Below are 144,179 nucleotides of genomic sequence, written 5' to 3' on the forward strand. Positions count from 1 at the left end.
TATGACACAAATATATCACATATTTAAATGGGGAGACACATTGGCTTTCATACATATAGAACATCGTTATCTGATGGTTCAGACATGTTAAACAGGCTTAAACTTGTCAACAAAGCACAAAAAACGTTTTACAATAAAACCGTTACTGTCCCTTTAAATTTCAAACTGAACACACTTTATTACTGAATATGTGAAAAAGTATGAAGGAATTGTTCAAATTTCACCACAGTAACGTATTGCACACCAAATTTGAAAGCTTTAACCCTTAAATGTAAAAACGGCTCCGGTTCCGTTATTTTAACCCCTATACAGTCCCAGGTATCTGCTTTGCTGAGACCCAACCAAGCCCAGAGGGGAATACGATACCAAATGATGCCTTCTATAAGCTTTTTCAGTGGTTCTTAGCTCCTCACACATGCATCTGCATGCCATGCTTTCCAAAAACAACTGCGCATTAGAGGCGCGAAAATGAGGCTCTGTCTATGACTAGAAAAGGCCCCCAGTGAAAAAGGTGTCCAATACAGTGCCTGCCGTTTTTATTAAAACAATCCCCAAGATTTAACAACTATTAAAAGTAATAATCTGCCAAATATACTTAGTAAAGTAATCGTTTTAGCCCAGAAAAATGTCTACCAGTTTTTTAAGCCCTAATGAAGCCCTTTATTCTTTTACTTAAACTAAGAAAATGGCTTACCGGTTCCCATAGGGAAAATGACAGCTTCCAGCATTACCGAGTCTTGTTAGAAATGTGTCATACCTCAAGCAGCAAAAGTCTGCTCACTGTTTCCCCCAACTGAAGTTAATTCCTCTCAACAGTCCTGTGTGGAAACAGCCATCGATTTTAGTAACGGTTGCTAAAATCATTTTCCTCTTACAAACAGAAATCTTCATCTCTTTCCTGTTTCAGAGTAAATAGTACATACCAGCACTATTTTAAAATAACAAACTCTTGATTGAAGAATAAAAACTACATTTAAACACCAAAAAACTCTAAGCCATCTCCGTGGAGATGTTGCCTGTACAACGGCAAAGAGAATGACTGGGGAAGGCGGAGCCTATGAGGGATCATGTGACCAGCTTTGCTGGGCTCTTTGCCATTTCCTGTTGGGGAAGAGAATATCCCACAAGTAAGGATGACGCCGTGGACCGGACACACCTATGTTGGAGAAAACTGGCAGTTTGGAAAGAAAGGCCGCAAGGGAATTAACCATGACTGTCGCTAGTTGTTGCAATGTAATAGGGGCAGATGCACTAGAGGTACTAGGCATCGCTTGAGCGGGCGTAACTGGTTGTGACACATGGGGAGAGGTAGACTGACTATCCTCATTCTCCTCAGTCAGAGAATCATCTAGGGTCACACTTTTAAGTGCAACAATATGATCTTTAAAGTGTATACACTTATTAGTGCAGTTGGGACACATTCTGAGAGGGGGTTCCACCATGGCTTCTAAACACATTGAACAAGGATTTTCCTTAGTGTCAGACATGTTTAACAGACTAGTAGTATACACAAGCAGGCTTGGAAAACACTTGAATCAAATAAACACAATTTGAAAAAACGTTACTGTGCCTTTAAGAAATAAAAAGCACACAATTTTACAAAACAGTGAAAAATGCACCAATCTTTTTGAAATTTCCACAGTATGTACCTAAGGCTTTAATATGATTGCACCACAAGTTTCAGAACGATTAACCCCTTAATGCCCAAACCGGAGCAGCCTAAAGCCAACAACCGGTTAACTACAGCACCTTGCCACAGCTTACTGCTGTAGCCCTACCTGCCCTTAGGGATCAGATTTGGGGGAATAAAGCTTCTTTTAGGCCCTCAATCAGCAGCTGGACCCTCCATGTGAAGCAGCATGAACAGTCTTTCAATTCTAAGTGCGCATCTGAGGCACGAAATTAGGCCTCTCCCACTCCGGAGTTGTGAGGCCTACAGAAATCACTTCTAAGTGACTAAATTTATGCCATGTGGATAATAACCCCAGTAAAACACTCCAAAGTGCTTAAAAAAAGAAAGTGTCTCCAACGAGTATTTCTTAAATAATCGATTGCCCTGCATTAGTGTCAACCAGCCTATTTAGCCCTGTTACGTAAGCATTCAATTCTATACTAAGTCTCAGAACATAGCTTACCCTCCCCACATGGGGATCTTGTCAGTCTTCTAGCATTATCTCAGTGTTGACTAGAAATAATTGACTGAACATACCTCATTGCAGTCAAGCCTGCAAACTGTTCCCCCCAACTGAAGTTTTCTGGTACTCAGTCCTGTGTGGGGACAGCAGTGGATTTTAGTTACAACATGCTAAAATCATTTTCCTCTCAGCAGATTTCTTCACTTTTCTGCTAGAGTGTAAACAGTACAAACCAGTACCATTTAAAAAATAAACTCTTGATTGAAGATAATAAAACTACAATTCTAACACCACATTCACTTTACCCTCCCGTAGAGAGACCCTAGTGCTTAGAGCCGGCAAAGAGAATGACTGGGGGGGTGGAGCTATATGGACAGCTTTGCTGTGTGCTCTCTTTGCCACTTCCTGTAGGGAATGAGAATATCCCACAAGTAAAGGATGAATCCGGAGGTGCAGGGGTCATTTTCTAAATAATGACCCCTGCACCTCCCCACAGCTTTGCTGTGGCGCCTACCTGCCAGCAGATAACTGCCAAACGAATCGCCACCAATCCGGATAGTGTAAAACACAGATAGGGCCCAACCGGAGCTAATGTCTGTCTCCTTCAGAGTAAACTGCGCATCTGAGGCGCGAAAATAGGCCCCGCCCACAATGGACGTCGCACTAAGAAATTCAACTACCGCATGGGAAGCGGTTAAAAACAGCCATGTGGTCCCCAAAGGACTATCAAATAAAACCTCTTACTGTTTAATAAAATTTGTAAAAATAAAAATCCCAGTGTCAATTAATATGCTGCTTATGAAATGTGCTGCAATGATGTAAGAAATACCCGGTATGACAGTAACTCCCCTTTTGGTTTAGGACTACTGCTTACCCTGTTCCGTTTATAAGGAACCAAAAACAGCCAATTCTGATACACCAAGTTTTCTCAGAGAGAAATAGGCTGACATACCTCAAATGCTGTTCACTGCATGAGACCGTCCTCACACTGAAGAGTTTCCATCATTACCTTCAGATTAGTGGGAAACATAATTGAACTTAGTAACTGCTGCTAAGATCATCAATTTCAGGGAGAAATTTTCCATATGCTCCCTGATCAAAATAGTACTCACCGGTACCATTTAAAATAAAATATATCTTGGAGGAAAATAAAACTAATTTTGTCACCACTATCACTTTACCCTTCCTATTACTAGCATAGCCAAAGAAAATGACTGGGGGGAGGAGTTCGGAGAGGAGCTATGTAACAGCTCTGCTGTGGTGCTCTTTGCCACTTCCTGTTAGCAGGAGGATAAATCCCACAAGGATGAAACCCGTGGACTCGGCATATCTTGTAAAAGAAATTGGAGTTTCCTGTCTAAGATGTGCTTAGAATTAATTGCTTGTTCGAGATAGATATACACACACGTGTGTGTTGTAATATTGCAGTTTCACAGTGCCCCCACTTAAACAAAAACACAAAAAAGGATTTTAGATATTTTATTGCATCAACAGAACTTCATGTATACAGTTGTCTGAGACCACACAAATCCTGCAAAGATCAAAGCTTAGGCACAGGTCATGTTGATACTACCATTAAAAAGGGTCTCAACAAGAGTAACCCTGTTTGTTGAAATCTCCTACAGAAAACTAAACCTGGTTTACTGAAAAATCATGCACAGCCTTTCTGCTGTTTACAGAACGACACTCAAAACGCAAGATGTCTTGTTTTTAAGTACAACTGTCAGCTGCATGAATCAGCTCGCACAGACAAAAATAAAATAAAGTAAAAGTACATTCTGACAGAAACACTCTTGGTGAAATTGTTGAGATTTAAAAGTGGAATGTAAAAAAAAAAAAAAAACAAACAAAATAATCCCCCCCTCCAAAAAAAAAAAAATATATATAGCAAAATAAATCTACCCCTAGCTAGCCACTGCTAGACTAACATTTATAAACAAAAGTTGAATTTACAAATACAATAGCAACCACATGCATTGACATTAGCTGTACTAAACTGCTCAAATGCAAATTGCAACTGGAGGATATAAAAGAGAAAGAATATAAAAAAAAAAAAAAAAAAATGTACGTATGATCAGTTTGCATTACAAATTTCTAACAAGAAACATCAGTGGGACTTACAATAGCTGGTGCTGCTTGGAAATACCTACTTTAAGTCACTGTATCCTTGCAATAGCGATACATTTATGAGAGAATGTAAAATATACAACACACATGGAAAAAAGTTTGGGCTTTTCTAATATTACACATTTTCTTATATTAAATCCATATTTATAAAACACACACGAAAGGTGGTCTTTTTAACCCTTAAATTGAAAAGTTATTGAGAACAGCTAACACCATCCCTACAGTGCAATGACAGGATTCAGAATAAAATAAATGGATAGTTGATGTTCAATGATTTAAAACTGACCAAAAATAAAAAAGTTATCTATGCACAATACTCCTGTGCTGAAAAGTAAAAATGCCACAAATTTAAACTGTTGAAAAATACATTTTAAATTTACAACAAAATTGCAAAACAGAAAAACTAAAATTTCAATGACTATTAAAATTATCATTTGATTGCTTGTTTTTTGGTAACTGCAGACAATACAGGTTTATGATGAAAGCAGTTAAAATAATGTGCTAAGACAAAAAGGATGGCATTTCCAGGTACACGCCAATGCAGATCTGTTAACATTCCCCTACAACAACGAAAAAATGAAACAGAACAAAATTAACTATCCCTGCACAGAAGGAAAAATCATGCTACACAAAAGGTCTTCTCTTCCTGTGGTTTGCTGATCCAATTCCCATAACCCATTTCTTGCAGAGCCTTAATGAACTGTTCTTTATTTTTCTGGTAATCAGTAGCTGCCTCTTTGACTTCACTGTATGAGCCAGTCAGTTCGTCTTTTCCTTTGTGATTTCTGGAAAGTTGCTGAAACAAGCGAAATATGTGCATCTTGGACAGCCTGGATACTTCAAGCTTTGGCCTGTAATAAAGAACATTAAGCACCAATTACCAATAAATATAGTAAATAAAGATTACCAAACTAAAATCTGTAAACCACTTAGTCAAAATTAAAACTTCCATAATTCAGATAGGCCATGCTATTTTAAGAGACTTCCAGTACATTCTATGAAGCACCAGCTACTACTAATCATGTGCAAGAGTTTAATGACTGTCACATGATAGAGGGTAATTTATTGTATTCCACGTAGAAAAACACCCTTAATCATGCATAAAGAAAGTATTCTCAAAATGTCACAACGGATACAATAAATTAACATTTTGATACAGTCCTGCTATCCATTGTGATTAATCTTTGGATATATTTTTGGGGTCGTGGCAGTGACCCTGAATAGCATGTGGCAATTAGCCCCAAAAAAAAAAAAAATATTTGCTCATTTAAAATTCTAAGTGCTATTGCATTACTGAATTTAAACACAAGAATTTGTTTAAAGGGACACTCAGGTTAAATTAAATTTTCATGATTCAGATACAGCATGTAATTTTAAACCATTTTCCAATTTACTTCAAGTAAAAAAAAATGTGCACATTCATTTATATTTACACTTGAGTCACCAGATCCTACTGAGCATGTGTAAGAATTCACAGACTATACATATATGCATTTGTGATCGATTGCTATCACATGGTACAAGGGGAGTGGAAATACATAACTTTGAAATTTGTTATAAAAAAAAAAAAAAAAACACTAGTCATTTGAAGTTCAGACTAAGTGCTACTACATTGTCTTGTTATCTTGCATTTGTTGATTATGCAAATCTAATGTGTTGACTGGTCCTTTAAATGGATATTACCCATTCCCAAGTTTTGCATAACCAACAGTTATATTAATATACTTTTTACCTCTAATTACCTTTTATCTAAGCCTCTAAACTGCTCCCTTATTTCAGTTCTTTTGAGACTTGCATTTTAGCTAATCAGTGCTGACTCCTAGGTAACTTCAGGTGCGTGAGCTCAATGTTATCTATATGACAAACATGTACTAACGCCCTCTAGTGGTGAAAAACTGTCAAAATGCATTCAGATTAGAGGCGGCCTTCAAGGTCTAAGAAATTAGCATATGAGCCTCCTAGGTTAAGCTTTCACCTAAGGTTACCAAGCGAACAAAGCAAAATTGGTGATAAAAGTAAATTGGAAAGTTTAATTTTGGACTTGACTGTCCCTTTAAAAAAGGGACATTACACCCTGTTCCAAATTATGCCAATGATCTCATTTACCTAAATAATTGATGTAAACAACAGTCAGCATAATTCTCATGTATCAACTATTAAGAGTACAATTCAAATTTTATTGAACAAACCTCCTAATGATAGAATTTTTATTCAAAATAAAAAAAAAAAAAAATAAAAAAAAAAAAAAAAAACTTACAATGCACTGTTCCAAATTATGCACAGTAAGTTTCAAAATACTTTATAGGTTGTAAATAACTGAAAATTGTCATGTGTTTGCAGCATATTTACTGAAATCAAAAGCTATTTCAATCAAACTTTGAACAACATTTTAACTTGTTCAACATTTTAACAGGTCACGTTACATTTTAACATAGGACCCCTTATTTGATATTCACAAGCCTTGCATCCATTGAACTTGTGAGTTTTTGGACAGTCTGTTTGAATTTGTTTGCAAGATGTCAGAATAGCCTCCAAGAGATGCAGTTTGGATGTAAACTGCCTCCCACCCTCAGATCTTTTGCTTGAGGATGCCCCAAAGGTTCTCAATAGGATTGAGGTCAGGGGAGGGTGGAGGCCACACCATGACTTTCTCTCATTTTATCCCCATAGCAGCCATTGATGCAGAGGTATTCTTTGCAGCATGAGATGGTGCATTGTCATGCATGAAGATGATTTTATTACGGAAAGCATAGTTCTTCCTTCTGTACCAGGGAAGGAAGTGGTCAGTCAGGAACTCCACATACTTTGCAGAGGTCATCTTTACACCTTCGGGGACCTTAAAGGGGCCGACCAGCTCTCTTCCCATGATACTGGCCCAAAACATGACTCCACCACTGTCTTGCTGACGTCACAGCCTTGTTGGGACAGGGTGGCTGTCTACCAACCATCCACTACTCAATCCATCTGGACCATCCAGGGTTGCACGGCACTCATCAGTGAACAGGACTGTTTGAAAATTAGTCTTCATGTATTTTTCTGCCCAATGCAGCCGTTTCTGCTTGTGAGCATTGGTTAGTGGTGGCCGAATGGAAGGTTTATGCACAGTTGCAAGACTCTGGAGGACTATACCTTGATGTTCGTGGGACTCCAGAGGCACCAGCAGCTTCAAATATCTGTTTGCTGCTATGTAATGGTATTTTAGCAGCTGCTCTCTTGATCCGATGCATGGATCTGGCAGAAATCTTCCACAATGTGCCTTTATCTGCACGAACCTGTCTGTGCTCTGACTCAGCCACAAATCTCCTAATAGTGTGATGATCACGCTTAAGTTTTCGTGAAATATCTAATGTTTTGATACCTCGTCCAAGGCATTGAACTATTTCACTCTTTTCGGCAGCAGAGAGATCCTTTTTCTTCCCCATATTGCTTGAAAATGGTGCTCTGCTTAATGTGGAACACCCTCCTTTAGTATTTTTTTCCTTTAATTGGGCTCACCTGGCAATCTAATTATCACAGGTGTCAGATTGTTTTCAGTGATCAAAAGAGCCCTGAGACACAATGCCATCAATGAGTTAAACTAAAAAAAAAAAAAAAAATATTTAACCCCTTAGTGACCAGAGCACTTTTCCATTTTCTGTCCGTTTGGGACCAAGGCTATTTTTACATTTTTGCGGTGTTTGTGTTTAGCTGTAATTTTCTTCTTACTCATTTACTGTACCCACACATTATATACCGTTTTTCTCGCCATTAAATGGACTTTCTAAAGATACCATTATTTTCATCATATCTTATAATTTACTATAAAAAAAAATGATAAAATATGAGGAAAAATGGAAAAAAAACACACTTTTTCTAACTTTGACCCCCAAAATCTGTTACATATCTAAAACCACCAAAAAACACCCATGCTAAATAGTTTCTAAATTTTGTCCTGAGTTTAGAAATACCCAATGTTTACATGTTCTTTGCTTTTTTTGCAAGTTATAGGGCCATAAATATAAGTAGCACTTTGCTATTTCCAAACCATTTTTTTCCAAAATTAGCGCTAGTTACATTAGAACACTGATATCTTTCAGGAATCCCTGAATATCCCTTGACATGTAAATATTTTTTTTTTGTAGACATCCCAAAGTATTGATCTAGGCCAATTTTGGTATATTTCATACCACCATTTCACCGCCAAATGCGATCAAATACAAAAAATTGTTCACTTTTTCACAAATTTTTTCACAAACTTTAGGTTTCTCACTGAAATCATTTACAAACAGCTTGTGCAATTATGGCATAAATGGTTGTAAATTCTTCTCTGGGATCCCCTTTGTTCAGAAATAGCACACATATATGGCTTTGGCGTTGCTTTTTGGTAATTAGAAGGCCGCTAAATGCCACTGCGCACCACAAGTGTATCATGCCCAGCAGTTAAGGGGTTAATTAGGGAGCTTTTAGGGAGCTTGTAGGGTTAATTTTAGCTTTAGTGTAGTGTAGTAGACAACCCCAAGTATTGATCTAGGCACATTTTGGTATATTTCATGCCACCATTTCACCGCCAAATGCGATCAAATTAAAAAAAACGTAAAATTTTTCACAATTTTAGGTTTCTCACTGAAATCATTTACAAACAGCTTGTGCAATTATGGCACAAATGGTTGTAAATGCTTGTCTGGGATCCCCTTTGTTCAGAAATAGCAGACATATATGACTTTGGCGTTGCTTTCTGGTAATTAGAAGGCCACTAAATCCTGTTGCGCCTCACACGTGTATTATGGCTAGCAGTGAAAGGGTTAATTAGGGAGTTTGTAGTGAGCTTGCAGGGTTAATTTTAGCTTTAGTGTAGAGATCAGCCTCCCATCTGACACATCCCACCCCCTGATCCCTCCCAAACAGCTCCCTTCCCTCCCCCACCCCACAATTGTCCCTGCCATCTTAAGTACTGGCAGAAAGTCTGCCAGTACTAAAATAAAAGGGTTTTAAAAAAAAATGAATTTTTTTTTAGCATATTTACATATGCTACTGTGTAGGATCCCCCCCTTAGCCCCCAACCTCCCTGATCCCCCCCAAAACCGCTCTCTAACCCTCCCCTCTGCCTTATTGGGGGCCATCTTGGGTACTGGCAGCTGTCTGCCAGTACCCAGTTTACAATAAAAAAATGCTTTTTTTGGGGGGGGGGTTTCTGTAGTGTAGCTTCCCCCCCCCCCACCCCCCACAGACTAACCCCCACCACCTTGCTTATTGTTTAACATTTTATTTTTTATATATTTTTTATTTCCCATTTTCTGTAGTGTAGCGGTTCCCACCCGCTCCCTCCCCGTGCACGCGCCCGCCCCCACCCTCCCGTGCGCGCCCCCAGCCACCCCCGCCCACGATCCCGCCCCCCTTCACATCCACATGGCCATCGATGGCCGCCACCCGCCTCCCGGTCCGGCTCCCACCCACCAACGCAGGTAGCCACCGATCTCCGGTGCAGAGAGGGCCACAGAGTGGCTCTCTCTGCACCGGATGACTTAAAAACGTTATTGCAGGATGCCTCCATATCGAGGCATCACTGCAATAACCGGAAAGCAGCTGGAAGCGAGCAGGATCGCTTCCAGCTGCTTTCCACACTGAGGACGTGCAGGGTACGTTCTCAGGCATTAACTGCCTTTTTTCTGAGGACGTACCCTGCACGTCCTCAGTCGTTAAGGGGTTAATCTTTGTGACACGGAAATAGAATTTGCATAATAATTTGGAACAGGGTGTAAACTCACTCATTCTTTCATCAGATATTCAATATTAACCCCTTAACCACCAAGGACATACAGGGTATGTCCTACAAAAACTGTCAGTGACCAAGGACGTACCCTGTACGTCCTCAGAGGTTTCAAGTGGTGGAAGCAATCATGATTGCTTCCAACCGCTTTCAAGGTGTTGCAGTGATGCTTTGGTATTGAGGAATCACTACCTTTTTTTAGCCACCGATGCAGAGAGCCACTATGGCCCTTCTCTGCATCGGGCATTGATGGTGCCGATCGTTTGTGGGTGGGAGCAGCAGGGAGGCGGGTGGGCAGCCCACCAATGTCCTGGGTTTCTGCAATTCATATTTGAGCGTTAAATCTTAAGTTTTCAGTGTAGGATATTGAGAGGGGGAAGCGCAACACTACAGAAAAACATTAAATTATGTTTACCTAAATAATTTAAATTTCCATTGTTAGGAGAGTCCACGGCTTCGTTCATTACTTGTAGGATATACAGGACCTGGCCACCAGAAGGAGGCAAAGACACCCACCCCCACTCCCCTCATCCACCAGTCATTCTGCCAAGGAAACAAGGAACAGTAGGATTAATATCAGGGTACAAAAGGTGCCAGAAAAAAAAAAAAAATTAGGTCCGAAAAACAGAACCGGGCGGGATGGAAATAAAATTCAGGTAAGCATAATTTGATTTGTTTTCCATCTAATACGAGGAGAGTCCATGGCTTCATTCATTACTTGTGGGAAACAAATACCCAAGCTCTAGAGAACACTGAATAAAAAACAGGAGGGTAAAAAGGAGGCGGACCCTATTCTGAGGGCACCACAGCATGCAAAACTTTTTTCCCAAAAGCTGCTTTAGCCAAAGCAAAAACGTCAAATTTGTAAAACTTTGTTAAAGTATGTAAGGAGGACCAGGTAGCCGCCTAACAAATCTGCTCCATAGAGGCCTCATTTTTAAAGGCCCAAGAAGAAGCCACAGCTCTAATTGAATGAGCCGTAATCCTCTGAGGAGGTTTATGTCCTGTTGTCTCATATGCCGAACGAATCATGCTCCTCAGCTAAAAATATAGGGAAGTAGAAGCCTTCTGCCCCTTGGGCTTCCCTGAATAGACAACAAAGCTGAAGTTTGTCTGAAATCCTTCGTAGCCTGAAGATAGAATTTCAAGGCTCGAACCACATCCAAGTTATGAAGTAACCGTTCCTTCAAAGAAGGTGATTTAGGACACAAGGAACCAGAATTTACTGATTAATGTTGCGATCAGACAACCTTAGGGAGAAATCCCAGTCAAGTGCGAAGGACAGCCTTATCTGCATGGAAAACCAGGTAAGGAGATTCACATTGCAAGCCCGCTAATTCAGACACTCTGCGTGCCAAAGCAATGGCCAATAGAAAAAGAACCTTCCAAGACAGTTTTTAATGTCAAGAGAGTGCATAGGCTCGAACGGAGGCCCCTGCAAAAACCTTCAGAACCAAATTCAAACTCCAAGGAGAAGCAGAATGTCTAAACACAGGCCTGATCCTGAACAAAAAACTGAATATCAGGGAGCTCAGCAAGCTTCTTGTGTAACAGCACAGATAAAGCCGAAATCTGTCCCCTTAAGGAACTGGCAGCAAGTCCCTTCTCCAGACCGTCCTGGAGGAAGGAAAGAATTCTGGATACCCTGTCCTTATGCCAGGAATATCCACGAGATTCACACCAGAGTAAGTAGGTCATCCACACCTTATGATAGATGCGACGGGTGACCGGCTTTCGGGCTTGAATGAGTATCAATCACCCTCTCAGAAAAACCTCTTCTAGCTAAGACTAAGCGTTCAATCTCCACACAGTCAGCCTCAGAATCTAGATTCTGATGCACAAAGGGGCCCTACACCAGCAAATCCCTGTGACAGGGCAACCTCCATGGAGGGGAGGATGACATCCCCACTAGATCCGCAAACCACGTCCTCCGCGGACACTATGGAGCAATTAGCATAGTTGCCTCTTGCTCCTGTTTGATGCGTGCCACTACACAAGGTAGAAGTAACGGTGGAAATATGTACACTAGGTTGAATCCCCAAGGCAATACTAAGGCATTTATCAGTTCTGCCTAGGGATCCCTGGACCGTGAACTTCTGGGTAGCTTGCAGTTGAGCCTGGATGCCATGAGATCCCTCTCCAGAGTCCCCCAACTGTTGCAAATCTATACAAACTTCAGGGTGAAGAGACCATTCTACTGGATGAAATGATTGTCTGAGAAAGTCCGCTGCCCAGTTGTCCACATCTGGGATGTGGATCACTAATAGCGAGCATTCGTGGGCCTCCGCCCACTCCAGAATCCGATACACTTCCCTCATGGCTAGGGAGCTTCTCGCGCCCCCCCCCCATGGTGGTTTATGTAAGCCACCAAGGTAATGTTGTCCGACTGGAATCTGATGAACTTGGACAAACCCAGGAGGGGCCAAGCCTCCAGAGCATTGAAGATTGCCGAAATTCCAGGATGCTGATCGGGAGAAGAGACTCCTTCCAACTCCACCTGCCATGTGCCTTCCTGGCATCCCAAACCACTCCCCAACCTGAGACACTCACGCCTGTAGTCACCATCTCCTAAGACGGTCTGAGGAAGGATGTCCCCTGAGACACCTGGTTTGGACGGAGCCACCAAGAGACCCCCTAGACCGGTTGTCAGTTGGGACAAGTTTGAATGATCGTATTCCACTGCCTCAGCATGCACAGCTGAAGAGCCCGGAGATGGAATCTGGCGAATGGAATGACATCTATAGTGGATACCATGAGCCCAATCACCTCCATGCACCGGGCCACTAATGGCCTTGAGGCTTGAAGTGCAAGACAGCTGGAGACAATCGTGCAACGTCTCTTGTCTGTAAGGAATATCTTCATGGCTATGGAGTCTATTATCATGCCCAGGAACTCCACTCTAGTACAGGGAACCAGAGAACTCTTTTCTGAGTTTACCTTCCATCCATGAGATTGCAGAAGAGCTCTCGAATGATTCTCTGTCAGCTGGTAGGACGGAGCCTGAACCAGAATGTCGTCCAGATAAGGAGCCCCAGCTATTCCTCTGGATCTTGCCACCGCGAGCAGAGCTCCCAGAACCTTCGTGAAGATTCTTGGAGCAGTAGCCAGCCCAAAGGGAAAAGCTACAAACTAACTGCTGATCCAGAAAGGCAAACCTTAAGAACCTGAAGTGATCCTTGTGTATTGGCACATTAAGCGTCTTATCATAGTCATAAACTGACCCTCTTGAACTAGGGGCAGTATAGACCTTATGTCTCCATTTTAAACGATGGAACAGACAGAAATTGTTTAAGCACTTTGCGTCTAGAATCTGGCGAAACATGCCCTCCTTTGGTACCATGAAAAAGAAAATTTATGCTTACCTGATAAAATGTATTTCTTTTTTGACACTATGAGTCCACGGATCATCTTAATTACTAATGGGATATTCACCTCCTGGTCAGCAGGAGGCGGCAAAGAGCACCACAGCAAAGCTGTTGAATAGCTCCTCCCTTCCCTCCCACTCCAGTCATTCGACCGAAGTTAAGGAAAAACCAAGATGCAGAGGTGTTTTAGGTTGTTTTTTTTGTTTGTTTGTTTTTTTTTTAAAACTTGTCTTACAAAAAAAACAAACAGGGCGGGCCGTGGACTCATTGCGTAAAAAAATTAAAATAAAAATTAATGATCAGGTAAGCATAAATTTTCTTTAAGACACGATGAGTCCACGGATCTTAATTACTAATGGGATTCAATACCAAAGCTAGAATACACAGATACAGGAGGGGGCAAGACAAGGAACCACTGCTTGAAGAACCTTTCTCCCAAAAAACGGCCACGGGCGACGCAAAAAAAAAAGTCAAATATGTAGAACTTTGAAAAAAAATGTGGAGAGGACCAAGTTGCAGCCTTGCAAATCCGGACCCAGAGCAGCTCAAACAGGCTACCAGTCGGCAATATCCTTGCTAGCAGAGCCGCAACGAAACCCTCTATACCGGATTGCACAGAAGAAACCAGAAGTGTTCAACACAATCTTGCCGCCACAGAAAGCCCGTCCTAATCATATGCGTGAGTAAAATGAACTCCCGGGCGCCATTATCCCTGTAGCCGTCACAAAAACACATACCACCAAGAATTAAACCGGAGCTGAGCCTCTATAACAGCAGCATATCAGCAAATATGCTACTGATCCTCAAGCCCCCAGTGCCTGCATAACTGCCCATATGAATCCCATTGAGCCTAAATAGGATTGTATTAAAGGGATACTAAACCCAATTTTTTTCTCTCATGATTCAGATAGAAAGGTGCTTAAAATCTCATGCTCCAATTTACTCCTATTATCAATTTATCTTTCTTCTCATGCTATCTTGATTTGAAAAAAGCAGTACTGTAAGCTTTAGAGCCGGACCATTTTTTGTTCAGCACCTGGGTAGCACTTGCTGATTTGTGGCTAAATGTAGCAAACCAATCAGCAAGTGCTACCCAGGTGCTGAACTAAAAATGGGCCGGCTCCTAACATTTCATTACTGCTTTTTCAAATCAAGATAACATGATAAAGAAAAATTAATAGGAGTAAATAAGAAAGTTGCTTAAAATTGCATGCTCTATCTGAATGATGAAAGAAAAAAAATTGGGGTTAGTATTTCTTTAAAATAAAAAAAGGTCCCATACAGATTTAACTGTAAAAGTGCCATATTCTCCTGACCCAAGAAAAACATAATTTATGTAAGAACTTACCTGATAAATTCATTTCTTTCATATTAGCAAGAGTCCATGAGCTAGTGACGTATGGGATATACATTCCTACCAGGAGGGGCAAAGTTTCCCAAACCTCAAAATGCCTATAAATACACCCCTCACCACACCCACAAATCAGTTTAACGAATAGCCAAGAAGTGGGGTGATAAGAAAAAAGTGCGAAAGCATAAAAAATAAGGAATTGGAATAATTGTGCTTTATACAAAAAAAATCATAACCACCACAAAAAAGGGTGGGCCTCATGGACTCTTGCTAATATGAAAGAAATGAATTTATCAGGTAAGTTCTTACATAAATTGTTTTCTTTCATGTAATTAGCAAGAGTCCATGAGCTAGTGACGTATGGGATAATGAATACCCAAGATGTGGATCTTCCGCGCAAGAGTCACTAGAGAGGGAGGGATAAAATAAAGACAGACAATTCCGCTGAAAATAATCCACACCCAAAATAAAGTTTAAATCTTATAATGAAAAAAACTGAAATTATAAGCAGAAGAATCAAACTGAAACAGCTGCCTGAAGTACTTTTCTACCAAAAACTGCTTCAGAAGAACAACACATCAAAATGGTAGAATTTAGTAAAAGTATGCAAAGAAGACCAAGTTGCTGCTTTGCAAATCTGATCAACCGAAGCTTCATTCCTAAACGCCCAGGAAGTAGAAACTGACCTAGTAGAATGAGCTGTAATCCTTTGAGGCCGAGTTTTACCCGACTCGACATAAGCATGATGAATTAAAGATTTCAACCAAGATGCCAAAGAAAAGGCAGAGGCCTTCTGACCTTTCCTAGAACCGGAAAAGATAACAAATAGACTAGAAGTCTTTCGGAAATTTTTAGTAGCTTCAACATAATCTCAGAGCTCTAACTACATCCAAAGAATGCAAAGATCTCTCCTTAGAATTCTTAGGATTAGGACACAATGAAGGAACCACAATTTCTCTACTAATGTTGTTAGAATTCACAACCTTAGGTAAAAATTTAAAAGAAGTTCGCAACACCGCCTTATCCTGATGAAAAATCAGAAAAGGAGATTCACAAGAAAGAGCAGATAATTCAGAAACTCTTCTAGCAGAAGAGATGGCCAAAAGAAACAAAAAACTTTCCAAGAAAGTAATTTAATGTCCAGTGAATGCATAGGTTCAAAAGGAGGAGCCTGAAGAACCCCCAGAACCAAATTCAAACTCCAAGGAGGAGACATTGACTTAACAGGATTTATACGAACCAAAGCTTGTACAAAACAATGAATATCAGGAAGATTAGCAATCTTTCTGTGAAAAAGAACAGAAAGAGCAGAGATTTGTCTTTTCAAGGAATTTGCAGACAAACCTTTATCCAAACCATCCTGAAGAAACTGTAAAATTGTCGGAATTCTAAAAGAATGCCAGGAAAAATGATGAGAAAGACACCAAGAAATGTAAGTCTTCCAGACTCGATAATATATCTTCTTAGATACAGATTTACGAGCCTGTAACATAGTATTAATCACAGAGTCAGAGAAACCTCTTTGACTAAGAATCAAGCGTTCAATCTACATACCTTCAAATTTAAGGATTTGAGATCCTGATTGAAAAAAGGACCTTGCGATAGAAGGTCTGGTCTTAACGGAAGAGTCCACGGTTGGCAAGAGGCCATCCGGACAAGATCCGCATACCAAAACCTGTGAGGCCATGCTGGAGCCACCAGCAGAACAAACGAGCATTCCTTCAGAATCTTGGAAATTACTCTTGGAAGAAGAACTAGAGGCGGAAAGATATAGGCAGGATGATACTTCCAAGGAAGTGACAATGCATCCACTGCTTCCGCCTGAGGATCCCTGGATCTGGACAGATACCTGGGAAGTTTCTTGTTTAGATGATAAGCCATCAGATCTATTTCTGGAAGTCCCCACATTTGAACAATCCTAAGAAAAACCTCTGGGTGAAGAGACCATTCGCCCGGATGTAAAGTTTGGCGACTGAGATAATCCGCTTCCCAATTGTCTATACCTGGGATATGAACCGCAGAAATTAGACAGGAGCTGGATTCCACCCAAACCAGAATTCGAGATACTTCCTTCATAGCCAGAGGACTGTGAGTCCCTCCTTGATGATTGATGTATGCCACAGCTGTGACATTGTCTGTCTGAAAACAAATGAACAACTCTCTCTTCAGAAGAGGCCAAGACTGAAGAGCTCTGAAAATTGCACGGAGTTCCAAAATATTGATTGGTAATCTCACCTCCTGAGATTCCCAAACCCCTTGTGCTGTCAGAGACCCCCAAACAGCTCCCCAACCTGTCAGACTTGCATCTGTTGAAATTACAGTCCAGGTCGGAAGAACAAAAGAAGCCCCTGAACTAAACGATGGTGATCTGTCCACCACGTCAGAGTGTCGTACAATCGGTTTTAAAGATATCAATTGAGATATCTGTAATCCCTGCACCACTGGTTCAGCATACAAAGCTGAAGAGGTCGCATGTGAAAACGAGCAAAGGGGATCGCGTCCGATGCAGCAGTCATAAGACCTAGAATTTCCATGCATAAGGCTACCGAAGGGAATGATTGAGACTGAAGGTTTCGACAAGCTGAAACCAATTTCAGACGTCTTTTCTGTCAGCGACAGAGTCATGGACACTGAATCTATCTGGAAACCTAAAAAGGTTACCCTTGTCTGAGGAATCTATGAACTCTTTGGTAAATTGATCCTCCAACCATGTTCTCGAAGAAACAATGCAAGTCGATTCGTATGAGATTCTGCTAAATGTGAAGACTGAGCAAGTACCAAGATATCGTCCAAATAAGGAAATACCACAATACCCTGTTCTCTGATTACAGACAGAAGGGCACCGAGAACCTTTGTAAAAATCCTTGGAGCTGTTGCTAGGCCAAACGGCAGAGCCACAAACTGCTAATGCTTGTCTAGAAAAGAGAATCTCAGAAACTGATAGTGATCTGGATGAATCGGAATATGCATCCTGTAAATCTATTGTGGACATATAATGCCCTTGCTGAACAAAAGGCAGGATAGTCCTTACAGTTACAATTTTGAATGTTGGTATCCTTACATAACGATTCAATATTTTTAACTTGAGAACTGGTCTCAAGGAATTCTCCTTTGGTACAATGAAGAGATTTGAGTAAAACCCCAGCCCCTGTTCCAGAACTGGAACTGGTAAAATTACTCCAGCCAACTCTAGATCTGAAACACATTTCAGAAATGCTTGAGCCTTCGCTGGATTTACTGGGACACGGGAAAGAAAAAATCTTCTTGCAGGAGGCCTTATCTTGAAGCCAATTCTGTACCCTTCTGAAACAATGTTCTGAATCCAAAGATTGTGAATTGAATTGATCCAAATTTCTTTGAAAAATCGTAATCTGCCCCATACCAGCTGAGCTGGAACGAGGGCCGCACCTTCATGTGGACTTGGGAGCTGGCTTTGGTTTTCTAAAAGGCTTGGATTTATTCCAGACTGGAGATGGTTTCCAAACTGATACCGCTCCTGAGGGTGAAGGATCAGGCTTTTGTTCCTTATTGTGACGAAAGGAACGAAAACGATTATTAGACCTAAATTTACCTTTAGATTTTTTATCCTGTGGTAAAAAAGTTCTTTTCCTCCAGTAACAGTTGAGATAATAGAATCCAACTGTGAACCCAATAATTACCCTGGAAAGAAAGGGAAAGCAAAGTTGACTTAGAAGACATATCAGCATTCCAAGTTTTAAGCCATAAAGCTCTTCTAGCTAAAATAGCTAGAGACATATACCTGACATCAACCCTAATGATCTCAAAGATGGCATCACAAATAAAATTATTAGCATGTTGAAGATTAACAATGCTATGAGAATTATGATCTGTTACTTGTTGCGCTAAAGCTTCTAACCAAAAAGTTGAAGCTGCAGCAACATCCGCTAAAGATATAGCAGGTCCAAGAAGATTACCTGAACATAAGTAAGCTTTTCTTAGAAAGGATTCAATTTTCCTATCTAAAGGATCTTTAAAGGAAGTACTATATGCCGTAGGAATAGTAGTACGTTTAGCAAGAGTAGAGATAGCCCCATCAACTGTAGGGATTTTGTCCCAAAATTCTAATCTGTCAGATGGCACAGGATATAATTGCTTAAAACGTTTAGAAGGAGTAAATGAATTACCCAAATTATTCCATTCCCTGGAGATTACTTCAGAAATAGCATCAGGGACAGGAAAAACTTCTGGAATAACTACAGGAGATTTAAAAACCTTATTTTAACGTTTAGATTTAGTATCAAGAGGACCAGAATCCTCTATTTCTAATGCAATTAAGACCTCTTTAAGTAAAGAACGAATAAATTCCATTTTGAACAAATATGAAGATTTATCAGTATCAACCTCTGAACCAGAACCCTCTGAACCAGAGGAATCATTATCAGAATGATGATGTTCATTTAAAAATTCATCTGAAAAATGAGAAGTTTTAAAGGACCTTTTACGTTTACTAGAAGGAGGAATAACAGACAGCCTTCTTAATGGATTTAGAAACAAAATCTCTTATGTTAACAGGAACACTGAGCATTAGATGTTGATGGAACAACAGGTAATGTAACATTACTAAAGGAAATATTATCTGCATTAACAAGTTTGTCATGACATTCATTACAAACAGCTGGAGGAACAGATACCACAAGTTTACAGCAAATACACTTAACTTTGGTAAATCCAGCACCAGGCAGCTATTTTCCAGAAGTATCTTCTGACTCAGGGTCAATTTGGGACATCTTGCAATATGTAATAGAAAAAACATATAAAGCAAAATTGATCAAATTCCTTAAATGACAGTTTCAGGAATAAGAAAAAAAGCCAGTGAACAAGCTTCTAGCAACCAGAAGCAATAAATAATGAGACTTAAATAATGTGGAGACAATAGTGACGCCCATAATATTTAGCGCCAAAAAAGACGCCCACATTATTTGGCGCCTAAATGCTTTTGGCGCCAAAAATTACGCCACATCCGGTAACGCCGACACTTTTGGCGCAAAAAAAAAACGTCAAAAAATGACGCAACTTCCGGTGACACGTATGACGCCGGAAACAAAGAAAAAAAATTTTGCGCCAAAAAAGTCAGCGCCAAGAATGACGCAATAAAATGAAGCATTTTCAGCCCCCGCGAGCCTAACAGCCCACAGAGAAAAAAAGTCAAATTTTAAAGGTAAGAAAACAATTGATTGATTCATATGCATTATCCCAAATATGAAACTGACTGTCTGAAATAAGGAACGTTGAACATCCTGAGTCAAGGCAAATAAATGTTTAAACACATATTTAGAACTTTTATATAAAAGTGCCCAACCATAGCTTAGAGTCACAAAAATAAGACTTACTTACCCCAGGACACTCATCTACATGAAGTAGAAAGCCAAACCAGTACTGAAACGAGAATCGGCAGAGGTAATGGTATATATAAGAGTATATCGTCAATCTGAAAAGGGAGGTAAGAGATGAATCTCTATGACCGATAACAGAGAACCTATGAAATAGACCCCGTAGAAGGAGATCATTGAATTCAAATAGGCAATACTCTCTTCACATCCCTCTGACATTCACTGCACGCTGTGAGGAAAACCGGGCTCCAACCTGCTGCGGAACACATATCAACATAGAATCTAGCACAAACTTACTTCACCACCTCCATAGGAGGCAAAGTTTGTAAAACTGATTTGTGGGTGTGGTGAGGGGTGTATTTATAGGCATTTTGAGGTTTGGGAAACTTTGCCCCTCCTGGTAGGAATGTATATCCCATACGTCACTAGCTCATGGACTCTTGCTAATTACATGAAAGAAATACAATTAGGCACTTACCTAAATACAACACTGCCCGGCAGCAGGGCAGCTCACTTGGTTTGAGAGGCACGCCTCCTCACATGGACCTGTGAAAAACAAAGAAAGACTGAATAATCCTACTCAGGCTTTCAAGACAGGGCAGCAACAACTGTTTGAGAGGCGCAGTGAGGATTATACCGCACAAGTTCCCAATTGCTTAAAAGCCGCCACTGCTCTCTGAAGAGACTGATATGGACTACAGCTAAACCCCAGGAAGAAGCAGAGCAAACTTGCTCTGCTTCAAAATAATCTTGATTTTAGAATCTTCTTTCAGACACCTAATCTTTACCACCTCCTTGCTTTTAACATAAGCAAAGAGAATGACTGGGGTTGGAGGGAAGGGAGGTGTTAACAACTTTGCAGTGGTGCTCTTTGCCTCCTCCTGCTAGCTAGGAGTGATATTCCCCAATAGTAATTTGAGAAGATCCGTGGACTCACTGTGTCATTAGAAAGAAACAATTGTTTTTTTAAATAAATTTTCGTGAAGGTATTTACATGTCAAAGTGTTGCCTTGGAGGCATTCATTTAAAAAAGGTCTATTTGGCTGGATTTGTCAAATTCAAACTACAGGCAGTACATATTACCATGAAATGAAATAAAAGGGCAGCTGATAACGTCTCAATACTAAGAATTAAGGTAGTACTCATGCAATTTTGTGCATGGCTGGGCACACTATGCAGTAAAAATGTTGGGAATCAATTTCATTACCCCCTTTTTTCTTTTTTTAAATACAAAATAGGGACATTTTAAAAACAAATAGTGACCCCCTAAAAAAAATCCCACATAAGTAATTTATACATAGGAAAAATTTGCATTTTCAATTATAGGCTTCCTTTAAACAAAGGAAGCCAGAAGGTTGTCATCCAGTTTATCAGAGGGCAAGACCCCTTTTTTTACGTCACTGTTTTTTGTAAACTGCCAGCAATTGTATTTGAACATGACAAAGTCACAATCAAGAAGGTACAAGCTCTGCATATGTGGCACTCTTACTGAGCACATCAGCTCCCATTGCATGTAGGACATGTAAAATAGGTAATCTGTTACATCATTAGAAGTGATATACTAAAGAGAAAGGGTAGATTACAGGCACTAAAAATTAGGGACATTTTAAAATGGGGGGGGGGGGGGGGGAGAGAGACTAATGCATAAGGCCACAAAAGGTTTGCCTCCAGGATACAGGTGATCCTTTAGTTATTTGCATAGGACAGGTGTAATACTGAAGATTTTTGGGCAGGTTGATATTATGAAGATCACAGCAACAAAATAAAAACCAAGGAGTTCTGGGCCCCCTTGTGTTTTGCGGGAAACCTAGATTGCAGCAATAGAGCAAATCTTTAGGCAGACTGACACCATGGGGTTCTGCAAAACTGCACAGTGCCACGATCTATGGGACAGCAACTCTCCAATAAAAAAAAAACAGTCTGCAGTCAGAGGGGTTGCATAAATACATATTTACTATAGTATATATAGTAAAGTGTATAAATTAGTGGAAGGAACAAAAAGGGTAACCCTGGCTTGTTTCAGTAAGACACTGATTCAGAGAAAGCCATTATAAAGAAAATATATCCAGCACCCTATTAGCAGCCTAAGGAGATGGTTAACACTTCCCTCACCCACTGATTCTAGGGGGGTCCTGAGACTCAGGACTTGAAACATTTGCAGAGGAACAGCCTAAAAAAAAAAAAAAAAAACATTCTTTTTATAATAAAATGTAAACCAGGGAAGTCACTGTGTATTGGTGACCCAGGAGAAAATTGCTTTTGAGGAGTGTTAACCTCAACTGCAGGTACACTTCTGCGCTTTGCTAGAGGGAGCATAGCAGAATGTATATACAGGTGAAAATTGAAAAATTAGAATATTGTGCAAAAGTTAATTTCACTAAAGCAACAAAAAAATGGTGAAACTAATATATGAGATAGACTCATTGCATGCAAAGCAAGATAGTTCAAGCTGTGATTTGTCATAATTGTGATGATTATTGCTTACAGCTCATGAAAACCCCAAATCCAGTGTTTCAGAAAATTATAATATTGTGAAAAGGTGCAATATTCTAGGCTCAAAGTGTCCCACTCTAATCAGCTAATTAAACCATAACACCTGCAAAGGGTTACTGTGCCTTTAAATCGTCTGAGTCTGGTTCAGTAAGAATCACAATCATGGGAAAGACTGCTGACCTGACAGTTGTGCAGAAAACCATCATTGACACCCTTTATAAGGAGAGAAAACCTCAAAAAGGCATTTGGGATCATCCAACTACTTTTGCAAAGTGCTGTATCAAAGCACATTAATAGAAAGTTATGTAGAAGGGAAAAGTGTGGAAGGAAAAGGTGCACAAGCAGCAGGGATGACTGCAGCCTGGAGATGATTGTCAGGAAAAGGCCATTCAAAAATGTTGGGGACTTTCACAAGGAGTGGACTGAGGCTGGAGTCAGTGCATCAAGAGCCACAACACAGACGGACCCTGGATATGGGCTTCAAATGTCGTATTCCTCTTGTTAAGCCACTCCTGAACAACAAACAACGTCAGAAGCGTCTTACCTGGGCTAAAGAAAAACAGACCTGGTCTGTTGCTCAGTGGTCCAAAGTCCGCTTTTCTGATGAGAGCAAATTTTGCAGTATGGAGGAAGAATGGAGAGACACACTGCAAGATGCTTGAAGTCCAGTGTGAAGTTTCCACAGTCTGTGTTGATTTGGGGAGCCGTGTCATTTGCTGGTGTTGGTCCATTGTGCTTCATTAAGTCCAGGGTCAACGCAGCAGTCTACAAAGATTGTGGAGCACTTCATGCTTCCTTCCGTAGACAAGGTATATGGTGATGCCGACTTCATTTTCCAGCAGGACTTGGCACTTGTCCACACTGCCAAAAGCACCAATGACCGTGGGATTACTGTGCTTGATTGGTCAGCAAACTCGCCTGACCTGAACCCCATAGAGAATCTATGGGGCATTGCCAAGAGAAAGATGAGACTGAACAATGCAGAAGAGCTGAAGGCCGCTATTGAAGAATCCTTGTGTTCAATAACACCTCAGCAGTGCCACAGACTGATGGCTTCCATGCCACGCCGCATTGAGGCAGTAATTGCTGCAAAAGGGGCCCAAGCCAAGTACTGAGTACATACTTATACTTTTCAGAGGTCCGATATTGTTCTACAGGTATGTACAATCCTTGTTTTGATTGCATGTAATATTCCAATTTTCTGAGATTGTGGATTTGGGGTTTTCATGAGCTGTAAGTCATAATCATCACAATTATGACAAATAACGGCTTGAACTATCCTGCTTTGCGTGTAATGAGTCTCATATTAGTTTCACCTTTTAAGTTGAATTAGTGAAATAAATGAACTTTTACACGATATTCAAATTTTTCGAGTTTCACCTGTAGTTCTTTAAAATGTAAGGAAAAGTTAGGGAAAAGCTTAGCAGAGCCCCCAGAGGGTTCAGACTGAGGGGCAGTACATTGATATGATAGCCTGTTGGCTCACTTTTATTGGGAGGCTGAAAAAGGTTTTCACTGAAGAGTAGCTGTCTTGTGGTAACTGGATCTTCCTACTTGTCAGAACCTCAGACCTACATAGTGTGAACTGCCGTAATAAGTTGATGGTCTAGGGACCTAAACTGCACTAGACTGCTCCATAGATAATAAAGCAGACAAAAAGAGGGAAGATACATATTGCAAATCCCTGATGGAAGAGGAAAAAATAAATAAAAATGTAATCAAATTATCTACATCGCTCTCAAAAATAAAGCATAACTACATATAAAAATTGCACAAATTTCTGTGCTTCCTTAAGAGACCAGTCAACATAAACTTTATTATTCAGAAAGACCATATTTTTAGACACTTTCCAATTTACTTCCATTATGAAATTTTGTTCAGTCTTTTTACATACACACACTTTCCAGGGAACAAGATCCCACTGAGCATGTGCACAAGCTCACAGGGTACACGTATACCAGTCTGAGATTGGCTAATATCAGTCACATGATACAGAGGGCCAGAAAATGGGAGAAAAAAAAAGAAGAAAATGTCAAAGAAAAAAACCTAAATTTATGGTTACCTGATAAATTTATTTCTCTTGTGGTGTATCCAGTCCATGGATTCATCCATTACTTGTGGGATATTCTCCTTCCCAACAGGAAGCTGCAAGAGGATCACCCACAGCAGAGCTGTCTATATAGCTCCTCCCCTAACTGCCACCTCCAGTCATTCGACCGAAGACAAGCAAGAGAAAGGAGAAACTATAGGGTGCAGTGGTGACTGGGCCGTGGACTGGATACACCACAAGAGAAATAAATTTATCAGGTAAGCATAAATTGTTTTCTCTTGTAAGGTGTATTCAGTTCACGGATTCATCCATTACTTGTAGGATACCAATACCAAAGCTATAGGACACTGATGAAGGGAGGGACAAGGTAGGCGCTTAAACTGCCTGTAAGACCTTTCTCCCAAAAATAGCCTCCGAAGAAGCAAAAGTATCAAATTTGTAGAATTTAGAAAAAGTATGAAGCGAAGACCAAGTCGCCGCCTTACAAATATGTTCAACAGAAGCCTCATTTTTAAAAGCCCATGTGGAAGCCACCGCTCTAGTGGAATGAGCTGTAATTCTTTCAGGAGGCTGCTGGCCAGCAGTCTCATAAGCTAAGCGAATTATACTTCTTAACCAAAAGGAAAGAGAAGTTGCTGAAGCCTTTTGGCCTTTCCTCTGTCTAGAGTAAACAACAAACAATGCAGATGTTTAACAAAAAAATCTTTAGTAGCTTGTAAATAAAACTTTAAAGCACGAACCACGTCAAGATTGTGTAATAGACGTTCCTTCTTTGAAGGATTAGGACAGTGACGGAACAACAATCTCCTGATTGATATTCTTATAAGATACCACCTTAGGAAGAAACCCAGGTTTGGTACGCAAAACTACCTTAACTGCATGGAAGATCAGATAAGGGGAATCACACTGTAAAGCAGATAACTCTGAAAATCTTCGAGCCGCAGAACTTTCCAAGATAAAAGCTTGATATCTATGGAATGAAGAGGTTCAAACGGAACCCCTTGAAGAACTTTAAGAACTAAATTTAAACTCCATGGCGGAGCAACAGGTTTAAAGGGACAGTCAAGTATAAATTAAACTTTCATTATTCAGATAGGACTTTTAATTTTAATCGACTTTCCAATTTACTTTTATCCTCAAATTTGCTTTTTTCTCTTGGTATTCTTAGTTTAAACTAAACATAGGTAGGCTCATATGCCAATTTCTAAGCCTTTGAGGGCTGCCTCTTATCACAGACTTTTTAAATCTCTTTTCAACACAGAGACAGAAAGTACACGTGGGCTATATAGATAACACTGTTCAGGCACAGAAAGTTATTTAAGATCTAGCACAATACAATGCTAAATTTAAGACAGATAGTATACAGTCAGTCATGTGATCAGGGGGCTGGAAGAAGGTTCCTAGATACAAGGTAATCACAAAGGTAAAAAGTACATTAATATAACTGTTGGTTATGCAAAACTGGGGAATGAGTAATAAAGGGATTATCTATCTTTTAAAACAATAACAATTCTATGGTTGACTGTCCCTTTAAACACAGGCTTGATTCTAACCAACGCCTGACAAAACGCCTGAACGTCTGGAACATCCACCAGACGCTTGTGCAAAAGAATAGACAGAGCAGAAATCTGTCCCTTTAAGGAACTAGCTGACATTCCCTTCTCCAATCCTTCTTGGAGAAAAGATAATATCCTGGGAATCCCGACTTTACTCCATGAGTAACCCTTGGATTCACACCAATGAAGATATTTACACCATATCTTATGATAGATTTTCCTGGTGACCGGCTTTCGAGCGTGAATTAAGGTATCAATGACCGACTCGGAAAAACCACGTTTTGATAAAATCAAGCGTTCAATCTCCAAGCAGTCAGACGCAGAGAAATTAAATTTGGATGGTTGAAAGGACCCTGAAGTAGGTGGTCCTGCGTCAGCGGTAGGGTCCATGGTGGAAGGGATGACATGTCCACCAGATCTGCATACCAAATCCTGCGTGGCCACGCAGGTGCTATCAAAATCACTGAAGCTCTCTCCTGCTTGATCTTGGCAATCAGACGAGGGAGCAGAGGAAACAATGGAAACACATAAGCCAGGTTGAAAGACCAAGGCGCTGCTAGAGCATCTATCAGCGCTGCCTTGGGATCCCTGGACCAGGACCCGTAACAAGGAAGCTTAGCGTTCTGACGAGACGCCATGAGATCCAGTTTTGGTTTGCCCCAAAGTTGAATCAACTGTGCAAACCCCTCCGGATGGAGTTCCCACTCCCCCGGATGAAAAGTCTGTCGACTTATAAAATCCGCCTCGCAGTTCTCTAATCCTGGGATGTGGATAGCTGAGAGATGGCAAGAGTGAACCTCTGCCCATAGAATTATCTTTGAAACCTCCAACATTGCTAGGGAACTCCTTGTTCCCCCTTGATGGTTGATGTAGGCTACAGTCGTGATGTTGTCCGACTGAAATCTGATGAACCTGACCGCAGCTAGCTGAGGCCAAGCCTGAAGAGCATTGAATATCGCTTAGTTCCAGAATGTTTATCGGAAAGGAGTGTCTCCTCCTGAGTCCACAAGCCCTGAGCCTTCAGGGAGTTCCAGACTGAACCCCAGAAGGCTGTCATCTGTCGTTACTATTGTCCAATCTGGCCTGCGGAAGGTCATACCCTTGGACAGATGGACCCGAGATAACCAGAGAAGAGAATCCCTGGCCTCTTGATCCAGATTTAGTAAATGGGACAAATCTGTAATCCCCATTCCACTGACGGAGCATACAGAGTTGCAGCAGTCTGAGATGTAGGCGGGCAAACGGCACTATGTCCATTGCCACTACAATTAAGCCGATTACTTCCGTACACTGAGCCACTGAAGGGCGAGAAGTAGAATAAACACGGCAGGAATTAAGAAGTTTTGACAACCTGGCCTCCGACAGGTAAATCTTTATTTCTACAGAATCTATCAGAGTTCCTAGGAAGGAAACTCTTGTGAGGGGATATAGAACTTTTTTCTTCGTTCACTTTCCACCCATGCAACCTCAGAAATGCCAGAACAATGTCTTTATGGGACCTGGCGATTTGAAAATTCGGCGCCTGTATTAGAATGTCGTCTAGGTAAGAGGCTACTGCTATACCCCACGGCCTTAGGACCGCTAGGAGTGACCCCAGAACCTTTGGGTTAGCTACGGCACCAAGAATCTTTACAAAGGGAAGAGCCACAAACTGGTAATGCTTGTCTAGGAAGGCAAACCTGAGAAACAGACGATGATCTTTGTGTATCGGAATGTGCAGATAAGCATCCTTTAAGTCCACGGTAGTCATATATTGACCCTCCTGGATCATTCATAGGTAGGATGGTTCGAATAGACTCCATCTTGAAGGATGGGACCCTGAGAAATTTGTTTAGGATCTTGAGATCTAAGATTGGTCTGAAGGTTCCCTCTTTCTTGGGAACCACAGATTTTAATAGAAGCCTTGCCCCTGTTCCTCCTTTGGAACTGGGTGGATCACTCCCATAACTAGGTCTTGAACACAATGTAAGAATGCCTCTATCTGGTTTGCAGATAATTGTGAGATGAAATCTTCCTTTTGGGGAAGAAGCTTTGAAGTACAGAAGATATCCCTGGGACACAATTTCCAATGCCCAGGGATCCTGGACATCTCTTGCCCAAGCCTGGGCGAAGAGAGAAAGTCTGCCCCCTACTAGATCCGTTGCCGGATCGGGGGCTGATCTTTCATGCTGTTTTAGAGGCAGCAGCAGGTTTTTTGGCCTGCTTTCCTTTGTTCCAAGCCTGGTTAGGTCTCCAGACCGGCTTGGACTGGGCGAAATTTCCCTCTTGTTTTGTATTAGAGGAAGTTGAAGCTGCGCCACTCTTGAATTTTCGAAAGGAACGAAAATTATTGTCCTTAATTTGTTGGACCTATCCTGAGGAAGGGCGTGACCTTTTCCTCCAGTAATATCAGAAATTATGTCCTTCAGTCCAGGCCCGAATAGGGTCTGCCCCTTGAAGGGAATGTTGAGAAGCTGAGACTTTGAAGTAACGTCAGCTGACCAGGATTTAAGCCATAGCGCCCTACGCGCCTGAATAGCAAAACCTGAAGGATATCATCCAATGGGGTTTCTACCTGTAGAGCCTCTTCTAGAGACTCAAACCAGAAGGCCGCAGCAGCAGGGGCAATGCATGCAAGGGGCTGGAGAATAAAACCTTGTTGAATAAAAATTCTTAAAGGTAACCCTCTAATTTTTTTGTCCATTGGATCTAGAAAAGCACAACTGTCCGACAGGGATAGTTGTACGCTTCGCTAGAGTAGAGACTGCTCCCTCCACCTTAGGGACCGTTTGCCACAAGTCCCGTGTAACGGCATCTATGGGAAACATCTTTTTAAAAACAGGAGGGGGAGAGAACGGTACACCTGGTCTATCCCATTCCTTAGCAATAATTTCTGAAAACCTCTCAGGTATTGGAAAAACATCAGTGTAAACAGGCACTGCGTAGTATTTATCAAATTTACACAATTTCTCTGGGACTACAATGGCGTCGGTCATCCAGAGTTGCTAAAACCTCCTTGAGGTGTTCAAGCTTAAATTTAAATGTAGACATATCAGAATCAGGTTGAAGTGTCTTCCCTGAGTCAGAAAAATCACCCACAGATAGCTCTCCTTCGGCACATTGTGAGTGTATATCGGACATAGCTACTAAAGAGTCAGAGAACTCTATTTTTTCTAGTCCCAGAGCTGTCCCGCTTTCCTTGTAACCCTGGCAGTTTGGACAATACTTCTGTAAGAGTATGATTCATAACTGCCGCCATGTCTTTGTAAAGTATACGCATTGGGCACGCTAGATGTACTTGGCGTCCCTTGAGCGGGAGTTATAGGCTCTGACACGTGGGGAGAGTTAGTCGGCATAACTTCCCCCTTGTCAATTTCCTCTGGTGATAAATCTTTTAAAGCCAGAATATGGTCTTTATAACTTATAGTAAGATCAGTGCATTTGGTACACATTCTAAGATGGGGTTCCACAATGGCTTCTAAACATAATGAACAAGGAGTTTCCTCTATGTCAGACATGTTTAACAGACTAGTAATAAGACTAGCAAGCTTTGAAAACACTTTGTGAAAAAGCAGAATATAAAAAACGGTACTGTGCCTTTAAGAGAAAAAAACAAAACACAAAAACTGCAAAACAGTGAAAAAAGCAGTTAACTATGAAATTTTTACAGTGTATATAATAGACTAAAATAGCATTGCACCCACTTGCAAATGGATGATTAACCCCTCAGGTTCAAAAACGAAGCAAAACGGTAAAAACAGTTATAACAGTCACAAGCAAACTGCCACAGCTCTACTGTGGCTCCTACCTTCCCATAAAACGACTTTTAGGCACAAAAACCCTTTACAGAGGTACAATATGTCAGGGGACTCCTTCAGGGAAGCTGGATGTAACAAACTGCGCAATTAGAGCGTGAAAATAGGCCCCTCCCACCATGCACTCAGAGGGCCTTAAAAAACTATTCCTAGGAGTAAAATAACAGCCATGTGGAAAACTAGGCCCCAAATAAAGATTTATCACCTCAGTAAAAAACGTTCCTGAGAGAAAGATAGATATATATATATATATATATATATATATATATATATATATATAGTTTTACATACTAAGCCATAATCGAAAGCAATATGAAAATTACCCTTTACTGCAAGCATGATGCCAGTCGTTATAGTTAAGGTAAGCCTGATTGCAGTGATTTAATATCAGGCACTGTCAGCATTTTCTAGTTCTTATCCTCTAGAAAAAAATATATACTGAACATACCTCAGGGCAGTTAATTCTGCAGGCCGTTCTCCCAGCTGAAGTTTCCCCATACTCTTCAGTTATGTGTGAGAACAGCAGTGGACTTTAGTTACAACCTGCTAAGATCATCAAAAACCTCAGGCAAATTCTTCTAATTTCTGCCTGAGGTAAAAAACCAGTACAATGACGGCACCATTTAAAAACAAACTTTTGATTGAAGATAAACTACACTAATTCACAACATCTCTCTAGCTACTTCCCTTGTCGAGAGCTGCAAGAGAATGACTGGAGGTGGCAGTTAGGGGAGGAGCTATATAGACAGCTCTGCTGTGGGTGATCCTCTTGTAGCTTCCTGTTGGGAAGGAGAATATCCCACAAGTAATGGATGAATCCGTGGACTGGATACACCTTACAAGAGAAAACGATTTTTCTATAAACCATGCAAACGTTTTGACACTAAGTAATATGAGTATTAACATGAATATTACCCATTTTTGTAAGCATGATCCCAGTTGTTAAATCACTGCATCAGGCTTACCTCAAATATACAAGGCTCTGTCAGCATTTTCTAGACATTGTCTCTGTAAAAATAAATATACTGAACATACCTCAAAGAAGGCAATCTGCAAACCGTCCCCCACAACTGAAGTTTTCTTTCCATACTCTTCAGTTGTGTGTGTGAGAACAGCAATGGACCTTAGTAACAAACCGCTAAGATCATCAACCTCCAGGCAGATTCTTCTTCCAATTTCTGCCTGAGTGTAAAACAGTACAACGCTGGTACCGTTTAAAAAGAAACTCTTGATTGAAGGTAAAAACTACACTAAGTCACCACATCTTACACTTCCTATCTTGTCGAGAGTTGCAAGGGAATGACTGGGGGTGGCAGTTAGGGGAGGAGCTATATAGACAGCTCTGCTGTGGGTGTCCTCTTGCAACTTCCTGTTGGGAAGGAGAATATCCCACAAGTAATGGATGAACCCGTGGACTGGATACAGCTTTACAAGAGAAATAGACTGCTCATTTGAAATTCAGAGTAGGTGTTAAAAGTCATTGTCTTTAAAATATGCACTTGTTAATCATGCAATTCTACAGCTATGAGTGATCTTTTAACTCTTTACTGCCCCCACTGCCAAAGACTACAGATAGGCTACAAAAAAAAAATAAGCAAAAAAAGGTCAAACTAAGTGAGCCTCCAGAATGGGTGAGTAAGTGAAGCTGTGTATGCAACTGTCCTTACTGCAAAAAAAATATAAAACAAATCAGTTTTAATGCCTCGTAATGTGATCACTATTTCAGACATTTTTACAATTAGTTCAGTTGTTTCCAAACCTTTCCAAGCCAATGCTACCTTAATGCCATCAATAAGTGCACAATAATAATAATAACATAAAATAGCTGTGATAAGTATAGAGATTTCAATTAATATATTTGAGCTTTTTTGCCCTAGACAATTTTTACTCACCCATCCACTTTGCCCTTGGTGCCATCCAACACTTCCACTTCTTCATCAGCCAAGCACCAGTTTACACTGGACTCCTTTGTCTTTCCAGTTTGTCGAGTGGAATCATAAACGCTGACTCGTCCAACCTAGGTTAGAGAATGTGGTTAAGCACAAATATTAAGCTTGGTTTAGCAGTTAAACATGCTTTGACCATTTATATAAAGACTATCACTGAGACATAAATTAAGGGGGCCGCTAATGCTATTGAAAATAGGTAATATAGGTCAAATACCCTTTGAGAAAGCGTGCACAGGAAAGTGAACCAGGTAAGGTGATTTTCTTGTGTTGTGGGGTACTTCAAGGATGTGCTATTCTTTAAAGGGACATAATACTCATATGCTAATCACTTGAAAGTGATTCAGCATAACTGAAAATAGCTAAGAAAAACTAAATTTATGTTTACCTGATAAATGTATTTCTTTCTTGACACGGCAAGTCCACGGATCATCAATTACTGTTGGGAATATCACTCCTGGCCAGCAGGAGGCGGCAAAGAGCACCACAGCAGAGCTGTTAAGTATCACTTCCCTACCCGCAACCCCCAGTTTTATAAAAAACAATCCTGTCTATAAAAAAAACCAAAAAAAAACAAAAAAAAAAAACAAACAAAACAAAACAAAAAAACAATACAAAAAAACCTCCTATCCAACTATAAGAAGGGCTAATATGCGTAGCAGCAAGCGGAGCAGAAACCTTACTATCTGATTTGTTACATTTCCTCTTGTGATTTCCATATTAAATAGGAAAAACTAAAAATGACAGATATACCCGAAGATACCTGGGTAGACAATCTGCAAGCAAATAACTCCTCCAGGAGAGTCTGAGGAACCGCAGGGTACTGCATATGACACCATACAAAGGCTTGGGACTTGAGGAGAAAGCTGTGGCACAGCCTAGACAGTATCATCCAGTGAGACATGAGGCTAAAAATAATTCTATGAATTTTAATTATTCAAAAAAAAAAAAAAAAAAAACTATCTAAAATGACAGTCACTTTAAGATTTTAGACACATAAACCTCAGAGAAGTTTTTTTTCAACTTTTATGCATCAGGACATATCCTAACTAAGGGAGCAGCCTCACTAACCTTAGTGGTCAACACTCCTAGAGAATAAGAGGCTAAAAATAATTTTATGGAAAAAAAAAAAAAAATCTAAAAATGATACTGTCCCTTTAAGATTATAAAAACGTATATACCTCAGAGTGTATGTACTGATGCATAACCGTTGAAAAAAACCCACTTCAAACTAAGAGCAGCCTCACTAACCTTAGTGGGCTGAGAATACAATCTTACACCCAACATTAGATAACTTTATTGCACAAATATAGGGGTTGAAGGATGTTAAATATAAAGTCAAAATCTCTATCAATCTCCAAACCACCAGATTATAGCAAAATACCCAGGAGCATGTCCCCCCTGGGTATCCTCCCGGAAACACAGTAGATAAACCTATTAGTGCACAGCTCCTAGTAAAAAAAAAAAACAAGCATCATGTTTGCTGCAAATAGCTCCATTCTGACGGAGAACCACAAGGAAGGCTTGTCCATGTTCAGACACATCATTCCGGACGGAAGACAAATGATGCTTACCCGTCATACAGTAGAGGAGGGCGGAACCCTCCCTCCCCAAAAAACCCACAACCCTGTAGTAATAGCACGCAACTAAACAGCTGCGCGACTCACACTGTGCAACAAACAAAAACCCTAAGCATGTCGTAACCTCTAGGACTGAAATTTTTTTTTACAAAGTGCCACCTACAACACAAACGCACAAGCAATTTCACCCCATCCTTAAGCTAGGAGCCGAACTCCAAAGGAGAATTTTTTAAACGTCCTTGCCAACTGCGTTATTCAATAACACTCAGATATTCATATATTTCAGTACTGAAACAAACATCAATAACCTCCATAGTCTCTAAGTCACATTAAGTGCCTGTGTTCTGCCTAAGATATCCTGCTTCAGGATATATAAAAGTGTCCCAGAAATGATGCAGTATAAGCTATCATAAGTGCATGTCCCCCAAACATAGAAGAGTAGCACTTACCTGCATCTAGCCTTCCGGCAGGAGGACAGCTCACCTGGCTTGAGAGGATGCCGCTCCTCACAGAGACCTGTGAAAGAAAGACAGAGTAAACCTACTCAGGCTTTCTGTACCAGGGCAGCACAATGTCAGGAAAACTCAGCAAGGCACACTTTACAAGTTCCTAACTGTTTTAAAGCCACCACTGCCTCCTGAAGAGACTAATGTGGAGTACGGCTATACCAAGACTGTGATGGAAGATAAGAGCAAGTCTGCTCTGACTTCAAGACAAAAAAAAAAAATCTTGATAGAATAATATTTATTAGACACCTAATTACTGGGTGTTGTGGATAGGGAAATTATACTTAAGGAACATTAAACCAGCAAAACAATATCTTATGATTCAGATAGAAGTAAATTTGAATGTTTAAAATTGTTTTCTCTATTACCTAATTTGCTGCAATCTTTAGATATCCTTTGTTAAAGAAATACCAATGTACATTGGTGAGCCAATCAAGAGTCATCTATGTGCAGCCACCTATCAAAAGCTACTGAGCCTATCTAGATATGCTTTTCAGGATCGATTATCAAAAGAATGAAGCAAATTAGATAAAAGATGTGAATTAGAAAGTTGTTTAAAATGGTATTCTATATCTGAATCATGAAAAAAAAAAATTGGGTTTGATGTCCCTTTAACAGCTGTGGTGCTCTTTGCCTCCTCCTGCTGGTCAGAAGTGATATTCCAAACAGTAACTGATGATCCATGGACTCACTGTCATTAGAAAGAAATATCACCAGAGCATTTCTTCAGCTCACCAGAATAAGTGCTGTATAAAACAGTTATACAGCAGCTGCTGTCCAAGCTGCAAATTGGAAAAAACAAACAAAACAAACACTAGCCAATCAGCATCTGCAGTGCTGAGGTAATGCGTTTGACTTTGCTGTGATCATGAGATTTCACAGAACTTAATTAACCCTAATAAGAAAACATGACTGTGCCTGCACATGACAGGTGCACACTCTCTACCTTGTCCTGGGACAAGCATCCTGACTGGCTGCTTAAATTCTCTTTACAGTGAGGTGTAAATACTTAGTAAATTTGAGGGGGGGAAAAAAAAAAAATCTATTTACATAGAGATGTTCAGGTAATATTTTCTAGTCCGCTTTTTACAGCTATGCTTTATCACTTTCATGTGCTTCAACATTTAGGTATCATGTCCCTGCTCTTGATATATGGATAGGAAGTGGAAGCTTAAAAATGCAAGTTAGTTAACCTCCTGTTTGCTAGTACAACTGAATTACTGTTGTGAAATGATGTAGGTCTAAAAAGTGTGTCACCAACATGAAAAGTTTGGAAAGCTCTGGTCTAGAGACATAGGCGACTAAATGGGTGACAGAAGTGTGGAGGGAGAGAAGTCCTGTAGGAGCGAGTGAGGTTGGGAATGGCAGGCAGTGAAATAGGTCATATGGCTGCACCTCACTGACAAGGCCCATACTAGGACGAAACGTATGCCTGGGGTTTTGCCGTTTCTCTCAGAGGGGATTGCCTGGTATTTCGGGGATGGACTGTACTGTTAAGTCAGGATCAGACTGATATGTTACAGGAAAGTTCTTCTCTGTGAAAGGCACATATTAAGCAAAGAGAGGCTGCTTCAAGTGTGGTAACTAGCCATAGAACACACTATTATGCAATTGTTCGTTCCCAGGTTGAGCACTTCTCACTTTTTATTTATGCAAATGTTAGTTTGTGACTGAGTATTTGTAACTATGCTGTGATATGTAGGGCGTTCAGAGACATAGGTTTCTTTGTAAATAAGTGTTTGAATTTGATATATTTTAGATCAGAATAGGGACCATGCACCTGCATTTCACACCACCTCCGCTTAGAGAGAAAATATTGTGTGGCACCAACTTAATTATATCATATGCCACCAAGCTTTATTCAACACACATCCATGTGCATTTGTTTCCAGCTTTATTTCCCTTTAAAGGAATATAAAAAGAAAAATGTATGCTTACCTGATAAATTTGTTTCTTTTTAGACATGAGTCCACGGATTTCATCCTTACTTGTGGGATTACGCCTCCTGGTCAGCAGGAGGTGGCAAAGAGCACCACAGCAGAGCTGTATATATAGCTCCTCCCTTCCCTCCCACTCCAGTCATTCAACCAAAGTTAGGAAGAGAAAGGAAAAGCCCAAGGTGCAGAGGTGTCTGAAGTTTAACAAAAAGAATAAAAATCCCTGTCATAGAACAGGGCGGGCCATGGACTCTGTCTAAAAAGAAAACAAATTCATCAGGTAAGGATACATTTTCTTTTTAAAGACACAAGTCCACGGATTTCATCCTTACTTGTGGGATACAATACCAAAGCTATAGGACACGGATGATAAGGGAGGGACAAGACAGGGAACCTAAACGGAAGGCACCAATGCTTGAAGAACCTTACTCCCAAAAACAGCCTCAGCAAAAGGTATCAAATTTGTAAAATTTAGAAAAAGTGTGGAGATGACCAAGTTGCAGCCTTGCAAATCTGTTCAACAGAAGCATCATCTTTGAATGCCCATGAGGAAGCAACAGCCCTGGGGGAACGAGCCATAATATTTTCAAAAGGCTGCTGTCCAGCAGTCTTGAATGCAAAATGGATGATACTCTTCAGCCAAAAAGAAAGGTAGCCGTAGCTTTCTGACCCTCCCGTTTCCCCAAAAAAATGACAAAGACGATTGACAAAAGTCCTAAGCCGCTTGTAAATAAAACTTTAAAGCACAGACTAAGTCCAAATTGTATAGTAGGCGTTACTTCTGAAAAGGATTAGGACACAAGGAAGGAACAACAAGCTCCTGATTAATGTTTTTGTTGGAAACTTTAAGAAAACCAAGTTTAGTACGTAAAACCACCTTCACCGAATGAAAAATAAGGTAAGGAGAATTATATTGTAATGCCGAAAGCTCAGACACTCTTCAAACAGAAGAAATGGCAACAAGAAACAAAACTTTCCAAGATAACTTAATATCAATGGAATGCATAGGTTCAAATTGAACCCCTTGAAGAACTAAATTCAAACTCCATGGAGGAGCAATTGGTTTAAACACTGGCCTGATTCTAATCAAAGCCTGACAAAAAGAATGAATATCTGGTACATCTGCCAGATGCTTGTGCAACAAAACAAACAAGGCAGAGATCTGACCCTTTAGGGAACTCCCGATAACCCCTTCTCCAATCTTTCTTGGAGAAAGGACAAAATCCTGAGAATCCCAACTCTACTCCATGAGTAGCCCTTTGAATCACACCAAAAAAGATTGTGCCATATCTTATGGTAAAGCTACCTAGTTACAGGCTCACTCGCCTGAATTAAGGTATCTATGAACGAATCAGGGAAACCCTGTCTGGATAAAATTAAGCATTCAATCTCCAAGCAGCCAGTTGTAGAGAAACTAGATTCAGGTGAAGGAAAGGTCCCTGAATGAGAAGGTCAATGGAATCTTTTAATGTGGCAGGGATAACAAGGCCACCAGATCGGCATACCAAATCCTGCAAGACCATGCAGGAGCGATGAGGATCACTGATGCAGTCTCCCGATTGATTAGAGTAATAACCCGGGGAAGAAGCCCAAAACGGGGGAAATGGATATGCTAGGCTGAAGTACCAAGGAACGGCCAAGGCATCGATCAGCTCGGCCTGAGGGACCCGGACCCATATCTCGGAAGCTTGGTAGTCTGACAAGATGTCATGAAATCCAACTCCTGCCGACCCCATTTGAGAATCAGGTTGGAATAAACTTCCGGATGGAGTTCCCACTCCCTGGATCAAAGGTTTGCCTGTTCAGAAAATCCGCTTCCCAGTTGTCTACCCCTGGGATGTGGATCGCCGACAGATGGTAATGGGCCTCTGCCCACTGGATTAACTTGCCTACCTCAGGCATCGCTAAGGAACTCCTTGTTTTTCCCCGATGATGGATGTAAGCCACAGTCGTTATGTTGTCCGACCGGAATCTGATGAATCGGACCGAAGCCAACTGAGGTCAGACCCGAAGCATATTGAAGATCGCCTTCAGCTCCAGAATGTTGATGGAAAATAAAAAAACTCTGCCTAAGTCCATACTCCCTGAGCCTTTAAGGAGCCCCAGACTGCTCCCTATCCTAAAATGCTGGCAATTGTCACAATCACCGATGAAGGTCTGCAAAAGCACGTCCTCCGGGATAGATGATCCAGAGACAACCACCACTGAAGAGTCCCTTGTCTCCTGTGCTAGGGTTATTCGAGGAGACAAATCCGTATAATCTCTATTCTACTACCTGAGCAAGCTTCGCTGCAAAGGCGTGAGGTGAAACCAAGCAAACGGTATGTCCATTGCCGTCACCATCAATCCAATTTCCTCCATGCACTGAGCCACTGACGGCTTAGGAGTGGACTGAAGGGCTCGACATGTATTCAGAATCTTTGACTTTCTGACCTCTGTCAGAAAAATTCTCATGGATAGAGTCTAGTTCCCAAGAAGAGTACCCTTGTCTTTGGAATTTAAGAACTTTCCCAGATTTACCTTGCACCCGTGAGTTCAGGAAGGACAACACAATGTTGGTATGGGACCTTGTTCGTTGGCAAGGTGCCAGGATTAGAATATTGTTCAAATAAGGCGCCACCGCAATGTCCCGCGGTCTTAGAACCGCCAGTAGAGACCCCAGCACCTTTGTGGAAAACTCTGGGTGCCGTGGCCAGATCGAAAGGAAGAGCCCCGAACTGAAAGTGTTTGTCCAGAAAGACAAACCTCAGGAACTTGTGATGATCTATGTGGACAGGACCATGCAGACATGCATCCTTTAGATCCACTGTCTTGATAAATGCAGACATGCATCCTTTAGATCCACTGTCTTCATAAATTGACCCTCCTGGATCAATGGAAGGATGATACAAATAGTTTCATCCTAGAAGATGGAACTCTAAAAAAACTTGTATAGACTCTTGAGGTCTAAGATAGGTCTGAAAGTTTCCTTTTTTGGAGCTACAAACCGATTTGATTAAAAACCCTGCCCCTGTATTGGAACAGGACAAAATGACTCCCATGAAAGAGAGGTCTCCTACAGTGTAAGAACACCTCTATCTGGTCTGCAGAGAATTTTGAAAGCAGACACCTGTCCACTTTGAATCCCCGAAACACTATTTTTAAATTCTTTAAAATTTCAAAAGAAATCTCCATCAAGCCAGTTTCCAACAAGGGCTTCTTGTAATAAATCATTAATTTTTTTTGACTTAGAACATACATCTGTATAGCAAGGCTCTAACCATAAGGCTCAGTGAGCTGGGACAGAGAAACCTGAAACCTACGCTCCCATTTTGATAACCTCAAGGCAAGAATTTGAAATAAAGGAATTAGCCAAGAGAAAGCCTTTATCCTATCCAGTATCTTATTCAGGGGAGTTTCTGACTTAATAGTATCAAACGTATCAAACCAAAATGCCGACACACTGACGGTATGAAAGTCCACAGATGCCATTGTAGGCCCCCTGGTGTACCTCCCTTTTGTAAAAAGTACATATTCATGATTCTGACGGAGAATGTATGTATTGGGTAAAGCGCGGCTAAGCACCCGTAAAGGTCTCAAGGCGCTGCTCAATTTTAAAAACCTCGATAGGATGAGAGGCTGAATGGACCTCGCCGAGGATCGAACCTGTAACCCATGGGCTGCTACAGAGCTCAGCCACAGTGCCTTAGCATGCAAAGTTATCTGCAGTTATCCAATTTTCATCCATATATCCTTAGAGAATAGTTGGATTTTTCAAAGGAAAAAGTAGTTCTCTTCGCTAAGCTGGAAACTACTCCTTTCACCCTAGGTAACGTCTACTCAGCCTCCTTAGCTAAGACAGTTATGGAAAACATCTCTTAAAGTATAGGGAATGTAGTCTTTCCATTCCATATAACTCACTGGACACACTAGGATAGATTTTACATCGGATAGTGCTAAAGTTGAAAATTCCTCTAGTAAGGTTAGTTTCCACATGGGAAAAACATGGAATGAAAAAGATGCAAAGAAAAAACTCCGGACGGAGTATGAGAGGAAGCGCAGGGCACTGCATGTGTGTCCTAACAGTTTGTGAACACTAGGCATAAAGTGACCATTGTCAACATACTCCCAAATAGCAAACGCCTTAAAAGGAGAATGTTCAGGAAAAAAAAAAAAAAAGTAATTTAATAAAAATTGACAATTTTTTTTTTTTAAATCACTTCATATTTCTGTGTCAGAAATAATCCAATTAGCATGTCAACCTTGCTGTTAATAAACACTATGTGCAGTAAAGTAACCATGTCTTGTGCAATAATTCCATATGAAGATTTAAAAGAGCCGCAGAGTACTGCATGTGGGACAGGAAAAAAAAAAACTTTGGACATTGAGAAATTTGTGGCACGTATTGACCAATGTCAACGCACTCCTAAACACCAATCGCTTTAGAAGGAGTATTTCTAATAAAAATGGACACATGAAAGATGTAACTGTCTCTTTAACGTAACTATCTTTTGTGTGCTTCAGTTCCATGCTAAGAAACCACAGTCCCCTGCAGAGTTTCGATTAATAACAGGAGTTCGTGCCGTGGCCAGTCTGAAGTGCCAGTTAAACCTGCTGTCTAAAAATCTAACAGCCATAGCGCTGTATGTATTTGGTAAAGCGCTCCCCAAGCGTCTCACACAGTATTTCCAGCCCCCTCCGCTAACTGGAAACGAAGAGAAGGAACCTAAACCGAAAGCAAAAGGATCTAATAGACGTGCTTTCCGATAACACCTAATAAGTGCTGCGCCATTAAAATTGGTGCCAAGCAAGCTCCGCCCCTCGAGGGCCTTTCAACAATCCACTCCCGGTCGCCATTATAATAGAGCTAAATGACCGGGATCAAAATAAGCTGCGTAGTTCCTTGCCCCCATGTCTAGGTAGCTGCTTTCCAAGTAAACTCATTTAACACCCTCACACTGAGCTATGCAGAAAAAGTCAGACGATATGAACAATCCTCTCCCGGTCGTCAAACTATATACGACCAGGAGCGAAATAACAGGCTGCTTAGCTCCCTTCACCTATGTCTAGGAAGCTGCTGAGCCCATATGAACAGTGTCGCAACATGCACAATATAAAAGGCAGACAGTATAAACCCTCCTGGTCGGCTATGTTATAAAATCACTGGGAGAGAAAAGTCACATGTCCCCAGTGGCAGCATCCAAAACTGCCAAGCGTCCCCTAGAACAATTAGGAGAATTGCATCTATGTTAACCCCTAGAAAGGAGCCCCAATGTGATGAGGTCTGTGTAAAAAAATAAAGTGCACTTTTTCTGAGACTTCTTGTACCCCAGAAATAAAGTCAGCAATTACCTCATCTTCTGCCTGGCAGCAAGGCAAACTCCAGGTGTAAGAGGTCCTATCCCTCCCATGGACCTGAGAATGAAGAGAAAGTCCTGAGTTAGAATCTCTCAGGTTTTCCAAAGGCAGGGCAGCATCAATATATGGTAGGCACAGTGAGAATTATGTCCCATCAGTTCCCATTGCTCTAAAGCCATCAAATGCTCTCCTGTAGAGACTGATATGGACTACGGCTACACCCTAGAACAAAGTAGTACTCTCTGGCACTACTTTAAAAATAATAAACTCTTGATTGAAGAATCTTTTCCAACACCTCACTTTACCTCTTCCTATCACTAACATAGGCAAAGAGAATGACTGGAGTGGAAGGGAAGGGAGGAGCTATATATACACAGCTCTGCTGTGGTGCTCTTTGCCTCCTCCTGCTGACCAGGAGGCATAATCCCACAGGTAAGGATGAAATCCGTGGACTCGTGTCATTAAAAAAGAAACATACTAATATAAAGATGTTATGCGTGTGTATAATATATATATATAATAAAAACCTCACAATTTTCCCCCTTTCACTAATTTATTTTAACTGTAAAACTTGTGGGTTTTCCAGGTCTGATAAATTGGAAGTGCACACTGCAGAGATCACAATCCTAAACCACCTACATATCTGCACCTTAGCGGATGTGATAAGAATTCAAGTTTTGATAATAAAATGACAGCAGCGAGCCTTGTCTACACCATAACAAGTCCAGATCGGCTCCTCCAAATAAATCAAGTGGTGGGTAGGTTATATTGTTATTTTAAGGCATCATAAAAGTTAAATATAAAGCAATGTGGCAACCACCAATCCCACTGACCTTTCAGACAAAAATAATGTGGGCACCCTACTGTATAGCAACAAAGTGAAGGGGAAATAAGAAGCTGTGCATGACACAGCTTTAATACCTCTGGATGGTTGACTATGTAAGGTTCTTGCAGCAGTTCTTCAAATTTGTTTCCTTCCCGGCACATGCGACAACATATAGCTCGTGTAAGATGTCCCTGGCTGAACAGGTAGCCTGTAAGTTAAAGAAGTGTTATAGTGAAGAATTTGTTTTTTTTTTTTTTTTTTTAATAAAAACACATTTAAAAAAAAAAAACTAAGAAAAAAAAATAAAAAAAAATTCATTTTCTTTTTACCAAGTGTAACGGAGCCGAGGTACACTGGCTCAAGGAAATGAGAGAGGATAGCTCCCTGCAGACCAAGCACATTCCAGCGGAGGATCTTATCACTACAAGACATTGTACGGAGTCTCTCTCCATGTTGGATCCCATCCCAAGTGGGGACTATATCGCTGGACTCTACAGGAATTGTTCCTTCACCTGTAAGCAAGACATTTAATTAAAACCTCCGTTCCTAGGCTTTTGCTGGTGAAAGACTTTAAAATGGACAGTTTACTCCAGAAAATGTATTACTCATTACCCTGTTTTGAATAACTAAGACAGTTATATTAATATAATTTGTGCCTTTGAGATTACCTTGCATCTAAGCCTCTACAGACTTCCCCCTTATTTCAGTTCTTTTGACTGATTTGCATTTTAGTCAATCAGTGCCCTCTCATAAGTAACTCCACGGGCATGAGCACAACGTTATCTGTATGGCACACATTAACCAACGCCCTCAAGCTGTGAAAACTGCCAAATGCATTCAGATAAGGGGCGGCCTTTAGGGGCTTAGAAATTAGCAAATGAGCTTAGCTAGGTTTAGCTTTCAACTAAGAATACCAAGAGAACAAAGCAAATTTGATAACTGTAAAATTGGAAAGTTGTTTAAAATTGCATGCCTATCGGAATCACAAAAGTTTAATTTTGAGTAGACTGTCACTTTAAATGGGACATAAAATGAAAAATGAAACTTTCAAATTATTCTTGATTTACAACTTCTAAAATCAAATCAACTTCTTTCTTTTGATATACATTGTTCGAACAAAGCTCTTTTTCCAGGGGAGCATACCTAGGTAGGCTAAACAGCAAGCACTTTATGAACACTATATGGAAGCAGGGTATGCAAAACTGTTACAGTACTCAAATACACGCTACAGCGCCTGCCCAAAGTATGCTCTCATGTAACAGAGCTAACTTTTAACCAAGTTTCAACAAGGGATATCATCAAGTGAGGTAAATTTAAAGCAGTAAAAAAAAAAAAAAAAAACAAAAAAAAAAAAAAAAAAAATTTAAAGCTTAATTTAAACGTCCTTGTCCCTTTAAGTACCTTACTGTAGGGGCATCTGTAGTCTATCAAAGAGGTTAAAGGGACACCGTAGCCAAAAAAATTCTTTCGTGATTCAGATTGAGCATTAAATTTTAAGCAACTTTCTAATTTACTCCTATTATCAAATTTTCTTCATTCTCTTGGTATCTATTTGAAATGCAAGAATGTAAGTTTAGATGCCAGCCCATTTTTGGTGAACAACCTGGGTTGTCCTTGCTGATTGGTGGATAAATTCAATCACCAATAAAAAAGTGCTGTCCAGAGAACTGAAACAAAAAAAAGCTTAGATGCCTTTTTCAAATAATGATAGCAAGAGAACGAAGAAAAATTAATAGGAGTAAATTAGAAAGTTGCTTAAAATTGCATGCTCTTTCTGAATTACAAAAGATAAAATTTGGGTACAGTGTCCCTTTAAGTAAAGAGACAGTCAACATTGTGAGACTTTACTATAAAATAATTTATGCCAAGATGCATACTCCGATATACCTTTGCAATGGAACAACACACACTTTTACATTTTCTAACATGTTTGTGTGAAACATTATCCAAACCAAATTTACTGCTCAACTTTTGATCACACACTCCCTTTCCTAAACAAATGGAATGGATGGGACATACCATTTTCCACTTTAGTCCTCAGCTTGCCTTGCTTGGGATTCTCAAAAGTAGGATTGTGCTTTTTGTCTCCATCCAAACAGGGCTGGTCACTGCACGACTTGTCAAAGAGTGCCCCATCTCCACAGGGCGCAGTGCTACAACATAACAGGAAGAGATTACATTGCTTCCCCACATCCATATGTTAACCATTTGTCTATAGGAGCAAAACAAGCTTTTAAAATTAAAGCTGAAAATGCCCCAACATTTTGTATGTACTAATTTTATTTTGGTCATTTATTTTATCCCTTAAATTTTAGTCGGAGCTACTAAATGAAAAAAACGCATCTCTGTATAGCTATCTCAATTTAAACTTACTGCAATAATAAACTTACAAAAACAGATGAAGCAACAACCACAAACCTAATATAAAGGTGAAAAGTCACTGATGGCCGGACCCTCATAAGGTCACCTTCAGATTCCTCAAATATACTCTCCTCAGGTAAGTCTGGATTATATTTCAGAAGCTCACTGTAGAGAAATCTAAAGGGAAAAAACACAAGAGAATACTTGGTTCAGAGTTACTTACATGGACCCCACTACTTGATGTTATGCCTGTGATATAGGTCTATGTTTACATGGTGGCGCCGCCATTGATTATAGTATTTTGTTTAAGATTTTGCAGTTGTTTCAGAGGCAAATTATGTTTGTAACTATTTTTTAAACCTCAATAAAAACTTTAAAAAAAAAACTGCATCTGTAGAGAAGGGCAGAGCAAATATCTAGACGATCGTAACATCCCCAGCCATTCCTCCGTGATATATAAAGTGCTAAAAGTCATCTACAAACTATGAATGCTCAGTATTTCCCATGAAAAGTTTAAATTTTTTTTTTTTTTATCAATAATCTACCCTGGAAATTACTACCAGTCTGCAACATTTAAAAGTGTGAACTGGTCAGACATAGCTGAACTAGTGAGCATAAACAGATCTGACCAATTCACACTTTTAATGTTCCCTTTGCTGGCTGACAGTAATTTCAAAGATAGGTATATAAAAGACTATGAATAAATATCAAAGAGGAGGAAACAACGGCTATTGTATGCATATGCCAGACACTGGTGCTAGCTATTTAATATAAATGAAGCTCAATAACTGAAGGGCACTCTCGGATGTCTTGAAAAAAAGAGCCGAAATGTCGTTATTGAATCTCTAACTATATCAATATAAATCTATATGCATATTTATAATTTATATTACAACGCCCAGTTAAAACATTTGCCTATATACAGAACTAGAAAGCTTGAAAAACTTTGTCCGTCAAAGTTAGTGTGGGCATATATTAAAGCAACAGTCTATTTTTTATTGCAGTTACTACCCGTTCCCCAGCTTTGCATAAGCAAAACTGTTAGATTAATATACTTTATTACCTCTAAAATTTCCTGTAGCTAAGCCCCTGCAGGCCACCCTTCATCTCAGTGCTTTTTAAAAATCTTAAAAAGCGCTTGTTCAGTTACTAAATGCAGAATATCTGGATTGCAACAAAATGTGGAAGTCATAATATTTCGCTATTGGTTACGGTATGGTCACCCCCATAGAAAGACCAGCAGTGCACAGGGTTTGTTGCTGGCCATTAAGGGGTTAAAAAAATGCATAGTACCATCTCAAGATAAAACAGTACTGTAATAAGTTATCAGTTTGTTTTAAAGGGATAGGAAAGTCAAAATTAAACTTGCATGATTCCGATATTGGGCAATTTTAAGACACTTAAATTCACTTCTATTTTTACATTTGCTACATTCACTCGATGTCCCTTGTTGAAAGACTACGCACACACTAGTGGGAGCTAGCTGCTGATTGGTGCCTGCATACATTTGTCTCTTAGGCAACAAGATGTGTTCATCTAGCTGCCATTAGTGCAATGTTGTTCCTTCAAAGGATAAGGCAATGAAGCAAATTTGATAATAGAAGTAAATTGGAAAGTTGTTTAAAATTGTACTTTCTATCCAATAATAATAATAAAAAAAAAAAAAAAAAAAAACAGTGAAGTAGATTTCAGAATAATTCTGGAATTGCAGATTTGGGGATGTGTACCTGTACCGGATTGCTTACCTTAAAAAACCCCTGCGGGCAATAATTTCTGCGTGGCAGTCATTAACAGTCTCTCCTTTCAGGCTCAGCTCTTCTCCTTTCACACAACGATTTCCTAAGAAAAACATTTATAATAAAACTTATATTGAAGACATAGATCTGCAATTACAGGCAAGAGAGGAAAGGTTGTCTTACCAGTTCCAATGCTGACCACTGTCCCTTGGTCTTCACTGTTCTTTTTCATGACAATAGCAGCCAAGATTTTTCTTCCAAGCAAACTATTTTGTATTTTTGCGGTCAGACAGTTGAACTTCTGGTGGCTCAGCATGGCGATTTGGTCATGGAAAGTACTCCCACTTACTGGAAGCTGGAAAGACAACAGGATCATTTCTAGAAAGCCTTAGATTACCTTTGCATTCGTAGCTACCAAACAACCAGCCACATTTGAAGATAAACATTTTGCTCACTGGGTATTTCACAGGAGTATTGTGTGCTTCTGAAATATTTATAAATCCTGAAACTGATATTTGCAGCCTGCAAACAGAATGGCTGGCCTATCTAGCAAGTCGATTATGATTATAAATGTAGAACATGAGACCAAGAAGAAAAAAAAAAACAAAAAAAAAAAAAACACACGACCAAAACATCAAACTCATTAGTGCCAGAAGCGGATGACATGATGAAAACAATAATGGATGAGTGTTATGTGATCAATAATTTAAAGAGGGTAATATTAATCACAATGAAACATCACTTGTTTTTTCCACCCAAGTGCCAGAACTGTGCCTCAGTTGGTGCTACTCACTTCTGTTATGTTGTCCCCCGAATTAGTTGCCTTTTCTGCCTCTCCAATCAAGACTCTTAGAGCTGCGTCAGCTGCTTCTGCTTTGGCCTGCTTTTTGTTTGATGCACTCACAGCTGGGAAATAGCGACCACCAACCTTTGCCTGGAACACAAACCTGAAGGTATACAGAAGAGTTAATGAGACTGATGGTCACTGAGAAAGAATGTAATTTAATAAAATGGAAATGTACTGAACATTTATTAGTTTAAAATACTGAACCAATGGCACTACCAATGGACATTAAAAGACTTCTGCCCTATCTGTATATCCACAAAACCATCAATGTGGATGTGAGGAAAAGGTGCTATGTATGGTATCATTTAGATAAAGTGAGCAAGAACTCACCAAGACATACACCAATAGTACTCCAGAGTGCAGGAAGCATATGTAACAATTTTAGAATTAACAGGACATATGTAAAGTCAACTGGGATAATTAAATTATAACTTATTGAGGTAATAAAAAAGAGGGGTCTAATTAAAGTACGACTGGTGGCAGGATTGAGGGCGATACTGACTGCTTAAACTGATACAGTAATATCAAATGGTCTGATTCTCCATAATATATAGGAATATCATGCTGCAATGAACACTGTTTGCCTAATTATGGTTATTGCACTAAATAAAGTGTGGTAGAGAGTGTTTGGTGCATACAATACCAGGCAGCATTAACAGTACAGGCTCATTATAGTAATGAAATGGATAAGGAAGTGTGGCTTGCAAAAAAAAAAAAAAAAAAGCACAGGAAATATCTGGTGGAATACCAAGGGAAACCTCAGCCAGTGGTAATAGCGCCAATATACATTAACCCTATTCATCACATCAGGCATACCCTACTACTGAATAGTATAATTGCAGCTCATAAAATACCATAATTTACACAAGTCACTGTGATATTTGAGTGACGTGTATTAGGCAAGTTAAGTAATTAAAGTTGAATGAAATTAAGTTTGCATTCAAGATACATAGCCCAGTGAAACATCTAGGGAATTAAGGGAGCACTTACTTGGGATCATGTGGAGGTCCGGTCTGGTTAACCATTGTGAATTCTGCAGCAAATCCCTTAGCACGAGCATATTCTAGAAGCCCACTCACTGGGTTGGCATTAAGATACTTTAACAGGTCTCCAACACCAGAGGTCTGCGCAGCTTTGATATTGTTCAGGGAAAGCTCAAGGACCATGGAAGATTCAGAACTGATGACATTGGAAACAGGATCAACCTAAAGAGGAAAAAGTGAATAGTTTGTATAGAGCCAACAAGTGTGTTATTAGGTAAACATTATAATGCTACTAGTTTTACCTTATCGCTCTGAACTGCTGATTCCCCAAGCAGTTCTTTAACAGCAGCTTCAGCTGAAAGTTGTCTGGCAATCTTCTTGTTGTTTGCAACTACAGAAGGAAATGTTCTCTCGCCTATTTTTACAGCATATGTGAACCTATTTAAAAGATGTTAGACAGTAACGATTAGAAGATTACATGTAAAACACAGAAAATATTCTAAAATCCTATAAATACAAAAACATGAGTCAGCAATGCTGGGTCAGTCAAATGACGGGAGAGGAGAATCAAGAAGGTGAAACATTGAGAGAAAGCATGACACAGCCAGCTTATTACATGTTAAAGAAAACATCTTGCTATTTTTTACATCCACAAACCTTAGGGTTGATAATTTGTCTAAATACTTTGCCTGTAGCACACATGCAGCAACAACATAATTCCAACTGCATGGGACAGATATATACTTAAAAAAAAATTAGCTATCATTCATATTAAAAAGGGCAGCATTTACACATGTTAATAGGTTTTGCTTGAAAACAAAGTAAAATCTGATTAAATGTATTCAAACATGCATATGAAAGGGCAGCATATACATGTATTCGTATATCAGGCATATGAAATGGTGGGATTTACACATGTCATAGGTTTTGCTTAAAAAGGTAGAAAGATGATTAAATTTATTCAGGAAATGAAAAAAAAAAATGTTTTAACATTTTAAAATGCCCCCTATTAGATAAAAAAATAAAAAGTATAAGCCGACAATGTCCCTTTAATGTGAATACAATTAAATTAGTTGGCATGGGATAAAATATGAATATGGCCAAAGGCAGCAACATATCCGGCACTGAAAAGAGCCATATATCTGTGTGTTGCACTTTCACACTAAGATCTGGATTTGCCCAGAGCCAAATGTTGCTGCCTGCAGCCATATTAGGCATTTATTTTGCAAACGGACAAACACAAATTTTCTCCTATGCCTACACCTTAATGTCCAGTGACAAGAGCCTCTACAGGTGTATGCATGGGAGAGAGCATACTATTCCCAAATTTCCATGCCAAGTCCAAAAGGGTATTTTACCAGACCAAGTATTTGTTGAGATCTGCTACATTAATACAGGAATAGAAGGTGTGTATTACAGTACACCACACACGTCTGTTTAAGAAATCTAAATAAAAAAAAAAAACACACTTACTTGGGGTCATGAGGTGGTCCCTCCTGGGATACCATCACAAACTCACACACGTTTCCTGACTTCTGCCCATGTTCCATTAAAATACTGATTGGATTCTTCCCTCCCTGAGAAGTAGTCTGCGGTAGGACTGGCTACATGAGATGAATGAAAAATTAGGAGAAAAAAAACAAAACAAAAAAAAAACACATTTGTGCAGACTATGATGTACTTCCATTAGTAAAAATGCTTCTAGTAAAAGCTATTACTGTTTTTCAGTGGCATACGCACATATGTTGTGAGGGCCTGTGTAGCCGTAAACAAACAATTATACCTTCTCAGAGTCAGTGGCTTTTACTACACAAATTAAGTATTCACAGGCAAAATAATCACCACTAGATCTCTGAGCTTAAATATTGGTGCATGGGCCCCTCACAGTGTATGTGCGTATGCCTCTGAAAAACAACTTTTACTCAAAGTATTTTTGTTAATAGAAGCATACTGAAAAAATGCTTCTACTTCAAATCGAAACGCATCCATGTACATTTCTTTAAAACAGAAAAGAATGTTGAAACTCAAGTTTCAAAATTAAATAGTGAATATGACAGCACCAAGGCTGTCACAGTATTGCAGGATAAAAAGACATTTCTGTCAGCAAAGCGGTTAAAGGACCAGTCAACAATGTACAGAATAATAAAAAATATTCCTTTTGCAATAATAAGTGTTTCTAACAATAACTTAGCATTTTTATTTCATTTTTTCACCTAAAATTCTTGTTTTTCATTTCTGGCCGCTTTCCCTGTCCCCTTTGTCACATGTGTGTCATTTGCGAATGAAAAATGCATATACGTATATGCATTTTTCATTCACTGCGCAGCCGCAACCGGAAGTGGTGACGTCACTCGTGACATCACTAGCACTTAGGCATCGCGCTTCTTTGGTGGAGCAGTGCACATAAAAGGATGTGCACTGTCCACAGAAGCAGAAGAGCGCCTGCGTGTACGGAAGAGCGCCTGTCACAGAGCTGCCTGAGTGTAGAGGCAGAAGAGCGCGCCTGACACAGAGCTGCCTGCTTGTCAATATAGCAGGTATGTGCAAGCGTTATGAAAGCAACAGTATTGCCAGTTGTCTCATCAATATGAATAGAAAACCTTCCGATGTTACAGAGAAAGAGCAAAATAGGTTTAAAGGATGACTTTCTGCATGTTTGTAAAAATCCTCATGCTATTTGTAATATCCTAAAAATAACAATGGATATGAAATTGAAATGTAAGGTGTGTATATAACAAAACCCTTTTTTTGTCAATAATTATCTGCATCATATTTGACATTTTTTTCTGCTATTCTCACATCCTCACTGTTACCGAATCTGGTGCATGTGCTGATAATGATAACCCAAATAAAAAGTAGACCTCACATAAAAATACATCAACCATCATGTTTGCAAGCTGCAGAATTGCTCATACATACAAATGATGGTCATAACGCTTGCATAACAGTGAGGATGTGAGAATAGCAGACAAAAATGTAAAATATGAAAAGGCAGTATTTTGCTTGTAAAGGATTTTGCTCAGATCAAAATACCTTACATGCAAAGGTGTTAATAAGAAACGGAAAATATCTGCATGAAATTGAGTTCAAATTATTTTTTACATACAGGTATGCAACAGGGTTAGCCTTGAAAATAAAAAGTATGAACTTTATAAATTATAAAAGCAAGTAGGGTACTTTCTAACGTCATCTTTCTAAGGGTGCAAAATGACATGCTGGGTAACAAAGGATTGTAATATACAAAAGAGAAGTACAAATGTATGTAGCAGGGTTAGCCAATAAAAGTATTTTGAATATTCCATCTCTTCTTTTATGCTAACCCTGTTGCATAGCTGCATGTTTACAAATAGAAGACCGCAATTGCATGCAGAGATTTTGCGTTTATTATTTATCCCCTTGGCATGTAAGGCTTTGCCTGGGGAAGGTTTAGCTTTGAAAAGGCAGTATTTTGCTTGTAAAGGATTTTGCTCAGATCAAAATACCTTACATGCAAAGGTGTTAATAAGAAACGGAAAATATCTGCATGAAATTGAGGTTGACTGTTATACATACAGGTATGCAACAGGGTTAGCCTTAAAAAGAGAATAGAGTGTTTTTGTAGGTACGATAAGTAAAAATTTTCGTATTTCAAGATCCAAATTGCCTGCAGAGTATCAGTGAAATACTTTATGAAAAATAAATGTTAAAAAAAGTAGCAGGGTTAGCCTATAAATTAAAAATCAATTGCTAATTATAAAAGCAAGTAGGGTGCTTTCTAAGGTATAAAAAATATAAATTCCATTATTTAAATACCCATATTGCCTGTCGAGTATCAATGGAAGACTATATAATATATAAATTTATAAATAGATATGTAGCATGGGTAGCCTATAATTTAAAACTAAAGGATGATAATTATAAAATAAGTAATTGGAAGTGCAAAAATACAGACTTACTATAAAATGGGAACATTATAATTTTTTTTAAAAAATTGAAATTATTTTTTTATAGTGAAAATGTTCATGCAAGGGGAGCAAAATAAAAATGTATGCTGCAATTATGTGGGTGCACTAAAAGACAGAGAAGCACTATAATGTGGCACCAATCCAACTGACATGAAAGGGAACAGATCGAAATGCTGTTTAGCAGATCTGCTGCCTTTCATGCTGTGCCTGCTTGTAATTTATAAAGACAATAGTGCACGTCTGAGGAGGGAGTCACGTGCACATGCAAGGGGGGCTCACGTGCACACTCACATGCACACAATGGGTGAAAAAAATGCAAATAGGCTAATCTTGGATTGGAAGATAAAATGTGTCACTCACAGTGAGCCCATCCTCCTCTAGGCGTGGGAGGTGGACAAGCCTCAGAACAATTGGTAAAACAGACAGGAGAAAAGTAAGTTTTATAATAATTTTACTATCTAAGTTTTTATTTTGAATGCTCATATACATTATAAACTTAATCCTCTGTGTGGCTGTATATTTATTTTGGTTTTGTGCTTTGTGCTGTGTTGACTGGTCCTTTAAGTATTATGCACTGAAGTTATTATTAAGAGTATTCATTCATAATTAATGAAGAGAAGCTGCGCGTGCCAAAACTCACCACTTCATCTTTCTCAGAAGCAGGAGCCTCCGCCATCTCTGACAGGACTTCCTCTTGGGTACCACCTTGCTCCTCTCGCATGAGGATACGCAAAGCCATATCTGCTGCATCTTTCCTGGCAATTTTTTTGTTGCATGCTTGTACTACTGGGAACTGTCGGCTCCCTAGAACAGCCTGAACTTTAAACCTGTTAAGCACAGAGAGAAATGACAACTCTTACAAAAAGTGCAGCATCACAGTCAACATATTACTCAACTTTCATACATTTATCTGTATTGGCAACACACATGGGTGGAAAACAAGTAATACAGCAGTCGTAAATGTGAGCGGCGGCATAAAGGTGACTGACAGACAGAGACACAAGCTCAGGACATTGTAAATTGAAGGGACATGAAAATTACCCTTTAAGTTTATTTTTATATATGAAATAGATGTGTTCACGCCTTGAAAACAGCCCATTTCAATGAGGCGAGCTTGCAGAACACCTTCATTTTTCTCAATACACTAATCTTATCTCTTTGTTAATACACAAAAGGTGGATACTGTGGACCTGATGATCTAAAGCTCTCTGCTCTAGTGAGATTATCTAAGAAAAATAGATAAGAACCAAAAGGCCCATCAAGTCCACCCATAGAAGTAGTCGTGTCAGTACTACAAGGTCTCAAAGAAAAAAAAAAAAGCAAATTGAACTATGCATTGTTCTATATGTGACGGACACTTACATTATAATATAATGCTGACAAGGTTTTGACTATCAGAAAGAGCATCTGAAAATTAAGTTAAATACAGGTACATAACCCTATACAAACTGCTTGGAATCAGAAAAGGTTTAGATTTCATAATATATATATACTTGCAACTGTAAAAATGGGACAGCTTCTGGAGGGAATAGTGTAAACAGTCATTCAGGCAATATTTACATGTCAGAATATCATTTGCATTTTAGAACACACCCACACAAAAAAAAAAGCTTGTAGAGAAGATTGCGACTTACTGGCAGGGATCAATGGTAATTTGTAATGATTTTAATTCTTACAAATATTAATGAACAAGTCTGGATTTCAGAATAAGTCTGGATCTTAAAATTTTGGATTTAGTGATTTGTACCGGAATCTGTCCCATTCTCCACTGCTTTGAGGCTGCTGATTCTTGTTTACATAGCTTTTCTTTAGAGAATACTTAAGTATTCATATTATCAGTATAGGAAAAGGTAAAAAGGAGCTATTTAAAAAAGGGATACTGAACACAAATTATTTCTTTTGCGATTCAGATAGAGCACGCAATTTTAAGCAACTTTATAATTTACTCCTATAATTTTTCTTTATTTTCTTTGAAAAAGCAGTAATGTAAGGTTAGGAGTGGCCCATCTTTGGTTCAGCACCTGGGTAGCACTTAGCAATTTGTGGTAAAGTGTAGCTACATATCAGCAAGATCGACCAGTGTTCTGAACCAAAAATGGTCCGGCTCTTAAAGGGCCACTAAACCCAAAAATTTTCTTTCATGATTCAGATAGAGAATAGAAATTTAAACATTACAATTTACTTCCATTACTTATTTTGCTTAATTTTTTAAATATCCTCAGTTGAAGAAAAAGCAATGCACATGGTGAGCCAATAACACGATGCTTCTATGTGCAGCAACCAATCAGCAGCTAGTGAGCATATCTAGATATGCTTTTCATCAAAGAATATCAAGAGAATAAAACAAATTAGATAATATAAGTAAATTAGAAATATGTTTAAAATTGCATTCTCTTTCTAAATCATAAAAGAAAAAATGTGGGTGGCATGTCCCTTTAAGCTTACATCACTGCTTTTTCAAATAAAGATACCAAGAGAACAAAGAAAATTGATAGGATTAATTAGAAAGTTGCATGCTCTATCTGAATCATGAAACTTTAATTTGGCTAAACTATCCAGTTAAATTAGAGATATTTAGATTTAGAATATTTTGACTTGGGTGTTCCTTTAAATGATTGGTTTGCTTAAAAAAAAATAAAAAATTAAAAAAAAAAAAAATAGTGAAATGAGGAAGCATCCCTTCAATGCTGAGGACGTATCTGAGCAGTCTTTCTATACCTAGCCATGTAGAGAACCTAAGCTGTCCTCCACACTACCCTGCTTGCTAGTTATCCAAGTATTATGGGCCTAATATAAAGCTCTCTGCTTAGGTGAGAAAATTATCCAGCACTGCGAAATCCCTAGTGAAATTCTAAAAAGGTAGATTTTGCTGTACTTCTCCAACGGGTGTTCCCTGTGTTTCTGTATGTGATGAGACAGCCCAATGCAATATAGCACTGCATGATATGAGCATTCTGCTGCATTTACACTTTGTGCTTTTGTATTCTATATTACTTTATAGATTAAGTGTTATTTAAACTTTGCACCTTATTTTGTATTTTATTTTGTAAACAGCAGTGTATTTAGGATTGTGGCTTTATAAATTCTATTTTGACAGTTTCTGCGTTACAAATAACAATCACACTTTCTATATATATGTGAATAATTTGAACGTTGTATTTTTATTTAAAGGGACAGTCATCTATCTTTTTAAACAATAAATATTTTGTTAACACCTTTACTTCCCCATTCCCCAGCTTTGCACAACCAACATTGTTATATTATACGTTATAACATTTAAAACCTCTAAGTTTCTAAGCCCCTACAAACAGCCTCTTTTCACATGCTTTTTTTTTTATAAGCTTTTCACAACAAGAGACTGCTAGTTCATCTGGGCCAAATAGATAACATTGTGCTCACACACAGGGAGCTATTTAAGAGTCAGCACAACACAGAACTGATTGGTTAAAATGAAAGTCAATAAATAAAAAAAAGTAATGTGACCAGGGGGCTGTCAGAAGAAGCTTAGAGAGTAATCAGAGGTAAAAAGTATATTAATATAACCATGTTGGCTGTGCAAAACTAGGGAATGGGAAATAAAAGGGGGATTATTTATCTTTAACAAAATTTTTGGAGTCAACTGTCAGATTAAAAAAAAAAAAAAAAAAAGCGGAACCTGGAAGTTCCAGTGAGATGCCTTCCCTAGAAAGTAATGAAGCTCTCTGGGAGAGAAGTTAACTGGAGAACACCCAGGACTGCTTTAAAATATCAGTTTGCAACAAATACAAATGAAATGTTTTACTGCAATTTAACTTGACTATAGTTTAGCATATATTGATTGTGTGTCAGTTAAATGAAGTTGTATTCTGAATTTTGATCAAGCTACACCTGCATACAACTGGCAAGAGAGAACAGCTGGTTTAAAATGCTTTCAGAATTTCACAAGAATTGAGAGAGCTTTAAACATACCCTGGGAACTCACCTGTCCCTCCCACTTTCTGAAGCTGTGTTTTAATCTACTTATAAAAAAAATCCAAATTGCAATGTAAATTTGTAAGAGATACACAGAAATATACAACGTATAAAACGTAAACTATCACAAACTTTCAAAACAAACAGAATTTGTAAAATCACTGCTGGATCTAAATCTATTAAAAAGAAAGTGCAATCTGAAGTGTAAAGTAATATAAAATACAAAGCACAAAGTGTAACAAAACTCAAATAATGCAGTGCTATATTGCACTGGGCTTGTTCACATACAGAAATGCAGGGTACACCCCGTAGAGAAGTATAGCAACATTTGCCTGTCTAGAATCTTTTGAGAATACTAACTATTTTCAAATTAGGTGCTTTATGTCCTCACAAAAATTAATTTATAGTAATAATATAAATATATATATATATATATATACACATATACACACACATACACACAAATATATAGACCCAATCTTAACTAAATCTCACCTGGGATCATGTGATGGTCCACTCTGTTCAAGAACAACCAATTCACAGGTCTCGCTATAAAACTGTGCAAACTCAAGAAGACCACTAACAGGATTCTTCTCTAAACAAGACTTCAGCTTTTCCAATTTCATGCCCTCTTTTGAAGCATCATTGACATATCCTCCTCCTACACTCTGGATAGCAGCATCAATGTTGATTTCATCAGGAATGTCATCTAAAGCCCACTTTCCATTTTCATAATCATCAAAATCCATAGCTTTTGGCCGCTTCCTGGGGGGTTCATCAGTTGTTTCTGTGTTCGACTCTACATTATCCTCTTCCTTGGTATGTGCAACAGGTACTGGGCTATTTTCAATTTTAACATCTGATTCTTTCTGCTGCCCATTCTCCACGCTTACCGACATTGGCTCAACAGTTTGCTCAATCTTTACAACAGGTTCCAGCTCTTCCTCTTTTTCATGTATTTCATTTGCCCTTTTCTTAGTAAGCATCCTTTCCCGCTTTTTATCAGTAAGTGACCATTTTACAGGATTACTTGAACTCAGCTTGAAAACCGATCCTTCTTTATCAAGAGTAATTAAAATCTGATTGATTTCACTGACCTTGGTGATGCCAGTATTTTTTTTAATGCTGTTTACAGTTGATCCAGGAGAATTGAACAAAAATTCACAAACTTTTTCGCCGTTTACTGCCATATCTGTAAAGAAGGTGGGATTGCTTAATAAGGGTAGGATATCTCTCTCCTTTGGTTTCTCTGCTTGAGAAGTACTGCTCAGAGTTGGCGATGGGTAGCTTATAGAGCAAATACTCCAAAGAGGAGGTTTATCACCTTGTTTCTGCAGTAAACCCTTTTGTTCCAATCTGTAGAGATGATGATTTATAAGCTTTTTTTCAAACCTGAAAACTTTAACCAACTGTTTTGCTGTGCAGGTTTCTCCCCTGCGAAGACTTTTGAAGTAGTTCAACAGTTCCCTTTCAGTTGAGTTACATGAAATCTTAAGGGATCCAAAACTATTTGACAAATCGTCAATGCCCTCTGCAGGTCTATGGTAGCTGTGGGAAAATTGAGGAGGCAAGAACCTTGATTGATGTGGTGGGTATTTTTTTACGGGCCTCTGTGGTGGGCAATAGGTGTTCCACGTAGAAACGCTTGAAGGCTGGACGCTAGTATTCCCTAAGAGGAAGGCTCTTTCCTGTTTTCGTAAAGAGTCTAGACAATATTCCTGTGGGAAATTATTGAAAAAAGCAGGATTAGTATTTGGATTTAAATCATGACCTTTGTACAATGGATAAGCACCGTGCCCTTGATTTGTTCCTCTGTTCATTACTTGACACCACAATGCAAGTCAGCGACTTATGTGCAGCAAGGTAGGCAGATGCAGTCCGCTTGCCACGCACAACTGGCCCCTGCCAAAAGGAGAATATACAGTAAACGCACGCTATACAGTCCACTGCTGCACATTTTAAAAACAACCCAACAAGTGAACACACTTTATCCTACACTACACCAAAGTACCAAAAACGATTACATCCTAGGAATTCCAGGCAAACCTGATTTTACCCAAAGTAAAACAAATCAAACAGAAAACTCTGCACAGGAAGTAGGATTCACTCTAAAGGAGTGTTAGTAATCTACTTGGAACAAGGATGTTTATATTTATACCAAATGTCTATATTTGTATTTATATTTAAACAAATATGTTGAATCTTTAAACAATAAGATTGTTGTAGGAGATTACACAGCAAAAGGAAAACCACAAATCTGACTAAAAAGATTTACTCATAACTGTTTTATGGAACCGTCACTACAACTATAGGAAATCTTAAAAAAAAAAAAGCCTGGTATACTAACAAAAGTTGTTTAAACAGCTCTTACCTTTGAGTTATGTAACTGAAAAAGGGATTCTAAACTGGTCAACATAAGATCACTTAAAAGACTAACTGATAGCTAAAAGAAGGGAGTCTTGTGCAGGCCAAAGTGAGTGCCAGTCACGGAAAGTGCCTCAAAGTTAGAAAGCAGCAGGGCCTTCACGTTCATTAGAAGCTGAGCTGTAGTTTCCTGTATGTAACCGACCAAGCTTTCAGTTTCTTTTCCCTGGATCTGAGCAAAGACAGCCCCTGGGCCAGCCACCAATCAGCAGGACCCATGGGCGGGACGAGCAAACAGAAGGCTGAATGAAGAAATCTTAGCAACTGACTGCATCCAAACTGAATTAATCTCCTACTAGAGCTGCATCCAACATCTACAAACTAAATCACCTCAAAAGCGCACACAACTTAATGTTTGGAGGAAAAAAACAAAAACACAAAACCCTCACTCAAACAGAAAACAAACCATGATAATTTAATCTATAAAGGCAGACATTAAAATTTTTCAAACTACCACAATAAAGCGACAAAATGTTCTGTGAAGAACACTAAGTCGATATCGATACAGATAAGCACACAAACTTTATTATTATTATTATTATTAGGGCTGCAACAATCAGCAGCTTTTTTTTAATTGGATAAAAAAAAAAAAAAAAAATCTATATTTCAAATAAAATCCAAACTATTTTGCCTGCAGCAGATAAGAGGCGCTCAGATGGTGTTGAGCTAGGATATTTATCTTTGTTAACTTTCCAACAATGCAACAAATTAAAGGGACATAATACTCATATGATAAATCACTTGAAACTGATGCAGTATAACTGTAAAAAGCTGATAGAGATGCTCAGGTGATATTTTCCTATGTAAAAAAGGATATTTTACCTCACAATTTCCTCAGTTCAGCAGAGTAAGTTCTGTGTAAAAAGTTATACTCCGCTGCAGGGAAAAAAAAAATAAAAAATGAAGAAATGAACAGCAGCCAATCAGCATCAGCAGTGCTGAGGTCATGAACTCTTACTGTGATCTCATGAGATTTGACTTAAAGGGACACTAAACCCAACATTTTTCTTTCATGATTCAGAAAGAGAATACCTTTTAAACAGCATTCCAATTTACTTCTATTTTCTAAATTTGTTTCATTCTTTAGATATGCTTTGTTGAAGAACTAGCAATGCATATGGGCGAGCCAATCACACGAGGCATCTATGTGCAGCAACCGATCAACAGCCACTGAGCCTATCTACATATGCTTTTCAGCAATGTATTTGAGAATGAAGCAAATTAAATAGAAGTAAATTAGAAAGTTGTTTAAAATTGCATGCTCTTTCTAAATCATGACAGAAAAAATATGGGTTTCATGTCCCTTTAACTCATGAGATTTCATTGTAAACTTCCTTACACTGAATAGGGAAATAACGAGTGCACGAGGCTCATCCCTTCGGCGGTCCCGGGACAGACATACTAATATGCAGCTTAGAAGTCCTTTACAATGGGATTTGGCTACTGAGAAACTTGAGGTAAAATCTCTTTTACATAGAGACGTTCAGGTGATATTTTCTAGTCAGCTTTTTACAGCTATGCTGCATCACTTTCAAGTGTTTCAACATTTGGGTATTATGGCCCTTTAAGCTAGGACTTTATTCTAACATAAAAAATATCTGGAATATCATGTAAAAGCATAGTCCCAAAATCACCTGATTTAATATAAACAATCCAAAATGAAGACTTCTATTTTATTTCTGGGTTGCACACAAACCAAGAGTAGTTGTAAACTAAAAACACACGTATATATGTGTATGTAGGATTGACTATTGAAACAAAGGGGACTTTCATTCATGAAGTATAAGATACTTCATGTAGAAACTTCCTTTAATGGTTTTCACCTCTTAGCCAATAGTAGTGCGGTAAATCTGGCTCCCATGGGCGGCAAGCTGGATTTACCGCACGGCTACTGGTTAAGAGGTGAACACCTCTTAGCAAAAAATTTTTTTAGCCATGGGCTGCTGTAGCAGCCAAGAACAGCAATCGGTTGAAACAAAGGAGCTTTCTACATGAAGTATGTTTCAATAGTCAATCCTAGCGTTTGTACAACGCTAGGATTGACTTTCACTTTAAATGGGGCATGCCATTTAAACTTTTTTGCAACATACTTTATTTAAAAAGGAACACAAGTCAAAAGTAAACTTTCACGGCTCAGAGCATGCAAATTTAAACAACTTTCCAATTTACCTCAACAAAATGTGCTGACTTTAGATTTACACTATGAGTCATCAGCTCCTACTGAGCATGTACAAGAATTCAAAGAATATACATATATGCATTTATGATTGGCTGATGGCTGTCACATGATACAGGAGTGGAAATAGACATTTGTTAGAAGAAAAAAAAAAAAAATCTACTCATTTAAAGTTCAGACTAAGTGCTATTGCAAATCTATTGTATTTATTGGTCATTTAATTAAATAGTGCCTGTTTTTTTAAAATACTATTAAAAACATGGGCACTTCCATTCATCAAATTTTACATTGCACCGTATTTTACAAATACTTACCTTCTTCTGCCAGGGCCAGATCGCCAAACCTCCGCCTGCTTCTCCTGCTGTACTTACACAGCAATGACGAAACCGGCTTCCTCCAATCACGGTGTGGCCTCACCAGATGGACGCTCCTCACCCACTTAAAGGGACAGTCTACTCCAGAATTTTTATTGTTTAAGAAGATAGATAATCCCTTTATTACCCATTCCCCAGTTTTGCATAACCAACAAGGTTATATTGATATACTGTTTACCTATGTGATTACCTTGTATCTAAGCTTTTGCAGACTTCCCCTTATTTCAGTTAATGACAGATTTGCATTTTAGCCTATCAGTGCCCTCTCATAAGTACCTCTACGTGCATGAGAACAATTTTATCTGTATAGCACACGCCCTCCAGCTGTGAAAAACGGTCAAATGCATAGAAATTAGCATATGAGCCTATCTAGGTTTATCATTCAGCTAAGAATACCAAGACCGCAAAGCAAATTTGATGATAAAAGTAAATTGGAAAGTTTTTTGAAATAACATGCCCTGTCTTTATCATGACAGTTAATTTTGACTAGACTGTCCCTTTATTGGAGTGGTAAGCAAAGGCACAGTATTACCAATATGTGAAGTTTCATGATTGACTGTATTTACTTACTGACACCCTTTAACCTCTAGCGAGCACTACCACATTTATCTGGATAGTAAACAGAGGCATTAGAATGCTTGGCATTTTAGAAAGAAAGAAAAAAAAATGTTTTACTCTATGGTGGTCAGATCCACTTCACTCCCAGCATACATCAAGATAAGAGCTGTGCCTCAGTAAGCGCCAGCCCACACTCTGATCTTGCAGACTGCACACTCTAGCTATGCCGGGGCAGAGCATTGTTTATCCAGCTTGCCCCTGCTCATGGCACAAGGCTCCCTGTCACCATATTTTGTGCAGCCAAATTAATCATAGTCTAGGGAGAACCTATGGGTATATATACACAGAAAAAAAAAAAAAACCAAGTACTGGAAAACAGCTGCCAATACGGAAGGTGGGGGATCATGGAGTGGGAGTGCAAGGGAGGATCCTACATTAGAGAAAAAACAAAAAAACACTAAAACTTCATATTGGCAGATTGTCTACCAGTACCCAAGATGGTGGTGAGGAATATGGATAAAGTAGAAGAGCTGCTTGGTAGGCATCATGGAGGAAAGAGATGCCAGGTGGGAGGGTAATCTTTACACTAGTACCCTTACCAGCTAACTACTTAACCTCTTCACTGCTGGGAATTTCAGAAATGTGGTGCATAGCTGCCTTAGCAGCCTTCTAATTACCAAAAAAGCAATGACAAAGCCATGCATGTCTGCCATTTCCAAACAAATCAGAACCCAGAAAAGCTTTTACAATCATTTGTGTCATAGCAGCACAAGTAGTATGTAAATTTCAGTGAGAAGCTCAAAGTTTTTTGTTTTTTTTAACAAAGTTAAAAGGACCAGCCAACATAGTTGGATTTGTGCTGAAACATAATATAAATAATTTATTTAACACACATTGTTAAAATCTGCTATATCGTTTTGAAATTTATAAAAAAATTCCGTCCTCTGCGGTCACGTGGGTTGCACTAGCCTAAGAAAACAGCAAATACATATATGCGTTTTTCCTGCACAACGCATGCACATTAGGAGCCGGTGACCTCATCAATCAATGTCATCGCCTGTGACGTTGCTACAAGCCAATGCTTGCATTTTTGCTGTGCATCATGGCATTAGAGTGCGGCAGAGGAGGGAGGAGTATATGTGAGAAAACCGATGAGTTGTAAATTAACTCATGCGTACATGAAGTCCATGCTAATTAGCGCTACAATGATTAGTCCAATAGGCTTGTCAATCATTGAAGGAAAATCCTCCTCTGTACATGGGCGGTCGGTGGTAAAACAGTAAGCACGATTTTTAAAGTAAGTTTTCTGAAAACTTTACATTCTTCTTTAAATTTTATAATGCAGGTAGAATGAATTTAGAGTTATCCACGTACTAGTACTTTTTTAAACTTTAATTTCAGCATGTATTGAGTGGTCTTAATATTTTTTAATTTTATCGCATATTGGCAACGAAATAGTGGCATGAAATATACCAGATTGTGCCTAGCTCAATACCCTGGGTTATCTATTTTTGGTATTTTGGACAAACTTTTCTCTGGAAATCCCGGTAGCGAACGCTTTAACGGGCAGTCTACTTACATTTTTTATTATTTAAAAAGATAGATAATGCCTTTACTACCCAATCCCCAGCTTCGCATAACCAAGTGTGTAAAATGCACTGAGATAAGGAGCAGTCTGCAGTGGGCTTAGACAGGTAATCGGAGGTAAAAATTATATTTATATAACAGGGTTTATGCCAAACAGGAGAATATGTAATAAAATTATCTTTTCGGACAAACATTTTCAATCAGACCTTTAAAGGGGCATGAAACCCATCTTTCACATTTCAGATGGGCTACAATAAACAACTTTCCAATTTGCTCCATTCACTTGATATCCTTTATTGAAGGAGCGACAATACACTACTGGGAACTAGTTGAATACAGTAAACCAATGACAAGACATATGTACAGTCACCAATCAACCGCTAGATCCCAGCTCCTGAGACTACCTAGACATGCTTTTCAACAAAGGACAATAAGAGAAGAACATTTCGACAATAGAAGTAACTGAGAAAAACCTGTGTATATTGTATGTATCTGAATCATGGAAGAATTTTTTTGGGTTTCATTTCACTTAGAAGATAAAGAAACTGGTAGGAGGCACATAAATGTGCATACATCTAGAATTAAAGGGATACTAAACCCAATTTTCTTTCCTCACTATTTGGATAGAGCATACAGTTTTAAAGGGAGCGATGGTATGCATCCACATGTGATGCACACAGCCTTAAAGGGACATTCTGTCTTAACAGGACAGTGGCACATGCAAGCACACAAACACACAGAGCACTTAGTCTTCAAAGGGACAACTTGCACACAGCATAAAAGAGAAAGATCACAGTAATGTTCAGGCAGCGCAACCTTAAAAAGGCACCTCAACACCTGCGCACAATGCCTTAAATGGACAGATCACAGTAATGTTCATGCAGTTTTAAAGGGGCAGACACACAACCTTTAGTAGGTAAACAGTTTTAAAGGGAGCGATGGTATGCATCCACATGTGATGCACAGCGCCTTAAAAGGACGCTGTGTGCATGCACGTGCCACTGCCCTGTTAAGACAAACACACAGAGCACTCACAGCCTTTAAAGGGACAACTTGCACTACAAGCACATAGCATTAAAGGGACAGATCACAGTAATGTTCATACAGGGCAATCTATAAGGGCAGCTCAACACCTGAGCACAAAGCGTTAAAGGGATCTATAGTATGCATCCACACAGCCTTAAAAGGGATGCTGAGTCGGATAGGGGCACGTACACACACACACACCGCACTCAGTCTTTAAAAGGACAACTTGCACGCAACGCAAACAGTGTTAAAGGATCAGCTCATACCATGCACTCCTAGCGCAGCCTTAAAGGGACTCTGTCTAAACAGGACAGTGGCACGTGCAAACATAGCACTCACAGGCTTTAAAGGGACAACTGGCATCACGCGCACACATCCTTAAAGGGACAGATCACAGCAATGTTCACAGAGCGCAACCTTAAAGGGCAGCTCGACATCTACGCACAGAGCCTTAACAGAACAGATCACAGTAATGTTCATGCAGCGCAATTTTAAAAATACACACAACACATTTAATTTACTTCAATCTTTAGATAACATTTGTTGAAAAGAGCTATGCACATGGGTGAGCCAATCACACGAGGCATCCAAGTACAGCAACCAATCAGCAGCTACTGAGCATTTCTAGATATACTTTTAAGCAACGTATATCAATAGAATGAAGCAAATTAAATAACAGAAGTAAACTAGAAAGTTGTTTAAAATTGCATGCTCTATCTAAATCAAAAAAAAAAAAAAGTTCTTATCACTTTAAAGGTCAGCTCGGCACAAGCGCGCAGTCTTAAAGAGACATATCCCATTAATGTTCACTCAGTGTAACCTTAAAGCGCAGCTCGGCACCTGCGCACAGAGCCTTAAAGGGGCAGGCACACATCCTTTAGTGGGTAAACACGTACAGTTTTAAAGGGATCGATAGTATGCATCGACACGCAACCAGCCTTAAAGGGACGCTGTATCTTAAAGGAACAGGGGCACATGTGCACAGTCTTTAAAAAGACAATTTGCACTATACACAGACAGTCCTAGTGCAGTCTTAAAGGGCACCTCACCGGCTGCCAACTCAGTCTTAAAGGGGCAGGCACAAACACCACATGCCGTCTTAAAGAAGAAAAAAAACAAAAAAAAAACTGTATAAATCCGCACGCAACGCACACAGCCTTAACGGACACTGAACCTAAATTTTTTTCTTTCTTGACTCAGATAGAAAAAAAAAATTATGTTCAGTGTACCTTTAAGGCCGTGTGCGGATTTATACCGTTTTCTCTCCCTTTAAGACTGTGCATGTGGTGTGACTTTACCCACTAAAGGTTGTGTGCCTGCCCCTTTAAGACTGAGTTGGCAGCCGGTGAGGTGCCCCTTTAAGACTGCGCTAGGACTGTCTGTGTATAGTGCAAGTTGTCCTTTTAAAGATTGAGTGTGGTGTGTGTGCCCCTGTTCCTTTAAGATACAGCGTCCCTTTAAGGCTGTTTGCGTTGCGTGTGGATGCATACTATCTATTCCTTTAAAACTGTACGTGTTTACCCACTAAAGGATGTGTGCCTGCCCCTTTAAGGCTCTATGCGCAGGTGTCGAGCTGCCCTTTAAGGTTGCACTGCGTTAACATTACTGGGATATGTCTCTAAGACTGAGCGCGCTAGTGCCGAGCTGACCTTTAAAGTGATATGAAACCCAATTTTTTTCTTTTATGATTTAGATAGAGCATGCAATTTTAAACAACTTTCTAATTTACTTCCATTACTTCCATTATCAATTTCTTCGTTCTCTTGCTATCTTTATTTGAAAAAGGCATCTAAGCTTTTTTGGTTTAGAACTCTGGATAGCACTTTTTTTATTGGTGGATGAATTTATCCACCAATCAGCAAGGACAACCCAGGTTGTTCACCAAAAATGGGCCGGCATCTAAACTTACATTTCAAATAAAGATAGAGAATGATGAAAATTTGATAATGAGTACATTTTAAAGTTGCTTAAAATTTTATGCTTTAGCTGAATCACAAAAGAAAATTTGGGTTCAGTGTACCTTTAAAGGGACAGAACAACATGGACACAGAGCACTCAGTCTTTAAAGGACCAGTCAACACAGTAGATTTGCATAATCAACAAATGCAAGATAGCAAGACAATACAATAGCACTTAGTTTGAACTTCAAATGAGTAGTACATTTTTTTTTGACAATTTTAAAAGTTTGTCTTTTTCCACTCCCCCTGTACCATGTGACAGCCATCAGCCAATCACAAATGCATACACGTACCATGTGACAACCATCAGCCATTCACAAATGCATACACACTTATTCTTGCACATGCTCAGTGGGAGCTGGTGACTCAAAGTTTAAATATAAAAATAGTGTGCACATTTTGTTAATGGAAGTAAATTGGAAAATGTTTAAAATGGCATGCTCTATCTGAATAATGAAAGTTTCATTTTGATTGAGTGTCCCTTTAAGGGACAGACTTTTAAAGGACCAGTAAACACAGATTTGCATAATCAACAAATGCAAGATAAGACAATACAATAGCATTTACTCTAAAAATTTGTTAGAAAAAAAAGTCTACTACTCATTTAAAATTCAAAGTTATGTACCATGTGATAGCAAACAGCCAATCACAAATGCATATACGTATAGTCAGTGCATTCTTGTAGTAGCTGGTGACAAAAAAAAAAAAAAAAAAAAAAAAAAAAAAGACTTTTAATGGAAGAAAATTGGAAAGTTGTTTAAAATTACATGCTGTATCTGAATCATGAAAATTTAATTTGACCTGAGTGTCCCTTTAAGCACACCAAAATGTACAAAGCCTTAAGGGAACGCAGTGTTAAAGGAACAGTCTAATATAAATTAAACTTTCATTATAACTTTCCAATTTACTTTTATCATCAAATTTGCTTTTTTTCTCTTGGTATTCTTAGTTTAAACTAAACCTAGACAGACTTATATGCTAATTTCTAAGTGTTTGAGGGCTGCCTCTAATCACTTGCTTTTTAAATCTTTTAAACACAAAGACAGAAAGTACACGTGGCCATATAGATAACATTGTTCAGGCACAGGGGGTTATTTAAGATTTAGCACAACACAATGCTAAATTTAAGACTCTAGATAATAGATTAGGGGGCTGGAAGAAGGTTCCTAGATACAAGGTAAAAAGTATATTAATATAACTGTTGGTTATGCAAAACTGCGGAATGGGTAATAAAGGGATTATCCATCTTTTAAAACAATAACAATTCTATGGTAGACTGTCCCTTTAAAGTGACAGGTGCACACAGCCTTTAAAGGGGCAGCTGCCACCATACACTTTAATGGTAGGCTGTGTGCGGATGTACACCGTTATCGCTTTCTTTAAGATGTGGGTAAAGTCACAGCACACTTACAAAGGTTGTGTTCCTGCCCCTTTAAGAACTGTGTGAGCAGGTGGTGAGCTGCCCAGATGTGCATGGTGTAAGCCGATCCTTTAACGCTGTGTGCGTTGCATGCAAGTTGTCCTTTTAAAGACAAAGTGCAGTGTGTGCCCACGTGACCCTCTCCCTTTAAGCCTGTGTGTGTTGCGTGTGGATGCATACTATTGCCTACTTTAAAAGTGTGCGTGTTTACCCACTAAAGGTTGTGTGCCTGCCCCTTTAAAGTGAAGGTCAAGTCTGTGTGACTCCCTCACGTCGCTCTGCTGTGGATTTGAAATGTTTACTTTCTTTCATCATTTTGCATACAGCTCAATCATACCGTCTTTTTTTTAAACTTTTATTTATCCCGTTACACTCTTTACGTCCAGCCGCCATCTTAGTTAACTTGATTCACAGAAATTGAAGATTTAATTGTCCAATCTCAGTTTCCCCCCCAGGGCATTCAGCCCCTCTCGCAACGTCACTACTAAGGGATGCGCATGCGTAACTTCGATAGCGTCATGTCTGAGGCTTGTTCATGAGACGCGCATGCGTATTCCTCTTCCTGTTTAACTGGATACATATCAACAATGATAGCGATCGTGCTACCAGTAAGTTACAAGAAGCTTTGTTTAAATCTGCTGCAATCATGTGTACCAATATAGAATCTGCCCTGCACAAACTTGGGTGCATACACGCAGTTTCTTGGCTATCTTGTGCACGCGATTTAGACAGACGTAGAGTGCGTGTGGGACCGCTCGCTACATCACTACTGCAGAATAGGGAAGGAGTCGCAATGCAAACGGTAAGTACTATACATTTTACTTTATATAAAAAAAATAACTAAAGAGAAAAATAAAGCTAGCGACTAGAATGCTTATAAGTTATTGAATACATTTCAGTAGGGAGGTGGCAGGAAATTGACCTTCACTTTAAGACTGAGAGCCTGCCCCTTTAAGACTGAACAGGTGCCAAGCTGTCCTTTAAGGTTACGCTGCATGAACATTACTGTGATCTGTCTTAAAGGAGCAGTCAACACAGTAGATTTGCATAATCAAATGCAAGATAAGACAAAGCAATAGCACTTAGTCTGAACTTCAAATGAGTAGATTTTTTTCCTGACAATTTTAAAAGTTATCTTTTTCCACTCCCCCTGTACCATTTGACAGCCATCAGCCAATCACAAATGCATACACACTTATTCTTGCACATGCTCAGTAGGAGCTGGTGACTCAAAAAGTTTAAATATAAAAATACTGTGCACATTTTGTTAATGGAAGTAAATTGGTAAATTGTTTAAAATGGCGTGCTCTATCTGAATAATGAAAGTTTCATTTTGATTGAGTGTCCCTTTAAGGCTGTGTGCGTGCGATTCATGTTGTCCCTTTAAAGGCTGTGAGTGCTTTGTGTGTATATACGTGCCACTGTCATGTTAAGACAGAGCGTCCCTTTAAGGCAGTGTGCGTTCGGTGTGGATGCACACTATTGCTCCCTTTAAAAGTGTGTGTCTGCCCCTTTAAGGCTCTGTGTGCAGGTGTCGAGCTGCCCTTTAAGGCTATGCTATGTGAAAATTACTGTGATCTGTCTCTTGGTATCTTTATTTGAAAAGCAAGAATGAATGTTTAGATGCCGGCCCATTTTTAGTGAAAAATCTGGGTTCTTGCTGATTGGTGGATAAATTCAACCAACAAAAGTGTTGTCCAGAGTACTGTACCAAAAAAAGAAGCTTAGATGCCTTCTTTTTCAAATAAATATAGCAAGAGAACGAAGAAAATTTGATAATAGGAGTAAAATAGAAAGTTGCATGCTCTATCTGAATCACAAAAGAAAAAAAAAAATGGGTTCAGTGTCCCTTTATGAAAAAATGGTGTGGTTGCGCCTTTAAATGTTAGCCTAGACTTTCAAATAAAGGCCCAAAGCTGATAAAACAGTGGTAAACTAAAATGAACTAAAATCCTATGTACTTATAAATTCTAATCAGTGTGTAAAAAAAAAAAAAAAAAAAAAAAAAAAAGTGTTAGAAATAAAAACATATGAAACAAATATAAAAACACAGAAACATCTATCTTCAAAGAATATTATATTTTATTATATAACTCATTAAAAACTTGTTTAAAATATGACTGGCCAGTCAGAAAATTAATATTTAAAGTGAATGTAAATTTTGATGCTAAAGTGTCCGGTTTTTCAAACTTCGATTAAAAACAGGGGCACTTTAATTCATCAAAATTTACATTTCACTCCTGTTGTGAAAAAAAAAAATTTTACCTTTTAAATTTCACAGCAGCTCCAGCTTCCTCCACCCATTTCAAAGCCTCTTTCCTGGGTCTAAAATGAGGCATCCGGCTTCCTCCAATCACAGCGTTGAATCAGAGACTGATTCCCCCGGATGGGGAAGCTGTGATTGGAGGATGACCTATCAATTTCTGACATCAAAAATGGCTTGTGAGACCGGAGGAAGCTGGAGCTGCTGTTTAGTTAAAAAAAAAAAAAAAAAAAAAAAGTACGTTTTTCTCAAAACAGGGTGAAATGTAAATTTTAAAGAAATAAAGTGCCCCTGTTTTTAATCGAAGTTTTAAAAACCAGGCACTTTAGCATCAAAATTTACATTCACTTGAATCAACCTAAACTCTATGTCTAAAAAAGTAGCTAAAATATAAATACAAAATATGCCCCAATATATAAATAGATAACTTGTATCAATAAGAACCACCTGACTGTTAGCCTAACAGGAAAGTTCAAAAACAAAATACACTTCCTGATGAATATATAAAGTGCAATTCCTTTTGCAAATACAGAGATCTGGTCTCTCTAGATGTACAAGTTATCTATTTATATATTGGGGCATATTTTGTATTTTATCTACTTTTTTTAGACAGTTTAGGTTGAGTAAATAATTTTCTGACTGGCCAGTCAAATTTTAAACGAGTTAATTAATGAATTATAAAATATATTCTTTGAAGATAGACGTTTCTGTGTTTTTATATTTGTTTCATATGTTTTTATTTAACACTTTTTTTTTTTTACACACTGATTAGAATTTATAAGTACATAGGATTTTCCTGTATTTTAGTTTACCACTGTATTATCAGCTTTAGGCCTTTATTTGAAAGTCTAGGCTAACATTTAAAAGCGCAACCACACTCCCTTTTTTCACACTATTCCAATATATCATTTTTTCCTGAGGTTTTATTGTATCTGTTGTGGTTGCTTAGCAGATATACATTGATACGCTCATTTTACTGTCTTTTAGAATATTCTTAAGCTTGTACAGTGTCTTTAACCCCTTAGTGACCACAGCACTTTTCCATTTTCTGACCGTGTGGGACCAAGGCTATTTTACATTTTTGCGGTTTGTGTTTAGCTGTAATTTTCTCTTACTCATTTACTATACCCACAGTCCCACACATATACCTATTTCTCGCCATTAAAATAAACTTTCTAAAAATACCATTTTTTTTTATCATATCCTATAATTTACTATAAAATTTTTTTATAAAATATGATGAAACAAAACTTTTTCTAACTTTGACCCCCAAAATCTGTTACACATCTACAACCACCAAAAAACACCCATGCTAAATAGCTTCTAAATTTTGTCCTGAGTTTAGAAATATACAATGTTTACATGTTCTTTGCTTTTTTTGCAAGTTATAGGGCAATAAATACAAGTAGCGCTATTTCAAAACCACTTTTTTCCCCCACAATTAGCGATAGTTACTTTGGAACACTGATATCTGTCAGGAATCCCTGAATATCCCTTGACGTGTGTGTGTGTGTGTGTGTGTGTGTGTGTGTGTGTATATGTGTGTATATATATATATATATATATATATATATATATATATATATATATATATATATATATATATATATATATATATATATATATATATATATATATATATATATATATATATATATATATATATATATATACATACATACACACACCCAAAAGTATTGATTTAGGCCCATTTTGGTATATTTCATACCACCATTTCACCGCCGAATGCGATCAAATTAAAAAAAAAAAAAAATTGTTCACTTTTTCACAAACTTTAGGTTTCTAACTGAAATTATTTACAAACAACTTGTGCAATTATGGCACAAATGGTTGTAAATGCTTCTCTGGGATCCCCTTTGTTCAGAAATAGACATTTTTGGCTGTGGCATTACTTTTTGGTAATTAGAAGGCCGCTAAATGCTGCTGCACATCACACTTGTATTATGCCCAGCAGTGAAGGGGTTAATTAGGTAGCTTGTAGGGTTAATTTTGGGTTTTCTACTACACTAAAGCTAAAGTATTGATCTAGGTCCATTTTGATATATTTCATGCAACCATTTCACCGCCAAATGCAATCAAATAAAAAAAATGTGTTCACTTTTTCACTAACTTTGGGTTTCTCACTGAAATTATTTACAAACAGTTTGTGCAATTATGGTACAAATGGTTGCAAATTGGTTCAGAAATAACAGACATATGGCTTTGGCATTGCTTTTTGGTAATTAGAAAGCCGCTAAATGCCGCTGTGCACCACACTTGTAATATGCCCACCAGTGACAGGGTTAATTAGGTAGCTTGAAGAGTTACTTTTAGCTTTAGTGTAGAGATCAGCCCCCCACCTGACACAGCCCACCCCATGATCCCTCTCATCCCTCCCCCACAATTGTCCCCACCATCTTAAGTACTGGCAGAAAGTCTGCCAGTACTAAAATAAAAAGAGCGATAGAGAGATATAGAGATAGAAATATAATATCTCTGACTGGCAGCTGTCTGCCAGTACCCACTTTGCACTTAAATGTGGGTTGTTTTTTTTTTTGGTTTTAAAAACCCACTTTTTTTCTGTACTGTAGCTGCCCCGCCTGCATACCCACCCCCTCCAAGATCCATTTTTAAAAATGACTTCCTCCCTCTCCCACCACTTTGAAAATTTTAAGCCCGGATCGAGGGCGCGCACGTGCACACACGCGGCAATCTTTTCCAACTGCTGGACAAAGAGTGCCAGCGAAGGGCCGTCCACCCGCCTCCCTGCAGCTGCTCCCACCCACCAGCGATCGGCACCATCGCTGGACGATGCAGAGAGGGCCAAAGAGTGGCCCTCTCTGCATCGGTGTGCCAAAAAAGGTATTCCAGTGATGCCTTAATATTGAGGCTTCCAGAGCTTCAAATCCCAGACATGCCAGGCACGTCCTTGTTCATTAAGTGACCTCCAATGGAGGACGTGCCTGGCACGTCCTTGGTCGTTAAGATAAAGGAAGGGAAATTAATTTTTGTAAAGGGATCGGGGAAGGGGGCAGCTACACTACAGAAAATGATTAAGCAAAAAACAAAAACATGTATTATGGCAAAACAGGTACTGGCAGACAGCGGCCAGTACCGAAGATGGTGGAAGATAGGTAGAGGGGGGAGGGTAAGGAATGTTGGGGGCCGAGGGTGGGATCCATCGCTGGAAAAATAAATATAAAAAAAAATGTCTTTTATTTTAGTAATGACACGCTTTCTGCCAGTACTTGAGATGGATGTGACAATTGTGAGATGGGGAGGGAAAATAGCTGTTTGGGGGGGGGGGGGGGGGGTCAGGGGATGGGATGTGTCAGACTGGATGCTGATCTCTACAATAAAGCTAAAATTAACCCTACAAGCTACCCAATTAATCCCTTCTCTGCTGGGCATAATACAAGTGTTGTGCGCAGCGGCATTTAGCAGCCTTCTTATTACCAAAAAGCAATGCCAAAGCCATATATATGTCTGCTATTTCTGAACAAAAGGGATCCCAGAGAAGCATTTACAATTATTTGTGTCATGATTGCACTGTTTGCAAATAATTTCAGTGAGAAACCTAAAATTGTGAACGATTTTTTTTATTTGATCACATTTGGCAGTGAAATGGTGGCATTAAATATACCAAAATGGGCCTAGATCAATACTTTGGGTTGTCTACTACACTAAAGCTAAAATTAACCTTACAAGCTCCCTAATTAACCCCTCCACTGCTGGGCATAATACACGTGTGGTGCGCAGTGGCATTTAGCGGCCTTCTAATTACCAAAAAGCAATGCCAAAGCTATACATGTCTATCTCTGAACAAAGGGGATCCCAGAGAAGCACTTACAACCATTTGTGCCATAATTGCACAAGCTGTGAACAATTTTTTTATTTTATCGCATTTGGCGGCAAAATATACCAAAATGGTATGGTGTCTCCTAAAAAAAAAAAACAACACATGTGAAGGATTATTCAGGGATTCCTGGCAGTGTTCCAATTCAACTTTCGCTAATTTTGAAAAACAAATGGTTTGGAAATAGTAATGTGCAACTTGTACTTATTGTCCTATAATTTGCAAAAAAAAAAAGCAAAGAACATGTAAACATTGGGTATTTCTAAACTCAGGACAAAATTTAGAAACTATTTAGCACGGGTGTTTTTTGGTGGTTGTAGATGTGTAACAGATTTTGGGGGTCAACGTTAGAAAAAAGTGTTTTTTTCGTCATATTTTAAAAAAAAAGTTATAGTAAATTATAAGATGATGAAAATATTAGTATATTTAGAAAGTACATTTAGTGGTGAGTAAAACGGTATATAATGTGTGGGTACAATAAATGAGTAAGAGGACAATTACAGCTAAACACTAACACCGCAGAAATGTAAGAATAGTCCTGGTCCTTAAAGGGATACTAACCCCATGTTTTTTCTTTCATGATTCAGATAGAGGATGCAATTTTAAGCAACTTTCTAATTTACTCCTATTATCAAATTTTCTTTGTTCTTATGTTATCTTGATTTGAAAAAGCAGTAATAAAAGGTTAGGAGCCGGCCCATTTTTTAGTTCAGCACCTTGGTAGAGCTGCTGATTGGTTTGCTACATTTAGCCACAAATCAGCAAGTGCTACCCATGTGCTGAACACAAAATGGTATGGCTCTAAAGCTTACATTACTGCTTTTCAAATCAAGATAGCATGAGAACAAAGAAAAAATGATAATAGGAGTAAATTAGAAAGGTGCTTAAAATCTCATGCTCTATCTGAATCATGAAAGAAAAAAAATGGGTTTAGTATCCCTTTAAGGGAAGGAAATTGAAAAATGGCCTGGTCCTCAAGGGGTTAGTGTGTGTAAAGTAAACAGTTACAAATGTATAAAAACCTGTAGGCTGAGGGTTTGATACAATGTATCCATGTAGGTGAGCAGAGCTGGCTGGGAAAAGTCTATGGGGAGAACAGGGACTTTAAACCCCAAAATATGACTCCACTGTTTTGTTCCTGTAGACACAAATACTGCAGTATTGTTGGCAGCCCTCATCTTAACCCCCACACCAACTGTTGAAGTAAAATAATTTGATATGGCCAAGAAAATAATTTAAAAACGCTAAACTCAGATTTTACCCTAATTTACTCCTACTTTTCCTCATTCTCTCAGAATCGTTATTCAAATTATCAGGAATGTATAAGCTTGGGATCCGGTCCATTTGAGGTTCAGCACCTGCCGATTGGTGGCTAAATGTAGCCACCAATCAGCAAGCGCTATCCAGGGTTCTGAACGAAAATGGATTGGCTCCTAAGCTTACATTCCTACCTTTTCAAAGATACCAATGGAACAAAGAAAAAAAAAAAATTAGAAAGTTGCATGATCTATCCGAATCACAAAATACAAATTGTGTTTAGTATCCCTTCAAATAGATACTAAATTTAAAGGGACATGAAACCCCAATTTTTTCTCTCATTAGAAAGAGTGTGCAATTTTAAACAACATTCTAATTTACTTCTATTATCTACTTTGTTTCATTCTCTTGATATTCTTTGCTGAAAAAGCATATCTAGATAGGCTCAGTAGCTGCTGATTGCTGCATGCACATAGATGCCTTGTGTGATTGGTTCACCCATATGAATTGCTATTTCTTCAAAGGATATATAAAAAATAAAACAAATTAGATAATAGAAGTAAATTTGAATGTTTAAAAGTGTATTCTCTAACTGAATCATGAAAGAATTTTTTTGGGGTTTAGTGGCCCTTTAAGTTTTCTGTAATGCATATGAAGGAGCAGTAACGTGGTAATTATTCATGAAAACTGTTAAAGTTGTTATTGTTAATAGAGAGCACGCTTGATTATGCATAATTGCAACGCAATGATCCACTGCTCATAGAGTAATAATACAAATAATGCATACAAGTGCATATTGTCCCAGTTTTAGTAAGTATAGAAACGTTTATCTTATGCTCAATCTAAAATAGCAACTCAATTCAATAGACAAAAAAAATAGGTATTTCCTTAAAACAAATAATAAATATAAAAAAATAAAATCTACTTTACACAGTCTCTAATTTTAGATAAAAAAAAAAGTTTAAAGCACGAAGAAAAAAAAAACCTTCTGTGCCCCAGTACTCGGTCAAGTGAACTGGGCTCACTAGGCCAATGCGAATAGTACCTCGATAACGTACCATGTGAATCACAACTTCCCTGCCTAGATCCAATACATCCCTTTATAGTGTTGGTGGATTTAATGGCGCCTGTGAACAAACCACGCTGGAAGTTACCACACAACACAAACCATCCCTGGCAACTACATTTATTGTTCTTATGAATTAGCCAACAAACCTCACTTATTAATTTTCACAGGCTCCCCAAACCAGCACGACAGATCCGCCTTCCTATACTACACATAGGGACACCGTGTATGAATGAACAACTAATTGTATTAACCCCACTTGCCATTACCTTTCTTACCGAACCCGGAATGGCGGAGTCCGGAGCCTTCTTCTTCCTTTGTGCACGCAAGAGAAGACTTCCGCTCGACGAATTAGAGCATCCGCTTCCGGTGCACTCCCGCCAGACGACTGAAATCCCCTCTATAATCTTGCATTGTGGGGTAAAATAACTAGGCGGGCCTTATGCTGTACCTAGCTACACTGACGCATGCGTATTACAATGCTGCTGCTCGCTGAGGACGGACACACGGCTTTCAGCTCATTGAGTCAGCATACATATAAAACCAGAGTTTTACATGATCGTTTGTGTATCTAGCCAACAAACGATAAGTTACATAGAGAGATATTAGATTACATTTAATGAACGATATGGACTGACAGACATAAACTGGCACGAACATAATTTCATAATTTGTGCATTGAAGGAACAGTCTACTCCAGAACTTTTATTGTAGAAAAATATAGATAATCATTTTATTACCCATTCTCCAGCTTTGTATAACCAGCACTGTTATATTAATAGGCTTTTCACATCTGTGATTAGCTTGTATCTAAGCCTATACAGACTGCTCCCTTATCTCAGTTCTTTTGACATACTTGCATGCTAGCCAATCAGTGCTGACTCCTAAATAACAACATGAGTGAGCACAGTGTTATCTATTCTATATGGCACACACAAACTAGTGCTGTCTAAATTAAAAACTGTCAAAATGCACTGAGATAAGAGGTGGCCTTCAAGGGCTTAGAAATTAGCATACAAGCCTACCTAGGTTTAGCTTTCAACAAAGAATGCCAAGAAAACAAAACAATTTTTATGATAAAAATAAATTGGAAAATTGTTTTAAATTGCATTCCTTTTCTGAATCATGAAAGTTTAATTTTGACTAGACTGCCCCTTTAACCCCTTAAGGACCAAGGACGCACGCCACACGTCCTCAAAAAAAATACACTTAATGACAGAGGACGTGTGGCGTACGTCCTTGGTCTGGAAAGCAGCTGGAAGCGATCCTGCTCGCTTCCAGCTGCTTTCCGGTTATTGCAGTGATGCCTCGATATGGAGGCATCCTGCAATAACCCCCCTTGGCCATCCGATGCAGAGAGAGCCACTCTGTGGCCCTCTCTGCACTGGACATCGATGGCCGGTATCGTTGGTGGGTGGGAGCTTACGTGGGAGGCGGGTGGGCGGCCATCGGTGCTCTGTGTGAAGTGGAGGGGGGCGGGATCTACGGGAGCGCGTGCACGGGGGGTGGCGGGCGGGCGCGTGCACGGGGCGGGAGCGGGTGGGAACCGCTACACTACAGAAAAAAAAAAGTTAAAAGCTAAAAAAAAAAAATAAATGTAATTATTAAAAATGTAATCTAAGGGACCTGGAAGGGGTTGGGGGTTGGTCTTGGTGGGGGGAGAAAGCTACACTACAGAAAAGGGCATTTAAAAAAAAAAAAGGCACATTTTTTTGCAAAACTGGGTAGCTAAAATTAACCCTGCAAGCTCCCTACAAGCTACATAATTAACCCCTTCACTGCTAGCCATAATACACGTGTGATGCGCACCGGCATTTAGAGGCCTTCTAATTACCAAAAAGCAATGCCAAAGCCATATATGTCTGCTATTTCTGAACAAAGGGGATCCCAGAGAAGCATTTACAACCATTTGTGCCATAATTGCACAAGCTGTTTGTAAATAATTTCAGTGAGAAACCTAAAATTGAGAAAAAATTAACGTTTTTTTTAATTTGATCGCATTTGGCGGTGAAATGGTGGCATGAAATATACCAAAATTGGCCTAGATCAATACTTGGGGTTGTCTACTACACTACACTAAAGCTAAAACTACCCCAAAAAGCTCCCTACATGCTCCCTAATTAACCCCTTCACTGCTGGGCATAATACACGTGTGTTGTGCGCAGTGGCATTTAGCGGCCTTCTAATTACCAAAAAGCAACGCCAAAGTCATATATGTCTGCTATTTCTGAACAAAGGGGATCTCAGAGAAGAATTTACAACCATTTATGCCATAATTGCACAAGCTGTTTGTAAATAATTTAAGTTAGAAACCAAAAGTTTGTGAAAAAAAATTGTGAAAAGTGAACGATTTTTTGTATTTGATTGCATTTGGCGGTAAAATGGTGGCATGAAATATACCAAAATGGGCATAGATCAATACTTTGGGTTGTCTACTAAAAAAAAATATATACATGTCAATGGCTATTCAGAGATTCCTGAAAGATATCAGTGTTCTAATGTAACTGTCGCTAATTTTGAAAAGAAATGGTTTGGAAATAGCAAAGTGCTACTTGTATTTATGGTCCTATAACTTGCAAGAAAAGCAAAGAACATGTAAACATTGGGTATTTCTAAACTCAGGACAAAATTTAGAAACTATTTAGCATGGGTGTTTTTTGGTGGTTGTAGATGTGTAACAGATTTTGGGGGTCAAAGTTAGAAAAAGTGTGTTTTTTTTCATTTTTTCCTCATATTTTATATTTTTTTTATAGTAAATTATAAGATATGATGAAAATAATGGTATCTTTAGAAAGTCCATTTAATGGCGAGAAAAACGGTATATAATATGTGTGGGTACAGTAAATGAGTAAGAGGAAAATTACAGCTAAACACAAACACCTCAAAAATGTAAAAATAGCCTTGGTCCCAAACGGACAGAAAATGGAAAAGTGCTGTGGTCATTAAGGGGTTAAACCAAAGGCAAACGTTGGCAGCAATGGAACAGTTACAATTCTGAAGGTGCAATGAGCTGTTAAGTTCACTGTGCATATAAACAGGTACCTTTATTTCACAAACGAGTCACAGGTCTCCGCGTCTCAAGATCAGAGCATAATCCCCAAGCGGAAGTGAACCCGCTACTTGAAAGGTTGCCCAGAGTCCTCCACACTCTCTCAGAGTGCCGTAGTGGCGGCGGAATCACACCGCAGACAAATCAGTCAACAAGGAGAAAGCAGGCACTGCAAAAACGTGCTGGATAAAAGTAAAAAATGTATTGAAAAATCACATATAAAAGATCAAAAAGTGCACAGACATGTTATATCTATGTCCCACCTAGGGGGGAATAGATATAAGATTTTAGAAAAGAAAGAACTTTTTTAGATGCTAAAATTAAAAACTCGACTACCAATGGGGATGAACAAAGAATGTGACATAAATTACTTCATTGACTATTAAAGTGAAAGTAAACTATACATAATCACTATGTCTGACTTAAAAATACATGTAAAAAATATGTTAACTTTAATTCATCATTTTTTTTTAAAGCTGCTTCCTTCGCCTAGTTATGTCTATCACTGAATTTACTCTGTGTGTAGGAAGTGCGTTCATGATACTCGAATGCGCAATTAAATGAACAGGGAAACCCATTTAATTACATCACTGCATCCACAATGATTCCGAGCATATTTTTGCACATGCGCTAGAAATTTGTTCACAAGCGCAAGCAGGGAACACTACGTATAGAGCGGGAAACGAGCAGGGGGCAGAGGAACATCGCAAACGGTAAGATATATAAAACATAGATATTTAGAAACTAGTCACAAATATAAAAAAAAAAGAAGTTAACGATTAGATAGTTTGCTACTAGGTGAATGCATAGCGTTATTCCAGTATCTTCAAATTTACTTTAACTTTAATATTATATCTGATGTGTATGGTACATATTGGAGGTAAATTATGGTTTCTCTCCATTAAGGTCTCTAGTTCATGATAATTCAGGTCTGCTTTGATGTGTCTATTTTTTTCATTTTTATTCCATTTTTTTCTAACACACATACGGCTAGATTACGAGTTTTGCGTTATGAGCGGTGCGGTGCTAACTTGCAAGTTATTGTCACCGCTCACCTCCCTATAGTGCTGCTATTACAGGTTTTCATAAACCCCGTGTTAGCAGGCAATATTGCAGCATAAAGCAAAATTGAGCTCCATACCGCACTCCAATACCAGCGCTGCTTTGAACTGGTTTTACGTGCTTGTGCACAATTTCCCCATAGACATCAATGGGGAGAGCCGGCTGAAAAAAAGCCTAACACCTTGTCAGTATATTTATGAAAATCTTAGTAGTGCTCTCCAAATAATATCTCAGCTTATGGCAGGGTTATAACACAATACAAATAATAATTATCCTTAAAAATAGAAACCCTTAATCAACATGCATCTACTAGAAACCATACCATTAATATAAATATCTGAATTCTTTTATTTAGTTAATATCCATGAACATTTTTGAAATATATTTGCAATACCAGAATATGACACAATATTATATACGTTAAAAACAACTATTAAGATATGCTATCCTTCTTACAAAACCCAGAAAGATTTTCCTTTAAAACCAGCAGAGCTGCATTTAAAATATTACAATGAGACTAAAACCTTTAACATCCAAGCAATACAATTCTAAACAGTGCTCATAATCAATAGGATAATATATATATTCTGCTATTTAACTGCAATTTATCCTAATACAATATTAATTTACAATATCAGAACTTGCACAGATGAGTTACTTAGCCAATCAGATATAGATTTAAAAAATATATAGGCTGTGACTACCAATTTAAAATACAATTTATTTCTCTGACTCTGCCAAATCCAGCAACAATGAATACTTATTTTAAATTGTTTTTGCATACAAACAGGCCAGCTAAGAACTATCTAAAACAATGACACACAGTTTAAAAGTACAATCTGCTCTTTAAATCTATTTGTTATAGCAATCTTTTAATACGTTACCAAAAAGAGTACCAAATTGATGTCCAGTATTCCTTGATAGGAATTGTTTCACCTCAGAATACCAAAAAGTATAATTTGCAGTCAATGAGAATTGGGAGATCAGCTTTGCCAAAGTAAAATGGTCTTTTTCGTGCCAACAGGAACCAGTTACAAGTTTAGCTCAGCAGACTCTGTCTCTCTCTATGTTGCAATCACTTTATATGGGTTCTCCTCACTTGTGAAATTGGAAACGCCCCAAAACGGAAACCTTGTCTCGGATTGGCCCTCGTGCTTGTCCCTGGTCAGCCCCTAGAATTGAAGCATGTTTACCATGGCAACGCATATCTTGAACAGTTAAATTCCCTTAACTGTCCTACCGGTATTGGCCCCTAGGTGGCAGCAGATATCCAGACAAAACAATTTCACCTTTAAAATTTCTAAGCATTTTTAAGCAAGTTAATTATTCTCATAAAATGGTTATTTAATCAGATCACACTCTGCATTAATCATATATAACCCCAATTACAGATGGGTAGCATTAGATTATTTTTCCTGATTATTCTGAAACCAAATATGTTATATTATTAACATTGTATTATATTAAAGCAATTTAACACTGCTAATTTTTCCAGATTGGTAGTATTTAAAACTCCTGATATATTGCATTCATTCAGATATAGCATGTTACATTTCTGTGTATTTCTTCCTGAATACATGAATCCTGTCTATGTAGATCTGAAATAAAAATAAATGTTAATAATCACTTCTCTTCAGGTCCATAAACATATATTCATGTTCTTAAACACACAGAGGCTAAGATATTCATGCTTTCAAAATATGCATGTATATATACAATACACATATACACACATATACATATATAGATATATATACATACACATCCACTTCTATGCAGTATCTTGTATTTATTTTCCTAGTATATTTTATTTGAAATCTAAATACAGTTGTTGGAAACATGTAAGTCATGTGCTTTCTCTGTGTTATCCTCCCTAGACTTTTCGTCTCTTATTCACCACATGGGGTCATTTCTGTACCTGAGAGTAATGTTGACATTCTCACAAGATTTGTCACCTGAGTTAGATTCTTAGGTACATTGGGAGGGGTAAATAGATTTTATCTCACATTCCCAAGCAATCACACATATGGTTTCTGAAACTGTGGTTACATTTTAATTAAACCAAATGCTTTAGTGTCAAGCCTTTGGAGACATCCTGTCTGCATACTAAATGGGGAGAGCTGAACATGAGTGAAGTCAATTTGTCTGAAAGGAATACATTATTTTCTCCTGATCAGTCAGATATTTGATTAAACATATATATTTATTAACCTTAAAATATATATATTTATTAACCTTACATATACCTTGACAACCTGTAATAAAGGAGCGTAAAGCTCCGTAACGCAGCCCCATTGATTCCTAAGGGGAAGATAGAAGATGCCGTCTGGATGAAGACTTCTGCTTGCTTGAATGAAGACTTCGGCCCGCTTGGATGAAGACTTCTCCCGGCTTCGTTGAGGACTTCTTGCCACTTGGATGAAGACTTCTGCCACTTCGTTGAGGATGGATGTCGGGTCTTCAAAAACTGTAAGTGGATCTTCGGGAGTTAGTGTTAGGTTTTATTAAGGGTTTATTGTGTGGGTTTTATTTTTACATTAGGGTTTGGATGGAAAAAGAGCTAAATGCTCTTTTAAGGGCAATGGCCATACAAATGCCCTTTTAAGGGCAATGGGGAGCTTAGGTTTTTTAGATAGGTTTTTATTTTTGGGGGTTGGTTGTCTTGGTGGTGGGTTTTACTGTTGGGGGGTTGTTTGTATTTTTTTACAGCTAAAATAGCTGATTTATTTGGGGCAATGCCCTGCAAAAGGCAATTTTAAGGGCTATTGGCAGTTTAGTTTAGGCTAGGGTTTTTTTTTATTTTGGGGGGGGCTTTTTTATTTTGATAGGGCTATTAGATTAGGTGTAAATAGTTTAAATATTTGATAATTTCTTTTTTATTTTGTGCAATTTAGTATTTTTTTTTTTGTAATTTAGTTAATTGTATTTAATTAATGTAATTGATTTAATTATAGTGTAAGGTTAGGTGTTAGTGTAACTCAGGTTATGTTTTATTTTACAGGTAAATTTGTATTTATTTTAACTAGGTAGTTAGTAAATAGTTAATAACTATTTACTAACTAGTCTACCTAGTTAAAATAAATACAAACTTAGCTGTGAAATAAAAATAAAACATAAGCTAGATACAATATAACTATTAGTTATCTTGTAGCTAGCTTAGAGTTTATTTTACAGGTAAGTATTTAGTTTTAAATGGGAATTATTTATTTAATGATAGTAATTTTTATTTAGATTTATTTTAATTATATTAAAGTTAGTGGGGGTTAGGTTTAGGGGTTTATAACTTTAGTATAGTGGCGGCGATTTTGGGGGCAGCAGATTAGGGGTTAATAACAGTAATGTAGGTTGCGGCGATGTTAGGGACAGCAGATTAGAGGTTAATAATATTTAACTAGTTTTTGCGAAGCAGGAGTGTAGCGGTTTAGGGGTTAATATGTTTATTATAGTGGTGGCGATGTCCGGAGCGGCAGATTAGGGGTTAATAATTTTATTTTAGTGTTTGCGATGCAGGAGGGCCTCGGTTTAGGGGTTAGTAGGTAGTTTATGGGTGTAAGTGTACTTTTTAGCACTTTAGTTATGAGTTTTATGCTACAGCTTTGTAGCGCAAAACCTATAACTACTATTTAAAATATATATAGTTATTTGGTTATTAACTAGTCTACCACTATTATTGCAATGACTTTGACTGCTGCTTAACAGCTAAGCCGTGGTCTATAAGGTGTCTACAAATAAACACCCCTAAAACAAATGATGCACAGTTTATCTGATTCTACTGCATTTATATAACTAGCTAATTTATCTGTTCACAGTTTTGGTTTTATTTATATGGCTTACGTGTATTCTGTCTCTTGGTGTTGTAATGAGATTTATACAGCCTGTGATAAGAGGCAGTCCTCAAAGGTTTAAAAAATTAGCATATGAGCCTACCTATGTTTGGTTTAATCTAGGAAGGTTGGTTAGAATTAAAAGTCCTATCTGAATAATGAATTTTCATTTATCCTAGAATGTCCCTTTAACAGTGGCTACTGTGGTTATCTGATCTTTCCCAAATAAGCGCAATTTTATTTGTGCAATCTGCAACTTAAGTTTCTTTGGCATCTGCTGTGATTGCTTTCTTTGTGTGATATTAAAGTTTTGTACATAGTGGATGTTTTTAATTGTTTGTCATGTTCTGAGTGTGTTGCATTTCAGCGAATGTCAGAATATGTGTTGCATTCTAAGTTAATTGTGGTTGTTTGAAATTTGTGTCAGCAGCTAATGTTTCGTTTTGTGTAAGACAAGAACGATTGGTTTTCATTGTTTGTTATGTTTTTCTCTTTTGTGGACAGCATATTGAATTGTGAAGTGTATTTCATTTTGCTTGCTATTGAGAATTGTCTCTGCATGAGTGGAGTGCATGATTTATCGTTTAGTTTCTTGTTATCTTGTGTTTGCGTGTCACATGAGATGTTTCACGCAAAGATGGGGGAAGTATTGATGAGTATTGATGAATATCTTTATGTAATGGAGGAGATTATTTTTAGGAGGTGAACCTAAAACGTTTTGAATCTCCTCGTACAATGTTATTGTGTTAATTTCAGATGCCTAAAATGTTTTATTTTTCTATGTGGTTCTTAACACTATATTTGTATTTGCAGGATGAGAGTATGCTGTCTTCAGAGATTGAAACACACTAACTGAATTATTTTTGAGTTTCCATATTTAGGTAAAATCTGTACAGGCAAAATTCCATAAGTGCACTCTTCAAAAGATTAAAGATTGAAAGCGAGTAAACCTTTAAAGAAAGAAAAGATAAAGATGAAAGACCTTTTGTCAAGCTTGTTTTAACCATCATACTGCAGTAAAAAAAAAAAGTTACTGAACTATCTTTGGATCCATTCTTTGCTTTGCATGCTGGTACCAGCCCCAGAACTGGACTCTGGGTAATCCATGACTGTTTTCTCTGATGTGTGTCTTCAGGACATAAAGACTATCCTTCTCTGGACTGTGCCTTACCGCTCGATATAGAAGTCCTGTTATGCTGTTACAGGATCAACCAATTAAATTAGGGGAGTATTGTTTTAACTCCATTCCTTATATTGCTTGTTTAGTATTTTCTTGTATTTGTTTTATTTTTATTGATCATATTTGGTCTAAGAAATCATATGCTTCATTGGTATTAGTGCACATGGTAGTTTATGTGCGTAACAAAGTAACCCTTTAGATAAGTGTAACTGTGAACTTCGCAGTATTGTACTCTGTTGAATGGCCCACTGAGTATAGAAAATAGGTTTAAGGAAAATGCTGCAACATAGAATAATATTTTAGACCCTTCACCCTTTAGAACATAAGGAGGACACGTCTAAGCTAGAAGTTTATAGTAAATATACAGAGAAATGTTTGTTCAGGGAATAGCATAATTATAGTTTATGAAAGCAAAGGTATTTTTTCCCTTTTTTTAATTAGTATGGTATCTGCAAAGTGAATTTGGTCATTCCTGATGTTTTTCAAAGAGAGTAATTCTTACCATCAAGATGTGTTTACCTTTAAAAGAGCTTGTAGTTTTAAATGATGTTCTGTTTATATGCTGTCTTCATACAGGAGTGTGAGAGAATTTAGGTTGCATAAAATAATTAGTAAACTAGTAGTGTTTATATCAGATGAGATTGTTGAATATTAGGATCATGGTTGGAGAATTATAAGCATTATAGATAGCAGCCATCCAGAATAAAGCAACACAAGGTTCTTTTATTTTTTAGAAGTTCAAAGTGATATTGTAAAGAAATTCATTTATTTTCATTGACTGTTTTCTTTTTTCCATTCTTACAACAGGGCAGGCCTTAGCATAAGTTTTAGCATAAACATTCAGGCCCTTGAGGAAGTCTGACAGGTTTTCACTTGCGTAGTATTCATGAAGTATCATTTAAAAGTGTATAGAGAAGTTGTAAATTATTCTCTGAGAAATGTCAATGTATTTAGGTTGTATTATATATCAACAATGTTTTGTTTGATTTTAAATGACATAGGATGAAAGTGACATTTTATTTGGACATAATTGTGATTGTATTTCGGTGTGTACTCATCCTATACTGTTTCTGTTTGCTTCCTAGACTCCCTGTGACTTGAGTGTCTGCTTGCCATGGGTATCCACTGGTTGCCTTGTCTACCCCATGAACAAACCATCAGATTTCCAGTATCTCCCTGCGGAAGAACCGTGGATAAGCACCCCTACTGCAAATGAACTGTTGGAGAACTGTATTATAGCAAAGTGTCAAGGTGCAGCGCTCTCAAATGGACAAAGACTGTTCTTAAAGTATTCAGAGGCCACCTAGAGACAGTTGTGCTGTTGCTATGTCATGCTTTACTGTGGAAAAGGAACTGTTGGACATATTGGGGGGTGCTAGCAATGCAGGTGGAGAGATAGAAGATGCAGCGTTGTTTGGGGGTAGATGGGGGGCTGGTTGGGTTTCTGTGCTGGTAGACCGGTAGTTTTGGGAGGGCTGGAGGATAGATGGAAGGTATTGGAGGGACTGTACCTATATGCAGTGACAATTAGTCTATAAAAGTATATCACGACATAGGAATATTTTTCTCTTTAGTAAGGCTTTACTAATTTTCTATGCCTGTCTATTTTTATGTTATTCTGTTAGAATAAAAGGATGGTATGTTAGGGGTAATATGAACCTGATGGCAGCCATCTTGTTCTTCGCAGCCATCTTGTTCCTCGCAGCCATTTTGTAATGAATAGACTTTATTATACTGGGGTATTATGCAGTGAGAATTATATGCATGTTATGAGTTTCTTTAGCTATTCGGCCTTGCCAATGTACCCTGGCCTAATGCCTAGAAGTAAGATAGAATAAGATAATGTAAACAAGAGGCTTTAGACACTCGGTTGTCTCTGCAGATGGTAGTTTGTTATGACTCTGTAAATATTGTTATGAGAAACTCATGTTCCAGTTTTTCCTTGTAAATTGCTCTGTATAACTGTGTAAGATGACGCGGTCCTAACGTGTCATCCCCTTAACCCTGTATGTCACTATAAGAAAGGCTTGCACTGTGCAATAAACAGAATTGGCTTTCGATCATAATGCTGCGTGGTCTGAGTCATTCTAAGGGGCCCTTATCAGATAATCTACATATGCCTCAGGTGGTACACTAGGCCCCAGGCTTTGGCCTGCACTGACACTTACCCCCTGAAGGGGACACCTAACAACTAACTTTCAGTTTACGTTATGGATCTTGTAGTTATGGGCTGTACCGCTCACTTTTTGGCTGGAAAGGCAAACTCGTAATACCGGTACTATGGAAGTCCCATTGAAAAAGGACTTTTTGAAATCTGCGGTAGTTACGTTGTGTTACGGCCAAAAAAGTGTGCAGTACAGAAATACCTACAAGACTCGTAATAGTGAAAAAGATCCATAACGCTGCTATTTCACCCATAACGCAAAATTCATAATCTAGCCGATAGTCTTTTTGAACTTAACATATATTTAAATACATGTAATATAATATGTTTTGATACAATTAACTGTTTCCTATGAAGTGTATTTTATTTATTTTGTGTAAATAATTTTGTAGGATCTGTTAAATACACTAGTGTCAATGTCCATGTGTGGCCATTTGAAAACATGTGTTTGATTTTATTGTGTTTTCTAATTGGTCACCAATAGGTTAATTTTATCCGGTTTTGGATATAAATAGGACACTAACGGCGAGATTACGAGTCTTGCGTTAGCCTTAAAAAGCAGCGTTGAGAGGTCCCAACGCTGCTTTTTAACGCCCGCTGGTATTACGAGTCTGGCAGGTACAGGTGTACCGCTCACCTTTCTTCCGCGTTTCGAGCTTACCGCAAATCCCCTTACGTAAATTGCGTATCCTATCTTTTCAATGGGACTTGCCTAACGCCGGTATTACGAGTCTTGCAAGAAGTGAGCGGTACAGCCTCTCCTGTCAAGACTCCTACCGCATTTAAAAGTCAGTAGTTAAGAGTTTTATGGGCTAATGCCGTAACATAAAACTCTTAACTAAAGTGCTAAAAAGTACACTAACACCCATAAACTACCTATTAACCCCTAAACCGAGGCCCCCCCCCCCACATCAGAAACACTTTAATAAAGTTTTTAATCCCTAATCTGCCGACCGGACATCGCTGCCACTGTAATAAATATATTAACCCCTAAACCACCACACTCCCGCCTCGCGGAGCGGGTCCATTTTGAAGCCAGCCGGCGCTGAGCATCCTCTTCTTCCGACGACTCTCGACGAATGAAGGTTCCTTTAAATTACGTCATCCAAGATGGCATCCCTTGAATTCCGATTGGCTTATAGGATTCTATCAGCCAATCGGGAATTAAGGTAGAAAAAATCCTATTGGCTGATGCAATCAGCCTATAGGATTGATGTTCAATCCTATTGGCTGATCCAATCAGCCAATAGGATTGGACTCGCTTTCTATTGGCTGTTCCAATCAGCCAATAGAATGCAAGATCAATTCTATTGGCTGATTGGATCAGCCAATAGGATTTTTTCTACCTTAATTCCGATTGGCTGATAGAATCCTATCAGCCAATCGGAATTCAAGGGACGCCATCTTGGATGACGTCATTTAAAGGAACCTTCATTCGTTGGAAGAAGAGGATGCTCCGCGTCGGCTGGCTTCAAGATGGACCCGCTCCGGATGGATGAAGATAGAAGATGCCGCCTGGATGAAGCCTTCTGCTCGTCTGGAGGTCCTCTTCTGCCCGGATCGGATGAAGACTTCTGCCCCTCTGGAGGACCACTTGTGCCCGGCTGGGTGAAGACGGCTCAAGGTAGGGTGATCTTCAAGGGGGTAGTGTTAGGTTTTATTAAGGGGGGATTGGGTGGGTTTTAGAGTAGGGTTGGGTGTGTGGGTGGTGGGTGTTAATGTTGGGGGGTGTTGTATTATTTTTTTTACAGGTAAAAGAGCTGATTACTTTGTGGCAATGCCCCGCAAAAAGCCCTTTTAAGGGCTATTTGTAATTTAGTATAGGGTAGGGAATTTTATTATTTTGGGGGGCTTTTTTATTTTATTATGGGGATTAAATTAGGTGTAATTAGTTTAAAATTCTTGTAATTATTTTTTTATTTTCTGTAATTTAGTTTTTTTTGTACTTTAGTTTATTTAATGTAATTGAATTTAATTGTAGTTAGTTTAGGTAATTAATTTAATGATAGTGTAGTGTTAGGTGTAATTGTAACTTAGGTTAGGGTTTATTTTACAGGTATATTTGTCTTTATTCTAACTAGGAAGTTATTATATTATATTATAGTTAATAACTATTTAATAACTATTGTACCTAGTTAAAATAAATACAAAGTTGCCTGTAAAATAAATATAAATCCTAAGATAGCTACAATGTAACTATTAGTTATATTGTAGCTAGCATAGGGTTTATTTTATCGGTAAGTATTTAGTTTTAAATAGGATTAATTTATTTAATTGTAGTTATTTTCTTTACATTTCTTTAAATTATATTTAAGTTAGGGGGTGTTAGGGTTAGACTTATGTTTAGAGGTTAATAAATTTAATATAGTAGCGGCGACGATGGGGGCGGCAGATTAGGGGTTAATAAATATAATGTAGGGTTCGGCGATGTTGAGGGCATTAGATTAAGGGTTCATAAGTATAGTGTAGGTGGCGGTGGTGTCCGGAGTGGCAGATTAGGGGTTAATATAATGTAGGTGGCGACGATGTCGGGGGTGGCAGATTAGGGGTTAATAAGTGTAAGATTAGGGGTGTTTAGACTCAGAGTTTATGTTAGGGTGTTAGGTGTAGACATAAAAAGTATTTCCCCATAGGAATCAATGGGGCTGCGTTAGAAGCTAAACGCTGCTTTTTTGCAGGTGTTAGGTTTTTTTTCAGCCCAATCTGCCCCATTGATTCCTATGGGGAAATCATGCACAAGCACGTTTTGCCAGCTCACCGCTACTGTAAGCAATGCTGGTATTACAGTGAGATGTGGAGCTAAATTTTGCTCTACGCTCACCTTTTTGCGGCTAACGCCGGGTTTAAAAAAACCCGCAATACCAGCGTTGTCTTAAGGGAGCGTTGAAAAAAAAAATGCTCGTTAGCAACGCACCCCTGTTACCGCAAAACTCGTAATCTCGGTGATTGAGTGTATAGGGTATGTCTATGAGTAAGCGCCACTAGGGGGTGCAAAACTTCTTGCCTGTATGTCACCTGCTTACATGTCTGTGCATTTTTTGATCTTTTATATATGATTTTTCAATACATTTTGGACTTTTTTCCAACACCTTTTTGCAGTGCCTGCTTTCTCCTTGTTGACCTTTATTTCACAGTGTCTTCAGTGCTAACCTAAGTACCTCCGGGCGGCTGCCCATGGCACAGCTCAGTTTTTTCAATGAAGTGACTTTTCCACCTTTTAGCCAGTAGCGTGCCAGCCATCCGGCATAAGGCGAAAGGGCAAGCATGGCTATTGGCTAAGAGGGGAAACGTCACCTCATTTAAAAACTGAGCTGTGTTGTGGGTGGCCGGAGGCACTTAGGTTAGCGCTGAAGCAGTGGCAAAATAAACGACCCTGGAGGGGGCCAGCATCTTATTATCTGGCTATTCAAGGCTCAAGGAACACTGTCTCTACCTCCTCTTTTCTTTGTGATGCAATCAACCACTAGAAAGAGGAGACTATTAACTGAGCAAAACACAAATTCCTCATAGTTTGAGCTTGAAGATGAGAATCATAGAAAATCTGGAACATCAAAGGACCAGTTCACTCATAATAGGTTGGTAACCTAGCAGCAGCAACGCATGACTAAAACTTTAAATAGAGTAATACCCCAAAAATAGTATTTGTAAAAGTTAATCTTTGTACCTTTTAAAATTATGTAGCAAATGCTGTCCTCAACAATCCTGTAACGCCCAGATAAAAGGGCTGGGCAACAGCTTTATGTTAGCCCGCCCCCTGACCAATCGCAATTGCGCAATTAATGTATGCAGCAATACTTTTTATGTACTCGCCTCTTCAGTTTGTAGTGAGCCCGCTCCTGCCGCTAACCGGTCACAGCACATAGAGATGTCATTCATCCTTATGTTTTTTAAACATACAAAGTGATGTTAGATGTTTGCCCAGCACTAACATATTTCACAATGTCTGCAAATTCTATTAAAATTAATTCTTGTTTGGGGTAAACTGCCCCTTTAACTTCATAAGGAACAGATGAGCAGTCAGACCAGGAGATCAAGGAATCCCATGCTTGAACATTCATTCAGCAGCTGAATACATAAACCAGGAAATCTATGAAGCTTCCACTGAAAACTGTCTTTAATAACAAAATCTAGAATATTCAGTCATCCAGGCTAGAATAATCAGCATTTTATTGCAAGACAAGAGGCTTCATAATTTGCAATTTTACAGCAGAAAAATAAATTATAAAAGTAAAAGGAATGATGTTGAAGGCATTTTCAACTTGTAGGTGAGACGGTCCTATTGGTCCTCTAGAGCAGGGCTTCCTAAACTTTTTCCACTCACGACCCCTTTTCGAGCGAGAAATTTTTACGTGACCCCGGGTCTATAAAATAGGTATACAAATCAAACATTTACTGATAATAAATCATACTCACCCCTTCATGCTCATATTCCGCCCCTTCCATGCTCACTCCCCTGCCCCTTCCATACTCCCCCTTTATATTCATACCCCCTTCACACCTCATACTCCCCCTTCAATGCTCATACTCCCCCTTCAATGCTCACTGCCCCTTCCATGCTCACACCCCTGCACCTTCCATACTCCCCCTTCATATTCATACCCCCTTCCATACTCAAACTCCCCCTTTCCATGCTCATACTCCCCCCTTTCATGGCTACTGCCCCTTCTATGCGCACTCCCGTGCTCCTTCCATACTCCCCCCTTTATATTCATACCTCCTTCACACCTCATACTCCTCCTTCAATGCTCATACTCCCTGTCATGAGATGCAGAACACAGCATAGAAGACTGTGCAACACCTCAGACTTAGTAACTGCAACATAGACTATAAAGGCCATAGGTCACGCCCCCATCACACTCCCACTCTCATCACACCCCTCTTCCATGCTCACTACCCCTTCCATGCTCACTGCCTTGCACCTTCCATACTCCCCCTTCATATTCATATCCCCTTCCATACTCATACTCCATGCTCATACTTCCCCTTTCCATGCTCCCTGCCCCTTCCATGCTCACTCCCCTGCTCCTAACATACTCCCCCTTCAATGCTCATACCCTCCCTTCCATACTCATACCCTCCCTTCCATACTGATACTCCCCATGAGTTACTAATTGACTCATCTGCGCTTGTATATGGATATTCATAAAATCTGGTTTGTTTCATGCATCCAAGGAAAGAAAAACTGAATAGCCCTGGTCTGGAAGATTTTGATTATATATTAAAGTATTTGTATTCACAGGATCTCTTGAAACCCAAGATTGGTAAATAAAAACTGTAGAAGGCTTGATGAAGTATATCTGATAACACCTGAAAGCAATTTTGCTTACCCAGGGACCAGGTTAATATGTGAGCCATGGTGACAGGGGAAAAAACAAACAAAAAAACCTTCATGGGAGTTTGACACTGATTTCTAAGAGTAGCTACCAGTACTCTTGCTTGCAACTCCTACAAAGATAGGCCTCCTACCATACCTGCTGGGCAAGGACCTTCTCTGCAGGGCTCCTTCTCTCCTGAGCAGCATAGTGTGCTGGGAGGAAGTGACATATGATCACTTCCTCCCAGCGCTGCCGCGGAGGAGGCAAGAGGGAATGCTGGGAGGAAGCATGCAGCCAGCCAGCGATGGCACAGGTCGCACACCCCTAAGACCGGCCATAAAAACGCGAGATGAAATATAGAATCAGGAGGACCTTCTTACATGGGCCTCCCTGAATTTTTTGCGACCCCCACATTAGGGCTACATGACCCCATATGAGGTTGTGACCCACAGTTTAAGAAGGGCTGCTCTAGAGCTCCCAATCCTATTTGGGAGGAGTGAGTGAGTTAACTTATAAGGGATCCTGGAAGGGGCCAGCATCTTATTATCTTGCTATTCAAGGTTCACAAACACCCACTGAGGTTTGGGATGTGGTGGTAAAGGGAAGGGTAGTTACATTGTCAGATTATTTGGACCAGGAACAATTCTAAAGCACTGTACTTTGACCTTCAGAGGTAAATGTTCTTTACTCTGTTTATACTCTGGGGACGAGTTTCTATGCACACTGATCACATGCCCTGGCAGCGGGACCAGCATTCTATAAAAAGGAACATCACTTTCTTGTTTGGTATGACATGAACACGATCTCATACAGTATATTGTATATTGAAGATATCAATTAAATATAACAAGAATCCCATACTCACTGAGCTTGATAAATTTACAATTTGATCAGGTTATAAGTAAATGCAGAGAGGAAAGTAGCACCATTGCTTCAACATATGCTTAGTATAACAGCTTCTTAAAAAATCAAATCATAAAACCAGTCATTGCTGTAGCAGATTGTGCAGGACTGCTAGCTCAAGGCAGTCCACACACACACACACATATATATATATATATAGTCATTTGTAAAGCAGCAACTTACGTTGTAGGACTGAGAACATTAGGTGCAAAATGACCTGGTAAAAATGTACAAAAGACAAATATGAAAAAAGATGACGGATAGAGAGAGAAAATGAGAGAATTCTGTGATAAGAAATCAGAGAAATAGATTAGTGTAGGTAGTGTAAGGGTTAAAGCTATAAGCTCAAATTTAGGACAAGCCTAGTGAAGCTAAGCAGAGAATCCTACAGAATATGTGTCCAGGAAAGTTTTATAGACAGAAATGGAAAGAGCAAACAGGTGAAAAGTAAAGAGATCTTGAGGTCTTGAGTGGAGCAAAAATACATTAGGAAAACATTTGCAGACTAGGCAGAGCTAAGGGAAGATTATGGGGCATATTTAACAATGTGCGAGCGGACATGATACGAAGTATTGTATCATGTCCGCTGCACATCGATAAATGCCGACAGTATACGCTGTCAGCATTTATCATTGCACCAGCAGTTCTTGTGCAATGCCGCCCCATGCAGATTCGCAGCCAATCAGCCGCTAGCAGGATGTGTCAATCAACCCGATCGTATTCAATCGGATGTATTTCTGTCCGCCGCCTCAGAGCAAGCCTGATTTGTCATTTTGGACCCACGAGGACGGCTTGCGATGGGCGGAGGAAGTTCTGGAGCGGCTGCCAGGATTAAAAGGTACGTTTTTGAAGAAAATAAGTGAAATTTCAATTTTGATGAATTAAAGTGCCCTTGTTTTTAATAGGATTATTAAAAACCGGGCACTAATTCATCAAAATTGACCTTCACTTTAATGTATAGAAAAGAAAAAGGTATCAGAAACTAAGCCTAGTGACACCTCACAGAGAGGGCATCTGCCAGAGCAGGATGACCTGAAGGTACAGTTAGACAGATAAAAGGAAGAGAACTGACAGCTGGAAAAAAGAGGCTCAGCAGTATAAAAAGCTTCAGAAATAAATAAAGAAAAATAAGAGAAATTGCCTTTAGCCTTGGCTTGACGCAAACCACTTGAAACCTGATTTATACATTGCACTGAAGCCAAAAGGTGTAAAAGGGCTTGTGTACACTATCCAGTCGTGGATGTTCAGGGAAGAAATTTTTGTTTCGGACAAAACATTTTTAACTAATATTCAAGGACATTCATTTCTCCTCGAATATTCTTTTTCATTTAGTTTAAAACAAAAGGAAAATTGAATTTTCGTTAAACATTTACATATGTTTTCGTTAGAACAAATGTAAATAGTTCAATGCAAGTGTAAAGTTCACCTGTAGGTGCATACTTACAGCGCACTAACCCAATACTCTTCCTGCCAGGGCCCTGGGCGAGCTAACAGGAGGCTTAGTACGTTCAACTCCAATAACCTGCACTAAACCTGGGTGCCGCGCACACTAAGGGATAGATTTATTAAGCAGTGGATGCTGCTTTCTACGCCCATCGTTTTAGACTCGCCTGAAACGGAAGTTAAAGGATTACTGTACTTTTTTTTTTAACAGTATAAAGAATATAAAAATGGTCTTGTAATGATTAAAGTTATAAAATCAACCTATTTTTATTTTCCAACGATGTGTATAATAAATGTATTTTAAAACTCTTCTACTGATGTCAGTCAAGAAAACCCACTAATATGAGTTGTATAATCGTTGTTTTCATCCTCAAATCAGCTGCCGTATCTATGAATATAGTTATTTTTCCTTTTTGTCATTTTGCGCATGCGCAGTTTTGTCTAGTGATATCGCGCATGCGCAATTCTTTGCCTGAAGCCAATGCCGCCTGAAGCAGACTAATGGAATAGATAGAGCGGCTCTGCTGCTTTCAATAGAGAGAAACAGTGAGTGATGTATTCCTTGACGTTGTAGAAAGTTGCGCATCGCTGTTAAAGACCGCCATATTCCTACCTGAGTTATCATCCAGGATAGGACACGGTGAACGGGTACCCCCAGGGGGGTTTGGAAAATATTAAAATTTAGAAAAACTATTGTGGCAAAATGGTAAATATTTAAAACACATATTACATTAAGAAGTGTATTGTTTTTGAACGTTTATTGCATAAATGCTAAGGTTTTTTTTATTCAGTGTCCCTTTAAGAAGCAGCAACTTCTCAAAGCAGCAAAGAAAATATTTGGTCTTGAAAAAGGTCCCTGTGAGGATGGAAACGTTGACCTGGATGAATAAAAGAAAAATGATCTGAAATAAAAGCAGATGAAATTATTTCATCAAAAGCCCCTTAGATTGTCTTGACCGTGGCCATATTAAGCAGCACAAACAGGAAGCTCCTGAGGAGAGCTGTTTCTCTCCTCTTAAAGTCGACATCTTGCCCTGCAACTTGCCAGGCTAAATTTGGAGCTGAACGATACTTTTATTTCCGAGATCACATCAGCTGGACCCAAACCAGATTATTGGAAGACATATGCCTTTGCACCACTACATCTACACACCACCCCCTCGGTTAACTAAGTAACCGAGTAGAGCAGTGCTTACCTGCTACCATTCCCAGCGTTTAATCATTAACAACAATCACTAATGTACGAGTACAAGTGAAGAAACTTTGAAAATGTACCTCCAACATGGCGACTGACCCTAGAGATCTGATTGCTACGCTCATAGAGCGGGCAGATATCTATACGGCAACACTCGTTTCAGAAATCCGGCTCGCATTCTCCCTTACTTCTATGAAGGAACCTATACATACTTAATATACCTACCTAAGGCTTAGATGGTCCATTGAACTTCCCTTGCCCAACACTTTTACCCAGTACCCTAAACACCATATTCCTTACCCTTGTTCCCCATTAATACCTGAAATAAATACACAACAACCAGGTTTGCCAATAAAAAATGGAAAGGTCACTTTTATTTAAGCTGATTTTGCATTGTAGCCAAAATCAGACATGAGAGCCATAAATCAATTATTGCCATTTCAATACCACAAACCAACATAAATGCCCAAGCATTTAAACTGAACATGGGTCCACGTTTCCGGGGGGGATGACCACAAAACACCACCCCCCCCCATGGCGAGGCACGAGGAATTGCCCACGAGAACCCGCTGCACAGTCTGCACAGCAGCTAGACCACCGGATCACGGCCCCAAGCCGAATGTGCAGCGGGATCCTCCCGCGTACTCGATGCCCCGCCCACGTGCCAGACCCGTTTTCACTGCTCTCCACCTTATCGTTTATCCGCTCCTATTAGCTGCTTAATTCTTAACGCCTCTAGTTAGCATAGACCGATTTGCGTCACCCGCTTAACCTCAGCTGCAGCTATCTCTTTCCTTAAAGGAACACAGGCGGTCTTATAAAGATCCAACCAATTGGTCAGCATCCTGCCCATATCTGCGTCTGCTTGCTCTCTTCCTCCTTTTGTGACCTCTCCGATTATGATTCGATCTCCCTTAATGAACCTAATGCAGGGTGGGTGGGAGGGAAACAAGAAAAAGGTTAGTGTGGCTTACTTCCTGTTCCTACTCCTTATATTACCTACCTTCCCCCCTTGTGCCTCCCCTTTTCCTAATCTAACTTTCTTTTGTCTCCATTCTCACCTCCCCCTATATCCCTAGCCTAACCTGTCTCCTCCCTCCCCCTACCAAACCACCCAGTTAACCCCTTTCATTCTGTTGCAGGAGCCCCTAGCCTTAGTTGCGCTCCTGTCGCATTTGCTCCTTCCGCTGTGTATAAGGCTTAGATGGTCCATTGAACTTCCCTTGCCCAACACTTTTACCCAGTACCCTAAACACCATATTCCTTGCCCTTGTTCCCCATTAATACCTGAAATAAATACACAACAACCAGGTTTGCCAATAAAAAATGGAAAGGTCACTTTTATTTAAGCTGATTTTGCATTGTAGCCAAAATCAGACAAGAGAGCCATAAATCAATTATTGCCATTTCAATCACGGCCCCAAGCCGAATGTGCAGCGGGATACTCCCGGCGTCCTCGATGCCCCGCCCACTTGCCAGACCCATTTTCACAGCCACAAAAAAGGCTCCCTTTTCTGCCACCCCAGCCTAGTGACCTTTCCTCACCTGTACCAGCTCTGCTACCATCATCCTTATGTCCTCCAGAAACTGATCATTCCCATCCTCATTCAGGTGTACTCCATCAGCCCGAAACAGCTTCTCTCGTTTTGCTGCGATCAACGGGTGCTCCAGCACCCTACCTCCACTATCTTCGCTGCTACCTGATTAACTCGCCTGCGTGACCTATATCCTGCCCTTTGCGTATCCGTGTTGCGCCAGCGTATCCTGGATATTATATTTGACCATATAACCTGCACCTGTGGCCAAGCAACCTTTAACCAGCTTATTATCTCCTTTATGCTGTCCTCCAATTCCTTTAAAGGAAATGCGCCTATATCATTGCCTCCTAAGTGTATTATCAACGCGTCTGGGGAGCCCCACCTTCTTCTTGCCCGGGCCCAGTGCACGTACGAGTGACCGACCACCCATACCCGTAATGCTCTGCCTGAAATGAAAAAACAGATATTCATTAACCTCCAATCAAATCAACACAATCCCTTGACATCACCTTACTTCAAGTACCTGCCAACGTCTCCCCCCCCCCCCCCAACACTCTCCCTTTTATTCCCCTTTTATCCTAATGTATGATCTAAAAGCTTGGGATTTCCATCTACCCAAATTTTTTATCCTCTCTTCAGAATACCCTTTCACAGCCGCGCTAGTTGCGGCCCCGATACGGAAAGAATGCCGCGAACCGCAGGTGGCCCCACCCCAGCTTCCTTGTGACCATTTCCAGCACACTTTTAAATTGATACAGCGTTAAATTAGACCCGTCCATGTGTCTTAAAAACAGCCTGCCCTCCTCGCGCCTTACGCTTAACATCTCTTTTATCCCTGCCACTGGGCATGTGCTGCCCCCCGTCTCCTTCATTGACACCCATACCCCTTTTCCCTGTCTGTTTGTTTTCGATTTTCTTAACAGCACCATTATGTTATCCTCGTATACTTTTACGTCAGTTACCCCTAATCCGTTCTCCTTGTTCGTTCTACTTTTTGCTATCAACTTCCCTATCCTGAATGCCCCCCAGAATGCCATGACATATGCCGCTTTAAACAAGGTAGCTTCCTCCCTGCTCTTGCAGACCTCGCCGAATACCAGAACCATTCTTTCTAACCTATCCTCCGTAATCGGTTCCCTGTCATCCGCCTTCTTGACCTCGCCTACTTGCCATGCTTTTAAAACCTTTCTGACTATGAATGATTTTGTCATGTCCTCCCTGCCTCTTAGCTTTGCAAAGAAGGATACCCCTGCTATCGCGATGCCGACCTGACCTTTTTTCATGCCCTTCATTTTTAAGGACCAAAGCCATTCCAGGAACCTACTTCGCTCTTCCCCTGTCAAGCCACCCTTAAAGCGTACCCACTGCTTCCAATATGTTTCGTATGCACTCCAAGTTCGTGGTGCCAAAGTTGTTTCGCGCCTTCCCTATCTTTTCTTCCGGCAGCTCGCATTGCTCTCTCACTGTATCTATTGTTATGCCTAAAAATGACAACCGCTGACTGGGCCCCTGAGATTTTTCGGCTGCTACTGGGACTCCTAATTCCCCTAGCATATTAACTAGCGAGTCCTTCAATCTTGCGCATGCACTGCCCCTTGCTTCGCCCACTACCATGAAGTCGTCCAAATAATGTACGATTTTATCCGAACCTGTCCTTGCTACCAACAACCAATGCAGGAACATACTAAATTTCTCAAATATGGAGCATGATACCGAGCAGCCCATTGGCAGACATTTATCCACATAAAAGTTCTTGTTAAATCTTCTTTCACCATCCTTACTGCTGAACTAAATGACTGATACTGCACTGACGCGTCTGCCCTGTCAATCGCATCATTTACCGACCTCCCTCTCGGATATGACAAGTGTTGTATAATGCGAAATTTACCTTTTTCTTTTTTAGGTACCACTCCTAAAGGTGATATAACTAAACCCTGTATCGGTATTTCTTTGAATGGTCCCGCCATCCTCCCCAATTTTACCTCTTTGTCCAATTTTTCCTGCAGTACTGCCGGGTACTCTGTTGCAGACTTTAAATTCTTAAATTTTTCTGCCCCACACACTTCATTTCTTACTGGTACCACAAATCCCTCCGTTAAACCTTTCTCCAGCAATGCCCTATCATCCTTATTGTCATAATTCGCTAGTTCCTTTGTCAACCTATCTACCCTCAATGGGGTTCTGGCCATTCCCCATTGCCCCTCCACTGCCGCTTCCCCCTGAGCCACGAAAAAACTGCTTGTTATTCCCCCCTGCCACTCCTTCTACAGTCCGCCCCCGCATGGAAACCCCCACAATACCTACATATGTGTCTGAATTTACACCCATTACCCCTATCGCACCGTTTCTCATTGTAAGCCCAACATTACTTCCCTTCTGTTTTCCCTGGCCTCGCTGATGCTAATGCTATTGGTCTTTGCCCCATGCTATCCGCCGGCTTTATTAGGCGCGTACACATATCTAATATTTTTATACCGAATTCATTCCTTCCTTTTTCCCCTAACTGCAGGTTCCCTCTTCTAAATTCGCCATCATAATCCTTCCACCCGAAACTCCCATAAGTTGTGTAGCATTCCGCTATCAGATGTATATACCTCAGCATCCCTTTTACCTTTCCCGGATTTTCAGATAAAAAACACTCGGCATATATCACCATCCCTTTCACCCATTCTGAGAATGATTGCTTCAGTTTCTTACCCTTCCCTTCATCACTTCTAGATTTTAAAGCCACTGCTTCCCTTGTAATCTCGAACACATCTACATACCTTCCTTTCTGCGCTTTCACTATGACTTTTGCTTTTAAATGAGTCGTTAATGGCATTAGTTTTGTCCCTGTAACCTCGTCATCCGCGTCAAATTCTCCCTCACTATCATCCCCACCTGCTGGGGCTTCACTCACCATCTTTTTTCCCTGCTTAGCGTATATCTTCTTTACAAATTTTAAAATTCTCGTGTTACCTTCGCCTTGCACCTTATCATCATCTGAGTCCCATTCAGATGAACTGTCTGACCCCTTATCTATGCAATACATTATTTTCTTACCTTGCTTTGGTTGAGCTTTCTGCTCCCTCCCTTTGTCCTTTGCGCTCCACTCTCCTCTCTCCTTTGCTCTGACGGAGTCTCCATCCCTTCCATCTATTCCCATTGCGCACCTTGCTGTGCCGATCTCCCAATTCCTTCTGAAATGTATTCAAATTTGTATTAGTATATGTGTATGCCTCTTCTCCTCCTGATCCTTCATTTGCTCCTCTTCCCCATTCCCTGTGCTTATCCTTCTCCCCCCTTCTGTCCGCCCTTCCCCTTTCCTCTACTCTCTGATCCTCCTCCACCATAACGTAGGTGTTACCCTCTACATCCCTTATTGTCCTAGGCCTATCCCTCACTACCTCCTCCGTTCTATATCTTTTTTGGGGCCTCTGGTTATGTTGGCCCTTGCTATATACATCTACCCACCCCTGCTCTACTTCATCTTCTCTTGCTGACATACCCCTATAACCCGCTTTTCCCTCCCTGGGGCCTCCCCCCTGCTCTTCTGGCTTATTGTTTCCTGCCTTTGCCTTTCCCATATTTCTTATTCTGTTACCCCCGGTGCTGGGCCCGCCAGGGCTCCGGCCACCACTACCTTTAATTTGTGCCCCTTCATTCCACTCCCCCCCCCCTCAACGCCCTCATCATACCTAATGCCCTCTCCCACTACATATATCGCTTTTCTCTCCCTACTATCTCCTTTATGTGCTTGCTGTGTGCGCGTGCCACCACTCCTTTGGAGCGCCCCTCACCGTGTGTAAACATATTGCGGCTCCCTTCCTTCTGGGCTAACGTGCCTTAGTGCACCCTCCCCCCCCTCTTGTGTATACATTTTTTGGCGCCCTCCCGTCTGGGCTAACGGGCCTGACTGCACCCTCCCCCCCCCCTCGTGTGTATACATAATGTGGGGCCCTCCCGTCTGGGCTAACGGGCCTTGCTGCTCCCCCCCCCCCCCTCGTGTATATACATATTGAGGTGCCCTCCCGTCTGGGCTAACAGGCCTTGCTGCGCACTCCCCCCCCTCGTGTATATACATATTGATCTGCCCTCCCGTCTGGGCTAATGGGCCTTCCTACAGACTGTCGCTGCTTAAATCTTGCGCTGGGCCCCGCCCCACTATTGTGGCCTGGGGGGAATGGCCTCTTGCTGCCGCCTGCGCTACCGACCACTATGCTCTGTTTGCAGCGGCGGGGGGCCTGGGCTGGGGGGATAGGTGGGGGGGACACGCTGGCCTCTCTAAATACGGCCGGAATACCACCGCTTGCGTCTGAGTCTGTAAATAATGGGGGGTCACTGCCTTCACCGCAATTGAGCCTTACCTCCTTGCCCGCCAGCTCTTCCTCCCTGCTATTTGCCCCTGCACGTACCTTGCCAGCTCCGACCACACCTGCTCCACCAGCCCTTCCAACTGCAGCGGTCCATTCTCCTTTTTTTTTTCTTAATCCGTCCGTCTCTTTCTTCTCCTTCTCCAGTCTCTTTAACCTCCGCTGTGCTTGGATCGCCCTGGTCCTCCATATCATGTTGTCGCCATCAAGGAATTTCCTCGGTATCTTACGATTCCTGGCTGACATCTTCTGCTCGATACAAAACGTCCTCCTGTGGAAAACAAGAAAAAGGTTAGTGTGGCTTACTTCCTGTTCCTACTCCTTATATTACCTACCCCCCCCCCCCTTGTGCCTCCCCTTTTCCTAATCTAACTTTCCTTTCTCTCCATTCTCACCTCCCCCTATTTCCCTAGCCTAACCTGTCTCCTCCCTCCCCCTACCAAACCACCCAGTTAACCCCTTCCGTTCTGTTGCAGGAGCCCCTAGCCTTAGTTGCGCTCCTGTCGCATTTGCTCCTTCTGCTGTGTATAAGAGATAAGTAAGACCGGCGCTATTTTCCTTGCAGTGCAGGTGACTGAGGCTCCGTATATCAACTGACTTGATTCCGGTGCGGATTCTGAACTGCACATCTATCTGACGGAGGATTTCCACCGCAATAGATAGCAAGAGAAGGCAGATAGTCCTCGTAGGGGAACTTTTTCTAGCTCTCACCTATCGGGGCTCACACAATAGATATGCAATTTTAAGCAATATGGTAGCAACAAATCTACAACTAAAAATTGTACTGTCCATTGGCAAAGGTGGGAAGCCTAATAACATTTAACTGTTCATTTCGGGAGTAATCAGTGGATCTGTAGTTAAATTGTACCCCTTTATTAGCTTTTTCTCTGACCTGTATTAAGAACGCTGAAACAGTTTTTGATGGAAGCTTTGGTGAAATTTAATATCACTGTATGTTTTTTATGTACACTGCACTACTTATACACGCTTTTACTACAGATGACCAATATTAATATGCAGGCTTTATTCAGCAGCTCTACATAATTATTACATCATAACAGCTGCTAGGCCTGCTTGTTATTTAGGGCTAATCATTGGGTTATAGAAGATACAAGGCCACTCAACCACTCTTTCTCTAAAATGTACTGAACTCCATATAGTTAATGGCACAATTAAAGGTCACCCCCGATTTATTCATTCCTACTGTCTGCGGCCGAGATAGTGGGACATAAGGGTAATTTTATAGACCTTATTGCTATAAAGATTCAGCAGAGCGACATGGAGAGCCATCATTTACATATTCCCTAACCACTGAGACTATAGCAAAATAACATATTTCACTTTCTAGGTAGTGTTAGTACACTCTATCCTCCTAAATAACTAACACCTGACTATAACAAACTGATGATATAGGTTTAAAATAGATACGCTAAAATAACTATTATCTTCCCATAATGCATTGCTACATAACTGTTGACATAGCTTATCCCTTAGGCTGTGGTTCATAGCACATACCACCTAGTACCAGGGGAAAGCAACCTTTCCTCTAAGAGCAGTATGTCCGACTATGCCTTTTAAATGTATACATGTAGGCCCTCCAGTGAAGTAGAGAGGTTTAAAAATACACAGAATGCGGTAAAGCTTATTTAACTTTTAAGTATCTCTCCACTTAGTTGTGTATACATATATTATGCATATTAGCTGAGTACTATATTTTTCTTCGCATTTAAATATCACGAGTGTTTCTTTACTATTTTATTATGCTTTATGTTTTCAATTGAGCAGAAATATATGTATCCTTTTGAATGATATTGAACCCAAAAGAGGCTCCTAATATGGCTACCATAAGTATTTTGTTCGCCTAAATCAAGTGACCCATGAGTGGTCAGATAAGTAGTCAAATCAATACACTAGTACTAGTGTAAAATGGAGGTTTAAGAAGTCTATATTATCTTAATTATTGTTTCACCCCAAAATACCCCAAAATAAAACACCCCCTAATCTAACAATAAACTACCAATAGCCCTTAAAAGGGCCTTTTGTAGGGCATTGCCCTAAGTCAAACCTATCCTCAAGCGTCCCTAACAGGCCACATTTATACTAACTTCATGACATTTAATGTATAATTTCTTTGCGCAAAACCACAATATTATTGTGATTATTAAAAAGAAAAGCCCTGAGAGTGCCTCTTCTACACTATATATATATATATATATATATATATATATATATATATATACTGTATATATAATTTTTATTCTAAGTTATATACACTATCGACACGTAAGAGCAGAACTGCCCATTCTCTCTCTCTCTCTCTCTCTCTCTCCACAAAGGCTAATACATAGATACTGAAAAATTCAGTATGGGTGGTGGTTTCAATGAGCATACCCAGCTATTTCAATGGAAAGAATAAACACAAAGGATCAATTTCCAAATCTTGTAATGTTATGTAGTTAGAATTACAAGTCACCAGAAACACGTGAAAAAAGGTACATTGTACATTTTGCCTGTAGAAACCACCACCTACACTGAACATATGAAAAACAAGCTTATTCTATGTAGAAAGGCTATGTAAACAGTATAAATCGCACTAATTAATCTCCCCGTGGGGAGTAGGAGGGTAAGAGATTTTTGTATCTGAAATAGTTGGCTTTGCCCAGCCCTAATTGGCAATGTAATAACTAACTATGGCTAGTGTTATAGGTTATACTGCTGTGATGCATTCCGCGATCAGAGACCAGTAGTTATGGATTTTGCAAAACAAAAATGTTTCACAAAACTCATAACAAAAATGTTACAAAGTACACTAACACACATAAACTACACTATTAACCCCTAAACCGCCATCCCCCACATTGCAAATACTATAGTAAACCTATTAACCCCTAATTTGCCGCCCACCCACATAGCCAACACTAAAATAAAGTATTAACCCCTAAACCGCCCCCCCCCCCCACATCGCAACACACTAAATTAAACTTTTAACCCCTAAACCTAACACCCCCTAACTTTAAATTAATGTTACAATATAACTACCTTTAAATAAAAAAAAACTTACCTGTGAAATAAAAAAAAAACTAAGCTTAAAATATAAATTAACCTAACATTACTTTTTAAAAAAACTAAAATAAACGAAAAATAAAAAACCTAAATTACAAAATTAAAAAATCCTAACACTACTAAAAAAAAATAAGAAAAATCTAACATTACAAAAAAAACCACTAAAATTATGAAAAATAAAAAAATCTAAGATTACAAAAAAATAATAAACAAAATTATCCAAAATATTAAAAATTAAACCTAATCTAATACCGCTATAAAAAATCCACCCCAAAATAAAACACCCCCTAATCTAACAATAAACTACCAATAGCCCTTAAAAGGGCCTTTTGTAGGGCATTGCCCTAAGTCACTGGTTTTCAAACCTATCCTCAAGCATCCCTAACAGGCCACATTTTGAGGATATCTGAACTAGAGCACAGGTGAAATAATCAGCTGATAAGTAAACAATGGCTATTTTACCTGCTCACACCCAAGGTTATCCAGAAAACCTGGACTGTTGGGTAGGCCTGAGGACAGGTTTGAAAATTAGTGCCCTAAGTTACACAGCTCTTTTACATAAAAAATAAAAAAACACACCCAACCCCCCCAAAAAAAACCTAAGTCTAAAAAAAAACTAAGCTACCCATTGCCCCTAAAGGGGCATTTGTATGGACATTGCCTTTAAAAGGGCAATCAGCTCTTTAGTGCCCATTAAAAAAAAAAAACCCTAATCTAAAAAAAAAAAAACACCCCCCAAAAAAAACCTAACATTAAAGGGACACTGAACCCAAATTTTTTCTTTCATGATTCAGATAGAGTATGCAATTTTAAGCAACTTTCTAATTTTCTCCTATTATCAATTTTTCTTCGTTCCCTTGCTTTCTTTATTTGAAAAAGAAGGTATCTGAGCTTTTTTTATTAGTTCAGTGCTCTGGACAGCACTTTTTTTATTGGTGGATGAATTTATCCACCAATCCGCAAGAACAACCCAGGTTGTTCACCAAAAATGGGCCGGCATCTAAACTTACATTCTTGCAATTCAAATAAAGATACCAAGAGAATGAAGAAAATTTGATAATAGGAGTAAATTAGAAAGTTGCTTAAAATGTCATGCTCTATCTGAATCATGAAAGAAAAAATTTGGGTTCAGTGTCCTTTTAACCCAAAAAAATGTACTCACAGTTCCTGAAGTCCAGATATCCATCTTTATCCAGACGGTGACAAGTCTTCATCCAGGTGGCGACATCTTCATCCATCGCGGGGGCATCAATTATCTTCATCCTGGTGGAGCAGAGCAGTGGCAGCACAGAGCTGAGCAGGACCGGCGGCGGCGACGACATCCAGCGCGGAGCTTCCTCTTCATGCGATCTCCTCTGCACACTGAAGATTAAATAGGATAAGAGCTGCTTAAATCCTATTGGCTGTTCAAAGCCTACTAAGCACAAACTCTTATAATATGATATTTGAGGTAAATTGAATACTGTTGCAATTTAGCTCTGTATATCTCGGAGGCTTAGATCCAATGCTCAGCAGTAAGATAGAATTGTGTTTTACAGTGTAGAGGCTTTATTTCAGTTACCAGATCATACTCTTGCTGCTTAGTGACTGCTTGCTATATGAGCTCACTAAATACTAGAGGGCTGATTTAACAATCTCTGTATCGGCCCCAATGCCTCTGTTTCCGCACGAGCCTTAACTTTAAACTCCCTTTAACTGCAGTTTACCTTTTAACTGCAAGCTCCCCTAAGATCCCTACCAAAAAGCAGACTCTATCCTGCTGTTAAACCTTAACTGAGAGTCCATTTACAATGAGGCCTAACATCATTTACACTAACACAATAACCCTTAAAGGGACAGTTTACACCTTAGTCATCTTAAAGTCTTAGCTTAAGCTTCAAACAGCCCCCTGCACCCCTTTTACATATCATTCAGCAGGAACAATAAAAAAATGATTTTCTATCTTGTTTCTAGCCACTTTAAAATTGCTGCCAAACTCCGCCCACTGATAACATCACAATCTGGGCTGCATATGGCGTCCAATCACAAAAGGCTCACTAGTTGGATTCTACAGACTGTCAATGCTATTCAGCAGAGTGCCTAGATACAGCCCAGATTGTGATGTCATCAGTGGGCGGAGCTTGGCAGCCATTTCAAAGTGGCCAGAAATAATATTCATTTTAAAATAACTTTTTTACTGTTCATGCAGCATGATATATAAAGGGAGGATATTTGCAGCTTAATCTAAGGTAAGACTTTAAGATGATTAAGGTGTAGACTGTCCCTTTAAGCTTAATTAACAAAGACCCCCCTTTAACTCTCATTAACCCTTACTGTACCCCAACGTAAAATTCTATCCTCCGTTAAGCTAAAAACCCTCCCTATAAGCTATCTTCTCAACCTTAAAGTGAAGGTAAACTTTGATGAATGAAAGCCCGTTTTTTAAAAATACTATTAAAAACAGGGGCACTTTCATTCATCAAAGATTAGAAAACAGCCGTTTTGTTTAAAAACTTAACTTTCTTCTTTTCACAGCCAGAGCAGCTTCCCCTACCCGGAGATCCTCTCTTCACACGTCAGCAATGACTAATCTGGCTGCCTCCAATCACGGCATGGCCTCAGGCAATGACTCCCCTGGGGGGAAAGCCGTGATTGGAGGAAGCCGGATTAGTCATTGCTGACGTGTGAAGAGAGGATCTCCGGGTGGGGGAAGCTGCTCTGGCTGTGAAAATAAGAAAGGTGTCATGAGATGCAGGACACAGCAAAGATGGTACAACTCTATTTTATTGTAGAGCATGGAAATGTACATCTGGTAGCATTAATCTCACTAAGTAACTGCGACACAGACAACCGGACCTAAGCCCCATCCCCAATCTGGGGACGTCACTTCCCAGTCTCATCACATCTTCCCCCTTTTCAAAGGACAAAGCATACACATTTTTTTCCTATTTGAATATAACAAATAACAAGGTATACAACAACAGTTTTGTATAGTATATAACAAATAACAAGTTACAGAAAATATAAACAACATGAATTACATCCTGACTTGAACATCGGGGTAGACTACCCTAGTCCACAGTGACCATGGGATTATTCTGCCCATACTTCCGGTCAATGTTCTAACTAAAGTTAATCCCGATATCGGGCCGGAAGTTTCACCACTCTTCCGCTTGATGTAACTCTACATGAACTGTTTTCTGATACAGAAGAAGGTGGTTGAGAGTCTGCTGGAGGCAAAGACATATCCCTGCTGTGATCTTGCTGAGGGGAAGGCTCCCCTTTTAAAACAGGGGATCCCACCGGCGGTGGTACTGAGGCATATAGTTCCAAACTCTCAAGTACAGGCTGAAGATGTTTTTGATTACGGCATGTAACTGTCCCTCCATCAGTAAGGACTACATAAGACCTTGGTTCTGGAGAGCGTCCAATTACCGTAGCAGACGTCTTCCATTTCTTCTCATCATCCAATTTAATTCTGACACTTTGCCCCACATTAAGCTCCTGCAAGGGCATCACAGAATGTCTCCTGTCATAGAAGAATCCATAGCCCCTTTTTGCCTCTTCATCCCTCCTAAGGACATCGTCCCAAGGAATAGAGCTGGTTGACTGGAAGACACCCACAGAGGGTAAGGTGGTGCGAATCTGGCGTCCTAGCATTAGTTGTGCTGGGCTAAGCCCCGTGGCTTGAATGGGAGTCGCCCTATAGGACAAGAGGGCCAGGTACGGCTCAGATTGCTTCAAAATTAACTTTGTTGTTTGAACTGCCCTTTCAGCCATTCCGTTGGCCTGCGGGTAACGTAGCCTTGACGTGGAATGTAAAAAATCGTATTCTCTGCTGAAAGAACTGAACTCTGTGGAAGCGAACTGCATTCCGTTATCACTCACCAGCTCCATTGGTATGCCACACCGGGCGAACAAGCTCTTGAGACGAGTGATAATGGCTTGACTTGTGATTTCATTCAAAGGTGCAATTTCCAAATACCTGGAATGGTAGTCGATCACGACTAAGAACTTTTTTCCGTGCAGTTTGCACAAATCAGCAGCTATTTTCTGCCATGGGCCTGCAGGCAGCGGAGTAAAAATCAAGGGCTCCCTTCTCTGAGAAAGCCGGCGTTCCTGGCAAAAGGCACATTTAGACACATGGCTTGCAATGTCGGAACTGATCCCAGGCCCCCATACTGCCGTAGCTGCACTTTCTCTACACTTTGTAATGCCTAAGTGGCCACCATGAATCCTGTTTAACATCTCCTGCCTCATGCTGACAGGAATAGAAATGCGGTCCTGGAACAGCACCAACCCATCCAGCTCCGTGAGATGCAACCTCTCTGACTGGTAAGAATTTAAAGACATCCAGGCTGCCCGACTCTCGGGCCAACCCTCTTTTATGTACTTTATAACTTCTTGAAGTTCTGTATCTAAATATGTCTCTTTCTTTATTTGTTCTAGCTTCCCTTAAGAGATGGACTTGGAGGCCAGAACTGAATCTACATACACTTTCACATCCGATTCCGTTGAAGACTCTTCAGCAGCAGCCAGCGGGAGCCTGGATAGTGTATCTGCCACAACCAGTGTGTTTCCCCGGCACATGCACTGCCTGAACGTTGAACCTGAGCAGCCTCATTAGAAGTCTCTGGCATCTTAGGGGGTTTTTTGTCAATATCATAGGAGTTGATTAGAGGGACTAGCGGTTTATGGTCAGTCTCCTGACTAAATTTCTCTAAAACAACTAGGTAACGCTGAAAGCGCTCACAGGCCCAAACTGCCGCCAGGCACTCTTTCTCAATTTGGGCATAATTTGATTCAGCAGCCGTCTGTGTACGGGAACAGTAGGCGATGGGCTGTAGTTTGTTTTCATTCAACTGCAGGAGGGCGGCCCCTAACTGCTCGCATCAGCACTAACCACAGTCTTTTTGGAAGGGTCGTAGAACCCCAACACTGGGGCAGACCCCAGCAGGGACTTGACCTGCATAAAAGATTCTTCCTGTGAAGGTCCCCAGACCCAGGCAACATCTTTCTTTAGCAACTCTGTGATAGGGTGTAGTATAGTGGATAAATCTGGGAGGAACCTGCCCACATAATTTACAAGGCCCAATATTTGTCTCAGCTCGTGTACATCAGAAGGACTTTTCATCTGTTCAATAGCACAAATTTTCTCGGGGTCTGGCTTGATGCCATCCCCATTGATGATATGCCCAAAGTAACATAACTCAGCTTTCCTAAAATGGCATTTCTCTTTATTTAACTTCAGCCCGGACTATCTAATAGTCTGCAGCACGCAGCTTAGTCGCTGATCATGTTCCTCCAATATAGACCCATACGCCTTTTCAAGTCTATGCAGATACGTACTTTCCCGTTTTTCTTCGCAACAGGCACAATGGGGGCACACCAGTCAGTTGCTTCAGCAACCTCTTCAATAACCCCCATATTCTTCTTACGCAGAAGCTCCTTCTCCACTTGAGGCATGAACAGGAACGGAATTCTATGGGGAGTGGTAATGCTGTATGGGACTGCGTCACCTTTAAGTGTTATGCGGACTGGGTTGCAATTCAGTAGGTCCAATTCACCAAACATATCTTCTGAGATTTCATTCACTCTGGCTACTAGGCCCAAACCACAGGCTGCTTTTCTGCTCAATAAATTGTTAACACACTGACCTCTAATCACATGCACCCACATGGTGCATTTCCTTTGCTTGTACTAGCAGCTAGCAAGAAATTTTCCCGCACAGTCAATGCGGCCACCAGGACTATGAACTTTTGTTGTAACTTTTGCCAGCTGGGGCTTTCGAGGCAGTTTAATGAATGCTGCAAGGGACATTACAGTGATGTCTGCTCCTGTGTCAATCTTAAAGGCAACTTTGGCACCCATTACAGTAAGAGTAACCCTAGAATCATCTTCTGAACCCGGCCGTTCAGCAACAGACCCCACAAAGGACACTTTTTGACCCTCCTGGTCGCTATCCACCTGCATCTCCTTAATATATTCAGTCTTACACACCACTTCAAAATGGCCCATCCTGTTACATTTCCTACATCTTTTGTCTTTAGCAGGACATATGACACTCTGATCATGGGCACGGTTGCACCGTGTGCATCGGGCATGCTGCGCCCATCCACTTCTAGGCCTATCTGTTGTCTTCGGTCTACCGCTCACACTGTGCCTTTCACTAGCAGCTCTCCTGAACTGCTGCACTTCATCCACAATACTCTCAGACCTCAGATCAGCACTTCACCAGTTCACTCTGGCGGGCCATCCTAATAGCCCCATCCAATGTTAAATCAGCCTCCAATCTGCAATTCCAATGACTATTCTGTCTCTGATTTGCTCTTCTTTAGCAACACCAAACTCACAGAATTCAGCTAGTTCATACCGGCTGCTCACACATGACTCCACAGATTCTCCCACACGCTGAGCACGTTTGTGAAAACAAGCCCTCTCATGAATCACATTTCTTTTGGGCACAGGTGGGGTAAACTTTGACATCGTCATCGATCAGGAAACAGAAGCGCAGGCAAGAACTTCTGACACCATGTCATGAGATGCAGGACATATGCAGGACACAGCAAAGATGGTACAACTCTATTTTATTGTAGAGCATGGAAATGTACATCTGGTAGCATTGGTAACTAAGTAACTGCAACACAGACAACCGGACCTAAGCCCCGCCCCCAATCTGGTGACGTCACTTCCCACTCTCATCACAAAAGGTACGTTTTTAAACAAAACGGCTTCTTTCTAAACTTCGATGAATGAAAGTGCCCACTGTTTTTAATAGTATTTTTAAAAACCGGGGCTTTCATTCATCAAAGTTTACCTTCACTTTAAATATCCCCTAACCAAATACCCCATAGCAAACCATCCTGTCTAAATAGAGCAGGATGAACTTTGACATTCTTTGAAGAAGGAAAGAGTCAAGGGATATGAAACCCAAAATTTTTATTTCATGGTTCAGATAAAGCATGTGATTTTTAACAACTTTCTAATTTACTTCTATTATCAATTTTCTTTGTTCTCTTGGTATCTTTTGTTGAAATGCAGGGACGTATGCTTATGAGCCGGCTAATTTTTGGAGCACTATATGGCAGCAGTTTTGCAACAATGTTTTCCATTTGCAAGAGCACTAGATGGCAGCACTATTTCCTGCCTTCCTAGGTATCTCTTCAACACAGAATATCATGAGAACAAACAACTAGATTACGAGTTGTGCATTAGGGTTAAAAAACAGCGTTGGCCGTTCCCAACGCTGCTTTTTATGCCCGCTGGTATTACGAGTCTTGAAGGTGCAGATTTACCGCTCACTTTTTTGGCTAGACTCGGAAATACCGCAAATCCACTTACGTCAATTACTTATCCTATTTTTTCAATGGGACTTGCATAGCACCGGTATTACGAGTCTTCCAAAAAGTGAGCGGTAGACCCTCTCCTGTCAAGCCTGGTACCGCATTTACAACGCGGTAGCATAAAACTCTTAACTAAAGTGCTAAAAAGTACACTAACACCCATAAACTATCTATTAACCCCTAAACCGAGGCCCTCCCACATCGCAAACACTAAAATAATGTTTTTAACCCCTAATCTGCCGAACCAGACATCGCCTCCACTATAATAAACATTTTAACCCCTAAACCGCTGCACTCCCGCAACGCAAACACTATTTAAATATTATTAACCCCTAATCTGCCGGCCCTAACATCGCCGCCACCTACCTACATTTATTAACCCCTAATCTGCCGCCCCCAAAGTCACCACCACTATATTAAATGTATTAACCCCTAAACCTAAGTCTAACCCTAACCCTAATCCCCCCCTAACTTAAATATAATTTAAATAAATCTATATATATATATAAAACTAAATACTTAAAAGAGAAAGAGGTCACCTGCGCTAAAATCGAGGATGTGTGTCTCTGGGTTTTGTGGGTTAAAACAGCCCAGTGTGCGTCAAGCGTGCTGCCTCTATATTGAAACAGAGTACCCCTGACTCTGTAAAAAATGTATAGAAAGAGAAAAAACAATATAAAAATGGAGGCGCTCAGCTTTACAATATATATTATAAATATATGTATATCAAATATAAGTCTTTTGTTGGTGAATTGTATCACAAGAGTTGAATCAATTGAGGAATTACTGCTTACCAGCTGTTACCTCAATCGTATGAGGTAAGGTGAGTGCCCTGGTTTAAAGGTGATTCGCTGTAAAGCAACTTCTATGTCCTGGTGGTATCCCTGTTGTTCAGAATTGGTCCTTCCGTTATGGGAATGAAGATCCTGGACTCTCTTTAGATAGAAGAATGTAGACTGTAATCCGTCTTTTTTATATCTTTCTTCGATGGTGGTAGGAATGCTTGATTCTTTTTTGTAATATCCCTTAGAGAGAGGTGCCTTTTGGTGGTGAGAATCCCCGTTCCCTCAGTATGCAGTCAGGACGTTGTTCATAAAAGGAAAAAACAGAAGCACATAGCATAATATTGTTTTTACACAAAGTAAATGTTTATTAAGTATTAATATGCGCTTACATTAAAATCCCTCAATCAATATGAGGTAAGTTATAGACATGTATACAACATGAGGAGCTGTGTCCTTAGGTGTAGTAGAAATGGTAGTAGTAAAAGGATCCTGGTGCTTGATGGTAATATACCAGTCCAAACTATGATGGGTGTACTGTGTACCGTCACAGACAGTTGTATGGACAGTGTATATAGTAAAAAGATCTGCCCACAAAGTTCACAAATTACACTGATGTGGTTTTGACTGTTATAATATGACCGCTATATAATGGCTGCAGTAACAGAATAAACAGAGAATCGTATGTAAATGCCAGTGGGATAAGTGCTGTGAGAATCTAGAGTCCAGAGCGCATTACCAGAGTCACGGACCTTAAATAAGGAGCACCTTTTACCTGTCCACTCACTTTTACCTCTGAAGAAGAAGTCACGATAGACTTCGAAAAGCGTAAGGTTTCTCACAGTGGGCGGACAGGGCCTAACTACTTTCTACAACATTTTATGTCATTTTATGTCTATTTTTAAACTGTCAGTGTTTTATCTTGTTATATGACATTTTATCACAATTGTGTTTTTTATGCACTTGGGAATCTAATGCGCTCTGGACTCTAGATTCTCACAGCGCTTATCCCACTGGCATTTACATACGATTCTCAGTTTATTTTGTTACCGCAGCCATTATATAGGGCATATTCCTCACACTCCTCTATATAAACACAGGGATTTGACATACAGCCCTAAATCCTTCACAGTAGGATTTATATAGCGGTCATATTATAACAGTCAAAACCACATCAGTGTAATTTGTGAACTTTGTGGGCAGATCTTTTTACTATATACACTGTCCATACAACTGTCTGTGACGGTACACAGTACACCCATCAAAGTTTGGACTGGTATATTACCATCAAGCACCAGGATCCTTTTACTACTACCATTTCTACTACACGGCTCCTCATGTTGTATACATGTCTATAACTTACCTCATATTGATTGAGGGATTTTAATGTAAGCGCATATTAATACTTAATAAACATTTACTTTGTGTAAAAACAATATTATGCTATGTGCTTCTGTTTTTTCCTTTTATGAACAACGTCCTGACTGCATACTGAGGGAACGGGGATTCTCACCACCAAAAGGCACCTCTCTCTAAGGGATATTACAAACAAGAATCAAGCATTCCTACCACCATCGAAGAAAGATATAAAAAAGACGGATTACAGTCTACATTCTTCTATCTAAAGAGAGTCCAGGATCTTCATTCCCATAACGGAAGGACCAATTCTGAACAACAGGGATACCACCAGGACATAGAAGTTGCTTTACAGCGAATCACCTTTAAACCAGGGCACTCACCTTACCTCATACGATTGAGGTAACAGCTGGTAAGCAGTAATTCCTCAATTGATTCAACTCTTGTGATACAATTCACCAACAAAAGACTTATATTTGATATACATATATTTATAATATATATTGTAAAGCTGAGCGCCTCCATTTTTATATTGTTTTTTCTCTTTCTATACAAAACTAAATACTTACCTATAAAATAAACCCTAAGCTAGCTACAATATAACTAATAGTTACATTGTAGCTATCTTAGGGTTTATTTTTATTTTACAGGCAACTTTGTATTTATTTTAACTAGGTAGAATAATTATTAAATAGTTATTAACTATTTAATAACTAACTAGTTTACTACCTGTAAAATAAAACCTAACCTAAGTTACACTAACGCCTAACACTACACTATAATTAAATTAATTACCTAAACTAAATACGATTAATTACAATTTAAAAAAATTATCTAAAGTTCGAAAAAAAACAAACACTAAATTACAGAAAATAATAAAATAATCACAAGATTTTTAAACTAATTACACCTACTCTAATCCCCTAACAAAATAATAAAGCCCCCCAAAATAAAAAAAAAGCCCTACCCTACACTAAATTACAAATAGCCCTTAAAAGGGCCTTTTGCGGGGCATTGCCCCAAAGTAATAAGCTCTTTTACCTGTAAAAAAAATAACAAATACCCCCCCAACATTAAAACTCACCACCCACACAACCAACCCTACTCTAAAACCCACCCAATCCCCCCTTAATAAAAACACTAACCCCTTGAAGATCACCCTACCGTGAGACGTCTTCACCCAACCGGGCAGAAGTGGTCCTCCAGATGGGCAGAAGTCTTCATCCAAGCCGGGCAGAAGAGGTCCTCCAGACGGGCAGAAGTCTTCATCCAGACGTCATCTTCTATCTTCATCCATCCGGCGCGGAGCGGGTCCATCTTCAAGACATCCGATGCAGAGCATCCTTCTCGGCCGACGACTACCCGACGAATGAAGGTTCCTTTAAGTGACGTCATCCAAGATGGCTTCCCTTCAATTCCAATTGGCTGATAGAATTCTATCAGCCAATCGGAATGAAGGTAGGAAAAATTCTATTGGCTGATGCAATCAGCCAATAGGATTGAAGTTCAATCCTATTGGCTGATCCAATCAGCCAATAGGATTGAGCTTGCATTCTATTGGCTGATTGGATCAGCCAATAGGATTGAACTTCAATCCTATTGGCTGATTGCATCAGCCAATAGGATTTTTCCTACCTTAATTCCGATTGGCTGATAGAATTCTATCAGCCAATCGGAATTGAAGGGACGCCATCTTGGATGACGTCACTTAAAGGAACCTTCATTCGTCTTTAGTCGTCGGAAGAAGAGGATGCTCCGCGTCGGATGTCTTGAAGATGGAGCCGCTCCGCGCCGGATGGATGAAGATAGAAGATGCCGTCTGGATGAAGACTTCTGCCCGTCTGGAGAACCTCTTCTGCCCGGCTTGGATAAAGACTTCTGCCCGTCTGGAGGACCACTTCTGCCCGGTTGGGTGAAGACATCTCACGGTAGGGTGATCTTCAAGGGGTTAGTGTTAAGTTTTTTTACGGGGGGATTGGGTGGGTTTTAGAGTAGGGTTGGTTATGTGGGTGGTGGGTTTTAATGTTGGGGGGTATTTGTAAAAACTTTTTACAGGTAAAAGAGCTGATTACTTTGGGGCAATGCCCCACAGAAGGCCCTTTTAAGGGCTATTTGTAATTTAGTGTAGGGTAGGGCTTTTTTATTTTGGGGGGGCTTTTTTATTTTGTTAGGGGGATTAGAGTAGGTGTAATTAGTTTAAAAATCTTGTAATCTTCACATCCTACATTATACTGACATGACATAACATTTTAGGCACCTCATTTTTTGAATCTTATAGGTTTGCAATGTCTTCAAACAAACAGGTCCAATCAAGGGACCAGAAACAATACAAAGCGATTGAGGGCATGTTAATGGAGATAATAGTAAAAATTGCAGTTTCAGCGTGTATGGAATAAATACAAATTGTGGAATGGACATACAATATAAAAATAACGAAGTATAAGGAGGGCACCAATGTAACTCTGTGTAATTCGTCAGTTGATAAAAGTGAGGTGCAAAACAGTCCTCAGTTGCTATTGTAAACCAAGTTATATATTAACACTGAGCAGTTATAGAAACATAGACATTAGCAAGACTATTATCGTGGATAATCTTCAGGGGAGCAGGAAATCATAAACAAAGTTAAATTTCCTGTATTGGAACCCAGAGAGCCATTTTACATAAATGCAGGGAAAGACTGAGTCATGGCTCTACGGGTTAGACTGAGACTACTAAACTCTGTCAAAAAGATATGCGGAGGAGAAAGGATTCATCCCTTACCGCACAAGAGTGGGGGGCGGAGGGTAGGCCGGAAATAGCATATCCTTCCATTGCTAATTTACATATCTAACAAGTTAATCAACCCTAGAGTCACCTGGATCATGGCACTAAAATGTAGGTAATGTCTTCTAAGTGTACTGCTAGAGGCATGGGACTAGAAGATTATCAGTACATGGTAGAGATATAACAGTAGTAAAACAAAAATAGCATACTATGCGAGTCAGTGCAAGCAGCTCCCCTATTTGAGGTCCTACACTTCTACTCTTAGACACAGTCCCTTACGTATACAGTATTAAAAAGAAATGACACAGAATGACATGCCCAGATATGAAGAGAGCTGGACACACTCTCCATAGGACTTGAAAGCTACATTCTAAGAAAATCTGGATGCAAAAATCGTACTATACATAGAAATAAGAAGGGAACAGCTAGTAATGCCAAATCTCTGTACTGCATACATCAAGTAGAGATCCAGTCATCCATGAGGAAACAGCATATAAAACAATATGAACATTATAGTGGCGTTTTCGGTAACCAATATACACATATTGTATATGCCAGACATCTTGCCCAAGGGTTGCAGCATAAAGCAGGATAAATCTAACCCTTCCTGTAGTACACTAATATTATTTCTAACTCCCATTAAGCCAGAATGGCAGTACCAATGGATATACTATTACATAATACATTTCTGACAGGCTTATGGTCTAAGATATTCAGCTAAATGGAAACGCTAAGGCCTAGATTTGGAGTTTTGTCGGTAACGACCCGAAAAACTAACGCCGGGTTTTTTCTGGCCGCACCATAAAAATAACTCTGGTATTGAGAGTCCACATAAAGGCTGCGTTAGGCTCCAAAAAAGGAGCGTAGAGCATTTTAACGCAGCTTCAACTCTCGATACCAGAGTTGCTTACGGACGCGGCCAGCCTCAAAAACGTGCTCGTGCACGATTCCCCCATAGGAAACAATGGGGCTGTTTGAGCTGAAAAAAAAACCAAACACCTGCAAAAAAGCCGCGTTCAGCTCCTAACGCAGCCACATTGTTTGCTATGCGGTAACCCTTCCTACGTCTGCACTTAACACTCTAACATGTACCCCGAGTCTAAACACCCCTAACCTTACACTTATTAACCCCTAATCTGCCGCCCCCCGCTATCGCTGACCCCTGCATATTATTATTAACCCCTAATCTGCCGCTCCGTAAACCGCCGCTACTTACATTATCCCTATGTACTCCTAATCTGCTGCCCTAACATTGCCGACCCCTATATTATATTTATTAACCCCTAATCTGCCCCCCACAACGTCGCCTCCACCTGCCTACACTTATTAACCCCTAATCTAACGAGCGGACCTGAGCGCTACTATAATAAAGTTATTAACCCCTAATCCGCCTCACTAACCCTATCATAAATAGTATTAACCCCTAATCTGCCCTCCCTAACATCGCCGACATCTAACTTCAATTATTAACCCCTAATCTGCCGACCGAATCTCGCCGCTATTCTAATAAATGTATTAACCCCTAAAGCTAAGTCTAACCCTAATACTAACACCCCCCTAAGTTAAATATAATTTAAATCTAACGAAATTAATTAACTCTTATTAAATAAATTATTCCTATTTAAAGCTAAATACTTACCTGTAAAATAAATCCTAATATAGCTACAATATAAATTATAATTATATTATAGCTATTTTAGGATTTATATTTATTTTACAGGTAACTTTGTATTTATTTTAACCAGGTACAATAGCTATTAAATAGTTAAGAACTATTTAATAGCTAAAATAGTTAAAATAATTACAAATTTACCTGTAAAAGAAATCCTAACCTAAGTTACAAATAAACCTAACACTAGACTATCAATAAATTAATTAAATAAACTACCTACAATTACCTACAATTAACCTAACACTACACTATCAATAAATAAATTAATTAAATACAATTGCTACAAATAAATACAATTAAATAAACTAGCTAAAGTACAAAAAATAAAAAAGAACTAAGTTACAAAAAATAAAAAAATATTTACAAACATAAGAAAAATATTACAATTTTAAACTAATTACACCTACTCTAAGCCCCCTAATAAAATAACAATGCCCCCCAAAATAAAAAAATGCCCTACCCTATTCTAAATTACTAAAGTTCAAAGCTCTTTTACCTTACCAGCCCTGAAGAGGTCCATGATCCGGCTGAAGTCTTCATCCAAGCGGGCCAGAAGAGGTCTTCCATCCGATTGAAGATCAGCCAATCGGAATTCGAGGGACGCCATCTTGGATGACGTCATTTAAAGGAACCGTCATTCGTCGTTCAGTCGTCAGCCAGGATGGATGTTCTGCGGTGGAGGTCTTCAGGATGCTGCCGCTTCGCTCCGAATGGATGCCGCTTGGATGAAGACTTCAATCGGATGGAAGACCTCTTCTGGCCCGCTTGGATGAAGACTTCAGCTGGATCATGGACCTCTTCAGCCCCCCGCTTGGGCTTGGGCTTGGATCAGGACATCGGAGGAGCTCTTCTGGACCGATCGGTGAACCTGGTATGGTGAAGACAAGGTAGGATGATCTTCAGGGGCTTAGTGTTAGGTTTATTTAAGGGGGGTTTGGGTTAGATTAGGGGTATGTGGGTGGTGGGTTGTAATGTTGGGGGGCTTGGGTATTGTATGTTTTTTTTTACAGGCAAAAGAGCTGTATTTCTTGGGGCATGCCCCGCAAAGGGCCCTGTTCAGGGATGGTAAGGTAAAAGAGCTTTGAACTTTAGTAATTTAGAATAGGGTAGGGCATTTTTTTATTTTGGGGGGCTTTGTTATTTTATTAGGGGGCTTAGAGTAGGTGTAATTAGTTTAAAATTGTTGTAATATTTTTCTTATGTTTGTAAATATTTTTTTATTTTTTGTAACTTAGTTCTTTTTTATTTTTTGTACTTTAGCTAGTTTATTTAATTGTATTTATTTGTAGCAATTGTATTTAATTAATTTATTGATAGTGTAGTGTTAGGTTAATTGTAGGTAATTGTAGGTAGTTTATTTAATTAATTTATTGATAGTCTAGTGTTAGGTTTATTTGCAACTTAGGTTAGGATTTCTTTTACAGGTAAATTTGTAATTATTTTAACTATTTTAGCTATTAAATAGTTCTTAACTATTTAATAGCTATTGTACCTGGTTAAAATAAATACAAAGTTACCTGTAAAATAAATATAAATAGCTATAATATAATTATAATTTATATTGTAGCTATATTAGGATTTATTTTACAGGTAAGTATTTAGCTTTAAATTGGAATAATTTATTTAATAAGAGTTAATTAATTTCGTTAGATTTAAATTATATTTAACTTAGGGGGGTGTTAGTATTAGGGTTAGACTTAGCTTTAGGGGTTAATACATTTATTAGAATAGCGGCGAGATTCGGTCGGCAGATTAGGGGTTAATAATTTAAGTTAGGTGTCGGCGATGTTAGGGAGGGCAGATTAGGGGTTAATACTATTTATGATAGGGTTAGTGAGGCGGATTAGGGGTTAATAACTTTATTATAGTAGCGCTCAGGTCCGGTCGGCAGATTAGGGGTTAATAAGTGTAGGCAGGTGGAGGCGACGTTGTGGGGGGCAGATTAGGGGTTAATAAATATAATATAGGGGTCGGCGGTGTTAGGGGCAGCAGATTAGGGGTACATAAGGATAACGTAGGTGACGGCGCTTTGCGGTCGGCAGATTAGGGGTTAATAAGTGTAGGCAGGTGGAGGCGACGTTGAGGGGGGCAGATTAGGGGTTAATAAATATAATACAGGGGTCGGTGGTGTTAGGGGCAGCAGATTAGGGGTACATAAGGATAACGTAGGTGGCGGTCGGCAGATTAGGGGTTAAAACATTTTTTTCGAGTGTCGGCGATGTGGGGGGACCTCGGTTTAGGGGTACATAGGTAGTTTATGGGTGTTAGTGTACTTTAGAGTACAGTAGTTAAGAGATTTATAAACCGGCGTTAGCCCAGAAAGCTCTTAACTACTGACTTTTTTCCTGCGGCTGGAGTTTTGTCGTTAGATGTCTAACGCTCACTTCAGACACGGCTCTAAATACCGGAGTTATAAAAATCCCATTGAAAAGATAGGATACGCAATTTACGTAAGGGGATCTGCGGTATGGAAAAGTCGCGGCTGGAAAGTGAGCGTTAGACCCTATTTTGAGTGACTCCAAATACCGGCGGTAGCCTAAAACCAGCGTTAGGAGCCTCTAACGCTGGTTTTCACGGCTACCGCCAAACTCTAAATCTAGGCCTAAGTTAGGAAAATTGCAAGTGCAAGATCTGGATAGTTACAAAACATAAGTGTGCAAACAATTTATAAATCTATTCATATGTAGGGCCCTACTAAGCAGTACACATCTTGCTGTATATAATGAATATGTTTTAACAGTTAACATGGGGTAAATAGTTAACAGGAGGTTAAACTACAGAAAAAAACAGTAGGGTGCGTTGGTAGGTAGATGGCCCCCAACTGGGTATTAGACAACATGTCTTCATGCATCGAGTGGTATATGTACCCACAGTAGAGAGAGTGTGTCAAAAGGTCTATGCATGATCTCCAAAATAAAGTCTCAGGCACCAGTGCCATCATGAAGCAGGAGAGGGAAAAAACAAAGATTCACTATAGACTGCGACTCCCTGAACAAACATAAGCCCGGACCCATCACTCAACTGCTCAGGAACCCCATCCACAATGGCCCTCACAGCCGTTACCTCTGTCGGACAGTCACGGGTCACCTTTAGCTCCGGAGGGTTAGCCGCACCTCCTCGGACAAAGACATACGGTAAGTGATCACTCCTGCTATGGGCTGGGGCAGCTTCTAGGTGGGAGGCAATTCCTGTGGAAAAATGGCTGGCGGGAGTCTCCGGGGGAACAATCACACATGATTCAGGAGTCGCAGCCTCTCGTTCAATACGCCCGACTTCAGCTCGATCCGGACCCTGAGCTCTGGTAAATTGTATAAGCCGGTCAAGTCGGTTCATCAACTGGCAGCCGTAGTGTTCACAGAGGGCCAGGATAGCCATGCGGTGATCCTCCATATTCATCTCAGCTCTCAAAAGGCCCCAACGAGCAATCCAGCCGCGACAACAGAGCACACCCGGTAGTTCCTCCAGTCGCAACAGCAAACACTGTGACAGGGGTAAAGTATGTCTCCTATGATTTAAGAGGCATTAAGTTCAAATTAGTCCCCAAAATCCCTAATAGAGTCGGGAGCTAATTTTACATGCATCCAGCCACTTCGGCGGTTAGTTCTGCCCCCCTGTAACTTAGTTTAGGTTTTATTTTACAGGTATATTTGTATTTATTTTAACTAGTTAGTTATTAAATAGTTAATAACTATTTAATAACTATTTTACCTAGTTAAAATAAATACAAACTTGCCTGTAAAATAAAAATAAACCCTAAGATAGCTACAATGTAACTATTAGTTATATTGTAGCTAGCTTATGGTTTATTTTATAGGTAACTATTTAGTTTTAAATAGGAATAATTTAGTGAATTGTATTAATTTTATTTAGATTTATTTTAATTATATTTAAGTTAGGGGGTGTTAGGGTTAGACTTAGGTTTAGGGGTTAATAACTTTATTATAGTGGTGGCGACGTTGTGGGCAGCAGATTAGGGGTTAATAAATGTAGTTAGGGTGCGGCGACATTGGGGGCGGCAGATTAGGGGTTAATAAACATAATGTAGGGTTCAACGATGTTGGGGGCGGCAGATTAGGGGTTCATTAAGTATAATGTAGGGGGCGGCGGTGTACGGAGCGGCAGATTAGGGGTTAATAATATAATGCAGGCGTTGGCGATGTTGGGGGTGGCAGATTAGGGGTTAATAAGTGTAAGATTAGGGGTGTTTAGACTCGGGGTTCATGTTAGGGTGTTAGGTGTAGACATAAAAAGTATTTCCCCATAGGAATCAATGGGGCTGCAATAGAAGCTGAACGCTGCTTTTTTGCAGGTGTTATTTTTTTTTTCAGTCGTTTTTTTTACCTGCTCACCGCTAAGCAGCACTGGTATTGAGGTGAGATGTGGAGCTAAATTTTGCTCTTCACTCACTTTTTTTGCGGCTAACGCAGGGTTTCTAAAAACCCGTAATACCAGCACTGTCTGCAAGTGAGCGGTTAGCTTAAACTGCTCGTTAGCACCGCACCCCTGTTAACGCAAAACGCGTAATCTAGGTGATAGTAAATTTGATAATAGAAGTAAATTAGAAACTTTTTTTTAAAATGGTATGCTCTGTCTGAATCACAAAATACATTTTTTGGGTTTGATATCCCTTTAAGTTTTACTTACAATAAGGTTTGCTTTTACAAGCAGCAACTTTCTAGTATAGTGATACTCCCTCTCCACTGTATAAATGTTTAGCTGCTAAATTCCTTCTTTAACGGACATATAGTCCACAGAAAGTGCATTGTGCTCTTTAAATAAATTTAAAGCAAAGAAGGAGTGTGACCTAAACATAGCTGTATCTTATCATGTGCTAGTATGCAGAAATGATGTCATTTGATTGGCCTGTCTATCAAAGGGCCGCTCTGTCTGTTGGTCTGCCTGTTTCTATCTATCAATCAATCATTCAATCTATCTATCTATCTATCTATCTATCTATCTATCTATCTATCTATCTATCTGGTTGAGGGAGGGGATCCACAGAGATAAATCTAGTTAAGTGTCAGGCATGACATTTAATCCTTTAAGATTAAGTCATCCAAATGAATCATTCAATAAATCCAGATTATTTTTTTTCAGGGTTTTATGTAGATGTTTTTTTAGATCTACACTGACTCAAAATATATGTGATCAGCTGATTCATTATTGATGATAGCATGATATATATGAATGCATTTTTTATACATAACCAGTGGTATCAATTAACAACATTTTTAGTTAAAGGATGTATATTTGCATTGCTATACCCCCTGCATACTGTTGACTTTCATGTCTTTCTAATAATTTCATATAACTTTGTGTTAATTTTATAATTCTAGCATGATGGTTGTCATGAGATGCAGCACACATGCAGGACACAGCAAGGATGGTACAACTCTATTTTATTGTAGAGCATGGAAACATACATCTGGTAGCATTGATCTCACTAACTAACTGCGACACAGACAAACGGTCCTAAGCCCCACCCCCAATCTGGTGACGTCACTTCCTGCTCTCATCACATCTTCCCCCTTTTCAAAGGACAAAGCATACATTTTTTTTTTCATTTGAATGTAACCAATAACAAGGTATACAACAACAATTTTGTATAGAATATAACAAATAACAAGTTACAGAAAATATAAACGACATGAATTACATCCTGACTTGAACATCGGGGTAGACTACCCTAGTCCACAGTGACCATGGGATTATTCTACCCATATTTCTGGTCACTGTTCTAACTAAAGTTAATCCCAATATCGGGCCGGAAGTTTTACCACTATTCAGCTTGATGTAACTCTACATGAACTGTCCTCTGATACAGAAGAAGGTGATTGAGAGTCTGCTGGAGGCAAAGACATATCCCCGCTGTGATCTTGCTGAGGGAAAGGCACCCCTTTTAAAACAGGGGATCCAACTGGCGGTGGCACTGAGGCATCCAGTTCCAAACTCTCAGGTACAGGCTGAAGATGTTTTCAGTTACGGCGTGTAACTGTCCCTCCATCAGTAAGGACTACATAAGACCTTGGTTCTGGAGAGCGTCCAATTACCGTAGCAGGCGTCTTCCATGTCTTCTCATCATCCAGTTTAATTCTGACACTTTGCCCCGCATTCAGCTCCTGCAAGGGCCTCACAGAATGTCTCCTGTCATAGAAGAATCAATAGCCCCTCTTCATCCCTCCTAAGGACTTCGTCCCAAGGAATAGAGCTAGTAGGCTGGAAGACACCCACAGAGGGTAAGGTGGTGCGAATCTGGTGTCCTAGCATCAGTTGTGCCGGACTAAACCCGTGGCTTGAATGGGAGTCGTCCTATAGGACAAGAGGGCCAGGTACGGCTCAGATTGCTTTAAAATGAATTTTGTTGTTTGAACTGCCCTTTCAGCCATTCCGTTGGCCTGCGGGTAATGTGGACTTGACGTGGAATGTATAAAATCATATTCCCTGCTGAAAGAACTGGACTCTGTGGAAGCGAACTGCATTCCGTTATCACTCACCAGCTCCATTGGTATGCCCCACCGGGCGAACAAGCTCTTGAGACGAGTGATAACGGCTTGACTTGTGATTTCATTCAAAGGTGCAATTTCCAAATACCTGGAATAGTAGTCGATCACGACTAAGAACTTTTTCCTGTGCAGTTTGCACAAATCAGCAGCTATTTTCTGCCACGGGCAGCGGAGTAGAAATCAAGGGCTCCCTTCTCTGAGTAGGCCGGCGTTCCCGGCAAAAGGCGCATTTAGACACATGGCTTGCAATGTCGGAACTGATTCCAGGCCACCATACAGCCGTAGCTGCCCTTTCTCTGCACTTTGTAATGCCTAAGTGGCCATCGTGAATCCTGTTTAACATCTCCTGCCGCATGCTAACAGGAATAACAATGCGGTCCTGGAACAGCACCAACCCATCCAGCTCCGTGAGCTGCGACCTTTCTGACTGGTAAGAACTTAAAGACATCCAGGCTGCCCGAAACTCGGGCCAACCTTCTTTTATGTACTTTATAACTTCTTGAAGGTCTGTATCTATATATGTCTCTTTCTTTATTTGTTCTAGCTTCCCTGAAGAAATGGATTTGGAGGCCAGAACTGAATCTACATACACTTTTATATCTGATTCCGTTGAAGACTCTTCAGCAGCAGCCAGCGGCAGCCTGGACAGTGTATCTGCCACAACCAGTTGTTTCCCCGGCACATGCACTGCCTGAACGTTGAATCTGAGCAGCCTCATTAGAAGTCTCTGGCATCTTAGGGGTGTTTTGTGAATATCTGATCCGATCAGCCAATCAGATTGAGCTCGCATTCTATTGGCTGATCGGAACAGCCAATAGAATGCGAGCTCAATCTGATTGGCTGATTGAATCAGCCAATCGGATTGAACTTGATTCTGATTGGCTGATTCCATCAGCCAATCAGAATTGTCCTACCTTAATTCCGATTGGCTGATAGAATCCTATCAGCCAATTGGAATTCGAGGGACGCCATCTTGGATGACGTCCCTTAAAGGAACCGTCATTCGTCGGGAAGTCGTCGGAAAAAGAAGATGGGTCCGCGGTGGAGGTCTTAAAGATGGAGCCGGTCGTCATCGGATGAAGATAGAAGATGCCGCTTGGATCAAGATGGTTGCCGGTCCGGATCGCCTCTTCTTCCCGGATAGGATGAAGACTTTGGAGCCTCTTCTGGACCTCTTCAGCCGCCGGATGATGGATGTCTAGCCCCCGCTTGGGCTTGGATGAAGATTTCGGAGCCTGGAACGATCAGTGATACCTGGCATGGTGAAGACAAGGTAGGAAGATCTTCAGGGGCTTAGTGTTAGGTTTATTTAAGGGGGGTTTGGGTTAGATTAGGGGTATGTGGGTGGTGGGTTGTAATGTTGGGGGGGTATTGTATGTTTTTTTTTACAGGCAAAAGAGCTGAATTCTTTGGGGCATGCCCCACAAAAGGTCCTTTTAAGGGCTGGTAAGGTAAAAGAGCTTTGAACTTTTGTAATTTAGAATAGGGTAGGGCATTTTTTTATTTTGGGGGTCTTTGTTATTTTATTAGGGGGCTTAGAGTAGGTGTAATTAGTTTAAAATTGTTGTAATTTTTTTCTAATGTTTGTAAATATTTTTTTATTTTTTGTAACTTAGTTCTTTTTTATTTTTTGTACTTTAGTTAGTTTATTTAATTGTATTTATTTGTAGGAATTGTATTTAATTTATTTATTGATAGTGTAGTGTTAGGTTTAATTGTAGATAATTGTAGGTAGTTTATTTAATTTATTTATTGATAGTGTAGTGTTAGGTTTAATTGTAACTTAGGTTATGATTTATTTTACAGGTAATTTTGTAATTATTTTAACTAGCTAACTATTAAATAGTTATTAACTATTTAATAGCTATTGTACCTGGTTAAAATAATTACAAAGTTGCCTGTAAAATAAATATTAATCCTAAAATAGCTACAATATAATTATAATTTATATTGTAGCTATATTAGGGTTTATTTTACAGGTAAGTATTTAGATTTAAATAGGAATAATTTATTTAATAAGAGTTAATTTATTTAGTTAGATAAAAATTATATATAACTTAGGGGGGTGTTAGTGTTAGAGTTAGACTTAGCTTTAGGGGTTAATACATTTATTATAGTAGCGTTGAGCTCCGATCGGCAGATTAGGGGTTAATTATTGTAGGTAGCTGGCGGCGACGTTGTGGGGGGCCGATTAGGGGTTAATAAATATAATATAGGGGTCGGCGGTGTTAGGGGCAGCAGATTAGGGGTACATAGGGATAATGTAGGTAGCGGCGGTATACGGAGCGGCAGATTAGGGGTTAAAAATAATATGCAGGTGTCAGCGATAGTGGGGGCGGCAGATTAGGGGTTAATAAGTGTAAGGTTAGGGGTGTTTAGACTCGGGGTACATGTTAGGGTGTTAGGTGCAGACGTAGGAAGTGTTTCCCCATAGAAAACAATGGGGCTGCGTTAGGAGCTGAACGCTGCTTTTTTGCAGGTGTTAGGTTTTTTTTCAGCTCAAACAGCCCCATTGTTTTATATGGGGATATCGTGCGCGAGCACGTTTTTGAAGCTGGCCGCGTCCGTAAGCACCGCTGGTATCTAGAGTTGCAGTGGCGCTAAATTATGCTCTACGCTCCCTTTTTGGAGCCTAACGCACTGAAAACCCAGCCATTCTGTGAACTCTTAATACCAGCGGTATTTAAAAGGTGACGGAGAAAAAAAGCACACGTAGCTAACGCACCCCTTTGGCCGCCAAACTCTAAATCTAGCCGTTAGTGTGGAGACTTTTTCAAGGGAATTTATCTTTTCCCCTGTGGGTGATTTATAATGCTTTTCTAAAGAAGATCGCTTTATATTGGTGGTCTTTTAAGCTGATTGTTCGCAGAGACTTAACAGTCTTTTATGTGTATATAAGTTATTTAAGTCTTTATTAACCCCTTAACGACTGAGGACGTGCAGGGTACGTCCTCAGAAAAAAGGCAGTTAACGTCTGAGAACGTACCCTGCACGTCCTCAGTGTGGAAAGCAGCTGGAAGCGATCCTGCTCGCTTCCAGCTGCTTTCCGGTTATTGCAGTGATGCCTCGATATGGAGGCATCCTGCAATAACCTTTTTAAGCCATCCGGTGCAGAGAGAGCCACTCTGTGGCCCTCTCTGCACCGGAGATCGGTGGCTTGAGGCGTTGGTGGGTGGGAGCCGGACCGGGAGGCGGGTGGCGGCCATCGATGGCCCTGCTGATGTGGAGGGGGGCGGGATCGTGGGCGGGGGTGACCGGGGGCGCGCACGGACGCGCGCGCGTGCACGGGAGGGCGGGGGCGGGCGCGTGCACGGGGAGGGAGCGGGTGGGAACCGCTACACTACAGAAAATCTTTAATAAAAAATGTTAAAAAACGTCTTAGAAGTAAAAAAAAAAATGATAAGCAAGGTGGTGGGGGTTTGTCTGTGTGGGGGGGGAAGCTACACTACAGAAAAAAAAACAAAAAAATAAAAAAAAGCACTTTTTTTTTGCAAACTGGGTACTGGCAGACAGCTGCCAGTACCCAAGATGGCCCCCAATAAGGCAGAGGGGAGGGTTAGAGAGCGGTTTTGGGGGGGATCAGGGAGGCTGGGGGCTAAGGGGGGAATCCTACACTGTAGCATATGTAAATATGCTAAAAAAAATAAATTAAAAAACCCTTTTATTTTAGTACTGGCAGACTTTCTGCCAGTACTTAAGATGGCGGGGACAATTGTGGGGTGGGGGAGGGAAGGGAGCTGTTTGGGAGGGATCAGGGGGTGGGATGTGTCAGGTGGGAGGCTGATCTCTACACTAAAGCTAAAATTAACCCTGCAAACTCCCTACAAACTCCCTAATTAACCCCTTCACTGCTAGCCATAATATACGTGTGAGGCACAGCAGGATTTAGCAGCCTTCTAATTACCAGAAAGCAACGCCAAAGTCATATATGTCTGCTATTTCTGAACAAAGGGGATCCCAGACAAGCATTTACAACCATTTGTGCCATAATTGCACAAGCTGTTTGTAAATGATTTCAGTGAGAAACCTAAAATTGTGAAAAATTTAACGTTTTTTTTTAATTTGATCGCATTTGGCGGTGAAATGGTGGCATGAAATATACCAAAATGTGCCTAGATCAATACTTGGGGTTGTCTACTACACTACACTAAAGCTAAAATTAACCCTACAAGCTCCCTAAAAACTCCCTAATTAACCCCTTAACTGATGGGCATAATACACTTGTGGTGCGCAGTGGCATTTAGCGGCCTTCTAATTACCAAAAAGCAAAGCCAAAGCCATATATGTCTGCTATTTCTGAACAAAGGGGATCCCAGAGAAGAATTTACAACCATTTATGCCATAATTGCATAAGTTGTTTGTAAATAATTTCAGTGAGAAACCGAAAGTTTGTGAAAATATTTGTGAAAAAGTGAACGATTTTTTGTATTTGATCGCATTTGGCGGTGAAATGGTGGTATGAAATATACCAAAATTGGCCTAGATCAATACTTTGGGATGTCTACTAAAAAAAAATATATACATGTCAAGGGATATTCAGGGTTTCCTGAAAGATATTAGTGTTCTAATGTAACTAGCGCTAATTTTGGAAAAAAATGGTTTGGAAATAGCAAAGTGCTACTTGTATTTATGGCCCTATAATTTACAAAAAAAGCAAAGAACATGTAAACATTGGGTATTTCTAAACTCAGGACAAAATTTAGAAACTATTTAGCATGGGTGTTTTTTGGGGGTTGTAGATATGTAACAGATTTTGGGGGTCAAAGTTAGAAAAAGTGTTTTTTTTTTCCATTTTTCCTCATATTTTATAATTTTTTTTATAGTAAATTATAAGATATGATGAAAATAATGGTATGTTTAGAAAGTCAATTTAAAGGCGAGAAAAACGGTATATAATATGTGTGGGTACAGTAAATGAGTAAGAGGAAAATTACAGCTAAACACAAACACCGCAAAAATGTAAAAATAGCCTTGGTCCCAAACGGACAGAAAATGGAAAAGTGCTGTAGTCATTAAGGGGTTAAGAAATGGGACCTTTATTGTCAGTATTTTTATCATGACATTTCAAGACAGTTACTGCCATCTTGTGGCAGTTTTTATGTATATGATCTGTCACATTTTAATTTATATTTTTTTTTTGTGTATTCATATGCATAGGAGTCTCCTCATATTAGGAGACTATCACGCTGTTGGTAGCATGAAAGATAATGGCTAACTAGTGCCCTAAAATTATAATTTATTATATTGAGTTCTCCCTATCTGATACAGAGATTCCATGTATTAATCTCTCTAATATGAAGTTTTTTTTTTCCATATGTCCGTATCATATGTATTATTCCTTTTTTTTTATGTATGGGGACTTTTACCAACATGTATGTTTAATTTTTTTTTTCTATGTTTTCTTAGTATAGCCATTTAATATGATATTTTTCTCATATTGAGTCGACAATTTTATGTAGATGACATGTATGGTTTTCATGTATATTTCTTTAATAAAATTCTCTACTCTCATAGTCAGAGTATCAAGCTGAGATAGAATCAGCAGCAGAGATCTCAGGATTGTTCCTAGACATTGCTGTGTCTGTTTCCAGTCTTCAAGGGTGTCCTTTGGGTGTCCTTAGCCTTGAAGTTTGTTTGTTATCAAGGAGGGAGAGAAGACAGAATCCTCCTTATCTTCTAAATCTGAGCAGGCATAGTCCTCATGGATAAATATAAAAAGAGAGAGAGATGCACTCAGCTGAGACGGAACAAAAGCTAGAAACATTTCCGTGCCTGTTCATTTTAGGGTGCCACTCAGGGTGCATACTCTTTTAGCACACTATGCCCCTTCACAGAGAAAAAATATCCTGTAGCATATCAGTCTGACCCTGCCTAATGACAGTCCAGCGCCGAAATACCTGGCAATTCTTCTCTGAACAAGAGAAACAATAACCCCAGACGATCGTTTCGGCCTTCTGTGGGCCTCATAAGTGAGGTGCAGTCGCATCTCTCTAAGGGCATGTGTGCAAGGAGTCCACGTCTGGTTTCCCCTTTTACTCTTAGGGAGACCCAAGAGCAATTTGCATAAATATAAAAAGAGAGACAGATGCACTCAGCTGAGACAGAACAAAAGCTAGAAAAACTTCTGTGCCTGTTCATTTTAGGGTGCATACTCTTTTAGAACACTATGCCCCTTCACAGAGAAAAAATATCCTGTAGCATATCAGTCTGACCCTGCCCAATGACAGTCCAGCACCGAAATACCAGGCAATTCTTCTCCGAACAAGAGAAACAACAACCCCAGACGATCGTTTCGGCCTTCTGTGGGCTTCGTCAGTGAGGTGCAGTCGCATCTCTCTAAGGGCATGTGTGCAAGGAGTCCACGTCTGGTTTCCCCTTTTACTCTTAGGGAGACTCAAGAGCAATTTGCATAAATATAAAAAGAGAGACAGATGCACTCAGCTGAGACAGAACAAAAGCTAGAAAAACTTCTGTGCCTGTTCATTTTAGGGTGCCACTCAGGGTGCATATTCTTTTAGCACACTATGCCCCTTCATAAAGAAAAAAATATCCTGTAGCATATCAGTCTGACCCTGCCCAATGACAGTCCAGCACCGAAATACCAGGCAATTCTTCTCCGAACAAGAGAAACAACAACCCCAGAAGATCGTTTCGGCCTTCTGTGGGCTTCGTCAGTGAGGTGCAGTCGCATCTCTCTAAGGGCATGTGTGCAAGGAGTCCACGTCTGGTTTCCCCTTTTACTCTTAGGGAGACCCAAGAGCAATTTGCATAAATATAAAAAGAGAGAGAGAGAGATGCACTCAGCTGAGACAACAAAAGCTAGAAAAACTTCTGTGCCTGTTCATTTTAGGGTGCCACTCAGGGTGTATACTCTTTTAGCACACTATGCCCATTCACAGAGAAAAAATATCCTGTAGCATATCAGTCTGACCCTGCCCAATGACAGTCCAGCACCAAAATACCAGGCAATTCTTCTCTGAACAAGAGAAACAACAACCCCAGACGATCGTTTCGGCCTTCTGTGGGCCTCGTCAGTGAGGTGCAGTCGCATCTCTCTAAGGGCATGTGTGCAAGGAGTCCACGTCTGGTTTTCCCCTTTTACTCTTAGGGAGACCCAAGAGCAATTTGCATAAATATAAAAAGAGGGAGAGAGATGCACTCAGCTGAGACAGAGCAAAAGCTAGAAAAACTTCCGTGCCTGTTCATTTTAGGGTGCCACTCAGGGTGTATACTCTTTTAGCACACTATGCCCCTTCACAGAGAAAAAATATCCTGTAGCATATCAGTCTGACCCTGCCCAATGACAGTCCAGCACCAAAATCCCAGGCAATTCTTCTCTGAACAAGAGAAACAACAACCCCAGACGATCGTTTCGGCCTTCTGTGGGCCTCGTCAGTGAGGTGCAGTCGCATCTCTCTAAGGGCATGTGTGCAAGGAGTCCACGTCTGGTTTCCCCTTTTACTCTTAGGGAGACCCAAGAGCAATTTGCATTAATATAAAAAGAGAGAGAGATGCACTCAGCTGAGACAGAACAAAAGCTAGAAAAACTTCCGTGCCTGTTCATTTTAGGGTGCCACTCAGGGTGCATACTCTTTTAGCACACTATGCCCCTTCACAGAGAAAAAATATCCTGTAGCATATCAGTCTGACCCTGCCCAATGACAGTCCAGCACCGAAATACCAGGCAATTCTTCTCTGAACAAGAGAAACAATAACCCCAGACGATCGTTTCGGCCTTCTGTTGGCCTCATCAGTGAGGTGCAGTCGCATCTCTCTAAGGGCATGTGTGCAAGGAGTCCACGTCTGGTTTCCCCTTTTACTCTTAGGGAGACCCAAGAGCAATTTGCATAAATATAAAAAGAGAGAGAGAGAGATGCACTCAGCTGAGGCAACAAAAGCTAGAAAAACTTCCGTGCCTGTTCATTTTAGGGTGCCATTCAGGGTGTATACTCTTTTAGCACACTATGCCCATTCACAGAGAAAAAATATCCTGTAGCATATCAGTCTGACCCTGCCCAATGACAGTCCAGCACCAAAATACCAGGCAATTCTTCTCTGAACAAGAGAAACAACAACCCAAGACGATCGTTTCGGCCTTCTGTGGGCCTCGTCAGTGAGGTGCAGTCGCATCTCTCTAAGGGCATGTGTGCAAGGAGTCCACGTCTGGTTTTCCCCTTTTACTCTTAGGGAGACCCAAGAGCAATTTGCATAAATATAAAAAGAGGGAGAGAGATGCACTCAGCTGAGACAGAGCAAAAGCTAGAAAAACTTCCGTGCCTGTTCATTTTAGGGTGCCACTCAGGGTGTATACTCTTTTAGCACACTATGCCTCTTCACAGAGAAAAAATATCCTGTAGCATATCAGTCTGACCCTGCCCAATGACAGTCCAGCACCAAAATCCCAGGCAATTCTTCTCTGAACAAGAGAAACAACAACCCCAGACGATCGTTTCGGCCTTCTGTGGGCCTCGTCAGTGAGGTGCAGTCGCATCTCTCTAAGGGCATGTGTGCAAGGAGTCCACGTCTGGTTTCCCCTTTTACTCTTAGGGAGACCCAAGAGCAATTTGCATTAATATAAAAAGAGAGAGAGATGCACTCAGCTGAGACAGAACAAAAGCTAGAAAAACTTCCGTGCCTGTTCATTTTAGGGTGCCACTCAGGGTGCATACTCTTTTAGCACACTATGCCCCTTCACAGAGAAAAAATATCCTGTAGCATATCAGTCTGACCCTGCCCAATGACAGTCCAGCACCGAAATACCAGGCAATTCTTCTCTGAACAAGAGAAACAATAACCCCAGATGATCGTTTCGGCCTTCTGTTGGCCTCATCAGTGAGGTGCAGTCGCATCTCTCTAAGGGCATGTGTGCAAGGAGTCCACGTCTGGTTTCCCCTTTTACTCTTAGGGAGACCCAAGAGCAATTTGCATAAATATAAAAAGAGAGAGAGAGAGATGCACTCAGCTGAGACAACAAAAGCTAGAAAAACTTCCGTGCCTGTTCATTTTAGGGTGTATACTCTTTTAGCACACTATGCCCATTCACAGAGAAAAAATATCCTGTAGCATATCAGTCTGACCCTGCCCAATGACAGTCCAGCACCAAAATACCAGGCAATTCTTCTCTGAACAAGAGAAACAACAACCCAAGACGATCGTTTCGGCCTTCTGTGGGCCTCGTCAGTGAGGTGCAGTCGCATCTCTCTAAGGGCATGTGTGCAAGGAGTCCACGTCTGGTTTTCCCCTTTTACTCTTAGGGAGACCCAAGAGCAATTTGCATAAATATAAAAAGAGGGAGAGAGATGCACTCAGCTGAGACAGAGCAAAAGCTAGAAAAACTTCCGTGCCTGTTCATTTTAGGGTGCCACTCAGGGTGTATACTCTTTTAGAACACTATGCCCCTTCACAGAGAAAAAATATCCTTTAGCATATCAGTCTGACCCTGCCCAATGACAGTCCAGCACCAAAATCCCAGGCAATTCTTCTCTGAACAAGAGAAACAACAACCCCAGACGATCGTTTAGGCCTTCTGTGGGCCTCGTCAGTGAGGTGCAGTCGCATCTCTCTAAGGGCATGTGTGCAAGGAGTCCACTTCTGGTTTCCCCTTTTACTCTTAGGGAGACCCAAGAGCAATTTGCATTAATATAAAAAGAGAGAGAGATGCACTCAGCTGAGACAGAACAAAAGCTAGAAAAACTTCCGTGCCTGTTCATTTTAGGGTGCCACTCAGGGTGCATACTCTTTTAGCACACTATGCCCCTTCACAGAGAAAAAATATCCTGTAGCATATCAGTCTGACCCTGCCCAATGACAGTCCAGCACCGAAATACCAGGCAATTCTTCTCTGAACAAGAGAAACAATAACCCCAGACGATCTTTTCGGCCTTCTGTTGGCCTCATCAGTGAGGTGCAGTCGCATCTCTCTAAGGGCATGTGTGCAAGGAGTCCACGTCTGGTTTCCCCTTTTACTCTTAGGGAGACCCAAGAGCAATTTGCATAAATATAAAAAGAGAGACAGATGCACTCAGCTGAGACAGAACAAAAGCTAGAAAAACTTCAGTGCCTGTTCATTTTAAGGTGCATACTCTTTTAGCACACTATGCCCCTTCACAGAGAAAAAATATCCTGTAGCATATCAGTCTGACCCTGCCCAATGACAGTCCAGCACTGAAATACCAGGCAATTCTTCTCTGAACAAGAGAAACAACAACCCCAGACGATCGTTTCGGCCTTCTGTGGGCCTCGTCAGTGAGGTGCAGTCGCATCTCTCTAAGGGCATGTGTGCAAGGAGTCCACGTCTGGTTTCCCCTTTTACTCTTAGGGAGACCCAAAAGCAATTTGCATAAATATAAAAAGAGATAAAAAGAGAGAGAGATGCACTCAGCTGAGACAGATACAAAAGCTAGAAAAACTTCCGTGCCTGTTCATTTTAGGGTGCCACTCAGAGTGCATACTCTTTTAGCACACTATGCCCCTTCACAGAGAAAAAAATATCCTGTAGCATATCAGTCTGACCCTGCCCAATGACAGTCCAGCACCAAAATACCAGGCAATTTTTCTCTGAACAAGAGAAACAACAACCCCAGAAGATCGTTTCGGCCTTCTGTGGGCCTTGTCAGTGACGTGCGGTCGCATCTCTCTAAGGGCATGTGTGCAAGGAGTCCATGTCTGTTTTCCCCTTTTACTCTTAGGGAGACCCAAGAGCAATTTGCATAAATATAAAAAGAGAGAGAGAGAGATGCACTCAGCTGAGACAGAACAAAAGCTAGAAATACTTCCGTGCCTTTTCATTTTAGGGTGCCACTCAGGGTGCATACTCTTTTAGCACACTATGCCCCTTCACAGAGAAAAAAATATGTTGTAGCATATCAGTCTGACCCTGCCCAATGACAGTCCAGCACCGAAATACCAGGCAATTCTTCTCTGAACAAGAGAAACAACAACCCCAGACGATCGTTTCGGCCTTCTGTGGGCCTCGTCAGTGAGGTGCAGTCGCATCTCTCTAAGGGCATGTGTGCAAGGAGTCCACGTCTGATTTCCCCTTTTACTCTTAGGGAGACCCAAGAGCAATTTGCATAAATATACAAAGAGAGAGAGATGCACTCAGCTGAGACAGAACAAAAGCTAGAAAAACGTCCGTGCCTGTTAATTTTAGGGTGCCACTCAGGGTGCATACTCTTTTAGCACACTATGCCCCTTCGCAGAGAAAAAATATCCTGTATCCAGTGAAACGATCATCTGGGGGTTGTTGTTTCTCTTGTTCAGAGAAGAATTACCTGGTATTTTGGTGCTGGACTGTCATCGGGCAGGGTCAGACTGATATGCTACAGGATATTTTTTCCCTGTGAAGGGGCATAGTGTGCTAAAAAAGTATGCCCCCTGAGTGGCACCCTAAACAGAACAGGCACGGAAGTTTTTCTAGCTTTTGTTCTGTCTCAGCTTAGTGCATCTCTCTCTCTTTTTATATAGTCCTCATGGAGCCATACTTAGTACTAGGACAAGTAATCCAAGAGGCCTTCTGCTGAGTCTAATTTGAGTAATTTGTCCCTGATCCAGTTTTCGAATCAGGTAGGGGGCAAACTTTACTTTTTTCAACTGGCTTGGATTCGAGTTGTCCAAGACCCATGGGTAGTGGAAGTTGTCTCCCAGGGTTTCAGTATAGGATCCAAATCTTGCCCTCCCAGAGGCAGATTTTTCCTGTCAAGATGATCTACTTTCCAGGTGTAGAGAGAAGCCTCCTTAAACGTCGTAAAGGTTCTATCTTCTCTGGGGGTGATTGTTCCAGTTCCCGAGATGGACCAGAGTCAAGGTTGTTTCTCTTACCTTTTTTTTGGGCTGTGGACATAGTATCCCAGGGTTACAAATAGGATTCATATCTTGCCCTATAAGGGGCAGATTTTTCCTGTGAAGACTATCCTCAATCCAAGTAAGAGGGAGGCCTTATTAAACTGTGCATTGGACCTTTCCTCCCTGGGAGTACTTGTTCCACTTTCTCTAGGGGAACAGTGTCAAGGATTCTATTCAAATCTCTTTGTGGATCCCAAAAAAAAGGGAGCTTTCCGTGCCATCCTAGACTCAAAATGCATAATGAAATTCCTCTGGGTTCCGTCCTTCAAGATGGAAATTATTTGTTCCATTCTTCTATTGGTTCAAGAGGGTCAGTTCATGAGGACCTTAGACCTGAAGGAGGCATACCTTCATGTTCCCATTCACAGGGATCGTCATCAGTTTCTGAGTTTGTTTTTTTTGGACAAGCATTTCCAGTTTGTTGCACTTTAGTTTGGTCCAGCCACGGCTCCTAGAATATTCACAAGAGTCATGGGGGCTCTAATGACTGTGATCAGATCCCAGGGAAAGTGCAGTGACGCCTTATTTAGAGGACTCTGGTGACTGGCTCAGTGGAAAGTCACTGGGATACAACATAGTTCAGAGTTCAAGACCTGATGGGGGCATGACCATTCAATCATAACTGCTGCCATATAGTGCTCCATAAATGGGCAGGCAGCTAAAATGACAAAAAATAAAAAAAATTCCATTACAAAAAAATATCAAACAAAATTATCCAAAATTATAAAATGCATTCCTATTTTTATAACCCGTTTAAAAAAACAAAAAACAAAAAAAAACCCACCCCAAAATAAGAAAAACCCTAATCTATAATAAACTACCAATGGCCCTTAAAAGGCCTTTTGTAGGGCAACAGCTCTTTTGTCAATAAAATAAAACAAATACCCCCTAAAATTACAACCCCCCAACCCAAATTAAAAAAAAATAAGTAAAAAAAAACTTAATCTACCTATTGCCCCAAAAGGGGCATTTGTATGGGCATTCAGCTCTTTTACAGCTCATTAAAAATAAAAAAAGCCTTAATCTAAAAAAAACACCCCAAAAATAAAAAAAACTACCATTACAAAAAAAAAAAAATGAAATTATCCAAAATAATTTATTCCTATTTTAATACCCCAAAATAAAAAAACCTAATCTATAATAAACTACCAATAGCCCGTAGAAGGGCATTTGTAGGGCATTGCCCTAAAGTTAACAGCTCTTTTGCCAAAAAATTAAAACAAATCAGCCAATAGGATTTAAGCAGCTCTCATCCTATTGGCTGATTTGAATTTTTCAGCCAATAGGAATGCAACGGTACCCCAATATAAAAGGGGTTTATATTCTCAGTGTGTGGCAGACGATCGACATGAAAAGACCTCCACGTCAGACCGATGGACCTCCCCCTGGACCTCTGCCTCCGCCTGGACCTCCGCCTCCGCGCATCCACTGACCGATCCACCTCCGCTGGCATGAAGATAGAAGATGCCGGTCTCTATCTACCACGATGGATAGAGATGGAGCCGCCTGGATGAAGATGCTTCGCCGCTGGGATGAAGATCTTTTGCCGGACTTCAGGAACAGTACCAAATTTGGGGTTAGTGTTTTTTTGGGGTGTTTTTTTTAGATTAGGGTTTTTTAATTTTTAATGAGCTGAATAATGGCAATGTCCATACAAATGCCCTTTACGGGGCAATGGGTAAATTAGTTTTTTTTAGTTAGGTTTTTTTTTGGAGTTTGGGGGGGTGGGGGGTTTGTAATGTTAGGGGGTATTTGTTTTAATTTTTAGGCAAAAGAGCTGTTAATTTTAGGGCAATGCTCTACAAAAGGCCCTCTTAAGGGCTATTGGTAGTTTATTATAGATTAGGTTTTTTTTATTTTGGGGTGGGGTTTTTATTTTTTATATGGGGTATTAGAATAGGAATCATTTTTATTATTTTGGATAATCAACGGCTAGATTACGAGTTTTGTCGGTAAAAACCTGCGGAGCTAACTCTCCTTTTTTTCCAGCTCTCCCTTTAAACAACCCTGGTATTACGAGTTTTCTGAATGGCTGTGTTAGCCTCAGAAAAGTGAGCGTTCAGCAAAATTTAGCTCCACTTCTCACTGTAATACCAGCGTTGCTTATGGTAGCGGTAAGCTGGCAAAACGTGCTCGTGCACGATTTCCCCATAGGATACAATGGGGCTGAGCTGGCTGAAAAAAAACCTAACACCTGCAAAAAAGCAGCGTTCAGCTCCTAACTCAGCCCCATTGTTTCCTATGGGGAAACACTTTCTAAGTCTACACCTAACACCCTAACATGAACCCCGAGTCTAAACACCCCTAACCTTACACTTATTAACCTCTAATCTGTCGCCCCCGCTATCGCTGACACCTACATTATATTATTAACCCGTAATCTTCCGCTCCGGACACCGACGCCACCTACATTATCCCTATAAACCCCTAATCTGCTGCCCCTAACATCGCTGACACCTACATTATATTTATTAACCCCTAATCTGCCCCCCCCCAACGTCGCCGCCACCTACCTACACTTATTAACCCCTAATCTGCCAACCAGACATCGCCGCCACTATAATAAATGTATTAACCCCTAAACCGCCGCACTCCCGCCTCGCAAACACTTTAATAAATTTTATTATCCCCTAATCTGCCCTCCCTAACATCGCCGCCACCTACCTACAATTATTAACCCCTAATCTCCCGCCCCCAACGTCGCCGCTACTATAATAAAGTTATTAACCCCTAAACCTAAGTCTAACCCTAACCCTAACACCCCCCTAACTTAAATATAATTTAAATAAAACGAACTAAAATTACTATAATTAAATAAATTAATCCTATTTAAAACTAAATACTTACCTATAAAATAAACCCTAATATAGCTACAATATAACGAATAATTATATTGTAGCTATTTTAGGATATATATTTATTTTACAGGCAACTTTGTATTTATTTTAACTAGCTACAATAGCTATTAAATAGTTAAAAACTATTTAATAGCTACCTAGTTAAAATAATTACAAAATTACCTGTAAAATAAATCCTAACCTAAGTTACAATTAAACCTAACACTACACTATCAATAAATTAATTAAATAAACTACCTACAATTATCTACAATTAAATCAACTAAACTAAATTACAAAAAAAACAAACACTAAATTACAAAAAAATAAAAAAAGATTACAAGAATTTTAAACTAATTACACCTACTCTAAGCCCCCTAAAAAATAACAAAGCCCCCCAAAATAAAAAAATGCCCTACCCTATTCTAAAATAAAAAGTTTACAGCTCTTTTACCTTACCAGCCCTTAAAAGGGCCTTTTGAGGGGCATGCCCCAAAGAAAACAGATCTTTTGCCTGTAAAAAAACATACAATACCCCCCCCAACATTACAACCCACCACCCACATACCCCTAATCTAACCCAAACCCCCCTTAAAAAACCTAACACTAAGCCCCTGAAGATCTCCCTACCTTATCTTCACCACGCCGGGTATCACCGATCCGTCCAGAAGAGGCTCCGAACTCTTCATCCTATCCGGCAAGAAGAGGTCCAGAAGAGGCTCCAAAGTCTTCATCCTATCCGGCAAGAAGAGGACATCCGGACCGGCAAACATCTTCATCCAAGCGGCATCTTCTATCTTCATCCATCCGAAGAGGAGCGGCTCCATCTTCAAGATCTCCGGCGCGGAACATCCTCTTCTCCCGACGACTAGACAACGAATGAAGGTTCCTTTAAGGGACGTCATCCAAGATGGCGTCCATCGAATCCCGATTGGCTGATAGGATTCTATCAGCCAATCGGAATTAAGGTAGGAAAAATATGATTGGCTGATTGAATCAGCCAATCAGATTCAAGTTCAATCGGATTGGATGAAGATGTTTGCCGGTCCGGATGTCCTCTTCTTGCCAGATAGGATGAAGACTTCGGAGCCTCTTCTGGACCTCTTCTTGCCGGATAGGATGAAGACTTCGGAGCCTCTTCTGGACGGATCGGTGATACCTGACGTGGTGAAGATAAGGTAGGGAGATCTTCAGGGGCTTAGTGTTAGGTTTTTTAAGGGGGGTTTGGGTTAGATTAGGGGTATGTGGGTGGTGGGTTGTAATGTTGGGGGGTGTATTGTATGTTTTTTTACAGGCAAAAGAGCTGTTTTCTTTGGGGCATGCCCCGCAAAAGGCCCTTTTAAGGGCTGGTAAGGTAAAAGAGCTGTAAACTTTTTATTTTAGAATAGGGTAGGGCATTTTTTTATTTTGGAGAGCTTTGTTATTTTTTTAGGGGGCTTAGAGTAGGTGTAATTAGTTTAAAATTCTTGTAATCTTTTTTTATTTTTTGTAATTTAGTGGGGTTTTTTTTGTAATTTAGTTTAGTTGATTTAATTGTAGATAATTGTAGGTAGTTTATTTAATTAATTTATTGATAGTGTAGTGTTAGATTTAATTGTAACTTAGGTTAGGATTTATTTTACTGGTAATTTTGTAATTATTTTAACTAGTTAGCTATTAAATAGTAAATAACTATTTAATAGCTATTGTACCTGGTTAAAATAAATACAAAGTTGCCTGTAAAATAAATATTAATCCTAAAATAGCTACAATGTAATTATTTATATTGTAGCTATATTAGGGTTTATTTTACAGGTAAGTATTTAGCTTTAAATAGGATTAATTTATTTAATAAGAGTTAATTTATTTTGTTAGATAAAAATTATATTTAACTTAGGGGGGTGTTAGTGTTAGGGTTAGACTTAGCTTTAGGGGTTAATACATTTATTAGAGTAGCGGTGAGGTCCGGTCGGTAGATTAGGGGTTAATACTTGAAGTTAGGTGTCAGCGATGTTAGGGAGGGCAGATTAGGGGTTAATACTATTTATTATAGGGTTTTTGAGGCGGGAGTGAGGCGGTTTAGGGGTTAATATATTTATTATAGTGGCGGTGAGGTCCGGTCGGCAGATTAGGGGTTAATAAGTGTAGGTAAGGTAGCAGCGACGTTGGGGGGGGGGGCAGATTAGGGGTTAATAAATATTATGTAAGTGTCAGCGATGTTACGGGCAGCAGATTAGGGGTACATAGGGATAATGTAGGTTGCGGCAGTGTACGGTCGGTAGATTAGGGGTTAAAATGTTTTAATTATAATGGCGGCGATGTGGGGGGGCCTCGGTTTAGGGGTACATAGGTAGTTTATGGGTGTTAGTGTACTTTAGAGCACAGTAGTTAAGAGCTTTATGAACCGGCGTTAGCCCAGAAAGCTCTTAACTCCTGGCTTTTTTCTGCGGCTGGAGTCTTGTCGTTAGAGATCTAACGCTCACTTCAGCCAAGACTCTAAATACCGGTGTTAGGAAGATCCCATTGAAAAGATAGGATACGCAATTGACGTAAGGGGATCTGCGGTATGGAAAAGTGAGCGTTAGACCCTTTCCTGACTGACTCTAAATACCAGCGGGCGGCTAAAACCAGCGTTAGGACCCCCTAACGCTGGTTTGGACGGCTAACGCAGAACTCTAAATCTAGGCGAATGTAATTATTATTTATATTGTAGCTATATTAGGGTTTATTTGATAGGTAAGTATTTAGTTTTAAATAGGATTAATTTATTTAATAATAGGAATATTATTTCGTTTAATTTAAATTATATTTATGTTAGGGGGGTCTTAGGGTTAGGGTTAGAGTTAAGTTTAGGGGTTAATAACTTTATTATAGTAGCGGCGACGTTGCGGGCGGGATGTTAGGGGTTAATAATTGTAGGTAGGTGGCGGCGATGTTAGGGAGGGCAGATTAGGGGTTAATACTATTTATTATAGTGTTTGCGAGGTGGGAGTGCGGCGGTTTAGGGGTTAATACATTTAGTATAGTGGCAGCGAGGTCCGGTCGGCAGATTAGGGGTTAATAAGTGTAGGTAGGTGGCGGCGATGTTGGGGGGGCAGATTAGGGGGTTAATAAATATAATATAGGGGTCGGCGATGTTAGGGGCAGCAGATTAGGGGTATATAGGGATAATGTAGGTGGCGGCGGTGTCCGGATCGGCAGATTAGGGGTTAATAGCATAATGCAGGTGTCAGCGACAGCGGGGGTGGCAGATTAGGGGTTAATAAGTGTAAGGTTAGGGGTGTTTAGACTCGGGGTTCATTTTAGGGTGTTAGGTGCAGACTTAGAGAGTGTTTCCCCATAGGAAACAATAGGGCTGCGTTAGGAGCTGAACGCTGCTTTTTTGCAGGTGTTAGGTTTTTTTTCAGCCCAAACTGCCCCATTGTTTACTATGGGGATATCGTGCACGAGCACGTTTTTCCATCTTACCGCTACCATAGGCAACACTGGTATTGAGGGTTGAAGTGGAGCTAAATTAGGCTCAACGCACCCTTTTCTGAGCCTAACGCAGCCACTCAGACAACTCTAAATACCAGCTTTGTCTTAAGAGTGCGTTGGGAAAAAAAAGCAGCGTTAGCTACGCAGGTCTTTACCGTCAAAATTCTAAATCTAGGGGTTAGTGTTTATTATTTTTGTAATTTTAGTGTTTATTATTTTTTGTAATTGTAGTTTTATTTTTTTTTTCTAATGTTAGGTTTTATTATTTTTAGTAATGTTAGGTTTTTTATTTTTTGTATTATTATTTTTTTAAACAAGTAATGTTATTTTTTTTTAAGTTTAAGCGTAGGTTTTATTTTTATTTCACAGGTAAGTGTGTATTTATTTTAATTAGGTAGTTAGTAAATAGTAATATTGTAACTATCTTAGGTTTTATTTTAATTTCACAGTTTGTATTTCTTTCATCTAATTGGCAAGAGTCCATGAGCTAGTGACGTATGGGATATACAATCCTACCAAGAGGGACAAAGTTTCCCAAACCTTAAAATTCCTATAAATTCACCCCTCACCACACCCACAATTTAGTTTTACAAACTTTGCCTCCCTATGGAGGTGGTGAAGTAAGTTTGTGCTTGATATGCGCTTCTCAGCATTTTGATGCTGGATTCC

General features: G+C 39.9%; 1 protein-coding gene across 4 annotated transcripts; it reads right to left on the reverse strand.

The window, feature by feature from the left end:
• Positions 1-3,599: 3,599 nt before the first annotated feature.
• On the reverse strand, positions 3,600-76,255 carry ADAR (adenosine deaminase RNA specific). Of its 4 annotated transcripts, none has more exons than XM_053704465.1 (15): positions 76,157-76,255; positions 56,418-57,640; positions 52,612-52,798; positions 49,501-49,631; positions 48,330-48,465; positions 48,035-48,249; positions 46,991-47,144; positions 46,381-46,552; positions 46,207-46,300; positions 44,519-44,638; positions 44,120-44,253; positions 42,430-42,612; positions 42,196-42,308; positions 31,861-31,985; positions 3,600-5,113 (listed from the first exon to the last, which is right to left on the reverse strand). In XM_053704465.1, the coding sequence occupies exons 2-15, from the start codon at positions 57,110-57,112 to the stop codon at positions 4,882-4,884; spliced, it is 2,691 nt and encodes an 896-aa protein (XP_053560440.1). In that variant the 5' UTR covers positions 57,113-57,640; positions 76,157-76,255; the 3' UTR covers positions 3,600-4,881. The 4 variants fall into 4 exon arrangements, with proteins under 4 accessions (XP_053560440.1, XP_053560439.1, XP_053560441.1 ...); XM_053704464.1 differs by having other exon boundaries at positions 56,418-57,824; positions 76,157-76,224; XM_053704466.1 differs by having other exon boundaries at positions 76,166-76,218.
• Between the last annotated feature and the right edge of the window lie 67,924 nt (positions 76,256-144,179).

The sequence above is a fragment of the Bombina bombina genome, chromosome 1 (genome assembly GCF_027579735.1).
Source record: "Bombina bombina isolate aBomBom1 chromosome 1, aBomBom1.pri, whole genome shotgun sequence".
Classification (NCBI taxonomy): domain Eukaryota; kingdom Metazoa; phylum Chordata; class Amphibia; order Anura; family Bombinatoridae; genus Bombina; species Bombina bombina.

Bases quoted from the DNA above. Each gene is read 5' to 3' on its own strand.
- ADAR (XM_053704464.1), bottom strand. From the start codon at position 57,742: ATGAACAGAGGAACAAATCAAGGGCACGGTGCTTATCCATTGTACAAA. The intron at 49,632-52,611 runs GTGAGTTTTGGC...CATCTCATGTAG, and splicing joins CTTCTGAGAAAGATGAAGTG to CCAGTCCTACCGCAGACTAC. The intron at 48,466-49,500 runs GTAAGTGTGTTT...TCTTTTAAATAG, and splicing joins GGACCACCTCATGACCCCAA to GTTCACATATGCTGTAAAAA.